This window comes from Ictalurus punctatus, chromosome 8 (genome assembly GCF_001660625.3).
Source record: "Ictalurus punctatus breed USDA103 chromosome 8, Coco_2.0, whole genome shotgun sequence".
NCBI lineage: Eukaryota > Metazoa > Chordata > Actinopteri > Siluriformes > Ictaluridae > Ictalurus > Ictalurus punctatus.
The window spans coordinates 11,008,803-11,137,954 of NC_030423.2; the positions used below are offsets into that span (position 1 = coordinate 11,008,803).

The 129,152-nt window shown below is 39.6% G+C and overlaps 10 protein-coding genes across 19 annotated transcripts; 5 read left to right on the plus strand and 5 right to left on the minus strand.

The window, feature by feature from the left end:
• Nucleotides 1-353: 353 nt before the first annotated feature.
• On the minus strand, nt 354-6,571 carry npas4a (neuronal PAS domain protein 4a). The gene is made up of 8 exons (XM_017474974.2): nt 5,914-6,571; nt 5,327-5,490; nt 5,032-5,134; nt 4,619-4,919; nt 4,392-4,501; nt 4,039-4,174; nt 2,168-3,930; nt 354-2,042 (listed from the first exon to the last, which is right to left on the minus strand). The coding sequence occupies exons 1-8, from the start codon at nt 6,086-6,088 to the stop codon at nt 2,014-2,016; spliced, it is 2,781 nt and encodes a 926-aa protein (XP_017330463.1). The 5' UTR covers nt 6,089-6,571; the 3' UTR covers nt 354-2,013.
• A 15,705-nt stretch (nt 6,572-22,276) lies between these two features.
• On the minus strand, nt 22,277-31,430 carry efemp2a (EGF containing fibulin extracellular matrix protein 2a). 2 transcript variants are annotated; one of them, XM_047157165.2, is made up of 12 exons: nt 31,172-31,430; nt 29,197-29,333; nt 27,337-27,605; nt 27,168-27,216; nt 26,818-27,030; nt 26,105-26,227; nt 25,651-25,767; nt 24,955-25,074; nt 24,697-24,816; nt 24,441-24,567; nt 23,744-23,939; nt 22,277-23,217 (listed from the first exon to the last, which is right to left on the minus strand). In XM_047157165.2, exons 3-12 carry the CDS (start codon nt 27,430-27,432, stop codon nt 23,056-23,058), a joined length of 1,323 nt encoding a protein of 440 aa, XP_047013121.1. In that variant the 5' UTR covers nt 27,433-27,605; nt 29,197-29,333; nt 31,172-31,430; the 3' UTR covers nt 22,277-23,055. The 2 variants fall into 2 exon arrangements, with proteins under 2 accessions (XP_047013121.1, XP_017330338.1); XM_017474849.3 differs by lacking the exon at nt 29,197-29,333.
• Nucleotides 31,431-32,624: 1,194 nt separating this feature from the next.
• Nucleotides 32,625-38,872, minus strand: fibpa (fibroblast growth factor (acidic) intracellular binding protein a). Its single transcript, XM_017474851.3, has 11 exons — nt 38,543-38,872; nt 38,342-38,453; nt 37,752-37,950; nt 37,532-37,658; nt 37,352-37,452; nt 34,664-34,797; nt 34,366-34,474; nt 34,185-34,248; nt 33,946-34,032; nt 33,767-33,864; nt 32,625-32,977 (listed from the first exon to the last, which is right to left on the minus strand). The coding sequence occupies exons 2-11, from the start codon at nt 38,424-38,426 to the stop codon at nt 32,908-32,910; spliced, it is 1,074 nt and encodes a 357-aa protein (XP_017330340.1). The 5' UTR covers nt 38,427-38,453; nt 38,543-38,872; the 3' UTR covers nt 32,625-32,907.
• Nucleotides 38,873-44,578: 5,706 nt separating this feature from the next.
• ccdc85b (coiled-coil domain containing 85B) lies at nt 44,579-47,345 on the plus strand. Of its 3 annotated transcripts, none has more exons than XM_047157166.2 (2): nt 44,579-45,245; nt 45,563-47,345. In XM_047157166.2, exon 2 carries the CDS (start codon nt 45,604-45,606, stop codon nt 46,204-46,206), a length of 603 nt encoding a protein of 200 aa, XP_047013122.1. In that variant the 5' UTR covers nt 44,579-45,245; nt 45,563-45,603; the 3' UTR covers nt 46,207-47,345. The 3 variants fall into 3 exon arrangements, with proteins under 3 accessions (XP_047013122.1, XP_017330731.1, XP_053538079.1); XM_017475242.3 differs by having other exon boundaries at nt 45,578-47,345; XM_053682104.1 differs by having other exon boundaries at nt 44,579-44,781; nt 45,578-47,345.
• Nucleotides 47,346-48,953: 1,608 nt separating this feature from the next.
• fosl1a (FOS like 1, AP-1 transcription factor subunit a) lies at nt 48,954-52,772 on the minus strand. Its single transcript, XM_017473359.3, has 4 exons — nt 52,507-52,772; nt 51,845-52,099; nt 50,854-50,961; nt 48,954-50,714 (listed from the first exon to the last, which is right to left on the minus strand). The coding sequence occupies exons 1-4, from the start codon at nt 52,633-52,635 to the stop codon at nt 50,133-50,135; spliced, it is 1,074 nt and encodes a 357-aa protein (XP_017328848.2). The 5' UTR covers nt 52,636-52,772; the 3' UTR covers nt 48,954-50,132.
• Nucleotides 52,773-55,329: 2,557 nt separating this feature from the next.
• On the plus strand, nt 55,330-63,902 carry yif1a (Yip1 interacting factor homolog A (S. cerevisiae)). Of its 3 annotated transcripts, none has more exons than XM_017475153.2 (9): nt 55,330-55,439; nt 55,818-55,858; nt 56,191-56,432; nt 56,574-56,678; nt 56,937-57,015; nt 57,474-57,531; nt 57,741-57,896; nt 58,030-58,123; nt 63,232-63,902. In XM_017475153.2, the coding sequence occupies exons 1-9, from the start codon at nt 55,345-55,347 to the stop codon at nt 63,388-63,390; spliced, it is 1,029 nt and encodes a 342-aa protein (XP_017330642.2). In that variant the 5' UTR covers nt 55,330-55,344; the 3' UTR covers nt 63,391-63,902. The 3 variants fall into 3 exon arrangements, with proteins under 3 accessions (XP_017330642.2, XP_017330641.2, XP_017330643.1); XM_017475152.2 differs by having other exon boundaries at nt 55,382-55,506; XM_017475154.3 differs by lacking the exon at nt 55,330-55,439 and adding an exon at nt 55,524-55,713.
• Nucleotides 63,903-66,199: 2,297 nt separating this feature from the next.
• si:ch211-145o7.3 (forkhead box protein N3) lies at nt 66,200-70,059 on the plus strand. Of its 2 annotated transcripts, none has more exons than XM_017474864.3 (5): nt 66,200-66,419; nt 67,022-67,644; nt 67,757-67,878; nt 68,100-68,155; nt 68,820-70,059. In XM_017474864.3, the coding sequence occupies exons 2-5, from the start codon at nt 67,090-67,092 to the stop codon at nt 69,116-69,118; spliced, it is 1,032 nt and encodes a 343-aa protein (XP_017330353.1). In that variant the 5' UTR covers nt 66,200-66,419; nt 67,022-67,089; the 3' UTR covers nt 69,119-70,059. The 2 variants fall into 2 exon arrangements, with proteins under 2 accessions (XP_017330353.1, XP_017330352.1); XM_017474863.3 differs by having other exon boundaries at nt 66,224-66,419; nt 67,068-67,644.
• Nucleotides 70,060-70,460: 401 nt separating this feature from the next.
• Nucleotides 70,461-91,336, plus strand: atl3 (atlastin 3). Of its 2 annotated transcripts, none has more exons than XM_017474867.3 (14): nt 70,461-70,629; nt 72,690-72,915; nt 79,810-79,944; nt 81,887-81,991; nt 82,094-82,144; nt 84,108-84,164; nt 84,708-84,800; nt 84,995-85,133; nt 88,154-88,281; nt 88,385-88,441; nt 88,760-88,831; nt 89,111-89,302; nt 89,406-89,645; nt 89,787-91,336. In XM_017474867.3, exons 2-14 carry the CDS (start codon nt 72,712-72,714, stop codon nt 89,847-89,849), a joined length of 1,536 nt encoding a protein of 511 aa, XP_017330356.1. In that variant the 5' UTR covers nt 70,461-70,629; nt 72,690-72,711; the 3' UTR covers nt 89,850-91,336. The 2 variants fall into 2 exon arrangements, with proteins under 2 accessions (XP_017330356.1, XP_017330355.1); XM_017474866.3 differs by having other exon boundaries at nt 70,462-70,629; nt 72,685-72,915.
• Nucleotides 91,337-92,404: 1,068 nt separating this feature from the next.
• Nucleotides 92,405-96,818, plus strand: cfl1 (cofilin 1). Its single transcript, XM_017474980.3, has 4 exons — nt 92,405-92,605; nt 95,196-95,494; nt 95,644-95,720; nt 96,043-96,818. Exons 1-4 carry the CDS (start codon nt 92,603-92,605, stop codon nt 96,159-96,161), a joined length of 498 nt encoding a protein of 165 aa, XP_017330469.1. The 5' UTR covers nt 92,405-92,602; the 3' UTR covers nt 96,162-96,818.
• Nucleotides 96,819-99,405: 2,587 nt separating this feature from the next.
• On the minus strand, nt 99,406-104,887 carry LOC108268396 (serine protease 23). Of its 3 annotated transcripts, none has more exons than XM_017473339.3 (2): nt 104,802-104,887; nt 99,406-103,051 (listed from the first exon to the last, which is right to left on the minus strand). In XM_017473339.3, the coding sequence occupies exon 2, from the start codon at nt 103,031-103,033 to the stop codon at nt 101,873-101,875; it is 1,161 nt and encodes a 386-aa protein (XP_017328828.1). In that variant the 5' UTR covers nt 103,034-103,051; nt 104,802-104,887; the 3' UTR covers nt 99,406-101,872. The 3 variants fall into 3 exon arrangements, with proteins under 3 accessions (XP_017328828.1, XP_017328825.1, XP_017328826.1); XM_017473336.3 differs by having other exon boundaries at nt 104,600-104,866; XM_017473337.3 differs by lacking the exon at nt 104,802-104,887 and adding an exon at nt 104,174-104,574.
• Nucleotides 104,888-129,152: the final 24,265 nt, after the last annotated feature.

Consider the following 129,152-nt stretch of genomic DNA (forward strand, 5'->3'; position numbering starts at 1 on the left):
CATAGCAGGTACATTGTACGCTTCCAGGGAAGGAGGAGAGGGGAGGGATTTTGAGCACCATTCAGTGCACGTGTGCGTCAAAGTGGGAAGTGGCTCTCTATGTGCGAGAGCCTCTGTGTCAAGTATGTGCGTCACATTGAGTCAGATAGTGTCTCATCATGAGTGTGCGTCAGTGCTGTTGCTGAGCAGTCCATGCTCCAGGGTAAGAAAGAGAGAAAGTGTACAGGAAGGAGGGGATGCTATGGAATGGCGGAGAGAATGGGAGTGATAGACAGATGATTGTGAGCAAACCGAGAGAAGAGGCAAAGAATGAAAAGCTCTAAGACTAAAGTCAATGATATACAAGACAAAGGCAGGTTTAAGTGCACTTTAATATAAATGCATTTGATTTTGACAGCCAAATACACTTATCAGCGACACAAAAAGAACACTGATCCACAATGTCCATTCTTCATATATATATAGCATATGTCAAGTATCTTTTCATCATATACAATACAAAGGTCTTTGATATGTACAGATCTGTTTGTACAAATTTACAAATGTACACATCCTATTACCATACTGAAACCTCAGCACATACCCGTTTAGAGGCATGTACACCAAACATTCATTCTGTATAACAGCACACATACAGTGTAATACTTTTTTTTAAAACTTAGCATGTAAATAGGTAGAACGTAGGAATCAATCCTTTACTTGACCGTAGACAACTCTACGTTAGCATGTCGACACCATGGGAATTGAACTATTCTCAACCCATGTCGACTAGTAACTGAATAGAAATAGTACCCCCACCCCTATTGTCCACTCAATTTTTAAAACAAAAGTTCACATTGTTTTTGTTTTTTTTTAAACACCTCTCAAAAAAGAAGAATTGGTCATTCACACGGTCATGTTCACCACTCTACACCGCACACAGTAAAGTTACGATGTTACTGTGGTATTCACTGTATAAATATGCTGCCTGGCTGGGTTCAGCAAAGCCTTGGTTGTGCGAAGCATACAAGAGCAACAACAGATTGCAAGCATTACAAATATTGATGCTGCAAAAGTCCAGTGCATTTGCATCTAGCCATGCCCATGAACAAGGCTGACCAAGGAGCCATTTAACACTAGCCAAAGTACCAGTCCAGTGGAGTGCAGTCATCTTCTGTTCTTCTCAATGTCAGCTGGTGGATTCTTCTCCAGAGCGTGTCCACTGGACTGGTTAAAGAGTGCTGGAAGCTTGACCTCTCTTGCACACTGGCTTGTATATGTTCACAGATTAAAGAAACATTTGTACACCACACTGATACACAGATTTGTAAAAAGAACATAGCAGCCACAAACCCAAAGCTCAGTGTTGCCTGGATTTCTTATTTAGTAGTGCAGATGGCATTGCTGTTTTCAAATGAGAGCCAACTAACTAAGCTGAAGAAAGCCTGGTAAAATCTAAATATTGAAGATTTCTATAGAAATTGCTAGTTATGGTACGAAATGTCTAGATACATTTTCTATACATTGGGCTTTGTGTGTGTGACGCTGCCATTATAAGTGTTGAGCTTTAAACTGGTTGTTTTTTTTATATCCGAGATATGAAGGTAAGATTTTATATCCACATCATCAGAACTTCAGAGTATTTTCACTACGAGTGAATACAAATGCAAGTCTGTAAGTTGAGCTGCGCTTGCAAAGTAAGAGATCTTAATCTCTGATAAAAGCTCAAGTTACAGTAAAGCAGAGACAAAAACTGACCTCCAAGTGCTTTCACAACTTCGTCAACACAGCTAGTGTATTGCATCATTGTTGACATGGTGCACCATTCCTGACATATAAATTCATGGAGAAATACATGAACAAAATATGACTGACTCTTTTCTTTTCTCATATGAGCAATATGAGGAAGTCTTTTTATCCTTATATACATTATGTATATAATTATACAGTTAAATAATCTTCACTTTTTAGTAAAAGTAGCTCCATGAAATATGACAATATGCCATACTTAATGAAGTAAGTCACAGACTTATTTTAGAACGGAGGATCACTTCCACTCCCATCTGAAAGACAATGAGAAAGGAGAATAAAAACAGAAAGTTATTAAATACTTCAATGTTCAGTCTCATTCTATTAGTTTAAGTATAAGTTTGCAGAAAATTGTTAACAGAAAATGAACTGTTCTTACCTTTGTGGAAGCACTGTTGTGGCAGGTGACTTTGGAGTTGATACAACTCAGGTTGTTGCCCCAGGCCAGGGGCGATCGAGGCACCTGCCCCAAACATGGGTTCCAAGGCGGCCAGCTCCTCGAGGAGGGACTGGGCGCAGGGCAGACCAGGCGATGCGGGGCTGACGGGTGAGTCGACAGGCACCGGAGTGACAGGCGAGGCTGTCAGCTGCAGCGGTGGAGATGCCGGGATACTGGTCGACAGTGGTGATGACACAACCCCTGTCTCCATGGCAACTTCGCCTGCCGCCTTCCCATCCACTATGTCACCTTTGTTGACTGGCGACAGTGTGGCCCCGCACCCGGCCGCGTGGTTAGAGTGCGCCGATTGGACGCTACAGAAGTGGCCGGCACTCATAGTAGAGACCCTGTCAAAGTACAGGGGTGGATGCCAGCACTCAGGAGTTGGTGGGGAAGAAGGAGGACTGGAGGGAGAGGAAGGGGTGGAAGAGAGTGATGGTGAGGAGAGATCTTGGAAGATGGTCTCTAAGACACTCTCTTCAAACAGAGAGTCATCGTCTGGGAAGATGGGCAGGTCCAGACCTCTCCAGGATTTGACAGGATAGAATTCACCCTGAAGTGAGATGGTTTCTGGTCCTTCTAAGTCAGGCGAAGGAGATGAAAGTTGAGGAGAGATAGGAGAGGGTAACAACTTGGAGAGGAGAGGGTCCAGGTAGAAGCCCTCAGCTAGTGTGCTTATGTGATGGGCTAAAAGGGAGATTTCAGTTCTTTCTTTTTCTCTCTCCTGCTCAAGCGAGAAGAAAGACAGGCTTGGTTGTTTTCCAGGTGAGGTTTCAGGTGTGAGCAGGCCTTCAGGTGGGTAGGGGAGTGGCCCATATGGTACATCAACATACAGTGGACCGCGAACCTCAGGCAGGCTCATAACAGTGCAGTCCCCATCACCTGGACTGTCTGGGGTTGGAGGAAGCTTCTCATAGAGTGAGCCACTGCAAGGATCTGAAGGGAAGAGAATTTCTGTAGACAAACCTGGCAGGGTGAGTGGCACCAAGGTGGAAAGTGTGGTGGTTGGAGGAGCAGGGCTGCCCTGAGGGTTTGAGGGAGCAGATGGAGAAAGAGTGGGCGCTACTGTAGTTGTGACTGTTGCAGTTGGTGGAAGAGGTGGAGGTGTGGTGGCACCAGTGGGGTCAAAACTGAAGAGGGGTTCCCCAAAGGGAAAGCTGCTGCTCCCTAGCTGAGGTGTATATGGAGGGGTACACACAAACTCCTTAGTCTGCTGGGCCTGGGAGGTAGGCACAGGGGGTAAAGGAAGGGGCAGTGCAGGTAGTGGAGGATCTACCTGAAAAGCAGGAGGCAGGAGAATGTTCTGAGTGAGGAAGTCCAAATCTGACACAGTGGCGACTGTGTCAGGGGATGAAGCAGCTGAAGGCCTGTCCATTGATTCACTGGGTTGCTGCTGGAACAAGGTCTCTTCCTCCAGAGAGGAAAGACTAGAGCGTGGACCACTTTCCAGTGGCATTGCTTCAATAGAAGAGCTTGTACCTTGTTCCTCTGTAGAGCCTGTGCTACACACTGCCATGCTGAAGTCAAACGACTGACCCGAGAGACCACTGCTCCCAGGTGTGAACACTTGGTCAGGACTGGAGAGTGTATCAGGACTCTGCAAGCTGAGGGTGTCTTGTTGGGAGGTGCTACTGCTCAACACCACAGAGAGCTGGGTTTCTTCAGAGCTCAGTTGTTGCCTCACTGCCCAGGCCTCTGACTCACTAGTGCATGGAAAATAAAGTAGCATGTTAATGATATTCACACTCATTTGAATTTGAGTAGACTTTGTCACTTTATGTATTCATAAGTGTATTAGGCTTGGTCTTTACCTTATGACATAATTGTTGCTGCTGATAGGGTTCTCTCCAGTCTCTAGCTGCAGGACCATGTAAAGCCAGACCCATGAATGATCCCCAGCCTCCACACGAACTACCATTTCAGCTCTGCCTTCTCCTCCTTCTCTCACTGTGTGGAAAGAGAAGAGGAAATGGATGAGTCAAGACATTCCACCCAGGATGAGGTTTTGAGTCATGCATCTTCTCTGTGGGTGTTTGGAAGTGCTTCTCTAATATGCTGATGTACTGTGAATAGTTTCTTATAGTGTAAAGGCAGTGATAGCTGGTGGTATGGTGGACACAGCTAATCCTATTTGAATCAAGAGATTACTCAATCTGACACTTACAAAGGCTGCGATGCTGAGCTGAAGCATGTGAAAGGTCCTGTGGATGCAGTAGGCTGTACCAGGAATGAGAGCGAAGAGTCTCCACATCCATACCCAGATAAACACTGACACTGAGGGGGAAAAGACACTACTGGTGAGAAGCTATAATATATCTAGTATACTTTATTATATTATAACATTAGTGCTGAGATTAGATAATTGCCCATTAAGAGGGCACGTGACCTCACCTATTCTGAGCATCCTGCAGTCTCATGTCACGACTGTGTTGTGAGCGAAAACACACTAGGAGGAAACTGCTGTCCAATGATGGGGTCAAAGGTTGTTCAGTGGAGGTGCTGGGTCGGGGTGGGTGGGGTTCCAGAGGTGCACAACAGCACACCCACACTGGATTGGATGTCCAGTAGGATCCTTGGGGGGAAGGGACAGGTACTGGTGGCAAGCAGCGAGCTCGAATCAAAACAAGCTTGTTGCCAGCACTCTGTCTTCGCACTGACTTGGAGGTGTTGAAACGACAGCGGAACAATCGATCTAAATGATAAAGGAGGGAAACATTTTACATTAGCTTTCCCTGCTTAAATGCCTGCATGAATGACTGAATCACACTTAGACATGGAGGAATGTGCCAACATTTACACCTTACCAGTATCAGGGGAAGTCGGCGGTACCAGGTTACTCCTCATAATAGCATGGTCTGTAGGGTCTATTATGTCATACACACTGTCCCCTTGGGCAACCAAATCTACCTGAAAATGAATTCAGAATGTTCTGTAAGGAAAATGGTCCTCACACTCCACCTCATACTTTCATTGATAAATTATGGGTATTGTAAATAAATATATATATATATATATATATATATATATATATATATATATATATATATATAATTTATTTATTTATTTATTTATTTTTTAAATGTCTATGTTCAGACTCACCATTGAGTGTCCAAGGTGCTCAGAGACACTGTCCGTCAGGTAAAGTAGCTTTCCTTCTGCAGTCAGTAACAGAAGAAAACCTGGCATTGATTGCACCAGCTCAGAAAGCTCGTGAAATGAGAGGAATCCTGCACTTTCCTCAGCACTGCCAGCTGCAGCTGCCTCTGAAAGAAATGGTGTAAATCAGTGAGTCTTTCACATATTCTCCAGACAGAAGCACAACCCTGTTTTAGTACCATGGACAGCAACTATGTACCACGGATAGCGGCTCGCATCCTCTAGAACTCTGTAAGACATGCTTCTCTTAGCAGATCCACATTTTTCGTTTTTATTTATTGATTTATTTATTTATTTGGTAATAGTGTGACTCCGATATGCTTGGTTATATATTCCAGTTCTCCGATGAAAAATCTGTTCAACAAGACCCACTTGTTGCCATAACTCACACAGTGCGCATAGGCAAAAAATAATAGCTACTACAGCTCAAAATCGGCGTCTAATCGAATGTTTTACAGACGCAGTAGCAATAGGCCACTCTAAGAATTCCAAAATGATGTACGATATATACTAAATAAAACAATATTTACCTTGGCAGAAGAAGACAGATTTTCTCGTGTATATGCACGCAAGGGACATGATGTGTAGATAGGAGAGGCGTGCCTTGTCCGCATCGGAGATGGGCAACAAGTCCCTCAGGTTCCTTATCTCTGTGTTTATCTGGTCTCTCCGAGCTTTCGAGGCTCCTTTAGTGGAACGGTACATCTTGGTCGATGTTCAAGGGGAAGCTAAACTGTTATTTGGCGATGTATTTTGGACTGTAGCGTGACTGGAGGAAAGCCCCGACTGTCTTTCCTTGAATGCGGTCAGAGTCGAACTCTGTCACGGTATGCTCACATGTCCGGCTTTTCCTCTTCGGTTCCGCAAAAGCGCCTGCGGACCGGAGGCTGGCTGGATACTTCCTCCGGTTCGGAGTGTTGGTCGGTTCGGCTGCTGAAAAAGCCGTCTCTCGCCCAGATATCGGGAGCCCGTAAATCTGGTGGAGTTACTATGATTGCCAGTTACTTATATAGGCTGGTGTAGGGGGGCTCCCAACGCGCCAACACCGACGTAAGAAGGAGAGAGGGGAAGGGGGGTTGCTTTAGGTGATTTGATGAGCCTCATATCATTGCTCTCAAGGCTGAAACGCTCTTCTCTCACCCCTCCCAACTCTTCCACTCTTGACTCGGACTCCGCTCCCACGTCAGCATCCCCTCTCCCTGTTGATGACGTAGGCTTGAAATCGGGAGCCCCGGCGACGCAAAAAGCCCGATTTGGACAAAACCGAGCGGTGGGTGGAGTCAGAGTGTAAAACGTAGACGGAGTCACCGGGCTCCTGTGTGCAGGGAGGAGGGAGGAGATGGAGTGGGGGGAGGGGGGGCTATTCTAACTGAACTGCAACGAATAATTTCTCCTGCCGTTACTCTAACTAACTGTAAAGTTCAGCTATGATGCCGAACATTAGTCTGATCTTATGCCATTTGTCATCGTTGAATGTTTATATAGCCTAGATATTCGAAGATATGAGGCTCATGAATGCATAGTGTTGTTTGTTGCATCCCGTCGTATATTTACTTCATCAAATCCACTTTCTCCCCAGTTAAACTGTAATAATGTGGAGGAAAGTGGGAAAGTGGAGGAATTGCTCAATTATCATTTTTTTTGCGAATTCAACTGTCCTTGATGAATCATGTGACGTTGCGTGAGAATGTGTTGTATTATAGCCTATACATTCGTGCTTTCTACCCTTATATGGCAAAACCGCGTGTAGCACTGACACAGATGCAGTTGCATTGAGCTCTGTCTAATCAGACTCTGCACGCAAAGCGACGCTTTTGCAAACAGCCGATAGATCAATTCAAATATGACAACGCAAACGGCTAATAGTCCAAGCGCAAAACATGATTCACCTAACAACTCGAGTATTCAAAGAGCAACGTAAGTAAGATGATGTTAGCTGAGGTATTGCGACGTCACATATTACCTGACCTATAGAACTCCCAACAAACATTAAACGGTTATGATTTTATTCACCAGTAGCTCATTTCTGACCATGCACAGACTCTACAGAAGGGTCCTTTCAGTGTGATGTCTTATCTCTTACCCTTCATAATTGTCGCTGCCCGGAATACCTGATTAGCCACTATGTGAGTCACCATATGTAAAAGGCGAAAACAATGATCCTGGCATTCGATTTGAATAGATCTCACTTTGAGCAACAGGCACCTTTTTTTAGGGATCTATATTTGGCAACTCTAAGTGACTCAGTTGTCTTTTCCGCAGTGAAGCTGCTTTCAGGGCCACCTCGCGTATCGCCCAAGAGAGCAGTACGTGGCAAGACTGCAGATCACTTTAGTTCATTATTTATCGCTTTGACACTAATTCAAAAGGGTTATAGCCTTGCGGGTCAGACAGATAGATAGATGGATAGATGGATAGATGGAGAGATGAAGAGATGGAGAGATGCATACATAGATGGACGGATAGATGCATAAATGGATAGATAGATGGATGGATGGATGGATGGATAGATGGATACATAGACGGAGGGATAGATGGATAAATAGATAGATGGATGAATAAATGGATAGACAGATACACACACACATGTGTGTGTATATATATATATATATATATATATATATATATATATATATATATATATATATATATATATATATAGAGAGAGAGAGAGAGAGAGAGAGAGAGAGAGAGAGAGAGAGAGAGAGAGATAAATGGATGGATATAGATAGATAGATAGATAGATAGATAGATAGATAGATAGATAGATGCATGCACAGCTGCAAGCTACAGTGCTGTGTTTCAGACGTGTTGTATCAGGAGTGTGAAGCGCTAGACTGCGCGTCGCTCTGCCTAAAAATAACCACACAGCGGTGACTGACACACTTCACTCGATTCAATGCAAATGGGTTTTTTGTTATTCTTAGACACAATGTTTGTGATTTGTGACAGAAAATAAAAATGAATCGTGGCAAGCGTGTGAAGTCTAGGTCGAATAGTCAATACCGTAGAAAGAACAGTGCGTGGTGCTGATTAGAGGAGTTTAATAATGCATCACTGATTAGCTTAATCAGCGCGGCATATAACAATAACAACCACGATTTTAATCACAGATTGAATTCTTAGCAAAGGATTCATAGTGAGGAATTTTATCTGCTACATATAAACAATAATATAAAAAAGTGATCGTGCACCGGTCAGCCATAACATTATAAACACTATATAATAATGTGTAGGTCCCCCTCGTGCTACCAAACAACACTGACCCATCGAGGCATGGACTCCACAAGACCTCTGAAGGTGTTTTGTGGTATCTGGTACTAAAATGTTAGCAGCAGATCCTTTAAGTCCTGTAAGTTGCAAGGTAGGTCCTACATGGATCTGACTTGTTTGTCCAGCACATCCCACAGATGCTCGATCGGATTGAGATCTGGAGAATTTGCAGGCCAAGTCAAAACTTGAACTCTTTGTCATGTTCCTCAAACCATTCCTGTACAGTTTTTGCAGTGTGGCAGGGCTCATTATCCTGCTGAAAGCAGTCACTGCCATTAGGGAATACCGTTGCCATGAAGGGGTGTACTTGGTCTGCAATAATGGTTAGATGGGTGGTACGTGTCAAAGTGACATCCACATGAATGCCAGGACCCAAGGTTTCCCAGCAGAACATTGCCCAGAGCATCTCACTTCCTCCACCAGCTTGCCTTCTTCCCATAATGCATCCTGGTGCTATCTCTTCCCCAGGGAAGCAACACATCTGCACCCGGCCATCCAAATGACATAAAAGAAAATGTGACTCATCAGACCAGGCCACCCTCTTCCATTGCTCAATGGTCCAGTTCTGATGCTCATGTGGCCATTATAAGCACTTTCAGCAGTGGACAGGGGTCAGCATGGGCACTCTGACTGGTCTGCAGCTACGCAGCCCCATACACAGCAAGCTGCAATACACTGTGTGTTCTGACGCATTACTATCATTAATTTTTCAGCAATTCATTCTATAGTACTCTTCCTTGGGATCGGACCAAACGGTCTAGTCTTTGTTCCCCAAGCGCATTAGTGAGCCTTGGGAGCCCATGACAATCACTGGTTCACTGGTTGTCCTTCCTTGGAGCACTTTTGATAGGTACTAACCACTGCATACTGGGAACACCCGCCGTTTTGGAGATGCTCTGACCCAGTCCAATAGCAATCACAATTTGACCCTTGTAAAAGTCGCTCAGATCCTTAAGTTTGCCCATTTTTCCTGCTTCCAACACATCAACTTCGAGAACTGACATTTTGCTGCCTGATATATCCCACCCCTTGACAGGTGCCATTGTAACAAGATAATCAATGTTATTTACATCAGCTCTCAGTGGTTTTAATATTATGGCTGATTGGTTTAGACAGTTAACATAATAGTTTGACATATCTCATTATACTCCATTATGGGGTATTCCCCATCATGCTTTCATTCAACAAACTGACCTACTATAAAGTTTTGCCTAGAGAACAATTGGATGTATTTATGTGGTTTAGCTTGACAGACAGTTCAGCTGTGTTCCATATGGAATCTTTTTCGTTTTTTTAAACAAATTTCTAAACACTGTAGCCAATATATTAGTAATGATGTCCATGAATATTCTAACCATGCCTGAATATAATCTTCATTTATTTTTGAATGCATTAAGATATAGAGTATAATCTATGCTATAGGCAACTGTAAACCAAAAAGTTCTTGTTTCTTTTGGACATTCAAATGTGCATACTCTACATTCAAGTTTGCAGCAGTGTATGAGCACCAGTTTGGTTATGATTCTTGTTATAATGGCTATCGTTCTCATGCTAGTCCAGGTGGGCCTTGTGAAAGGTCAAGAAATGGAACACATCAGCAGAGTTGCAGGTGTGAGTGAAAAATGAAAGCGGGAGATGAATGAAAAAGACGTATGGAATAGATACACTTTTGACAAATCTGCTTTATAACTGGAACATCCCTCTAGACAGGAAGTCCATAGAACATTTGGATATGATTTCTGGCTCAAGATTATGCCTAGTCATGGACTATATTGCACTATTGGAAATCTTTTTTTAGTTGAGAATATCAATATTATGTGTAGAAATCAGGGAAATTATAAATTACAAATAAGCACAGGTATCTAAATATTATACTTCTTATATTATTGCAATTCTGATTATTCATACCTGTTATGTATTTATTCTGCTTAACAAGTAGATGCTTTTGTCTACATTGTTCATGTTCTTCTGTGTCAAGTTTTCCCAAAGTCACTTCTGAAAGACTTTGATATTGCACAGACTTTGTTATTCCACAAAAACTCAGACTTTTCATCAACATGTTTCTGACTGTTGAAAATGGTGGACATGCTGATCATGCTTCTAAAAAAGAGAGAAATAACAAAGCAACACTAAGAAAGGGCCAAGAAGTTGCTATTAATGTCATTGCTTTATGGTCAAGGAATTCTGAAATGCACAGGAGTTCACAAACAAATATTAACTGCAGAATTAGGGATCACAAGAATGGCACATACTGCCTCACTCAGAAACTGAAAGCACATTAAAAGTGGAGATAGAGCTGTAAAATTCTTGATGGGGGGGAGGGGGGTGTTAGCAACCTCTTCTGCAGTTGAAGGATGCTTGTCCTCCATCTCAAGCTTCTTTCTCCTGGCTGGTGTTTATTTTTACCAAGAGAATCAAGGTCTTCACTCTGCTTCTTGAAAGAAAAGAGCTAATCTGTCGCCTAGCAACAACTCCCACTCCCTCCAAAACTGGAGTGAGAGAAGAGGACGGAAAAGAGAGTCCATAAAAAAGAGAGATAATGCATTGCAAAGGTAAAGTCACGGCTGTAGAATTGAATGGTAGCACTGAAGAATGGGAACGTTATGAATGGATGCATGGAAGGATAGCTGGAGAGATGGTCAGATTGATGAATTGATGGATAACTCTGTGCAATGTGCTGTTGCTGTAGAGTCCAGCTTTATACCAGCATAGTTACCACAGGAGTGAGAATTGATTCATTTACATTTATATATGCATTTCTGAAAGTATACTCAATAATTCTATCATTTCTATCATTCTATAATTTTACCATTCAGTATGCTTGTAAATTTATACTGCATTATCTAGATACATGTACTTCCAGGTCCACAGAAACATATACCTAATTTAAGTGAGCAAATGCCCACACACACCCACACTCTGCCTCTCCTTCTCTTCCTCAACTACCAATGTTTCCCCCCAGCCCATTGCCTTCTTCTTTTTTTCAGTGTGCAGTCTATTTTTAGAACCTGAGGCACAGAACAGTAGGAATAGCTGGACTTTTGATTCTGGTGTCATTCTCTCACTCCTTCTTTCTCTAGTTCTCTCTTATTCTACCCAAGCGACCTCACTGAAGGTGGTTATAAATTAGAACTCTGGCTTATTCTTAATGTTGAGTGCCCATTCATGACTCTGCAATGCCTTTTCATTGATAATTCTCTGAATAATGTTTAAGCATGTTGTAGTTTTGGTCACATATTTGGATGATAATGGTATTCTATAGGTGAACAATAGGAATCATTATTTTATCATCATCAATCTTTAATATACCTTTCTATCTTTTTTTTCTTTTATACAACCTGCCTCCAAATTACATACCAGCACTCAGCCAGCACTCTCTCTTTTCTCTCTCTTCTCTCTTCTTCAGTAAGTTGGTGCTGATGCAAGGTTGCCATGGTGATGTGATGTAGATGTATGACATCACAACAGACCTGCTAGCAAAAGCTTTTTTTCCCTCCCCGTCTGTTACTTTCTCTTTTCTCCCATCTAATTTAATACTACATAGTTTCTGACTATAGTCAATTACAATTTGTGGATTTATTCTTTATTATTGTATTTTTGCTCATTTTAATTCACGTTTCTGTAAAAATGCTGTAAAACCTTAACCAATTAAGTGTAGATATGTCAGTGTTACTTTATCCTTCAGAGTCTCTGTGGGTTTTTTTTTTACGATGCCTTTATAGAAGCTATAGATGTTCATATGACCTTATATCTTTAAAATATATTATATCATATTACCAAGCCCTAAATGGGATGATAAAGTGAGTGGGATATGATATTGTCCTGTTATTGTGTATGTGCATTGATTTTATTTTTTCACTTTTAAGGCTGAGGTTAGTGGAATTCTGTCTAACTACTAGAGTAGGACAGATTATGGGCAGCAAAAAAAAAAGATTCAACCAGAGAGTAAGGGAAGAAATAAAAACTTTAGTGTCTGTTTTAGCTCCAGGCTGGCTTATGATTATTGCTTTTATCTTGCTCAATTTCCTCCAGACTCTCTCTCCTTGAAAACTAAAATAGATTTTTCCCCAGGTACCAGCAGCCTGGCTCATTTGCAAATCAGTGGTGATTGTAGTGACATTTGCAAATCAGGTTTTGGTGTATAAAATCTCATCTACTTCAGATTTTAAGAAAACTGGTGCAAAACCCATTGTAATTATTTAGAAACACAGCAATATACCAGAAAATAAATGGAAAAAGAACCGTGTCTAAGAAAGACCACCAGAGAGACTATTACTTAACTGACTAATTCATCTCACTGACTCATCCAATGCAAAGAATCTCACCCCACCCAGTGAGTTTGCACTGATAAACTGCAGACAATGAAGTGCTACAGATAAAGAGTGAGAAGGGGGAGGGATGAGTGATATGGAGTAGGAAATTAAGGTATCACACCAAACAAATGAAAGCAAGAGACTACATTATCAGTTGGCCTGGTCTTAGTGGGTGTTTTCAGAGCTGGAGGATGCCAACAGAACGCTTAGCAGTACCGTGACAAAATAGTCGACTCAGAATTGAGCTTGGCAGCTAAATGAATGCTTCTTTTACACCTTATGTTCAAACACAGATGCATCCATGGTGAAACTCCCGGACACATTACTCACTGATTCACCATCAGGACATTCTGTCATCTCCAAACGAAATGTGTGATTAACTATTTGCAGGATACATTTGAAATGGTTTAGTTGTCTTAAAGGAGAAGCTTGAACTTGTGATTAATGCAAGCTAGTCAGGATGATTTAGAATAATCTCACTTGCTCATAGATCACTGGAACCAGCTAGTTTCATTCTTGATTATAAACCATTTCTTATTTTGTGCATTCTAGTATGTAAGCAGTGTATTCAGCCATAGCCCAACTATAAGCTCAACTTAAGCTCAACAATCCTAAAAAATTTTTCCTTGGATACAGTTTTAACTTCACAACTCATAAAGCAGAGGCCGACAGTTATATAAGACATTTATATGCCTTGTTGTGTACAAAAGAAAGCAAGAATGGGGCTCAGTCTATTGGCCTAGTGCACTACACAGAAATGGTTTTGAATTTGTGAGTAGAGGACACTGCATTTATCCACCACTGCTTTTTCTAATTAATCTATGGTACATTTCAGAATTGCATTAGAGCTATGAAATTGTCCATTTTAATGATGCTAGAATCTATTACATGTCGCCTTGTTCTTACATTGTGTAGTATTTTGTTTAAAATATTTTGGCTTGAACTGGTAGTCATTCTGCTAGCTTGTCTACTCCTCTGTAGCACCATGTGGCCATATCATGGTGACCACACATAGAGAAAAGAAAATTAAATAAGCTTATATAGTATATTTATCTACTGTAGTTGTGTGGATCGGGTTATAAAAGTCTCAACAGGGGGAAAAAGTCATTGTAATATTAATCAATATTACAAGACTAAGGGAGACTGGGAAGCATATATTTGCTAAGTAAGTGGAACACTGTAAATTTTCCCTATATCACAGTTTGCAGTCTATTAGCATTATATATATATATATATATATATATATATATATATATATATATATATATATATATATAGCTCTTAAAACATGTTTTCTGACTGCACTTGTGAGAAAATAATCCCTCTCAGGCTTTACGTCCACCGAAAACATGGCTTTCTATTAGCTGTGCCATGTGAAGCATTAGCTTGTTTGTTTGATTCATCTGAATACAATCACTGGCAGACAAGGTAGTTGACTCTTGTTGTCAATGTCATTGTAATTTAGATGGCACCATAATCAGAACACTCCTGCAATAGTCAGAGGTCAATGTAATTCCCTTCAGTAACTGGCTCAATTAAGGGTGACCAACATGTCTCCCCCTGTTCTGCCCCTTCAGGAGTGTCTCTTTCTGGCCTCTTGAATGCTCAGTGATAATGAAGATGCAGATCTAATTAGATTCATTACTGGGGCAAACACTGTGCTGTCCAACAACCCATTTGAATAGGAGGTTTGTTCCTTGGTATTGAGTCATGAAATAATCAGGTATCTACACTCACCAACCATGTGTGAAGATGGTTAAGGTCTTCAGCAGTCCAGTTTGATTGAGTTCATGCCTATGCTTATGATAACCTCAGACTCTTGGTCTTGGCTTACATGAGTGGAACCTGATGTGGTCTTCTGCTGTTGTAGCTCATCCACCTCAAGGTTTGATGTGTTGTGAATTCTGAGATGTGTTTCTGCTTACCGCTTTGTAAAGAGTGCTTATGTCCTTCCTGTCACCTCAGACCAGTCTGGTCATGATCTCTCCCATCGACAAGGTGTTTCCGCCTGCAGACCCTAAGCTCAAAGGACGTTTTTTTATTTTTTTGCACCATTCTGTGTAAACTCTTGAGACTGTTGTATGTAAAAATCCCAGAAGATCAACAGTTTTTTAAATGCTAAAACCAGACCATCTGGCACCAACAACCATGCCACGGTAAACGTCACCGAGAGCACACTTTTTTCATTCTGATGTGAACATTATCTGAAGCTCTTAACCCGTATCTGTATGATTTTATGCATTGTGCTGCTGCTACATGATTGGCTGATTGGATAACTGCATACATGTGCAGGTGTACAGGAGTTCCTATTAAAGTGGCTGTATATTTGGAGTCTTTAGTTGGTCCTTCATTAGCTTTTTCTTTAAAGCGCCCCTCCTGTTACGTGCCTTGAAACGCGTAGCATTATTCAATGTGTTGATGTCATTTCCACTGAAACAGGAGGTCAGGACAGGACATATTGAGTGGCTCCTCCCTCTTTTAAATAGCCAGTAGCATTTAGCTTACTTTACATCTCGGGCTAAGCCGTACTTGATAGTTAGTACCACAGACAGTGATACAGTGAATACATACATACATTATAGATATAGATATAGATATATATATAGATAGATAGATAGATAGATAGATAGATAGATAGATAGATAGATAGATAGATAGTGAATGAATTCAAGATATTTCCTTCTTATCCAATGTACAGTTGGAAAATGCTCACGTTCCAACAGCCAAAGACACCCATGCTTGCTGATATGATTTCTCTCACTTAACAATGGCATTTTTACAATGTTGGGGGTCGGGACACTTCCGATTCTAGAGAGCATTTGATTGGAGAGACAATCTGATGAGAAGCTGAAGTGCAGGATGACATCATCAAAATCGTTGATCCGTACTGGTGGTAGAGAGAGAGAGACTGTACATCTTGAATTCATATATCTTCTAAATGCGAATTTTGACATTGTTTTGGTAATACTAGCTTCTAGATAACCTTACGGCTAACATATTCACACTAAAATCCCCAAAACTTCAATTTTGCTTTCATGGTGACTTTACATTAACCTGGGCATTACACATTTGATAGCGTAAATCTGGGGTCTATAATCCAAAAATAGAAAAGTGTTTGCTCATCCTATTGTGTTGGCTCCCTTTCCTCCAACATGGAGACATTTTGAATGAAATATTTATGATCCTTATATCTCTGTTTTCATGTAATTAATACTGCTGATGTTTTGGAGTGCTCATTTAGCTGAATGAAGAGGGCTAAATGCCAAGACCAAATAGGAGAAAAAGATACCGATACTATAACAGTGATTGACAGGGGTGGTTATTGTAACAGAGACTGTTACTGAAGCTCTTCAGGGGTGTTACGTTATCTAAATTATAGGAAGGACTGCTCTTTGGGCATTAAATTCAAGTAGTTACAATAACTCCATATATATACCAAAGTGCAGTCCTTCCTATAATTTAGAAAATGTAACACTTCTATATATATAATATAACATTTAAAAAAAAATTATCAACCCTCCACACTGCACACACTGTGGACAATGTGTGGTATAAAGAATGTTGAAACACTTCTTTCTAAGCCTTTTCCCAGTCTATACATCATCTTTGCACCGCACAGGCCAGGATGTAAAGCGTGGTCCCAATTTCTGTTTTTGTTTGTGGGTAATGTTTGAGGTTCCAGCAGGGTTGGCAGCTGCTTGTGGGTAGCCGAGTTGCTGAGTCTTTCATTAAAGGCAGTGAGTAATCAGATAAGCTGTTTTTTCCCCTCTTACCTCTCACCATGTAGGAGGCTCACCATGTTCAGACAAACCCCTGCTGAATGTGAAAGACTGCCTCTCCCATAGCTAATATTGAATGACCATCCATCCATCCATCCATCCATAGCAGCAGTTGATATCTGATGTCTAAACGTCTGTGTGTATATGGTATGTCACAGTTGTGAGTCGAACAGGCATGGTTAGAATTTACGGCTTTTATGTAAAAGATTGCATCATTAGATCATCTGGTATTGGTACTGCTTGCACATGGTGCAGCGTAACTGCTTGAATCTGAATTTCCCTTGTCAGTTACACTGCTGCAGCCATAATCTGTAATGTTTGACTCCCTTCTTCTTAGCAAGGGAAAACTGTACAGATGTCATTTGTACAATATAACGGTGCCATCTGTTATGTCCCATTTGTTCATAACTAGACAGGATATATGCACATATACAGTAGACACTGGGAAATACAGGATAAGGATTCAGAGATATGATAATCATAAATAATTCTTACTAGGGTGATGATGTTCACCAATTATGGAGGTCAACTGTGTCCTGCTTTCACCCATCAATCCACACACACACAGCACAAACTGGGTCTTTTTTTATACCAAAGGGGAAATCATACCTGATATGTATTCTATCTCTCTCTGTCTCTCTTTCACACAAAATTCCATACACATGGAAGCATGCCTTTAAACTGAGTGTATACACAATTTGCTGCTCGCAACCTCCTCCGCATGCGGGGGCTCACTGGCACAGCTTCTCCTGCCCACCTCTCCATGTGCCCACAGGGCGGGTACAGCACGGCTCGGCTCACTCCTGCCGCTGTACTCACAGTTGGGTGTGTGGTTTGCCGGAGATCCGACAGGAAGCAGCACGACTATGTCCCGTCCTCACCACACATCCTCCCCACCCAGCCACCCACTCTATCAACCTAATTTGTCATGATCTCCTTTAAGAGGCACTGATCTGACTGACCTCATGGCATAACATGGAGAGGGTGTGTGTATGTATGTATGTATGTATGTATGTGTGTGTGTGTGTGTGTGTGTGTGTGTGTGTGTGTTTGTGTGTGTGTGTGTGTGTGTGTGTAAAGGGGGTTATATCTTGGTAGGATAGGACATGTGGCTGGTCCCCACAACAACTGCAACTTTTATTTTAAAAATAAATAAATAAATAAATAAATAAATAAATAAATAAATAAATACATACATACATACATACATACATACATACATACATAAATGAATAAATAAATAAAAGAAAAAGAAAAAGAAAAACACCTTCTAACTTCTTCTAATTTGAAAAAAAGGCCAGAAGGTTTCCTTTTGGTTACTGAAGTTAAGGCTAGGGTTATGTGTAGCCTTGTCTAGCCGTGTGTGTGTGTGTGTGTGTGTGTGTGTGTGTGTGTGTGTGTGTGTGTGTGTGTGTGTGTGAGTGATATGACTTTAAACATTACTGAAGGAGTCTCTACTTATATACTTCTTTGCCTGACCAGATGAACACAGGATGTGCGTGTAAATGTCTGTCTGTCACAAGTTACAGACATTTATAAACACTTCTTTAATGGCTGCCTGGGATGAGACAGAAAACAATGGGTTCACTGGTCAATTAGGTTGCAAAATGAGCAGCAAGACTCTGTAACTTCAGGTTTGTTTCTATTCTGGGCCCATGTGAAACTCCGTGTGCCACACTGCCCCTCTGTGGCAGACTAACGCCACATCTCTCTGCCATAATTATGTAAGGTTTTGCAGAGAATGAGTCATCAGCATCGACAACTAAGAGGAAAGTATGTGTTTTTATATATGAGAGGACACTGAGTGAGCGGTGCATGCCGGGCTGATAGTTTGTGCACTTATAGATTTTCTTAGAGAACTGTTTTTTTATTATTATTATTTAACTTGGTGATGGACAGGCTAATTTTGCTTGGAGCTTTAATTGCTGCTATAATTGTTCCTGCCTGCAACTGTTGCTGGTCACACTAGTGTAAGCGTCTAAGTCTGCACCAATGGTTCGATTAGATTTCAGAGTTGACAGTTTATCGATTTAATCCCATTATTTAATCCGTTCGCTTCACACTTCACAGGGTTGGGGGTTTGATTCCCACCACGGCACCGTGTATGCGGAGTTTGCATTTTCTCCCCGTGCTGTGAGGGTTTCGTCCGGGTACTCTGGTTTACTCTCCCAGTCCAGAGACCTGCATGGTAGGCACTGTCCAAGGAATTGTTGGCATGTCCAAAGTGTCTGTAGTGTATGAATGGGTGTGTGAATGTGTGTGTGATTGTGCCCTGCAATAGATTGGCACCCTGTCCAGGGTATACCCCACCTTGTGCCCCATGCTCCCTGGGATAGGTTCCAGGCTTCCCACGACCCAGTAGGATAATCGGTATAGAAAAGGGATGGATGGATGGTTAATCGTTCCCGTTATGTGACTTTTGAACATCCTATTCCAGAATAGGCCTGATGTGCAGTCGACATTCTGGTTTATACCAAAGGTGTTCAGTGGGGATGAAGTCAAAGTTCTTGTGCAGGTCACTTGAGTTCTTCCACACTAGCCTTGGCAAACCATGTCTTCATTGACCTCGTTTTGTGCACAGGGTCATTGTCATGCTGGAACAGGTTTGGGCCTCAGTTCCACTGAAGGGAAACTGTAATGCTACAGCTCGCAAAGGCATCCTATACAATTATGTGCTTCCAATTTTGTGGCCACAGTTTGGAGAAGTACCGTATATGTGTGTGATGGTCAGGTGTGCACAACTTTTGCCCATGGTCTAATTTATAGTGAATAGTGGGTTTAATTGAGCTTGCAAATGTCAGTCTAATATGGCAGCCCTGTTCTGACTTATGAGCGTCCCTGTTTATCTTTATCTATCTCTATTTCATCATAAGCAATGTATACATCCTGGGTACCGTCAAGCTTCAACTATTGGACCCTTGTTAGTAAAATTTCAGCACAAAGAAACAAGAGATTGAGATGTGGTGAAATGTGCAAGCAATGTGCTTCTGAGGCAGTATAGGAGGTGAAACCAGTAAATGTTCCAAATGGTTGATGATGTAATAGCTCTGTGAAAATATGACTATCATTCTATGGGATTCTGGTGTTCTGGGATTATAGATGAGCTCTTTCTATTTACAACAACTAGTGATGCAAACAGAGATGTGATCAGTGTTAGGGCTATTGCTGTTGAGGTGTCTCACCTTTGCAAAGGAGAAATCCTTCACTGATGGTACAAAGGGGCTTGGCGAAACAATCATCTGGGCTTGTCTTAGTTTCTCCAATGTACATCATGTGCATCTCTTACAGGAGATACAGTAAACAACGCCTGTGGTAATGCATGAGGTGTAATGGGTGAACAAAATGAATCATTTTGGGCCTTGTGTTCTCACAGTAGTGCTAACACTGGCCATGACCTTCTTAGGTAATTCAAAGTGATCAAAATAATCACATATTTCCTTACTTTTCTGGAGGAAGTCTTTGTTCCCACTGCAAGTGTGTTTCAGTGTTACTGTGACTCGAAAATGGAATTTCTGCAGTGCTTGGGATGGGAAGAGCTGAAACAGAACTTGTAGGTTTATAATGAATCATAGTTTTCAAAGTGGAATCTTCTGAGTTCAGTGATCTGTTTTAAAAAAAAATGTTCTGCATGAGCCAGAGTGAAAAATACTTCATGTACATTCCAGAGCAGGGGCAGTCATGAAATAGATGGGAAGGAGAGGCAGGCGTTTCACTGGAGAGAAAGTGAAAATGATGTTGAATGGCGTAATTATGGTAATTATTCGTGTGTGGAACTGTGGTCCATCATGGTAAAGAAAAAGTTATTGTACTCGATTTAAAATGGAAAGCTGCTTAAACTATAGTATAATATGCATTTTATGTGAAAAAGACAATAACAATAATGCCATAAACACTTATAGTAAACCTTGTTGAATCATTCTACGGATGTCAATAGTGGACGTTCAATGGTGGAACGTTGATTAATTATTGTTATTCAGTGGATATATTTTGAAAGATCAAAAATATGTCTTTTGTATGTGTTGGTGCTCAATAGTTAGCCAGCTAACATCAGTTTACTAGCTCAACAATTTCTCAATTGGGTAACGATGCAAACTACACGACAAGGATAAATCAGATGACTCTCATTCATTAGCTTCCCACCAAATTACAGGACAAATAAATGCCTAACCTCTTCAGCAAGAACTAAAGCTAAACCTCCACCATACCTGAATCCTTTCTTTTTCTTATGAATTGCTTTTTGTGCTTTCACTCTCTGGTCTGTTTACTTCTTTCATACCTCATGTCAGGTTATGATGACATTTGACATATCTGAGCAGGATTGTCAGAATGACTCAGCACCTCAAAACCATCATATCACAGAGTATTTTTTTTCCTCCCCTGACTATGCACTATAGCTCTATATTCACCAGAACCTGAACTTCAATTCATCATCCTGGAAAGAAAAACAGACTGCACTCACTCAGCGGGACTGAAGACATCTTAAGAAACTAGATAAGACTGAACACATCTGAATACGTCTACATGCATATGAAAGTAAAATTGTGATCTTGCTGCCATCCCCACCTGTGTAAAGTTTGAGTAGTATCCATGGAGTCTGTATGTATGAGACACACATTTTAAAGAAGTGAAATTAAATGTCTTTTTCCCCCCACACATTCATGAATTAAGATTTCACCAGGTCTTTTCACCAGATTTTTACCAGGTAAAACTTTCAGGAGTCTGAGTAAATATGATTTTATTTTTGTGTGTATATATATATATATATATATATATATATATATATATATATATATATATATATATATATATATATATATATATATATATATATAATTCCTTTAATTATCAGGATACAGGTAACTCCACTGATTTACCACAGAATAAAATGGGTTCATCAAGGGCTTTTCTTTTTTTGATAGGTAATGGTCCGTTAAATGAATGAACCAAAGATGTATACAACTTTAGATCACTAGATTTAACCGTTTTCCTAGGAGACTGCAATGAGCCCACTGTGATCTGGACTCATTAAGTCTCCTTAATTAACTCAGCTGCCTGTTGCCAAGCAGTAAATGTTCCTCCTAACCAAGAAGAATCCCTCCTTAGACTTAATGCTGTTAAGAATTGCCACATTGCAAGGTTCTCCACCCATATAGTTATTCACTGGGTTGGTAAAAAAAAAAAAAAAGATTCTCTTGGCCGTATTTAAATATAATTTAGTTATGTTTGTTTATAAAGAATTGGGAAACTATCGATGAAAATGTTCATCCCTCTCAGCTGAGGTACCAGGCGTTTTGCATATCGCAAACCAATGGACTCTGACAACTAAACGAAACTATTCATTTCCTTGCTGTGACTTAAAAGGTTATGTCTATTCCAGTGTTCCTGTTGAAGAGATTCCGCAAAGTAAGAAAGATAAAAACAGTCCACTAGCATGGAGTTAGTAAGTGAACCATGAAAACAAAAGAATGACAGTCAAATATAGACTGTAATAGAAAACAACTCAACATAGGGGTCTATAGCCAGAATGATATGGTATTATCATATTTATTACAGTAATAAGTCCAGAACATAAAAGAACAACATTGACAGCATGGTATGACAAACTACACACATAATGTGAATATTACTGATCATTTTGGGGGTGGAAGAAAATATAGACATGTAGATGTAGGACTGAGTGGTTACTGAAGAATAGTAATGGCAGACAATGCACAGAAAGAAGTTTGCAGAGCTGCATATATTATTTTACACTAAAACTGCTACATATATCTGAGAAAAGAGGAGGAGGATGCGTTGGCCAAACAGCGAGGGCTGTGGCGAAAACTAATCAGTGAAATGAATTTGTTCTAAGAGGCAAAAATAGAAAGAAAACACATTGTCAAGTAAAGAAGCAATCTTGAAAATGAGCATGGATGACATGAGAGGTATGAGAAAGGCCAAAAGTAATGGCAATATGGATTGTACAGCAGATTTTGAAATTGTAGTGCAGCTCCTTTTTATTTGGTATTCATACACAATATAGAAAACCATGTGTGGTATGGCTATGTCTGCAATTATATTACCTGTCTGTAAGACCAGCATCACTTGTGAAGTAGTAGTTGTATAGTTTGTTTTGATTTCGTATGAGATAGCTTGGCATTGCTCTTCCAGCAGACTTGGGGGAGATGTTTTGCTAATTATGCCAGTATCTCCAAATCAATCCCTCCTCATCCTCAATGGATATGTCGTCCGTACTTCACATCTCTGCCACCTTTTTATTTGCAAGCCCTTTCCCTCCCCCCCACCCTGCTCTAAATGTAACTCTAATTTAGAAAGCATGAGGCCCCACATAGACCGATAAGCGTAGAGCTGAACTAGTCTGGTAGCTCATGAGGGGGTTGACCGAAACCATCTCCAAGTCCAGAACATACTCTTTGGGTCCAGTCACAGCACGGGCTAGCACCAGCATGGCACTGATATTGTTGATTTGCTAAGAGAGAAGACAAACCATTTGGCTTACAAGTCTGCAGTATTGGGAAATTAGCATAGTGTAATACATGGTCCAGTGATCGTAATGACGTAATGAACTTGTGAAAGCTGCACAAGATATTAGCACCACTACATATACCCGAAACAGATGAAACCATGCATGAAGGCTAAGCAATAGTACTGTGCATTGTCCCCCTGCTCCTTAGACTATTAAAAGCTATAAATAGAAAATCTGGCACCAAAATAGAACTGCATTGTCCTCAAACTTTGGCACTTTTCCACTGTTAACATCAGTGCCCTCTCCCCCTCCTTTCCCTGTCTCCCTCCCTCCCTACCTCCCTCCCTTCTCCCAGCTCCATGTTCTCAAATATTAACTGCCCACATTTTGGCTTCTGTAGTTTAAATCCCAGAAATAGAAAGATTGCAAGATATTATCCAATTCAAAAGCCAAGATCGGGTAGGGTAATGTTCAGAAAAGTAACCCCAGGAGCTTTTAAATCAATAAACATCAATAAATTGCATCTCACCCTGATGTAAAAGTCCCCATTGTCATCTCCAGAGCGGATGCGGAAGGTGTTGTATGCTCCAGGGTAGATACTTGTGGCCTGGATCTGGAAGATGTCAGATGGGACGGACCGTTCTGAGGTGATGCTCATATAACGGTGCACAATGGAGAAGGGCAAGTCTCCGCAGCCAGGTTTAGACACAGGACACACACAGCGACTAGAGAGACAGGGTTAACAATATTCAGGTTAACAATAATGGTTTAACAATATTTGACATAGCAGATGCATGATTGTTGTTGCAGAATGAAATGCGGAGCTGAAGGGATTCGGTGATGGCTACAACCCAGTATTTCTCACACCTTCATTTATCCTTAAGTAAACCAATTGATATTGTATTATTCTTTTCATCTACTGGTTCAGTAGAGAGATTTAGGCCTTAGAATTTTCCACAGGTCAGACAAATTTATCATCCTGGATGGTCTCCATACACCTTCTATGCCATTTATTACCAATGTCAGGTTTTTGGAAGGAGGTAGAGTGTATTGAATTATGCTTTAAGGCAATCCAGAGCTATGGAAAAACTCATAGTGCAGTTTCAGAAACAGAAAGTTATCCCTGATATAAATACAACTGGCACAAAGAGAACAAACATCCTATTTTAATGACTGAGGAAATAAGTGAGTATATGGACCGGCTAGGCTAAAACCACTTCACTCACTTGTTTGATACTTGAACATAAGGCTCCTGACAACGGTTCGTGTCAAAGCACTGATGACCGCCATGAATGTTCACACACGTCTGGCTATCAGTGCACTGGTGCGCTCCTGTCTCGCACTCATTTATATCTACATTAAGACACACATACAAATCAGAAATGGAATCAAATGGCATGAATCTAACAGTCAAAATGAGAAAATAATGAAAGGCTGAATGAGGCCAGTGTATGAAGTAGATGAGGAGAGACAGAGGCTGACCTTGGCAGAGACGAGTCCCGAGGAGTTGGTAGCCTTCTGGGCAGACACATGAAAATTTGCCAGGCTCATTTACACACTGGTGCTGACAAAGATAACTAGAGAAACTGCACTCATCTATGTCTGTGTAAAGAATAAAGAAGACATTAGGAGGTGGACTAAAAAGTAACCAAATTAAAAGTAGTCAGTAATATGCTGTTTACGTTGCACAGAAGATGTGTTTTTTGCTTCACTGTGTATGTCTCTGCTTCCGTCACTCACCTTTGCAGGTGAATCCATCTGGGCCTAGCTCGTAACCCTGCTCACATCGGCAAAGGAAAGTCCCATACGTGTTATAACACCTCTGACTACAGGGGGCGCCCATGTTGCACTCATCCACGTCTGAAACCACAAATCATGACACAGCAGACACAAATTATAAGTATGCTTTACAGAGCACGTTTCATGGAAAAAGTGCAGTCATTATGTATTCAGAAAGTGCCAATGTGGAACTATATTTATTCCTTGTTTTGTTTTTTTTGTTTTAAAGATTGACATCAGCGACATAAAAATAACTTTTCCCATACGTGTTATAACTTTTCAGTTATTTTTATGCAAAATTATTAGATAGTGTTTCACAATGTGAGGTTATACAAGGTATTGGACACAGGAATGGAAAGTTTATTTTTTCTAACGTAGGATTTGCCCCAGTACTTTGGAATACCACAGTAATTGTTCCCTTATGTCACTACAGTGTCACTTATTCACCTAATTCGAGGTGTTGTGGCAGTTTGTTTTGACTTTGGCCTCTGTTCAGAGGAACTGAGGTGTAGGATGATATTGTACAACAGTATGTGGGCCTGGTTTTCCAAATTACCGTGTGTGCACAGTTTGAGTGTGTGTGTGGAGGATGGCCTATGACTCAGGGCACAGCATTGTTGGCTATGTGCGGGGGTGGCAATGTGTGGGCACACTCACCAATGCAGGAGCGATTGTTGCCTGCCAGCTGGAAGCCAGGCTCGCACTGGCAGGAGAAAGAGCCGGGCACGTTAACGCAGCGGTGCTGGCAGTACCGGTACCGACACTCATCGATGTCTGACAAAAGTGAAGGGGGAAAATTCAGGTGAACTGCACATTCAGCTCAATCCTCAATCACCTCCATCAACACAATCACATTCAGTTGAATGGCAGTCTTTATATCCTAATGACACTGGTTCTCCAAGTTAGAGGTGGGAGGGCGGGACATTTAAAAGTGCACTGGCTGAAAATCACAAATAAGTTTCTCAGCTTGTTACTCCTTAAGCATCATCGACTCACATTTACCCACATATGACCCTCTAATGGCAGGAGTATGTATTCTAAGTACATTCAGTATGAACTGGCTATATGATGATTCTGTTCATGCCACTTTAAAAGTGTAGCTGCTTTTTACCAATGCACTCTGTTCCCACTTTGCGGTATCCATTCGGGCACTGGCAAGTGAATGAGCCCTCTGTATTGATGCAATCCTGACTGGGTTGGCAGTCGTGTTCATCCCGTTCACACTCATCCAAATCTGTGTGAGCATCAAAACAATTCACTGTGAGTCACATTTGTTCCTTTCACTTTGTTCCTTTCGTATTTGCTGCTGCACTGGTATTTTGTTACTGCAGCAAAGAGGCCACTTGGTGATTTATGACTAACAGCTTGAAGGAATAAAGAAATGCTAACTGTGTGACTTTATGCTGAGTGCTGAGTAATAGTAACTGTGTGGTGCATTAATGAGGATTTGACTGCTGATAGCAGCTGGGAAACAGCTTAGCCCACCAAATCCCTCTACCTCCTGCAGACCACCCCCTACCAAGTCATGCAAAACTCCCAGACAACCTCTTCCTTGCATACCACCTGTTTCTGAATTGCTAGCTCAATTGTCCTGGAACCCACAATAAACACTCTCCTACACATACAGTATATAGCCCAAAAGTTATATGTAATTTTGTTTATTTGATCAATTCCTTGTAAAACGAAATCAGAGTGCAATTGTGAAAAATGGCGCCTTCACAATACACCCATTCGCACCGTCACTCACTCCTGCCACCTGTTCACGAACACCCACACTACACTCCCCTCCCCTCCCAAAGTACACACATTTCCAAACACACTCACCCACGCAGCTGTCTCCATGAGCCTCATAGCCGCTGGGACAGGGGTTGTAAGGCTCGCTTGAGGTGTTGCCCACACCAGCAGGGATTTGGTTGGGTGGATCAGGGGCAGGGATTACTGAGGCAGAGCGCGGGAGACACAAGTAGCCGCCATAATGGTTGAAACACTTCATCTCACCCTTACACGCCTCTGGGATAGTTTCACATTCATTTATGTCTGAGAGGGAAAAGGGAACATGTTCAGAGATTTGGAACTTCACTTTTTATAACAGGACTCTTTTTTTTATATATATTTCTATGTTAACATGGTTAACACAATGACATGAAGCATCAGGAAGCGTGAAGATGTTTTACCTTTGCAGTGTTGAGTTTGTGGATCCCAGTGATAGCCATCTGTGCATTCCTGAAGTTTCAGCAAAGAATAAGAGGCATGAATGCAAATGCTTTCCTACTACGCATTTGTAGACATATGTTTATCAAATGAAAAGAAAAAGAGTGGGGAAACAGCTCCTTCCCTCCTTACCGTGTAGGTGTCACTTTCTGTGGGTGGCTGTGAAATAGCTTGGTGGAGGAGCACAGAAACGCACACACACAAAAATGAAACACACACGGACCACATCTTCACACAGAGACACTTTCACCTGCCTCTTATGAGCTCAGAGAAAACGTACAAGTAGCGTGTCGAACGCAGACACACGCTGGCACACGCTGCAGGGTCTCGGGGGAAGGATGAGGATGAGGACAACGGCTTTAACCCCAGGTTCGAAATCACACTGCGGAATCTGGAGGGCACTGGGAAAAGGAGAGGGCAAGAGAACCGAATAAGTACCTTACAGTCTGAAAATTCTGACATTCAAAATTAGTTTTTTATATGTTCATTTGTTACAGATTTAATTGCATCATGCGATATTTATTTTCATTTGTGTATCTCCATTTTTTTTTTTTGCAAAGACTGGACCGTTTAATTGATTTTACATGTACTTTAAATGATAATTAACATCTAAATTGGCCTTCATCACAAGGTCACCATGTACTGTATGTGGCAACCGGATGGCTCCCTCTGGTGGCTGAACTGGACTTGCACACAATTAGTCACACCTTTATTACAATCGCAGGGCATCAGTGCCTTTTACATGCAGTACATACCAACAGCTATTAACATTTGACCAGACTGTAAGTCTAACAGCTTGCCTTTCATGCTGTCAGCCATTTTTAGCTAGAACATGTTATGGAATCAAACGGCCTGAAAGAGCTCACTTAGAGTCTTAAACTTCAGCTACTGTTCTTGGTTATAGAGAGGGTTGAGATTTCTAAGTAAATCTGTCTGCTTGAATAAGTCCTGTCTTTCAGGTCTCTTGGCTGGAGAATAAATAGAAAAGCAGCCAAATGCAATACTTATAAAACAGTTCTGCTTCTGGACTGTGTAGTGGCAGTGCAGTGAGCTGGTTTGTGCCAGAGAGAAAATAGCACGGTGGAAGATCATAACCACTGTCTTCCTGACACATGAAAAGCCTCACTCGCACAAACATTCAGATACACACTGTAAAGAAATCAGAAGTTGTCTTGACTCCAAAACATGAATGTCTTTGTCAGACCTCGCGGTCACACTATGGAAGGCACTTTGGTCTCTGCACTGGTATAGTCAAATTGACTCAAAGTGATAAACAGCTAGCCACAGGGCAACATGCACACGCAAACACACATTCTGATTTTGTTACATCACCTCCAAATGAGATTGCTTTGCTTCGGCCCAGACTGCACAATGTTATTCGTCATGACTTACAGTACACATAAGGAAACCTCAGACACGAACAAATCCTATTAAAGACTGAATGCAGCAGCAAATATGATTTGTGATAGAATTACGTTTTTACTCTGTGCTTCTGACAGACTGTGATTTCTCAAGTCGTGATTGCAATGTTCCTGCAATAAAAGCTCTCCACATAATTCACATATTTACACAGTTTAAGCACAGCACATGTTAGTACTATGTTTCGAAGGTTAAACATTCCTTCTAATGCACACCTGTATGTGGAAGATGGGCCAGTTTATGAGCCATCAAGTTTGCACCCTGTGACACAAATTCCTATGGAAAGTCATAGAAGACTCTTTTAAAAATAACTTTTATGTTCATTTTTAGCATTATTTCCATGCCTCTATATTTGTTAACTGGTATGGCTGTTCCCACACCAGTTACTAGCCGTTACTAGTTCATCCAACTGCTACTAGGTATGTATTCATTCTCTCTCTCTCTCTCTCTCTCTACAGCAAGCATATAGTTTGAGAAAATCCAGAATCTGCCATGGTAGCAACCTAAGGGCAGAGCAGAACCATGTTGGACACTGGTCAGAGTATGTTTGGTGGTAAGGGCAATTTAGACTACCGTGGCGCGCCAAGTATCCCTCAGTTTCCTGGAATGCCACTGGTGAGGATGTGGGCACGGCTCTCGACTCGGGTCAACCGGACTGTGGCGGAGTTTTCCCAGAGTATCGCATCCTCAGGAAAGCCCCTTGAAGTTCACTGGAAAGGGCAAGCAGGCCTACCTGAGATGGCACTTTCCAAGACCTATATCATACCTCATGTTCTCAGTGAAGAAATATTAACGTTAATTTAGTTTATTTCATTCATACTTATGAATTCTAAAACTGAAATAGTGTATCTGGTGCATAATAGCAAATAAAAAGTTGCAAACGTTGTGCATATAGAGTCAGCCTCTAGGACCAAGAAGTACTCAGAAGTTCCTCTTCACTAACCTGTACCAATCGGAATGGCTCTTAAAATCCAGCTTTCATTGGTAACATTTGCGGACCACGCGTGTAGAGACAAAACATTTCTTCTTACACCTCTCTACCTTTTGCAAAAACAATCACATCACCCTTTCCTGTTGTGCGTCTGTGCTCTGTTCTGTTCTGCTCAGCTGCCCATGAAGCTGACATTCTGTCAAGGTGCTCGAAAAAAATGTCACTGTGGACGTGCTGGACATGGCCTCCTCAAACCAAATGGTGCAATAATTGACTGGAACACCACCGACCAGTGTAAACCACAGTGGTGTGTTTATGCTTTTTCCAGCACTTAGGAACATGTGTGACGTCTGCCATGACTTTTAATATAAATATATGACTCTGGTCGAGGAGACATGTTACTTGGTTCTCAGGTAATATTATAAACTGCTTACATTAGACTGTAATGCGCAAACATATTAGATTAGTTTATAAGTGAAACATAAGGGTGTTGTTTTTTTTAAATATATATAAAGAAAGAAAATGCAGAGAACAAACATTTACAGTGTCTGCAGTGACACTGAGCCGCAGGGCACTGCATGCTTCTCTTCCTTTGAATAAATGCTCGAGTCAGCACCAAGCCATATAAAATAATGCAGGCAGATGTCAGTAATTACCAAAAAAGCATAAATAAATGTCATGAAGTTCTTTGCAATATAGAAGTAGCTTGTGTTAGTATAGTAGGCTACTGTTCCCAGCTGTGACGTCATGTGGGTATTTAATTGTGTGTGTTTTCTCTTCTTGTTATGGCACCTGTGTTTCTTCAGGGGGCCAAAATGTTTTTGTAGGCACAAATGTTCACACTACTAAGTACCTCAGGGATTTTCTGTATGCCCAAAACTTCAAGGAACCCAAGAGTTGTCTATTTAATACAATGAGACTAAAAGTGCACTGAAACAAGAAGCACACACACATGTTGCTCTCATATATTAAATCTACTCTTAAAAGCCAAAGCCAGTGCACCCCACTTGTCTGAATGGGGATCAGACAAGAAGTGACATTTAGACTAGTTGTGAAATAGGAGCTGGAAAATGGTTTGGAAAGTTTTGCAATACTACGTACGTGACGCATGATGTGTAACAATATGCTGATGGTTGGGTAACATACACTAAAGGAATAATCACTACTGTCTGGAGCATCTCTGGAGACTAGCTAAAGATATATAAATGGCATTGCATAGGTTGGAAGGTGATTGTATTCAGTGTATTTAATTTTTTTTTTTTGTGGCTGAACAAAAGTAGCACAAAGCATTCAAGCCTGATATCAGAAGATCAGAAGAGCAAGTATGACGTTCAAAGACCTTTAAAGAGCCTGGGAATGATTAAAAACTGTCGCTCTCACCCTCGCTTTCTGTCTTGCACACACACACACTCATACATTCTCTGCCTGTCTCATTGTCTGCTTGCTCTCTCCTCCTCATGGCCTTCACTTCATTTTGATGACCACATCAGCATTTTTTTCATCTGCATTGATATCAGATTATGGTATAATCATATATTCCGTATGGAACAGCATCATTTTATTGTCCTTACTTTTCAGATACGTACTTTATTTTAAATATAACACATGCATACTTACAGGACACTTTTCTTTCGTTTTGTTCTTCGATAACTTTCTTCTGGTCGTGGGCTCGGATTCCGCTTTTAGAGCGTGTCTCTGGCTTTTCCTCTACACTCCTCTTCTCTTCCGGCCTCTTTTGCGCTCTTGTTGATCCTCTCTGGCCCTTCGCCGCCTTCTACTGCCTTGTTCTGCCTCTTCAGTGTGAGAGTGAGGGAGTGTGGAGACAGACAGCTGGAGTGTGAGCGTGTTCACAAGAAAAAGAGGGACAGCCCATTCTGACCCCCCCTCTAGGCCCCCTGTGCAGCCATCCTCCGCCCCCCGGACACCCCCGCCTCACCCCCCAGGATGAAAATTCCTGGTCTGCGGCCCAAATTCCAAAATTCCAAATCTGTCCGATTTGCCGGGAGAACAACAGTGCATAGATTCACACAGTCGCACACATGCACATTAGGGCTGTAACGCACCTGGTTTCATTTAAACTCACCCCCCACAGCTTGCAACTTTCTCTCCATTTCCCCCCTCCCACCTCAATTCAACCTTCATCTCACCCATCTTTTTCACTCCACTCCACTGCTCACTCGACTCGCTCACTTTCATACTCCAGATATTTATAGCATGGAAGAGAGGCTGGTGGAATGTGGTCAAAAATTAGCAAGAGAAGAAGAAGAAGAAGAGGAGGAGGAGAGAGAGAGAGGGAAAGCAAGAGGGGGAGGGGGGGCAGAGGAATACACTTTTGCACATCTGCTTGGAAACATCCTTTCTTTTTTCGTTCTGTCCAAATATTTAAACTGGAGGTCCTTACTGATCATATGAAGAAAGAAATGTTTAAATGCCATGCAGTTTATAGTGACACAGATTACACCTTTACTTCATTAATACTGTTATAGGCATATAGCCTACTTTCTCACACAGAGTAGTAACACAAAACCTATCCCAAATATTAGTCTACGGCATTTCAATATGGATTCAGCACGGACATATTGATGCATCTATCCAGGTCAGTGCTTTTCTTTTTCTTCTTTTTTTAAAACACGTTTATAAAGAAAAAATATTTTATAATATAGGTATTAAAAAAGCAGCTTCATCCATTGGAAAAAGCAGAAATATTCATTTACTGGCCTGTGCCTGAGGTCTGTGACAACACTGAACACCCACACACCATATGTACCCCCCTAAAAGCTTGACAAATTGTGCCCCCCTACTGCATGTCCACCCTCTCAAAAGGCCACACACACGACACCCATCTCACACACCAGGCTTCGACATCTCACACTTATTGGTTCAACTGTTCAAAAGACAAACCACATGGTATAAATATCATTCTTCTTATCCAGTGTGATTCAATCTTATTCTAATGGTAGAATTTTAGAATAATCTGACAGTATTATTCATTAAACTTAATATTAGCAGTTAGGACCATTTAAATAGCAATGTTTGGACCACATATAGTAAAGTCAGTGAGGAAACAGTGTAGGGAGGACTGATAGAATACTCTGTTTATTTACAAGTCATCCTGGGATTGACATTGGCCAATGGGTGAAGAAATGAACAGAGGATAAAGGGAAGGGGGAAGAGGGAGTCCAGGAGATGGCCAGCTGTTGGAGATATTTGGGTAAGGATTAGAGGAGGAAAATGATGAACATGGGGATTTAAAGAAAGACAGGGTCAGACTGCGAACTGGGTTGGGATGAGTCCAGAGCGGTTTTGATTAAGGGTGAAGAGGAGAGAAAGAAACAACAAAGAACTGTTATTCTTCATTCATGATACATTCTGATGATGCAGCTTTTAATAACTCCCATATACCTAGTCCAGACAGTCTGGTGCCTGAGAATGAGAAAAAGAGAAAGAGTGAGACAGAGCAGCATAAAAACGCCACAGAGAAGCAACATTATAGTAAACCAAATAGCATTTGACATATTTATGTATTTGTTACTGTACAACCACACAGTAACTCATGAGTACTACCTAATTCACGTGGCTAAGTATATTGGTAGGTGTACACATTCTACAGTGGTCCGAGTGTATAAATGACTAGGCCAGAAAGAAGGTAACTATATTCAATTCAAATTATATGAGGCACAGTGACCTCCACTGGTAGAACACTGTACAGTACTGTGCAAGTCCTACACACAACATTTTTGCTTTAGATGTCCATTTTATTTGTCAGTATGAAAGAGCATTCAGAGTTTTTTTTCAATGAATATTACAAAGATTGGATTAATGTTGAAGGAAGTAACTTAATAAGTAAAAGGCCACTTGTCAGATAAAACCATCATCGAGTCTGACTGAAACAAGCGAGAACCAAAGTGAGCAGAAGAACTGCAAATGTTCTCCAAAACACTTGGAGCACAACCTACCATCTCATTTCCTTCCTTCTAAAACTGCACAGCAGAGAACTGATGCAGTTTTACTGTTTTTAATGTTCACGCAACTTTCTGTAATTTCGCAAACATTTTTGAAAATATCATTACATTACAGAATTTCTTTTGATATACCCATAACCTTTGCACAGTACTGTATTTCACCAGAAAGAAAAGTAGAGAAAACTGTTAGACCTGGATATGAGAAGACATGTCGCTCACATGTGTCCTGTTGTCACGACGATGCACTTACTTGAAACTGTCTAGTATGTGTGCCGAGTTTGTGTAGTGGGTGAGGTAGAGGTTGACGTCTGTCGATGTCCATTTTTCCGACCTGCAAGGCTCAATAAACTGTGGACATGAGCAAGGTCTCAAGTCAGCATCGAGAGAACTTGACATTTCCAGAAACACAGCTGAAGAGATGAATATTACCTTTTCTACAAGATCAATGAAGAAATCGCGAACATCTTTTGTGTTTGTTAATTTGGCAGCAATGTTCACAAGGCCCCTGGAGAGGTTCTAGAGGGAGATATTTTTACAAATAAAACCCTTGAAACTCTCTTTATCCTTCAAACTTAACAGCAGACTACTAAGAGTTTATCTTAAGAAATCTACTTCACTGACATACTGCTAAAGCATGTAATACATAATTAACATGGGCTGTCTCGTACCTTAAAATTGGCTTCCATCTCATTGAAGACTTTGGTCTTTCCTCGCAGAGCTACACATACTAGACTAAACAGATAAGAAATTGCCTTCATGACAAAGCAAGACACTGGCACTTACACATTAATTCCATTAATCTCCATCCACATCCCTCAGTCAAAATCATGCCAGAGTGCAATCCAATACCTTTTGTGTTGGTCCAAAAGATCCTTGTCTGTGATTAACATTTTGAGATCTTTGAGGTCTTGAAGGAATTCTTTGTCTAGATCTACATCCATGTCCTCCACCATGTTGTCTTAGAGCAGACGTTGAATGAGAAGAGAAAGGTTACAGCAATGGTTTTAAAAGTCTGAACTATTAATAATCACAGGGTGAAGCAAACTAAATTGAACTGAAATAAACTAGAATCCAACAAATCATTTACAGTTACTGACTGTTGTTTTTTTTTTTTATTTTATTATTTGAGTAATTTAAATTCTCTTACCCACAGCTCCAACTGTCCAATTGTTGATGAGCTGCCCAGCACAGAAGGCAAAGTCCTGAAAAGTGAGATACTGAAGCTTCTTCTTCCCTGTTTCAAAACGGTTATTGGCAAAGAACACAATGGCCGCATAATCCCTGTAAAAAGCATTCGCAGCAGTGTCCAGAGAAAATAAGGGAGGGGAATGAAAGGGAAGAATCAGCAGCTCTGCTAAGGTACAACTGAATTTGTTTAATGCATTACTGTAGCTATAAATTCATCCATAATAACAATCCCAAAACATTTCAACAATGCCTGTTATGACTGTTTGTTTCTCGGATGAGCACGAACACACAACGAGTGCTGATACAGCTCAGACTATGAAGTAAGTGAAGTAAATTTAGAAAAACCAATATAATTGCATAACTGTTGAAAGTGTTATTATTGTGATATCTGTACTAGAGATCGACTGATTGATCAGTTTGATAACTGATTGATAACCGATTGCTGGAACTATCATTTATCTGCAAAAACCCACACCAATAGTTTTTCACGTTTTTTCCATTCCAGGCAAACATGGGTCTCGGCAGGTCTTAGTAATGGGTGTGTTGAAAGGTTTCTCTTATTCATGGAAAGAGGTTCTTGATGGGAACTGAATCGATCAATTAGCGTTAACCATACAGATGGAGGTTACAGAACCGAACGATACAGAACCAAAAAGATGGAGGTTTTGGTTAAATGCCTAAAATAAAGTCTGTGGTTAACACAAGCTCAAGATATTTTCACTTTTTATTCTAGGACATAAAATACATCAGAAATATCACACTTGTGATTTGCTTTTACGTGTTGCTAACAAGTGGCTAAATGGGACTACAGAGGTTGTCGGGGACATTAAACTCATCCACTACAGTACAGCCTTGATGTGTTTATACTTGCACTCCTGCAAACTATTCCAACTCAAACGTTCCAGCTTACAGATTTTTAAATTTTTAGTATTTTCCAATTGCAGTGTTTTGGGCTTTTTTTCTTCAAATTGTAGTGCTAGAAATTCTATCGGAAGCTTCGTGGTGGTGACGCTGAAGTCATGTGACCGTGGTGTAGCTGGTTTATAGCTTTAACTTTTTGCGTTTTCCTTCTGGCGATTTATTCAGGCTTCAACACTCAACAATTGTGTTCATTTGTGAAGATTGTCTTAATGAACAAACCGTGTAAGAATCATAAACTTTTGTTGGTCACACAGCTTACTTTCTGCAATAATTCAAAAGCCATTTTTGTCGAGGGAATCAGGGTGACGCTAACTTCTGGGTTTGCCTACAAAAATACGTTATCCCCGCAGCACTGCAATTTAACTAACCAACCGCCTGTATGTGTAACCGACAGTGCTCTCGGCCTATTGAAATAGTCTTCCCACACACCCATAGTTTTCCCCATTACTCTGACCTACAGAGACCCTTGTCCCACAGTGGTAGCAACAGAGAAGGGTCCTCTCATTATACAGTATGAGAGCGGCCTCTGGAGGCGAAATAAGAACTATCACTGACAAATTTTGTTGTGTTATTTGAAGTGTTTGTTTTTGTTTATTTATTGTGGATGTCTCTATTTTTATTTGGAGTACATCTTTTATTTAGTTGATTGTTTATTAATAATTTTTATATATATATATATATCGTTGTCAATGAATCTCATTATCGATTAGTTGGTCTGCACGTGGCACGGTGCACGTTTACTCACTATGTTACTTCTGTTCCAAAAACATGCATCAGAGAGTAAATACTAAAGTTGTATCCCAAATGACATACTATACACTTATACTATGATCAAAAGTAAACAGAAGTAAAACACTATGCCTAAAGGCAGTGAGTAACAGAAACCACAAGGTGCAGTGAAAGTTAGATTTTATTATTAATTTAGGACTGTAGTTTAATTGAGTGCTTTTTGTGCATCAATAAAACATAATGCACAATAATATTATATATATATACACACACACACACACACACGTGTGTGTATTTATGCATTATTTATAGATGCACAAAAAGCACTCAATTAAACTACAGTCCTAAATTATTAACATATATTCTGGTGTGTTTATTGGGTTCTTTCCAGTGTTATATAATTGGACAAACAGTTGTGTAAAGTTTATATTTGTAACTCTCAGATTGTGGATTCTATTTTAAATACAAAAAAACATGGCGCTGAAAGTTTGCCCCTCCCCCATCCGATTAATCAAAAAAATAATCGGCCAACTTATCGATTATGAAAATAATATTTAGTTGCAGCCCTAATATTTATATATTTATTTTATTTTAAAAAGTACAGTGCATTTTCATGGTACAAACAGTACTGTTTATTTCTGTAATAAAATTCAGCAATATTTTTCTTTGAATGTTGTGTTTTCCTTCAGTACCAATTTTAAAAACTATCCATTGATTAATTGGTTGTTGACAGGTACCACCCAACATAGTTATCTCAGTATCTGTAAAATCAACTATCGGTCGACCTTTAATCTGTGCATGAGCAGAACCAGGGGGAGCCACTGTACTATCAGTGAGTTGACAGAAGCTATTATTACAGTACATAAGTCACATTGAACTTAAAGTTAGAGGGTCCTTGATAAACATGAATGAAAATTTTAGTAAATGGTCAGAGAGTCAGAAGCAGATCATTAAATGCAGATATCCATGAACATGAGCAACTGTACTTCTTTCTCACCTTGCTAGCTGGTCAGGGAGCAGAAAGTGCTGCTTTATGTTTTCCACCAGGGGGCCTTTGAGTTCCTCCACCACTTTGAACACTCGCTTGAAGTTGTCAAACTGCGAGACAAACAACGTGTACAGTACCACCGAACCCTTTTCCAAGTTTATTTACAAGCTGCATTACTAATCTACCCACCTGTCGCCTGCAGCTCTTCAGTGTAATGCCAGTTTTTGCACTAACATCATCGAGGTCTTTTTTTGTCCCTTTGGAGAGTTTCTTTCCAAGGACCTCACGAGCAAAGGCATCATCGAATGCATAATATCTGGACAGGTGTCAAAGACGATAACTGTTACAAAACGTTAACTGAAACGACTAAACAGATGATTTGTGGAATTAGGCATTTAATACTGCACACCTTTCGATCAGCATGGCCTGTCGATCTGGCGGTATCTGGAAAAGAAGCTGGTTAGCTAGTTTAGCCGGATTTTGCAGAAGCCTCTCACACATCTGGAAGGTTCGGAACTGGTCCATGGTGTCACTCAGGAGGACGTCAGGACTGGCCTCACATTCTTCCATCACACCTCCCTCTATCCTCACCTTCACAGCATCGTTCACTAGAGAGACAATTCATTCAGCTTATGCCGATTTCTCATCACTTAGGTTTATGGAACATCAGGAGTAACTATTTGCTGCTGATACCGAGTTCTGGTATCAGGAACTGTACCTATAGCTAACTATTTTATGCTGTTAAGGCATGTTATGTTATACTGGCACAACAACGATCTTGTAGACTGTCTTAAAGCATGTTTGCACACCTGTTGGTGACAGAAGCTTGACATCAGATGATTACAGTATTTGATGAGTACCAGGTATCAACAGAGACACAAAACTACTATCTTTTTAATCAAAAATAGAAATTACTCTAGCTTTAGTCTTTCTGTTTCCTCAGCTCGAAAGATGGTCAGTAATATGTGTCATACGTCTGTAGGCTGTGAGTAATGCTACCTGTATATCCATTCAGCCATAACTGGTACACCTCCTTGTCCATGATGGTTGTGTTTCCCACAAACACGTCCAGCTCCACTGACATCTTGATTTGAAAACTGTATATATTTAGCTAGCATAAAAGAAATGCGTTACGGTTCGAAAGCATACATAACTATAGTGTGACGAGTTTAATGAATACTTTTTGAACTGAGCACTCACCCGCAAAAGTGGTTATATTAATATGGTTGTGTGTTTGTTACTGGGAAATGTAGCATGAGCTAGCTAGTCCTATAAATACTACACTGTAGCTGTCGTTAGCCCGCAGCTGCTAGCTGACTAGCTCCAGAAAACGTAGGAAGAGCAGCATAAACCTGAACACTGATAGCATATATTAAGCACTAGCGGTCAAAATAAACCGCCTAACAGTACAGCTGAATCCATCAATTCAGCTCGACATGAGTCGACCATCTTACAAACACTCAACAACAACAAACCACTTAGCTAACTGATGGGAAAGATGAAATGAACACTTCCGGGGCAGCGAAAAAAGGACACGCCTTATATATGATTATGATTCGTTCTCTCTTGCGAGGAAAAATATGATACGTTCTCTCTTGCGAGGAAAAAATCGCTGGTGTGCAAAATTATATATATATCCATCCATCCATCTTCTATACCGCTTTATCCTTTTCAGGGTCACGGGGAAACCTGGAGCCTATCCCAGGGATCATCGGGCACAAGACGGGGTACACCCTGGACAGGGTGCCAATCCATCGCAGGCCATAATCACATACACACTCACACAGCCATTCATACACTACAGACACTTTGGACATGCCAATCCGCCTACCATGCATGTCTTTGGACTTTGGGAGGAAACCAGAGTACCCGGAGGAAACCCCCGTAGCACGGGGAGAACATGCAGACTCCGCACACACAAGGCCATGGCAGGAATCGAACTCTCGACCCTGGAGGTGTGACGCGAACGTGCTAACCAATTATATATATATAATAAATAATAAATTATAATATATAATAAATGTTTAATTATACACTTATTAATTATATATTTATATAATTATATTTATTTATTATATTTAGTATACAGTGGGGTAAATAAGTATGAACACATCAACATTTTTTTCAGTAAATATATTTCCAATGAGACTATTCACATGAAATTTTCACCAGACATCAGTATTAACTCAAGAGATCTGGAAATATAAAGAATTCACAACATTCAAGTCCATAAATAAAGTTATGTGTAATAAAGTGGAATGACACAGGAAAAAAGTATTGAACACGCTAACTGAAATTTATTTAATACTTAGTGAAGAAGCCTTTGTTTTTAACGACAGCTTCAAGACGCTTCCTGTAGTGTATGAAGAAATTAATCTGCCGCAGTATTCAGGTGTGATTTTGGCCCATTCGTCTAAGCATATTGTCTTTAAAACTTGTTCAGATGGATTCAAGTCAGGTGACTGGGCCATTCTAACACCTTGATTTTTTCTCTATGAAGCCAATTGAGAGTTTTCTTTGCTGTATGCTTTGGATCGTTGTCCTGCTGGGAGGTCCACCCATGTCTCATCTTCATCATCCTGGTGGATGGCAGCAGATTCTTCTCAAGAATCTCCCGGTAAAGGGCTCCATTCATCGTTCCTTCAATTATATGAAGCCTGCCAGTACCATGTGATGAAAAACAGCCCCACACCATGATGCTTCCACCTCCAAACTTCACTGTTGGTATTGTGTTTTTAGGGTGATGTGCTGTGCCATTTCTTCTCCAAACATGGTGTGTAGTATGACCAGACTACACTGTCCCAGTATTTCATAGGCTTGTCCAGATGAGTTGTAGCAAACTTTAAACGAGCTTCGACATGCCGTTTCTTTAGTAACAGAGTCTTATGTGAGCAGTGGAGTGCATTGCCTGTTGTTTTCTCTGTGATGATGGCACCTGCTGCCTCCAAGTGTTTCTGGAGATCTTTCCGAGTGGTCCTTGGCTCTTGGGCTACTCTTCTGACTATTCTTCTGACTCCCTGGTCAGAAATCTTGCAAGGGGCTCTTGTACGTGGTCGGTTGATGACAGAGTGATGTTGCTTCCACTTGACTTGCAGATAACGGCCCCAATGGTGCTTACTGGAGGCTTCAGAAGTTTTTTAATATGTCTGTATTTGATTCCATCAATATGTTTTACAACAATAAGGTTACGAAAGTCTTGGGAGAGCTCTTTGCTTTTACCCATCATGAGATGTTTCTTGTGTGACACCTTGGTAACGAAAAGCCTTTTTATAGATCACCAATTTACTAACCCAGCTGATATTAACTTGCACAGATAGGAGGTATAAATACTTTCTAACTACTTATGGATTTCAGCTGGTTCCTTGCTTTACCTTGCCTTGGAGAACTGCTTTTTTCAATACCTTTTTCCTGTGTCATTCCACTTTATAACACCAACTTAATTTATGGACTTTAATGTTGTGAATTCTTTATATTTCCAGGTTTCTTGAGTTAATACTGATGTCTGAAAATTTCATGTGAATAGCCTCAATGGAAATATATTTACAGAAAAAAATGTTGATGTGTTCAATACTTATTTCCCCCACTGTATGTTCTGTTATTGCTCTTTTGTAAATGGTTTCCCACCAAATAATACCTGGTCATCTGTGGTCTGGTGGTCTACTATCATTATCATGAATGGACAACGTAGATGGTAGCTGACAGACTCTATAAATTGCATCTATGTGGCATATGTACCTAATAAAATGATTAATGAGTGCACCTTCTACTGCATATTTTTGAGTTAAGTGATGCATGTAGTATTCAGACCCCAGACATATTACAGATTTATGCACTTCTCAACATTTGTGTGGGATTTGCGTACAGGCGGAGTTTACATAAAGCAGAGGCGTGTCTCAGTTAGGCACGGCCTGTGACTAAACCCTAAATACCACAGACAGAGATCTCAGTGAGAAGAGCACAAGCCCTAACTCGCTGGCATCACAAGGCGTTTCTCATAAAAGGGGTGTGCGTGGAATCCATGCCCAATTGAAGATAGATAGTCACCACAAATGATTGTGTCACTGGCTGACAGTACCATAGAAGCACAGGAGGCATGTGGAGCATCAGTGTGAGAGTAGAACACATCAACCAACTTAGAACTGATTGTGGTCTATCTGGCCCTCAAATTATTCTTACCAGTTCTGAGCACCGCATACTGATCTGTTCTGACAACATGAACATTCCTCAGGTGGCCCAGCCCACAGTTACTCTCACTGAGAGCCACAGTGGTGCAGCAGATACACTGTTGTGACAAAACCTAAAACAGGAGAATGGTGTCTACACCCAGAAATGGTGTCCTGAGATCTGAGAAAAGTTTGCCACCGCACAGGTAAACCTCTTCACTAATACCAAATCAATTTGCAGTCTGCTACGTGAGGACTCAGTGGCTCACAACTGGCCTCCCTCTCACAGTTGCAATCAAAATAATTCAACCGCATTGCAAATGAGGTTTATTGTCAATATTTGCAGACTTTCAGCTGTTTGAAATGAACAAATCAAACTAAAGCAATTGAAATAGTTCAACACAGTGAATGCTTCAAGTGGTTTACCCAAATTCAACTGAAAATGCAACTTACAGTGAATTCTCCAGTTGGAAAATTATTCAACCCCCTCATGGCAAGCATCTTTAGTACTTAGTAGAGCACCCTTTTGCTGTTATGACCTGCTGCAAATGAGATGTATAGTTTCTAGCAGCATTCCTGAGGAATCTTAGCCCAATCCTCATGAGTAATGGCCTCCAGTTCAGTAATATTCTTGAGTTTGCGTGCTGCAACCACCTTCTTCAAATCCCACCAGAGATTTTCTATGGGGTTCAGGTGACTGCCAGAGGACAAGCCAGAGGATGCAAAGCAGCCCAGAGCATCGCCGAGCCACCACCATGCTTGACTGTGGACAGTGTTCTTTCTTCATTCTCCTTCCTCCAGACATACCGCTGATCCATCATGCTGAAAAGTTCCAGTTTTGTTTCATCACTCCACAGAACAGAATCCCAAAACTTCTGTGGCTTATTTTATATGATTTTGAGCCGACTTTTCTTGTGCTTTTGGGTCAGTAGTGATGTACGTCTTGGAGCTCTGGCATGGAAACCTTCTGTGTTTAGTACGTGCCATACTGCTCAATGAAACCTCAGTGCCTGTTGCCACCACGTCCTGCTGCAGGTATTTTGCAGTCACTCGAGCGTTTTTCACAACCTGCCTTCTCAGAAATCTGGTTACAGCCGTTGACAGCTTCCTTTTTCTGCCCCGTCCAGGTATTTAATACATTTTCTACCCCTAAGCAGTTCAGGTATTTCATGTGTTCCAGCTCAAGCACACCTGGTGCTGTGAAGCCCTTGATTAGTTGCATCAGGTGTGCTTGAGACAACACCTGTTTTGCATATTTGTGATGTTGTGAGGGATTCTATTCAGGGGGTTGAATAATTTTGAAAGTGGAGAAATCATTAGAAGTTGCATTTTCAGTTGAATTTGGGGAAACCACTTGAAGCATTCGTTGTGTTGAACTATTTCAATTGCTTTCATCTAATTTGTTCATTGCAAACAGCTGAAAGTCTGTAAATTTTGACAATAAACCTGATTTGCAATGGGGGTTGAATCATTTTGATTGCAGCTGTATATGCATTTCTTAGATTCTTCGCACAGAATTCATCAATCAGTTCAGATTCCTGTTTGTCACCCCAATGTCTTAGTTAGGAACTCACCATGCATGTGTTGGTGGCCAGATTACACTGTGATTTCTGCTCAAAGTTATTTCACATATGGCTAGATTACAACAGTATTTACAGTCTAATAATAAATGATTGTAATAATAAATGATTATAATAATAAATGATCGTTGCACCCAAAAATGCTTGATTTTTGCTGCGGCTGTTTTCGAAAGTTGCGATGCAACTTGCAGAGGTTTTTTTTTTGTGCTTTTTTTTGCAGAAAACTACATGAATTGGCGAAGTCCCAATTGCATGAAATTTTTTTGCACGGTTTATTCACAGTCATGTATGTTGGTAAACACGACCTTTTAGTTGTACTCATGCTTGACGCACAGGAATCGAAGAGGCCTTTGGCTGAATGCATGTTGTGATGACGTCACACGATGCGTCTTGGCCCAAATCTGCAGAAAATCTGCAGTAATTTTGAAAAACTGCATGGTCCTCTGAATATTGCTGCATTTGCTTGACTTTGCGTTAATTTCTGTGATTGCAGAAAATCTCGAAATTCTGGAGCGACTGGCATTGTTATAATGTTGCCATATAAGGTGAACCAACCAACCACATTCAGTAATAACTTACAATTTATATACAGTACAATTATTTTTTTTTCCATGAGAGTATCATAAAGTTTGCATTATTGGGTTACTACATTAATATAGCCTAATAAAATATATTTTAATTTTTTATCTTTAAGTTCAAATGAATAAAAACTAAATTCTCTTTAAATTCCAAATCCTTCTCACGCTCCCAATTCTCGGTCAACAAGTCAGTCAAAATTAGCACAAGAGTGTAAATGGTCGGCTGCATGACACCCCTCACCCCAGGGGTTTCACCGGCCTGCTTCCATTCTCCCTCTGGCTACAGCCCCCTTTTCATCCTGGTTAACACCCCACATTGTTATGGAGCCACGATAACAATGGTGCTGGAGAGGAGGGCGGAAGGATATGACCACATACCATGGATTAATGTACAAGTGCAGTATTGCAACTCTTTCCCTCACTGTGTATGTGTGTTTGTGCTTTGCCCAGCCTCATTCTTGTAAAACACGTGGAAGGGGAAAAGGAGAGGAAGGTCATGGGACTAACATATGGGTCGAAAGGGGATTGTGAACAAACAGCACATAGTGTTTTTGAGTGCCCTCGGCAGATGATCACAGGATCACATTTCCATTAATTTCTAATGCAAACAATAAGATCTCGCATTCAGGTCACTGAGAAGAGAATGGGAGTTTCGTGAAATGATGATGTCATGTGTGCGGTGGGGTTGCCTCCTATACACATTCTTACGGTAAAAGAAGAGCAAAGGGAAGGAAGGGAGAAGAAGAGTGGTGGGGGGGAGATAGAGCGAGAGAGAGAGAGGGAGAGGAAGGGACAGGGAGGGAGAGAGAGAGAGAGAGAGAGAGAGGAAGGAAGAGGATGGGAGAGGGAGGGAGAGAGAGAGAGGGAGGGAGGGAGAGAGAGAGAGGGAGGGAGGGAGAGAGAGAGAGAGGGAGGGGAGTGGGTTGACATCAGCAGCCTCCAGAATCATGCTTTCCAAGTGGAGAAAGGGAAGCTCATCCCTGAAGAAACACCTAGAATTTTGCATATTACAGGCCTAACTGGAGAATACAATACACTTATACTGGAAATTATTAAGCAGCTTTATTGCCGGAGGCTTCGGATTATCAGACATCTTTTTATTATTATTATTATTGATGGTAAGCCGCAAGCTCCAGCTCCGCGAGCTGCCCTACATTTTATACTCTATTTTCTCTATGCGGTTTTTTTTATGTTTACAACGCGTCGAGGAGATATCTTCAGGCGGATGTTTGCTTCATCCATAAAGGCGTAAAAAAAAAAAAAAAAAAAAAACATTTTACAGACAGAACATTTCCGGACAGAAAATACGGGAATGAGGTAAAGAGCCTCGGCGAAAAGAAAAGGCAGCGCGGCGGACATTGTGAGCCTGAAAACGGCCGCACACAGAAAGAAGATGCACAATTAATCTAAACATCGTGTTTTCCATGACAGTACTCAGGACCATATCGGAACAGTATGTAACACTGTCTTTATGGTCTTAGCATCTCGTTGTTTACAGCAATCAAAACGACGTTAATATCATCCTTGACCCGTCGAATTGTAAAGAAATAGGGCGGGCAATTTGCCCCGACTTTTTGTTCAGGTAATATTTACCCATAGTAAATATGTTCCACTGTGATTTTGTGCACTAATGTAATCAAGCGATCGTAGGACGTGGAGGAAAAACCACGGCGTTACTTTAAGGCCTAGAAAATAAGTGTGCTTAAAGAGAAACACTAAAAGAGACTGACTGGCATCTAGGATACACGTGCCTCTTAAATATGAGCAGATCAACTCAAAGGCATTGAGATCCCAGCTACACTTCTGTGTTTTCCTGTAATATGCAACATACTGTTTGGGATCACTAACTGCACCCTTTTATATCTATATATATATATATCTGGACAATCCAATCTGCAGGTCTACTTTTTTCAGGATACCAAAGTAAAAGTTTTGTCGAGATGGGGAGCGATGGTGAAATCCTAAGCCACGACTTGGCAAAGGTGTCTGATGAGGACTTGCTGGCTTGCTCTAAAGAAGAGCTGGTGAGTCGACTGCGGCGAGAGGAGTCAGAGAAGATGTCGGCGCTCATTCAGCGCGGACGCCTAATCAAGGAGGTGAACAAGCAACTTCAGGGACATCTGCTTGAAATCAGGGAGCTCAAAGCCATCAACCAGCGGCTGCAGGAAGAGAACCAGGAGTTGCGTGACTTGTGCTGCTTCCTAGACGATGACAGGCTGAAGGTGAAGAAGCTGGCACGAGAATGGCAGCTATTTGGCCACCATGCCGCCAAAGTGATGCGTGATGACCTGGGCGGCTACCTGAAGAAGCTCTCTGACCTGGAGCGTCTGCAGGATGGTTTGGTGAAGGAGAATCTGGACCTGAAGGAGCTGTGTCTAGTGCTCGAAGAGGAGTGTGTGAGCAGGAGTGATTCAAGCCCAGGGGGATCGACTGAGCTCAACCTGCCATGTATGGTGGCCCGGGACCTCGGGGATGGAAGCTCGAGCACTGGAAGTGTAGGCAGCCCTGACCAGCTCCACCTGGTATGCTCACCTGATGACTGAGCAAGAGTTCAGAGAAAGAGAGAGGATAATAGCCATCATCCCTTTATTCCTCTCAGAGAATGACAGAGAAGGGCCTGAATGAAGTTATATGGGCCAACCCAAAGGAGCAAAGAAGTTTACGATTTTAGTTGTCAGCAAACATCTCAACTGCTTATGCGAGACAAATAGATAGGCCACATTAGTCTTTTCTTTGCTTTTTCCTTTAGACTGTTGTTCATTTTACCCCACAATGTAGATAGACTTTATTATTGTGAATGATATTATTTTGCTTTGGAGAACAAGCATGATTGCAATAGTTTTAATCTTTACTTTAGTTCTGTCATATTGTGTTTATGAAATTTTTGAAAAGAAAGTAGTAGAAGGTCACTGAGATTTCCCCCCACTAATCTCTTATAAAACTGGTTGTACATAGGAATTAACCGATCAACTGGCTATTTACCACCGATTTTTACTGCACTGAAATATATTTTAAGGGGGTCTCATGTTTTAATGATGCACTAAACAGGGCTGAAACATTTCCCAAATGATTCATGTTTTTAAACTTCATAGAGCCATAAAACGACTTCTTGGAGGTCCTGCACAACAGCACTGAATCATTTTCAAGGGTCTCTCAAGACCTCTGGTTTAAAACTAATTGATTGCCAGTTATTTGGCTGTATGAAGTGTGCACTGAAACCGCACATTCAGAATTAGTACACTTTCTCACGATTATGATGTACTAAAGTTGCTCTAGTAAGATTTGTTACACTAAACCATCTTGTTGACTACTACACTGGACACCAGATGTTTTTTTTGCATTGATAAATTTTATTACCTAACTACTCACTGTACCATATTTTTTTGTGTTTTTGATTGTTGATTTTATGGGATTTTACATAGCTACATGCTATATTTACACACTGGCAACTGCAATGGGTACAATGATGTTTGTGAATTTATAATATTGTATAATTACGTTTAATTATGTTCTTTAGCTTTTACCTATATATTTTGATTTAGATGTACATCAGTATTACTTTAATGCCTTTTCTCCCTGTTTATAACCATAAGAATCTGATTTTGTGGCTTTTTTTGGCTGTAATCTTTGGGCCATGGTCGTTGTCAGTGGGAGAGCTTTAAATACATTTGATTGAGCTTGATTGAGAGATCTGAATGTGTAATAATCTTTCTTGTGTGCTGTGAGCCACCTAGACAAGGAAATTGCATACAGAGTGAAAGTTTTATTGATTTGCCTTTTATTTTAATGGTTTGTTCATTTTGGAGGCCAAAAAGACAGAAGTATGAAGCGTGTTATATTTTTGGGTTACCATTTTCTCTAATGGAGTATACAGAGGGCCTTTGAGAGCATGCACTCACTGAGCCAATAAGCACAAACCCCCTCTTCACTATCTCAATCATACGTGCACCAAGCTTTGAGTAAGGGCCACTCTTTAGATTCAAGAGCTAACAGAAGACTCTGTGTTCAAATCAGGGTCACCATGTTTATTCAGTTTGCCCTGGGTAGTTGCAAATATTGCTCATGTCACCATCATACTTATGCATTCTATCTAACCCTTGTTTCCTCATTTCCTGGGTTATTTATTTCCAATTCTAGGTCATTTGTCTCTTAACTCAAACTAAACGTGAGAGCGAGACAGTGTCTCCACATGTGGAGAGCGAGACAAAGACTCCACATGTAGAGTCATGTGGGTCGGGAATCAAACCACCAACCCTACGATTAGTGGACAACCCACTCTACCACCTGAGCCACAGCCGCCCCACTGAATGTAGATTAAGGATGGGTCTTTTCTCAGATACATTATTGGTAACATCACAGATATAAGGCAGAACTGTCGTGCCAACTGCATGCAGACATAGTTCAACAGTTTTTAAACATACAATTTTACGTTAGCCCTGTGATTGACCGGTGTTACAGCCAGGAGAATTCCCCTGCCTTTCGCAATTGGCTCCGGATCCACCGCTACCCCGACTAGGATAAACTGGTTACTGAAGTTGAATGAATGCATTTGAGGTCACTTTTGAAAAAAATAATGCAATACACTGACACTGTTATAAACATTGAAAAAGTTAGGCAATTACTTTGACATAAAAATGTACATTGGCACATATTTATTTGTGAGGGAGTCAGGGAATGCACAAGCTATATAGAGGAATGATAATAAAAACCCACTTGACTTGACTTGACTTGACTATGCTGGCTATCAGGACATCCTAAGAGGAAATAGTGTTGACTCCTCCTTTCCTCCTTCCCCATCCCCTAAGCCTCTTCTGTACTCTGTTTCTGTTTTCAGTCAGTGGCTTCTTTTTTATTTAAATGAGTGCATCTGAAATCTAGAAATCTGCATGTCAGCTGAAAAAATAGTCCTCTGGAAGAAGCAGCATTGCTGAAAGTGCTTTTGTTTAAGGCACAAATTAAAATCAAAAAAAGCTTTGAAATGGTAAAGGACACACTTATATAGTGTGTTTATTCAAAGCACTTTACACTGTTTCTCATTCACACACACACCAACGGTAGCAGAGCTGCCATGCAAGGTGCTAACTTGATCAACTTGGGGTTTAGTGTCTTGCCCAAGGACACTTCGGTATGTGGAGTCATGTGGGTCGGGAATCGAACCACCAACCCTACGATTAGTGGACAACCCACTCTACCACCTGAGCCACAGCCGCCCCACAGGGTAGTCTACTAGAAACTGGAAACATCTTAGACTGATCAGTGGAAATCATTACAAGAAAAAAATTACACAAACTAATTTGGATTTTTTTTTATTATACTCTTACATGTTGTACAGTATGAAAACTTTTCTTCACTGCTGAGGCTTACAATCTCAGTGACGAAAAATATAAATATAGTTTGCTCTGAAAAATAAATACACATCTGCGAAATTGTATGGACCAGCCGTAGTAGTGGATCAAACATGCTGTAATAATGCATACACTGTAGATTTCAATATATTAAGTACTTTATCTTTCTTATATAGAACTTTAGAAAAAGACAAAAAAAAAAAAAAAAACCTACACAGCTAGCATGTAATGAAAAGTTGTATTAAGTGCATATTTGTCCAAGACGTTCATCAGTAGAACAATTAAAATGAATCAGTGTAGCTGATTTATTACTAAAATGTTTCAGGCTTGTAATGTTTGTGATCTTCACATAAATCAAAATACCCAAATATTTTAAAATAGACATGATGTAACTAAGTAGCTTAATACACTGTACCATGTAAAAATACATAAAAAGAAATTACATTAGACTTGTAGCTTTGGATTGCATAGAACAAAGTTATAAAATCTGTCAACAATAGTAAAGTAGTTTCCATCCAACACAGTGATAGGCTTACATGTCTATTCATCAGTATGTAGTCAGTTAATGAATATTTCTAATAAGAAAGTTTTTGTATAAAGTATAAGTAAATACTTTTCAATATATAAAAAGGTAGTTTTTACCGTAGTTCATAGTTATGATTTTCATAAGATATGTTTCAACATTTGTACTCTTAATAGAATATACTAAATACTGTATTGTGCTTTGCAGTACTTCTAATTTGTTCTTAGGTAATACCTGGTGTGACTGCTAAAGCTAAACTGCTTAAATCTGGAACCAATTTGAGGGTTTACTGGATTTGTCTCACTGGGGAAACCCTTTAAATGCTGTTTGTAGAACTCAACAACAGAATGATTCTCCATCGTAGACCGTTCAAAATGGAACCACTTTACGAAGCCTAAGAACCTTTAACTGTCCAAGGTTTAAAGAACCCTATTTTCTAAGAGTGTATAAGAAAACACAGTGCTAAAGGCACAAGTTTGGTACAATCAGTACAATCTTCAGTGTACTCACAAATACACTTGTATTTATCTGACCTAGTATTAAACATACCTGTGAATATTCAGAGCACTTAAGGTTATGGTTAAACATGCGGTAAAACAGATTAAATGGTCAGGATGGTAGGCGAGTTGAGAGATTGATCTGACTGGTCCCCGCTGCTGCTGCTACGCCGATGAGCAATACCACATGGCTCTAGATTTCGGGAGGGCTGGGATGTACCATGCTGAGTCGTGGAGGAGGCAGAAAGGCTCGGTGCTTGTGATGAAGTAGGAGCATTGGTGTCAAGAGAGGTAGTAGGATAGGTGAAGATTAGGCTAGAAGTGAACGGAGTCAGTGAAGGTGTGGAAATGAGTATTGGAGTATGGAGGGAATCGGACTCTGGATTCATACCGCCAGAAGAGGTTGAAAATGGAGGTGGAATGGTGATTTTTGGCTTTGGTTTCTCCTGTTTGGTGGGAATCTGGCATTTTCTAGAGGGTCCGGGAAGTTCAGAATCTACTGGCTCAATTTTAATTCCACTCAGGGTAGGAAGAATGGGACTAGAGTCAGAGTCGGAATCTGAGTCCTGGACTTTGCAGATGGGTCTGTGGGCCTCCAAAACAAGTTCAAGCTTCTCTTTTTCCTTCTGTAGCTCAGCAATCTCTTTCTGTAGGCGGGACTTTTTGTCTTCCAACTGGTCAGTCTCCTGCAACAAAGGAGTTTCATGGTACAATTTGGTCTAAGTCAGTGTAAAAAGGCGGGTTTGTATGAGTAGCGCCACTTATGAGTCACTTTAGACAAAAAGCATCTGCCAAATGAATAAGTATCAATGTAGCTCAGCTTACATTTTGAAGTGAGTCGGTCAGTTCACGGCGACGAGTCCTACACTTGGCAGCAGCCAGTTTGTTTCGTTCCCTTCTAATTCTGCGCCTTTCGAGTTCTTCCGATGATAACTAAGGTCAAAACATCAGTAAGGTCAGAAAAATCTTTAACATATAAACATCTAAACCAAACATGTGGCCTACATGTTCATATAAGCAGCTCATATAGAGAAAAATGTAATGAACACTTTACACAGGTTCAAACTGTGAAAAGGTCACATCACCAACTTGTAATCACCATCACTCAAACTGTAATACTGCCATCTAGGGGACAGGGTCACTTCCATTTGTTGGGTACCACTAGAAGAGGCTGTGTAAAAATTACCACTAGTTTACATCAGCATCCTTGCAATCTGCCTTCTCCCATTTCAGCATTCACTCTTTGTCTAATTTAAATATTCATTTCTTGTTTGATTTCATGTGCCCTTTCTTCCTGCCCCTTATTGTGATGACTCATCTAGACCCCTCACTGACTCAGGTGTGAGTCATATGATTTTGCTCCAATGAGTCACATGATTTCCTGTCTCATTATTTCATTTGTCTCACACCCCAAGACTGAGACAGAGACTGAATTAAACCATAAATGCAAAGAATGGACACACACACACACACACACACACACACACACACACACACACTCACTCACATGGAAGGTCAAATGAATATGCTATGCCTTTTCCACACCTTTTTGTGGATCATCAATTCACTTGTACAGCCATCAGTCATGACAGGATATTACACATCGTCTGTTTCTACATTCCTTATAACTTTCTGCCAGAAACTTCTCCAGATTGTAGGGAAGGAAGGGGGGGGGGGGGGGTAATGGATCATAGTCATTTAAGAACAGAGTACCATGAGACTGAGGTCTTTCAGAGCATTAGCAAAAAGAGACTTATGGCCTTCATGGTTAACCACACTAAAATTCATTCAGAACTGGGAGATAAACAAAACTTACATGTTCATCATTTCTGCGTCTTGTGGATCGTCCTGAGTCCCTGATGATTCCTGGTCGGAAAAGGTGTGATTGGGTGGGATGAGGGTTCACACATGCAAGTCTTGGCGGCAGGGGGTACGGGTGACGAGGAGGATGCTTAGATGGTCCTGGCACTGGAAAAACAGAGGGCTGCACGAGCCACTGTAGGTCTTGGTTTGAAGTTACGGCATTGAGAGTCGGGACAAACTGACTGGATCCCGCCACCGAGTACTTTGGCTAAGGGTTAAAAGAACAGATGAAGCGTTTGTCATTAAAGCATCAAAGCAAAAATGAATAAATAAATAAAACATGGTTTTGTCCAAAAAAAGTAATAAAGGCACCATAAGGATTATTATTATGAAGGTTTATGTAGAAAGAAATACAGATTTTGGAGAACATATGGCTTCTTAAAAGTCCACTACAAAATACACTCAAATACGCAAAGATATCTCAAATAAGTACTCATTACTATGGTTATATTTTGACTCTTGAATTATGAACCAAGATATTTATTTTGACTTATGAGAGTTCTGTCCAGTGCTATGGCACCACTCTATTACTGGACGTGTAGTTACTTTATATCTATGATTATGAAGAGATATGCAAAAGAAAAAAACACATCATCAGCAACGTGACGGACTTACCTCTTGATGCTGGGTCGTACCGGTGCTGGTAGTTTGAGTACCGCTAGCAGAGCTCGACCCAGATGCAGAACTGTTATCAGGGAAGTTCTGATCCGTTCCTCGCCCAAAGTTCCCGAAGTTACGATACATGTAGGCCGTTTACTTTCCGGAAATCTCAAGAAAACAAACCAGATAAAAATGCGTCTTAGTCCGTGACAGAGTCAAACGTCCGAGCTCGCCTGCGCTGACTAACTTATACTCTGCCGTAGTACGAGATTTCAGAATTATTTACCCCTGCCTGGTTGCTCGAAAACCGGAGAATACACCTGTGACTTCTCAGGGGTGTCCTCAAGCACGAGTTTATATTCGTACTCTTCAAACTATCAACAGTAATTGATTAAAATGAAATTATGGCTTGGAAAAACACATACGACGTTCCGTTTTAAACCAATATCTCAGAATAATTTGCGATTATACTCGCTTAATTTGATATTGTGTTATATGTACCCCTCCCAGTTTACAAGAAATGGTACGGTCTACAAAGAGGGTGACGAAGGATCACGTGTAAGTTGACGTATATGCCCATATTTAGTTTTTTTCCGGGAATCCCATTATGGTTTTTTTTCTACACTTTTTGAAGGATTCACCCCTTGGTACTGACAGAAACGTATTTGTGTGTAGTTCAGCACAGTGGTAATAAAATATTTGTTGACTGTTGATAATGTAGTAAGTTTTTAAATCGTTTAAATGTATATTATACTGTATATATTATGTACTGTACATTGTATCAGCTGATGAGTGAAAATGAGAGTAAACCTAAGTACATTCTGGATGAATTAAAGGAGGGAGGGGCAGGAATACTTAGGCACAGTGAAAGAAAGTAGAGGGGATGTTTCAACCTAAAGGTGCGAACTTTCAGGATATTTGACAAACAGGAAGTTTATCAATTCCACAGATGTTATCGTAGGCAACGATTTTGGTCAAAGTGAAAAAATCAAACAAACAAATGATTCAAAGAGTATTGTGTACGCGTTTTTGTTCTTAAATTTTTATTAACGTTGCTTTTAATGCTGTTTGTATCGGTTGGTGTTCATTGGTAATGTGTAGTGTGACCATTTGGTCAGTACGAGATATGAAAATCGACAGCTGCATCTTTCTGCCACTCATTTCCCGACAATCCTGTGACTCATCAGTGAGGTCCTGAATAAAGCTGGTGCCACATAACCCCAACTGGGTTCACTAGCATAAATACCTACTGTTAAAAAAATAAATAAATAAAAATTAATAACAACAACAACAACAACAACAACAATAATAATAATAATAATAATAAACACAGAAATATCATTTCGGGATGATAATATAATTAGTTGGTTTTTTTTAAAAATAATATTATATAATCATATTATAGTTTATGTTTTTATAGCTTCTCCTTATTTGCAGTTAGCCAGTACTGAGTTTTGGACTCGATTTTATGAGAAAGTTTCATATCTCAGTCTCAACAGCTTTATTTTCAATATAAGCAGACCCAGTGAGAAATTAGGTGATTGGTGCGTGTGACGTCATGCCTGTAAAATGTCTGACTGGGACTAGATTGAGGCAGATCAGCCCAGACAAAAACCCTAAGTGCGACACGCCCAACCACGTGTCTATGTACAGCAGGTACGTGATTTCTTGGTGAGATGGCATGCCCCGACATCCTGGGCTTTATTCTAATGAACATCGCTGACGTTGCTGAGTTTTGGGCGGTGCTCAGTGGCACTCCCCTTTACAAAAAACTCCCAGGTGACAAAACATCAGATTACTCTATTTTAAGCATTTTAAATCTGCACTATTCCGGTTTTACAGTGAATTCGGTTCCAATAAGATCTCAAACCTCTCCCTGTCATCCCCCCTAATACACTAGATAATGTTTGTGATGTTTTTGAGCAGCTACGTTTGTTTTTTTTCTTAACTGAAATTGTTTAATAAAATAACTAAACGGCTTTGGAATGCGTTACATTTTATAAAAATCTATTTAAATACGTCTAAAATCACCAAGGCACAACAAATGTAAGAGAGAATTGATTTCCATTTAACATAGCTCGATTTGATGCGTCAGTTCTAACATTAATTACTTTATATAGTCAAACATATCAGGTTAGGGCAATTTCTCACTGAAAATGCACTAACATAATAACAGACTAATCACTGTTCTGTGTAATATGTCTTTCAAAAGTTTCAAATCCATTAAAAGGCTACAATTTAGAGAGACTGACGAGGCTGTGGGACATCCACGATACAAATGGGGTCTTAAATACCGTTAAGCAAACGGTTTGTGCGCATGCGCACTTCAGTTTTGCACATGTATTTCAATGCCTGTTGCATTTTCCGAGTATAAAACGCCTATACACAATATCCTACCTATAGTTTTGGGCTGGAAACATTTTCTGAAATAGTCACAGTAATAAAACAGACACAGTAGTACAAAATGTGTGTTATTTTACGGAAACTCCCTACAGTAGGACAGTTTGATAAGGCAGGACAACACGTTTAGAAAACTATTGTCAGAGATGCTGTTAGTGAAAATTAATCACCACCTTCTGTCCAATCAGTTTCCAAAATTTCACAGCACCAGGGTATATGACATTAATATATAATAATGTATATGAAATATAGATAAAAGTATGTACATATAAATATCATTGAGGAAAACTGTTTAAATACTTCCTAAAATAAAATAAATAAAAAATATGTCTGATTTGGTCATTGCTTTCGCCTCACCATTCCTCGTTCTGTCAACATAACGTTCAATGTGACTGACATGCACAGAATCCAATCAACATTCCGAGTTACGTCACTCAATTGGCTATTTGACCAATGAGATTAGAGACAGCGCGGCGGTGCCACGCAGGCACAGTTTCATCAGCCAATGACAAAACAGGCGGGGCGGGTTTACGGTTGTCTACGTTGCTGTAAGTACAAGTTAACGCAGGAACTTAGCTGCCTATTTGAAAGTTCTGCTTTTGTTGTGAGCTTAAGGTAGCTGAAATTTGATCATGTTTTGACTTTGTCGGTCCATTTGATTTTAAGCTTTGACAGTAGCTTATACTCAGTGTCATCTTCTAAAGTCAGCTTGCTGGCTATCAGTCTGTCTAGCCACCTAGCTAGCACAGTATTCAGGTAGAAATGGGGGAAAAGCTGACCAGTATTAGCTAGCTGGGTGTTTATATTACACACAGGAGTCACGTGAGTTATTGGGTTAATAGGTGTATGCACCTTTATTCTTTATTCTTTATTCTTTTTTTCCTGGTAAATCTGACTAGATAATCATATTGTCTTCTTGTTTAAAGGAGGAAAACGATGGCCCATCAGCATCACGTTTACCGGGCTAGTAAGTATGAGAACTTTGCAATCAAGCTGCTTAGTTTCCTCAGAATATTGCTGGAGTGTCTGTATGCTATCTAAAATATAATGCCAATACGCCACATTCGACATCAGTTGCCTCATAACAATGTCATGCATGATTTCTAACATTTGCAGTACACTTGATGTTAAGCAAATCAAAATGAAAAGTGAACAATTCTGTTCACATCCCCATAGATTATTACATTCTGTTGCAGTCACACGTTGCCCCCTCTAACCATGTGATTAGTGTTTATAATGTACGCTTTAAGTCATGGCAGTTTGTATTAAATCTCTGTAATTGTATATTGTCTCGCGCAGCAAAACCGAGGGCTCGTGCAGCTCCTCCAGGAGATCCCCTTCTTTTTGAGGACACCAGTTCTGGTGTGCCACCCATGAACAACCAGAACTACTATGAATCTGGTTATAACATAGGGGCCGGAGTATCAGGTGGCCAAGGGACCGGTGGAGCGAACAACCTCTTTGCAGATCCTGTGGCCAGTGCAGCGATGATGTACGGTTCCTCACTTGCAAACCAAGGCAAAGAAATAGTAAACAAAGAGGTAAGATGTCCTGTATAGATGATGCTTGATATCCATAGCTATCACATGTTGCACTTAGATTTCGTTCTTTATCAAACACTTGCGTTTTTCAGTTTTTTGATCAAATTTAATTTCATTTTATTTCTGCTTGCTGTGTTACAGATCAGTCGATTTATGTCTGTGAACAAGCTGAAGTATTTCTTCGCAGTTGACAGCAAATATGTCATAAAGAAGCTAATGATTCTCATGTTCCCCTATACGCATCAGGTAACAAGAGGAATCGTTGCATTCAGTGGGCGGATTGTCATTACACGTACTTGCATTGTCGTAACTGTGATGTCATTTTCAGCATCAGTTTAGGAAATTATTTATTAACATAACGTGTTTAATGGATCTGATAGGGAGCGAATTCTAGACAAGCTTTCTCTCGGTTCGTTGTTTATCTCTATAAATGACATGAACTGATATCTGAACAGGAGTACAGCACTGTAACGCTGTCTCTCTTGTGATCTACTCTATCATCAGGACTGGGAAGTTCGGTACCACAGGGATTCTCCACTCCCACCTCGACATGATGTCAATGCTCCAGATCTCTACATACCTAGTAACTATTCACTGAATTTTCTGGAGTGAATTTGTTTTGACAATCACAGATTATTATTATTATTTTTTTTACATCAGTTGGATCAGAAAGTATGAGCAGACTGGTCAGTCTGAAATTTCACAGAAAAATCTTTGATGTTACTACAATACTTTTGAAAGTTCAGCTATAGAATGTTTTATTTATTTATTTGTTTTTTAAACAAAAGCAAAGAACACCTCAAACATACCTGAGTCTTATTTTATGTGTGATGAGCCCTACTGAATTGACATGGATGAATAGCAACAATTGGATATTACATTGTTATATAAAGTATGACCTTGTTTAATTTAACATTTAGCATATAGCCTATTTGGGCTATATATAAAATAATACTCATTTTGCAAGGTATTTACTGTATTACTTTCTTATTGCTTAGTTTGCTTATCGAAATTATTTGTATGTTTTTGTTTTGTTTTTAGCAATGGCTTTCATCACCTATATTTTGCTGGCAGGAATGGCTTTAGGAATACAGAAACGGTGAGTTCTGAAATGTCACCCACAGAATCGGTGCTAAAAAAAGCTTATATGAAGTGCTTATATAAAGATCCTTGGTTGAATAATCCAAATTCATAATATTATATTTATATGTCTGTCTTTTACGTTATTGTTGTGTGCACTCCTGAATTCTTCATCATTTTCATTATGTCTGTACACAATCTAACTTGTTTGCATTTCTTTGTTGCTAGGTTCAGCCCAGAGGTCCTAGGTTTGTGTGCAAGCACTGCTCTGGTTTGGGTCATCATTGAGGTTCTTGTAATGTTGCTGAGTCTGTACCTGCTCACGGTGCACACAGATCTTTCAACCTTCGACCTTGTGGCCTACAGTGGATACAAATATGTTGGGTAGGTTTTTCCCCCTCCTCCCATCTGGTCCTAACGACCTCATCCTAAATTCCGTAATCATGTCATTGCCATTTTCATTCATTTTCCATTACACAGTTATACACAAAGTTGATTAGTTTTGTTTTTGTTTCAGAATGATCTTCACAGTTCTGTGTGGACTTATCTTTGGCAGTGATGGCTACTTTGTTGCTCTTGCCTGGTGCTCTTGTGCCCTCATGTTTTTCATTGTGAGTACTGGGAGAGAATCAGAAGTGCATATATGATGTTTTTAAATGGGATTCACATACACTTAAAACTTGTGACTAATAGCTAAACGCTTGTGGAAACCTGACCATGACACGCATACATTCTTTTTGAAAATCCCATTGTAGATTTAGCTGACCCCTTTCCTGTTGTAATAACCTCCACTCTTCTGGGAAGGATTTCCACTAGATTTTGGAGCAAGGCTGTGGGGATTTGCTCATTCAACCACAAGATTAGTGAGGTCAGGCATGGATGTTGATCGAGAAGGCCTGGGGTGCAGTCAGCATTCCAGTTCATCTCAAAGGTGTTCAGTGGGGTTGAGGTCAGGGCTTTGTGCAGGTCACTTGAGGTCTTCCACGCCAACCTTGACAAACCATGTCTTCATGGATTTTGTGTTGTGGCATTGTCATGCTGGGACAAGTTTGGCGTCTTAGTTCCAGTGAAGGGAAATCTTAATGCTACAGCATTCAAGAACATTCTATACAATCGTGTGCCTCCAGTTTTCTGGCCACAGCTTGGGGAAGGCTCCGATAGATTGTGCTTAATGTATGTCCAGTGAGTAGGTTTTCATTAACACATGAGTCTTGAGAAACGTTTAACATGCTCCAAAATGAAAATGTATATTCCATATCATACAGATGATATTAAAAGGTAAGAAAAACAATAATGAAAAATCACATTTATTCTTCATTCCCCCTTTTTGATTAATTAAATGTGTAGTAAGCAAAAAAAAATTTGTATATATTGATTGCATATGGATAAATGTGATTATATATTAGGTCATGATGAATCAGTAATATGAGGTGATTAACATATGACAAAGATTGAATTGAGTGTGTGTGTGTATATATATATATATATATATATATATATATATATTATATATATATATATATATATTATATATATTATATATATATATATTATTTATATATATTATATATATATATATATATATATATATATATATATATATATATATATATATATATATATAAAAGAATGGATTCAATTAACCGATTAAATGATCACTGATGACAAGTTTAGATTAAATGAATGACCAAAAAATTATTAAATGATTGCCGAGATTACAGAGCTTGTTGGTGAGGCTGAGAATATGATCTGCTTGTGTGTTTTAATGAAAGATGTTTTTACATTCACAAACCGACCTATAACACACTACATGAAAGGTAATATTTGAAAAACCATAATAGCTGCACTTTAAGCTTAAAGATTTGTATTATGCATGCAGTATAACATCCACCCAAAACTTGTTTGAAAACTTTTTGATTTTACTTCACGTCAAAGGTTACTTTGATATGGCCTCAGGCATTAAATGTTCCACGGCTGGAAAAGAGGAGGATTGGTGTCTTATCTCAGTCACGTACGTGCTTTTGTGATCCACTCAGTGGATCTTTCTTATATCCTGCGGACTATGCCACTTGATGGATTATGAAGTAATTTTCTGGTTTTCTTCTTAAGAAAGATGCAAGCAGGCACAAACTTGGAGAAAATTAATGGTTTTATTGAAGGTTAATGTACATACACAGGTGTTATCCTTTCAAGGTTTAGTCCTCAACTACTTACATACTAAAAACAAACCTTACTAAGATCTTATCTAAGCTTCTAACTCGGGGTCAGCTAAATAAAACTGTCTCTTAGGTCCTGGCAAACACATTCCTGTGCTCAATATAAGCCCAGTGAGGAGGTTTTCATTAACACACAAGTCTTGAGAAACGTTTAACATGTTCCAGTAAGTATGAAATTTAAAATTGAAATTCCATATCATACTGACATCAAGGAAACACTATAACGAGAAATTACAATTATTCTTCACTGGTCACATGGGTGGGATTGTCAGGTCTTCACAAACTTTTGGCTATATAGTGTAGCTTGACTTGCCATTATGCAACCCAAATCAGAGGTCTGTTGTTTACGTTTTAATTTATTTATTCATTTTCATATGATTCATTTTCATGTGATTCATATTCATGTGATTCATTTACCTTTTCTCTACTCTCCTCCCTTCCCTTTCCCAAATATTTCATTGATATCACCCCCCAACCCCCCCCATATCATGGCTACTCAATAACTGTTGCTGGTTGTATAAATATTATAAAACCCAAGAACAGGCACAAAACTTTAAGTGAGAAGTGTCTGTAACTCCATAAAGTATACAATAAAGGGATGCCATTTATAAAAATAACAATAAATAAATCAATAAATCATCTAAGTTAGGAGCGTATACAATACCGGTCTTTGCATTAGATTACCAGCAACTATAATATATCTACCATTCGCATCAGCGATAACGTTAGTGGACGAAAACTGTAACCTTTTATCAATTAAAATAGCGACCCCTCCTACTTTCAAATTAAAGTTCAAGTGGAAGACGTTTCAAATATGTAAAAGCCTTAGATCTCTTGACAGGATTACCTCTGACGTTCCAACAAATAAATCTTAAAGGCGTGCCTGTCCCAGCCGGAGTGGGACCCCCCCTCCCCTCCAACACACCCAAAGTCTCCATAAAACAAAGGGAGACGGCACTGTTTCCCACCAAGAGTTGTCCACAATGTGAAAACAACTCAAAGAGTAAGCCGAACTAACCAACTAAATTACCTAAACAAAAAAAAAATTCCAGTAAGAGAAAAGTCCCCTACTGACTTCAAATCTGATATATAGTCTGCGCACTTTAATAAATATAATGTCCTTACCTTTTAAAGACTTGTAACAAATAATATAACACAGTGTAGCACGTAAAGATGAGGAAACAACACTAATAAAATGAAATAAACTCTAACCCAGTCAGAGCATCAAAACAGAAGTAAATTTAAGAGGAGTGAGTCCACAAAATCTAGACGAAGTAATGCACCGACAATATCTTCAATAAGAATCTGAATTCTGTAGAGCTGTAAGGCTGAGTGCAAAAAAAGAATAAAAGTGGAAAAAAAACTCCACTATATAGGTGATGCAGTTCACCCCGATATCAAGAGTTTAACGTAGTCTCCTGCTTCCTCCGCTGAAATAAAGTCCTTCTGGACACCATTATATGTAATGCGAAGCCGAGCTGGGTGAAGTATTCCATAGTGAGCTCCCTCAATACCACGAAGGTGACGCCAAACCTTGTTAAACACGGCCCTTGCCCAGGCTGTCTTGGCTGTGTAGTCAGGGAAAATGGAGATGGTCAAATCCCTCGTTTTAATCTGCTGGATCTCTCTCGCACGGTGTAAAATATCAACACAGTCACTGTGATAGTGGAATCTGCACACAATAGCTCGTGGTCATTCACCAGGCTTGGGCTTCAGCTGAAGGGTCCGGTGGGACCGGTCCAGAACCGGCTCCTTCTCCAGACCAAACGCTTCTTTTAACAAGGTCACCACAGCAGCAGTTGTACATGTGTCAGGGCCCTCTGGAACTCTTGACTATCCTAACGTTATTGCGCCGAGACCTCGACTCCAAATCCTCACATTTATTCTCTAATTGAGTCACGGTCGCAGTGAGAGACTTGATAGTAGTCTTCATATGAACTATGTCAACGGTGCAACCAGAGAGCGCATGCTCCATTTCCCCATCAGTACCTTTCAGTGTTGATATGGTAGCATCGGTAGCGACTTTATCACCAGCCAGCTGTGTCTTCACGGCCTGTAGGTCAAGCTGGATAGTAGACAGCGCATCCCTGAACATCGCCTGAACTCCTTTTTAAAAATATCGGCAATGTCCTTCCTCAGTGAAGGAGTGCGGCGAAGTCAGGGTCACAGCTCGGGGACACGGATTCAGGGGGAGAAGGGGACTCGCTCACGGCGCGCACACTAGGTCTCAGTCGTGTCTGAATGCTACCACGGGTTTTCGTGTTCTTTCCAGACATCTTAACGTGCCACAGAGTTAAAAGTGCAAATAAGGAAACAGAGTAGAATAAGTCAAAATATATTATATGACCAAAAAGCGCTAATTAATTACAATTTTAATTGAAATCAGCAGGAGCCTCCAACTTCGCGTCTTACTCCATCGAACACCGAATTCGAATCAGAGGTCTGTTGTTTAGCTTGTTAATGCTTGATTTCTCACTAATTAAACAAGTTGTAATGTTAAAACATGAATAATTCTTATATATCTGCAAATAAATTAGTAATACTTGTTTAAATGTTTACCGACAATACTTTTTCCGCATACTTACCTACTATATAGAATGTGAAATACATGTATTTTGTCTAATATATAGTAGGTAAGTATGTGGTTTGGGACACAGCCCATGGCTTCAAGCAGTCGTCTATTTGCACGGATTGCTTGACAAATAATGAACTGCACTTGAAGCTTTCATAAAATGAAACACCCAAAACTGTATACGGTACCATAACGAAGACGAACTGTATACGTGACATTCTAGAGGGAACGTCGGACAGCGTGGCACGAGGACGTAATGACGTGTGCCGTTCGAGCTATGTTCTATAACATGTAAAACGGGAACATGAAAGGAATATTCTAAAAGCGACTCATGTAAACACCTTAATCACAATATTGACTTATTCAGAATAAGGCCAATAATTAGATTATTGCTGTCCATGTAAACTTAGTCGGTGTCCTCCATTTTTTTTCAACGAATACAAAACTTTTTTTTATTGTTAAATAAAACAAATAAGTAGCTAAATACTTCAAGCGTGGTTTCATTTAATATCTCCTGAAATCAGAAATCACTAGTTAGAGGTGTGCAGTGCTGACCTGTTGGGAATCAGGAAGTGAATTGCTGTTGTGTGAGCATTAATAAAGTCGAATGTTATATTATACTTATAGCCTAGTACTCTATGAACTTGGACACTACAAATGTATAACACGGAAGAACAGTTAACATTCATTCAGTTTTATTATGCTTTATTTAACCTGATGCATGAGTTTAGACAGACATTTCCAACTAGATGTGCTAGACTGTACCTGGGACAAAAAAAAATAAAATTTCTTTCATCTTTTTCAAAGATGTTCATTTTAGACCTGCTGATAACAGTTAATTCTAACTTTCTGTAAAGTTCATGACAGAATTGTAAAATTTGAATTGAATGTCATTTGTGCACTTGTTTTACATTATTGTAATTGTCTTCAGGTCCGCTCTCTCAAAATGAAGATCCTTTCTTCGCTGTCTTCAGACGCGCTGGGTGCCGGAGCAAGTGCAAAACCCCGCCTCCGCTTGTACATCACTGTGGCTTCTGCTGTCTTTCAGCCAATCATTATCTACTGGCTGACTGCTCATTTGGTCAGATGACCAGGTGTAAAGGTTCACAAGGAGGAAAAGAACTTTTAAAACAGTACAAAAAGCAGTGTCTGTTGTGAATCCGATGACTCCATAGTTTTCTTTGTCATTTCAACTGGAAATATGGCCTGCCAATAATAATTACATTTTGCCTGACTTTGAGAACATACCATGGGATTATTATCGTTTGAAAAAGTGATTGCCCAGACTTTTGTTTTTGGGTATGGGTTTTACATTTTAAGTATTATTGAAATTGTTGAGGGGTTTTTTCTGACTTGAGTGACTGACTCAGTCATAGGGAAGAAAAGATCTTGTGACAGTTTCAAAATAATCACCTCTCTTTTAAGTTTAATTATCCAGTTTGTCCCGTGTTCCTTATGCCCAGCGTGATTTTGTGTGGTATATTATAATAGTGCTAAACACACTCTCTGCTGAGCCAATGTGCCCTTATTTTCTATTTGTCTGTGCATGAAAAACAGTGTTTTTTCTTACTGTAAAAAAATAAATGGGCAGTTAAATTTTAATTAGGTTTGTTGATACGTTACTGTTTTCAGGGTATTGCACACTCCACACCATACAAGGTCGAGCTCTAAAGAAGAAGAACAGAAGAGAGTGCATCATGAATATATTTATGTATTTGATCTCGATCTAAACTCACTCCTAAAAAAAATACTATGTATTAAAACACCTTCCCTTTGTATTTGTCTATGTATGTTGTTATGTAGATTTTCTTGAAAAATCTGCATTTTAAGGATCTCCAATGGCTCCTTTCTAAACTTCATACTGCATACTAAATTGGAGTATGTCAAAATAGTTCAATTCTGATGGTGTCATATTTTGATTGCATGGCTATGTACAAAACTAATGTATGTAATCTAAAACACATATAACTAACACCATTTAGGCATACTGCTTAGAATGGTAGTATGCATATTTGGATCTAGTCTGTGTCCCCTATTAAGCTAAAGAACCTTTGGAACAATCTTTTAAAACCCCTGAAGTTCACTAAATAGTAAGTACTAAGTAGTATTCTACAAAATGTGTACACCAGTCATTTATTTATATATATTTATATTTATATATATATATATATATATATATATATATAACATGTCTATGTCAAAAATTGGGATGGCTGAAATGACAAAAATGTCATAATCACGATTCCTGAAGACATGTATAGGACACAGATATCATGATATACAGGTTTGCCAAGAAACTTCCAGCAAAAACAAAAGTGAAAATTGAAAAGTTTAATGATAATTTTATTTTATTTCTGTGGAAAATGAATCAATGTTACATGGTCATTTTGCCCAGCTCTATCTGAAACCGCATACTACTCTACTAATTAGTACAAACATGGTGTGCTACATTCAGTAGTATGCCACTTTGTTATTAACCCCATTTTATCGGCTCAGTCTATTGCATTCTCTGTGCAATTTCAGAATTTAACCCCACTCTATCCCACTGACAAAGTGTAATGTTATGATGCTATTTCTGAACTATTCTCAGTGCAGCAATTACACTGACATGAACAGTGTTGCTAAGATTTTTAAGGCCAGTGCTGGGTTTAAAGGGATATTGATAGTAATCTAGGCAGCCCTGTGGTCATGAAATGAACTGCGATGGGTTGCATAATGATTAACACGAATTTCAAATAGAGAAGGGAGCTGTGGTCTCTTATACTTACAAGGAGTGTACAGCATGTTTAACTGATACATTAATACCAGCACAACACCCACCGAAATGCCATTACCATGTCTGTTATTGATAGGCTCAGAATGATCCACAACTAAATGACATCTGATTAGTAGTGGTCCTATCCACATTCCATCCTGTTCCATTCATGGACAAGTAGAGGAAGGTGGACATACTGTGCATTGCAGCAGATGGGCAGCAGACAGTAATTGTATAATACACCTGTAAAGTGCACCTGTATGATAGGTGAACTTGATGAAATAGCCAATGAATGTGTCTTATCATGCTGTTTAGTAATGTAGTACACTTTCATAAAAATAAGAAAAGTGTAGTGCACACTACATGAATTAGCTCTGATTTCCCTGGCTACTTCTTTTGAAAGATATTTGTCTAGTGCGCATCTGTTTGAAAGATATTTGACTCGTGCACATCTGTGTGAAAGATATTTGACTCGTGCACACCTGTGTGAAAGATATTTGACTTGTGCGCACCTATTTGAAAGATATTTGACTCATGCACATCTGTGTGAAAGATATTTGACTCATGCACATCTGTGTGAAAGATATTTGACTCGTGCACATCCTTGTGAAAGATATTTGACTCGTGCACATCCGTGTGAAAGATATTTGACTCGTGCACATCTTTGTGAAAGATATTTGACTTGTGCACATCTGTGTGAAAGATATTTGACTCGTGCACATCTGTGTGAAAGATATTTGACTTGTGCACATCTGTGTGAAAGATATTTGACTTGTGCGCACCTGTTTGAAAGATATTTGACTCGTGCACATCTGTGTGAAAGATATTTGACTCGTGCACATCTTTGTCAAAGATATTTGACTCGTGCACATCTGTGTGAAAGATATTTGACTTGTGCGCACCTATTTGAAAGATATTTGACTCATGCACATCCTTGTGAAAGATATTTGACTCATGCACATCTGTGTGAAAGATATTTGACTCGTGCACATCCTTGTGAAAGATATTTGACTCGTGCACATCTGTGTGAAAGATATTTGACTTGTGCGCACCTATTTGAAAGATATTTGACTCGTGCACATCTGTGTGAAAGACAGCTGTACTTGTGTCCACTCTCACTAAATAGCTACGTGTCTCTTTAAGGATGGTCTCGCGCTTGAGGCGCGCCGGCTGCAAAGCGTCTTTTTTGTATCCTAGGAAACATGGGAAAGGAGAGAACGGGGACAGGACAAGTGAGGGGTTATATTTGATGAGTGGCTGTTCTTTTGGTCCAATTTGAGCAATATTCCTACTTTTGTTGCGCCTCAACTTTAACAGATTAGACGCAAAGCATCTTAAATCCGAAGTGTAAATTAGTCCGTGAGGTAAGTTTCTCCTGCATGTCGCTATTTATTCCTCACATGAAAGGCTCATGAGTGCATAATTGTTCGCACCGTAACTTAATATTCTAGCGCCATTTTGCCAGGTAAAGTACATGTGCCATGTGGGTTCACTATTGTAAGTAGCTAGGTAGGGTGGTGTAATAGGCGCGTTTAAAATATTTCTTCCATGTTATTTATTTATTGACATTAATTATTTGTAATATTATGACTCCCCTCCCCCGCATTTCTCTCCAGTAGACTGCACTTGGAAGAGTGTGTGTGCGAGTGAGAGAGAGAGAGACTGACTTTCTTGGCTTACTAGTTTGCTCAATTATTTACCAACTTGCAGACTTGGACCCAAAGAATAGTTTTTCTACAGGACTGCCAGACCTTTTACTTTTTACTCATGAATTCTATACGTTAGTCATCTAACGTTGAGATTTTTTTTTTTTTTTGACCTATACAGTACATCCCATCCATCCATCGATCAATTTTTTTTCAGAAACGCTTATCCTCCTATAGCCTACAGTACGGTGCAATCTAGAAGAAAAATGTCAAACTGCAGTATTAATGCTATTTGGAATTCACCTTTTCTTACTTTATAGGTATCGTTGTACGAGTTGAATGGCTGTTTCTTTTGTGTCCTAACAGACCGGAATCTGAATGTCTGTACATGTGCCCTGGAGCTGGGAGTCAGATGGAGAACCACACACACACACTGCCATCCCTTTCTCCTATCCATTCCCCCACAAACAGCTCTAAAGCACTTTCCCTTTCTCCATCTCTTCCCCAGCATTCTGCTACAGTACCTGCCTCACTCCCACTCTCTCCAGCTTCTCTGCCCCAGTCCTCTCCTTCTCACCTCCTTAAGTCACACTGCCTCAGTCCCTCAACTCCATCAGATCAGGATGACTTGACCTGCCTCAACTGGCTGCATCAGAGAAACATACTGCCTTTGTCCAAAATGCCTCCTCTATCTCAGTATGAATCGGCCCCTATCTCAAGTCTACCATCTTCCCCGGCCAAGCCTCCATACTCTTTCAGCAGTCTCATCTTCATGGCTATCGAAGACTCGCCAGACAAAAGGCTTCCTGTAAGAGGGATCTATGAGTGGATAGTCAACAACTTCCCCTACTACAGGACAGCCCCAAGTGGCTGGAGAAATTCAGTGCGACACAACCTGTCCCTGAGCAAGAGCTTTCGCAGGATGCAGAGGGACAAGAGTCAAGTGTGTCTCTCTTGCTCACTTTAGATTTAGTTCACAAAATTTGGATGTTGTGCTCATGCTGAGGATCAGTACTTTAGTGTGTTAACGATAAAATCTGTGCTTTTAATTATAGTCCATTGGAAAGGGGTCACTGTGGTGTGTTTGCTCAGAATATCGACCTGCTCTTTTAGAGGTACTCAAGAAAACACATTACTGCCACAGCAACAACAGCAGTTTGCTGAATAATCCTGTTTTGTGAGTATATGTTTTGTTGCTGTTTTTTTTTTATTTTTATTTTTTTATAACTATACACAGATGTATTCTTCAAATCATTTGATACTGCATGTAAAATAAGGTTTCTATTGATGGAGGAAGGAAATAACTTTTGGATTTTAATAGTTTTATTAAATTATGAAATAATAATTTCATAAATTGGGTTATGCCACTGTTAATCTTTTTTTTTTTTTTTGGAGCAGGTTGGAGGCAGCTGATCACGGCCAGACCGCTATGTGTGACGCTATGGAAATTTCAGGTTAAGAGTTTTTATTTGTAATGGTTAAAAAAAAAAAAAAAAAAAAAAAAATGTAGTAACATGACAAAACAACATGAAACAATTAGGTTCTCTTGCAATGTACCTGTGGGTGGGGTTGTGAAATTTCCCAGAATAGCTCAATGTTTCCCCAAGTATGTAGTAAATGGTAAATGGCACACTTATATAGCGCTTTATACAAAGCGCTTTACACTGTGTCTCATTCACCCATTCACTCACACACTCACACACCAATGGTAGCAGAGCTGCCATGCAAGGCACTAACTTAGTACTGTGTTCTACTTCTTGCAAAGATCCGTGTTTTGTGTGCTGTTGTTATGACAACATCCTGAAATTACCCTGGCAACCTATAGGGCTCTTTATATGCGTCTTTTTGGCTCAGGAATCTTGGAAAGGGATTTTTAAGCCTAGGTTTGTGTTTACATTCTACTTTTGGCGAGGCATTGGCTAGACAGATGTTACAGTTTGGTGTGTAGCTTTTCTCATGAATAATCTTCATTCAGGCTTGACTTTAACATGTGGGAGCAAAAGTAAAAATGAATAGACACGTATAGTAAATTGGAAAGCTCATGGAAATCAAAGCTTTAAGTATTATTGTTATGTATTTTTCCCATGTATAAGTCACCTATTCTGTTCTCTATCACAGACTTGGATTTAAATAACCCAACTCTGTCCTCAAACGCACCATGTTCTTTGATCCCTGAGCATGAGGAGCTGGTAGCCATACAGTCTGTAGAGCTTACAGAAGAGGCCGAGTCGGAGAAAGACCCACTGGCAGACAGCGGTTACATCGAATTCCACTATTATCAATGTGAACAATATCAGTATCTGGTGCTGCCTGGGAACAGCGACTTGGACCTGGAAACGGTTGAGATCCTCCAACTTGATGCAGAAGCACAGGAAGCTGCAGGATCGCTGCTCGATTTAGCGGGAGGAAGCCACTGATACTCTTGATAGAAATTAATGGATAAGGCCATACAGATTGTGTAGGCAGCATGTACTGTACATTTTCAGGAATGAAAATTTCAGGCAAAAATTGTGCTGGAAAGAGGTTAAGGTAAATGAGGGGGCTGTGTATGAACAGCTTTCATGTATTGCAGTTTTCTGACTCTCAAGATTCAAAAATGAAAGCACACACCACTGTTAAAACAAAACAATATTGTGGTTGATCAAGACATTTATCAGACAGCACTTTTTTCTAGCCAGAGAAGACATAAACTTTGAAGACAAAGTTTATTAATATATCCACTGGGTTGCAGGGTTTATTAGGTACAGCTACCTTGTCGCTTCACTTAGTACTAGCTAACCTTATCATAAACTTCACTGAGTAACTGGCGCAGTGGAAAGTGATCACCACAGGATCATTGCTGACCAGAGATCATACCAACACAACTGCCATAACTGCTGGACTAAAATTAAAAATTGTCTGAATAATATATGATTAGTAATGGTCCTAAAATGGTTCTTTTTCCATTAATGAATGGGATAGACTTCATGTGACTAACTGATTGCCGTGGGTTGCCATCAGTTATTGGACTTGCATGGTGGTTGTAACTAATGAACTAACAAATCAGTACAATTGTAAGTATAAGAATGAACCTCCTTGTTTTATAATGATATAAATGATATATTACATTTAATAATGGTATAGTGATATTAAAGGAAAAACTGCCAGTAACTCAGCTTTTTTATTAGGATGTTTTAGACTCTTTTTTTCCCACCTCTTTTGATTATTAACATTATAATGTCAACGTGTTCTTAGTGCACCATATTTTATTGTTAATTTGTTTAAATTGTTTAGTGGTGTGATTAGCAGCTTGAACCAAAATGCCTCCAGATGTTGTTTATATGTAAAGGCACTTGATAATAAACTTCTGCAGTGATTACTTTTGCTTTGCCGTGTATAATGGATTCAGCTCTCTATTTGAAATGAAAATGTGGTCTGTCCATGCTCTAGCTTGTTTCACCAATGCTTGGCAATTTGTTCCTCAAATGACTCACTGCTGAAAATGTGCGAGACAGACACTCCCCAAATGGCGGGCAGTACTTTATGTATCAAAGCCTGTAACCAGCCACATTAGTTTTTCTGACAAAATAACAATCGAATTAACCCCCTAAACCCTGCTGGTCAAACTGAAGGAAAGTATTATCAGGTTCTTCATGTGCTATGTTGAGCAAGACAACATAGCATCGTTTTATTAAAGTGCATCCCGGGAGCTGTAGTTTTTATTGTCGTCATTTCCGCGCTGTAACACGTTGTGCAGCAGCCTGGGACTGAGGGCAGCGCCATTACAAACAAACTACATCTCCTATGTAGCACCGCGGTGTGGGCGCTTCAGCTCTGTTTAGCGTTTGGAGAAAGAAAAAAATAAGTTGTCTAATTATTTCCAGACTACGGTAGATCGCTGTTTTCAAACGGAAGCTGTGGCAAATTGAATAACTTAACAGAAATAAAGGTAAGGTAGATTAAAACGTTGTAGTGTAAGTGTGTGTAGTGTTTACCGCAGTGTTACTCCTGAAAATAGTTCTTCAGGCTTCGGTTTTTGTTGTTAAATGAGCTTGCAGTACATTAATTTTTAATTACAAATTTTAAAAAAAAGTTATTTTTAGTCATCCTACCAAGTCATACTGTGTGTGTATGTTCTTCTTCATTTTTTTTTTTTTGAATGTGCACGTTAGCCAAGAAAATGAACAAGCTCTTTGTTACTTGTAAACTCTTTATTGTCACTGGAGGATTTGTGCTAATTGAATAGAGAGGTAGGTATTAGCAAAGCCACTTTTTCTGTCGCAGAAGTGTAACGAGCTTTAACCACCATTAAAGCTTTCAGAGTTGAGGTGACCACGCTATTGAGCAGTGAAAGTCAAGGCGCTTAACTCTTATGTAAACTTGACACGTTGCTTTCATTTTGGTCGGTCCACCAGCTCCACTGCGAAAACTCACGCAAAGCAGGAGAGCTGTGTGTAATTGGGCGTACTGTCAGAAACAAACACATATATAAAAGTGTATATTTTATCTGTGTTCTCTCACGTAAAGGCTCTACAGAAAGCCCTGTAGACTCACCTATAAGAAATGTGTGGCATGTTGTCACTTGTGTTTTGCATCCTACCACACCTCATTCCACTACTGCAGTTTTAGGACATCTACAGACCGCAGACTACTGCTGCTGGTTGTTCTGTATTTCTAGTTGTAAGCATGAATCAGTCAGATGTGCAGTGATTCACTTTCTTTTTGGTAGTTTTTCTGAAATTATTACATGATACTGGTGATTCATTTGCCTACGGGCGAGGGCGACCCAGATGGCAAAAACAAAGGCGTTCATTCAATAGGATGTAGACCACTGAGTGGAGTAGAGCAGTATTTCACAACACGGGGTCCGCGGCCCTCTAGTGGTCCGTGGCGTAATTGCAAGGGGGTCCGTAGGAAATTATTATTTAAAAATATTTTTAAAAATAAATTTTATATATATATATATATATATATATATATATGTGTAAAATGTATCAATATATTCAAATGAGATGTTTTTAAAATTTGGTTATTCGCGTGCATTCACTAATCACGTTAGCTGAGCTGACGATCCGTTCATTGATGGATTTTATTTTACATTTATTTATAAATGAAAACTTGCAAAAATCTACGAGTGGTAAAGTTCAAATGTCGCATTGATAGATAAAATAAACAAAAGGTAATTCAGAGAGTCAAATGTCACACCAACAATAAAATGTAAAAATAAATCAAAACAATCCATCTTTCGGATGAGACGTTAAACCGAGGTCCTGACTCTCTGTGGTTATTAAAAATCCCTGGACACTTCTCATAAAAGAGGTAGAGGTATAACCCTGGTGAAATTCCCCCATTGGCCCTTCTGTATCATGGCCCCCTAATAATCCCCATCTCTGAATTGGCTACATCACTCTCCTCTCCTCTCCACTAATAGCTGGTGTGTGGTGGGCGTTCTGGCGCACTATGGCTGCCGTCCCATCATCCAGGTGGATGCTCCACACTAGTGGTGGTTGAGTATACCCCCCCCCCCCCCCCCCCCAATAAAATGTAAAGCTCTTTGAGTGTCTACAAAAGCACTATAGAAATGTAACTCTAGCTAACTATAAAATTAAATTTTGAAATGTTTTCATTCAATTTTAAATCTCCAATGTTAATATTATTAATGTTAAATATTAATCAAATAAAGCAACATGTATAGAAATGACTGTTAAATATATAGCCTTTAATTGTTGTGGAGTGAGCATCCTTGTGAATGGTTTGAAATATGCTATGGGGTCCAGAGCTCACAAAAGGTTGAGAAACACTGGTGAGTCTACATGTACACATTTCCAGAAAAACCCAACAGACCCTTCGTTGTCTCAAATGATGCTTCCCAGAAAGATCTACACTCGTGACACGTTCAAGCAGTTAGTCTTGGCAAATGTGATTCAAGTCAGAAACATTGCCTTTTCACTTTTGTATTTACTCAGAAGTTATTAAGCCTAACTGTGTACCTTTTTATCCGCAGCATAGCTGCCACAGCAGAGAACCGAAGATGCCCACTGAACCTGGCGCGGTCCAAATAGTGACCGTCAATAAGGAGGATCACTCCTTTGATTTGGACACAAAAGCACTTGAAAAAATACTCCTGAGACCTCAGGTCCGAGATATGGATGTGGTGGTGCTGTCTGTTGCTGGGGCTTTTCGGAAGGGAAAGAGTTTTCTCCTGGACTTCATGCTTCGATACATGCACAGGAAGGTCAGTCACCTACAATTACAAATGTGCAAATCACTCATACGTTTACATGGACAACAATTTTCCGATATTAACCCGATTAAGACATACCCTGATTAAGAATCTACCATGTAAACAGCGATTATTGATGACCCTAATCTGACTAAAGTCATACTCTAAGTGAACCCAAATCGAATTAGGACATGTTTAGTATTCCTGTTTTAGTCGCATTATTGACGTGCATTACAGACATGTAAACACCTTAATCACACTCTTAACGTCGTGTGGGAGTTTTCACCGCATTTTGTGACAGGACACGTACACACGGCAGTGCTCAACCGTTTGATGGCAAACGAGAGCATCGCTGCATCCGAAACCACGTACTTACCTACTATATAGAGGGTGAAATACGTGTATTTCTGTATACTAAATAGTAGGTAAGTACGCGGTTTCGGACGCAGCCCACGGCTTCAAGCAGTCGTCTGTTTGCACGTATAGAATGACAAATAATTAACTGCACTTGAAGCTTTCGTAAAAATTAAAAATAAAAACACCCAAAACTGTATATCGTACCTTAACGAAGACCAACTGTATGTCGATTCATGAAATTCTGGAGGGAACATCGGATGGCGTGGCGTGGGGACGTAATGACGTGTGCTGTTAATCGCTCTATGTTCTATAACATGTAAAACAGGAACATGAAAGGAATATTCTAAAAGGGGCCCATGTAAACACCTTAATCACTGTATTGTCTTATTCAGAATAAGGTCAATAATGAGATTTTTGTTGTCCATGTAAACGTAGTCACTGTTACCTGTGTAATGGATTACTTCAGAAGTGCAGCCTTTCAGTGGGTCTGGAAATAAGGAAAGAATAAAACATGAAAGGACCGTGCTGTTATAGGAAAATAATTAAACGTTTGGGTGGTGTGATACCATCCTGAGATTGGATTATTTTCCTAGAACATGCCCCAAAGTGTTACATTCTTCTGATTGCACAGAAATTTGTCAACGTTTACAGTAATTTGTAAAATTACTATTTTTCATTTATTAATTAATACCACTACTGTTTTAATCAGTTTAAAGTTGCATTTAATCTTATTGGACATCTACAGTATGTTCCAAGTTAGTTCTTATGACTTATGTTATAGCAGCTATAGGGACATTTTCTTCACCAGCCTGTCTCTCCCCCCCCCCCCCCCCCCCCCTTTCTCTCATGATGTTAATAAGGCAAAGAAAAAGCACAGAGAACAGTGAAAGTTCAAAACTCATCAGTTCTGGAAACTTAGCAAGGTTGGAAAATGTGCTGAAACAAAATCACCATATCAGTGATAATACAGTTTTCTTTTTTAAATAACAACACAACACAGCAATCCATTTATTATTAGGCTTACATTATGTGGAGTCTCTGCAAATAGGTAATGTATTAAAAAATGCATTAATATGAGCCTTTCATCTGTGCTACAGCTGGAGGTACTGTCAGAGCCATGTTGTTATTGAAAATGAATCAAGACTTTCTGATTTGAGAATTCGAAATTGTTGTTATAAGTAGGGCTGCGGCATAGGGAAATACAGTCGGGGCCATAAGTATTTGGACAGCGAGACAGTTTCCTTAACTTTGCCTCTGTACACCACCACAATGAATTTGAAATGCAACAGTCCATATGTGATTGAAGTGTAGACTTTCAGCTTTAATTCAAGGGGTTTAACAGCAGCACCAAAAGGCCTGGAAGACTACAGAAGACAACAAAATTAGATTATCGCAGACTCGTTTGCTTGGCAAAAAAAACTCACTTCACAACATCTAGCCAAGTCAAGAACATTCTCGCGGAGGTAGGCGTATCATTGTCAAAGCCTACAATCAAGAGACATCTTCACGAATGTAAATATAGATTGTTTACCTCAAGATGCAAACCACTGATAATACTCAAGTACAGAAAGGCCATATTAGACTTTGCTAGAAAACATCTTTTAGATTTTTTTTTTTTTTTAAAGCCTACCCGGTTCTGGAACAAGATTCTTTGGACAGATGAAATCCAAAATTAACTTGTACCAGAATGATGGGAAGAGAAGAGTATGGAGAAGGAAAGGAATGGCTCATGATCCAAAGCATTCCACATCATCTTCCAAACCTGTTGGAGGAAGTGTTATGGCATGGGCGTGTAAGGCTGCTTGGGTCATTGGCATTTATTGATGATGTGACTACAGATAGAAATAGCAGGATGAATTCTGAAGTGTATAGAGCTATACGTTTTGCTCAGATTCAGTCAAATGCTGCAAAACTGATAGGACAGTGCTTCACAGTACGGACAGATAATGACCCAAAACATACTGCGAAAGCAACCCGAGGGCTTCTATTAAGGAAAAGAACTTGAATGCACTCAAATGGCTGAGTCAGTCACCTGACCTTATACCCACAAACAAGCAGCAACTGAAGGCGGCTGCAGTAAAAGCCTGACAAAGCATCTCAAGGGAGGAAACTCAGCATTTGGTGATATCCATGGGTTCCAGACTTCAGGCATTCATTGACTGCAAAGGATTTGCATCTAAGTGTTAAATATAATCCATACATTTATAATTATAATGTTAGTTTGGCCAATTACTTTTGAACCTGTGAAAATGGAGGGACTATGTAAAATCTGGCTGTAATTCCTAAACAGTTAATGCAGTATTTATGTCTTTTTTTCTTTTTTTTTATTAAACAGCTTGAATTAAAGCTGAAAGTTTACACTTCAGTCACATCTTGATTTGCTTCATTTCAAATCCATTGTGGTGGTGTTATGGGGCAAAATTACAAAATGGACCTGACTGTACATATATACATAGGGAAATGATCAATAAGTGTCTGGTGTGATGTGGTGTGTTGTGAAACAATTTGCCAAAGATTAAACTTTTTACATTTTTATTATGGAACACCACATCATACTCATACTTGTTTATTGTTACATTGAATGGAATGGAATAAATGAATCAAGTTTGTTCCTGTTATTTCTTGTGTTATAGCACCAGTTGTTCTCTCACTAGTCTCTCTTTTTTTACTTCTCATTACAGAAACTTCAGCAAACAATGATACTTCTTTTTTTCTAAATTATTAGTCATAGATAATGTGGAGTGTCTGCCATACAAGTCCCGGTGTAGTTTGTTACTATGGAAATGATGATAAAGTATTAGATCAAGCACGTTAGTATTCAGCAGTGCTGTAGTATAATGCTAAGTAATACTGGACTTCATATAAAATATGAAACAAAGGGGTAGGGATGTGTTTCCTAGTTTGAACGTTCGGTCAGTAAACGTGTCCAAGAGCCACATAATTCAGTGTAGGAGGCAATTTGACTGAAATAGCATGACCAACCACAGACTCGCTACTAACTGCTTTAAACAAAATGTATAATGCTTAAACGTGGGGCTAAGTGAAATGTTGCTGTATGTTGCTCCGGCTGTGTGCTTTAGGACAATTTGTCTCCCACAAGCCTTGGAATGGGGTCAGAGTGCAGAGTCAGGATTTGTAAGAAACCACCACTAGAGCAGTTTTGGGTTAAGGGCCATCCTCAGACAAGCCCAACAGTGTCTGGAATGCTAGGACCTGAACTCTCAACCTTCTGATTAGGTGCACAGAATCTTAACCACTGATCAATTTTTATCATAGGCTAATACAACATTGCAAGATTTGTTTTTCAACATAATTTTATGATTGATGTCTTAGTTATTTATAACAGCTGTGACTACCTGTGAAAGAAAGAAAGATACAGGTCTTTACAAATTAGAGCTGGTGATATGACTATATAATATAGTTTTAATAAGTTTTTTACGTTTAAAAAAAACTTGATTTACAAAAATATCTAATTTTTGAAAAATAAATATTTGTTTTTGAATTTTAAAAAAAAGGATGCATGTAATTTTTTTTTATACATATTATGTAATTCACTAAACATTTTGTAATGAAACGTTTGCTGTATTCATGGCAGTTTCGTGAGCAAACCTTTATAGCTTGATGCATGTCTTGTGTTGTAGAAATGAACTTTGTCATCACCAAACCCTAGTACTAATAAGTGTCACGCATATCTGTTCACTAGATGGTGGTGTTAACCTAAATCCCAAAATAGGTTCATACCTTGACATCACTAAGAGAAGGACTGTATGACTAGGGCCCAGTGCTTTACCTATAGGCTATAATCTTAACAGTCTGTTCTGTAATAGGCTGATGAGGAAGAAAGGCTGATCAGTCAGTATGAAAACAAGGCTACTCCTGCTAAATTGATACTGACTACGTTTACATGGACAGCAGTAATCTAATTATTGACCTTATTCTGAGTAAGACAATATTGTGATAAAGGTGTTTACATGAGTCGCTTTTAGAATATTCCTTTCATGTTCCTGTTTTACATGTTATAGAACATAGCTCGATTAACGGCACACGTCATTACGTCCCCACGCCACGCCGTCCGACGTTCCCTCCAGAATTTCACGTATCGACATACAGTTCGTCTTCGTTATGGTACCGTATGTGTGTTTCAATGGGTGTTCCATTTTTTAATTTTACAAAAGCTTCAAGTGCAGTTAATTATTTGTCATGCTATATGTGCTAATAGACGACCACTTGAAGCCATGGGCTGCATCCGAAATCACATACTTACCTACTATATATTAGCCAAAATACGAGTATTTCACCTTCTATATTGTAGGTTTCGGATGCAGCCGTGCTCTCTTGTTTGCCGACAAACGGTTGAGCACTGCCGTGTGTGTGTGTGTACGTGTCCTGTCACAAAATGCGGTGAAAACTCCCACACAATGTTAATAGTGTGATTAAGGTGTGCACATGTCTGTAATACATGTCGATAATGCGATTAAAACGGGAATACTCCACGTCTGAATTCGATTTGTTTACTTCGAGTATGACTTTAGTCGGATTAAGGTAATAAAAAATCGCTGTTTATATGGTAGTTTGTTAATCAGATTATTGTCTTAATCGGGTTAATATTGGCTTATTGTTGTCCATGTAAACGTACTGACAGCAGCAAAAAGTTGCGATATAAAATATTGCCTTTTCATGATTTTCTTTGTGACAATTTTCATGTTTATATGGTAACTGTATGCACCATCTATACCTCATTTACTATGCAAATGCATTCAAATACTGAATCTCTACTGTTACACGAATGCAGTTTTTAAAAGAATTTGACAGCTTTAGTGTTCACAGGTGAGAGGAAACAGTTAACTGAACTGCATTTAGTTCAGATTTGTTTTTTACTGCAGAGTTTTACTAAAGGTTCCTTTTAGTTTTAGCATTCATTTGTTACATAGAAGGTTTTCTTTTTTTATTTTCTTTTTTTTTTTATTTTTTAAATCTGTCATACTATTCATACCCCAAAAGAGTAATCCAAGTTTATACAACATTATATTGTTCCAGAAGGGATTGAAAATATGAAAATATCATAAATAAAACTTGAACCTTGTGCATGTAGTCTAACCTGATGTAAGTGTAGCTAAGTATTATAGACTCAAGCCAGATATTTTCATATTGGTGAATCACTAGTTGGTACAGGAATGTGAACTGTCTGGCAAAACTAGCTAGACTAGTGTTATTAAAAAATATTATTAAAAAAAAAATGTTGACAGGGGCTTGGCAAAAGTACTCAAAAAGATCCCATATCACATAGCTTACAGTACTGCTGAATAATAGTAGTAACACAGGAGCAATGGTGGAAATGGGACAAAACACACTGACTTGCATAGAAGTAAATATTACTGCTACTTGTAGTAAGAATTCACTTACTTATTATGGTTCAAATAACTTTATGCGTCTATGATTGACACAACTGATTAAAAAGTGTTCTATAGCTAAGGACTGTATTTTTGACAATTTTGTTAACTAACCAAGAGAGGTGTGCTGAAGTGAACACCAAATTGATTGTCAGCAGTATATAAAGAAAGGTAGCATTCGCTGGATGGCTAACGTAGCCAAATACTGCTTGGGTGTCAATAGCTTGCTAGGGTTATTGGCTAGCTCTTGCTAATTCACACATGTTTCTAGTATAGATGGGCATCTAGGTAAGATACCAAATGTCAAAGTGACACTAAGTTTAATACAGTTTTCAAACTGTAAAGCATCAAAAGATCTGGCTAGCTAGACTGTCTCCAAAGTGATCTATGAAAATTATATAGTCCACAGGATTACCCCCTGTTCTTGCTCATGATACACGCTGTCTATCTCAGGAAGGGCTATTAATTAGATGAATAGTTGAATGAGGTGTGTTGGAGGTAGTTTAAGAAATTACAGACTGCCTCTCAGCAGATTCCACCCCGAGCTGTGTTAGGATAAGCTTGCTCCCCAAAAAGGCAGAATGATCAATGGGACAATTTATCTGAGTCTCAGCAATATGTGTATAATACCACCTAAAGTGACATTCACACAGTTATAGCATGGGAGTGGCAGTGGGACATCAAGAACCATCCCTGAACAAAGGGCTACGTGACTGTAATTAGCATTCAGAAAGACATTTGTCTTGATAATCCTATCACCTCACCATTCGGAGTCACACCTGTAACAACATCCGTACTGTGAGAATGGAAAATGATCGCATCAAATTCTATCCTTAATTTACATTTAGAATGAAACTTCATTTATATTACATACAGAAAACCTGGTTTGAAACACAGTATAAAATGTCTGCGCTGATATTGCTCGGGGTTTACTTTGACTCCGACGAACCCGAAGTGCTTCATGTACTTTGTCACTGCCACGCTGTAATAAAGTTATTCTTCATTGAGATCTTTGACATCCTCTTAATTTTTTCTTACAGTAGGGAAAAGTCTAAAATATACAGGAGCTATTCCAGGAGTGTGGCTAGGAACCTATGATCTAGTATAATCCCTCTAAACGTTCCTTTTACCATTTGCTCTTCTTTTTTTGGTCCATTAGCCCGGTCAGGACTGGCTTGGTTCGGACGATGAGCCCCTCACAGGATTCTCTTGGAGAGGTGGCTCAGAGCCTGAGACCACAGGCATCCAGTTGTGGAGTGAAGTCTTCACTGTGAGGAAAAGTAATGGCACAGAGGTACAGAGAGATCAGTATGGTGTCATCTTAAAAACATTTAAAAAAATTTTTTTTTTTATATTCACAGAGTATACGCAGTGAACAAGTAATGAGTCAAATTCGGCTTGCTTTTAATTATTTACTTATGATTTTTATATATATATATATATATATATATATATATATATATATATATATATATATATATATATATATATATATATAATATTAGTATCTCACAAAAGTGAGTACACCCCTCACATTTTTGTAAATATTTGATTATATCTTTTAATGTAACAACACTGAAGAAATTACTCTGTGCTACAATGTAAAGTAGTGAGTGTACAGCTTGTGTAACAGTGTAAATTTTCTGTCCCCTCAAAATAACTCAACACACAGCCATTAATGTCTAAACTGCTGGTAACAGAAGTGAGTACACCCCTAAATGAAAATGTACAAATTGGGCCCAATTAGCTATTTTCCCTCCCTGGTGTCATGTGACTTGTTAGTGTTACAAGGTCTCAGGTGTGAATGGGGTGCAAGTGTGTTAAATTTGGTGTCATCGCTCTCACACTCCCTCATACTGGTCACTGGAAGTTCAACATGGCACCTCATGGCAAAGAACTGTCTGAAAGAACTGAAAGAACTATCTGAAAAAAAGAATTGTTGCTCTACATAAAGATGGCCTAGGCTATAAGAAGATTGCCAAGACCCTGACACTGAGCTGCAGGACGGTGGCCAAGACCATACAGCGGTTTAACAGGACAGGTTCCACTCAGAACAGGCCTTGCCATGGTCGACCAAAACAGTTGCATGTGCTCAGCGTCTCATGCAGAGGTTGTCTTTGGGAAATAAACGTATGAGTGCTGCCAGCATTGCTGCAGAGGTTGAAGGGGTGGGGGGTGGGGGGGGGGCAGCTTGTCAGTGCTCAGGCCGTACGCCGTACACTGCCTCAAATTGGTCTGCATGGCTGTCGTCCCAGAAGGAAGCCTTTTCTAAAGATGATGCACAAGAAAGCCCGCAAACAGTTTGCTGAAGACAAGCAGACTAAGGACATGGATTACTGGAACCGTGTCCTGTAGTCTGATGAGACCAAGATAAACTTATTTGGTTCGGATGGTGTCAAGCGTGTGTGGCAGCAACCAGGTGAGGAGTGCAAAGACAAGTGTGTCTTGCCTACAGTCTATGACATACTGAAGCAGAGACTGGGCCACAGGGCAGTATTCCAGCATGATAACGACCCCAAACACACCTCCAAGATGACCACTGCCTTGCTAAAGAAGCTGACGGTAAAGGTGATGGACTGGCTAAGCGTGTCTCCAGACCTAAACCCTATTGAGCATCTGTGGGACATCCTCAAACGGAAGGTGGAGGAGCACAAGGTCTCTAACATCCACCAGCTCTGTGATGTCGTCATGGAGGACTCCAGTGGCAACCTGTGAAGCTCTGGTGAACTCCACGCCCAAGAGGGTTAAGGCAGTGCTGGAAAATAATGATGGCCACACAAAATATTGACACTTTGGGCCCAATTTGGACATTTTCACTTAGGGGTGTACTCACTTTTGTTGCCAGCTGTTTAGACATTAATGGCTGTGTGTTGAGTTATTTTGAGGGGACAGCAAATTTACACTGTTACACAAGCTGTACACTCAGTACTTTACATTGTAGCAAAGTGTCATTTCTTCAGTGTTCTCACATGAAAAGATATAATCAAATATTTACAAAAATGTGAGGGGTGTACTCACTTTTATGAGATACTGTGTGTAAATGTGTGTGTGTGTGTATTTATTTTAATTTTAATATAATGTGTAATAAAGAAGTAATTCTGTGACTGTACCACATCATTTTTTCTAGCTGGTCCAAAGTTCTCTTGCTGTGCATTTCTGTACAGTACTTAAACTTTATTCTTAATCGTAAACAGTATAAGCATGAATACAGTTTATCAACTCTTCTGTTCCTCAAGGTGGCAGTGTTGCTCATGGACACGCAGGGAGCGTTTGATAACCAGTCCACTGTGAAAGACTGTGCTACAATCTTTGCCCTCAGCACAATGACCAGCTCAGTGCAGGTGCAGCCATACATACAGTCCCTCATTTTCCTTATTAAAACCTCAGTGATTGTATTTAAGGGTGCATATTTATTGATTTATATATAAATGGTTCTTTTGTAGATATACAACCTTTCACAGAATATCCAAGAAGATGACTTGCAGCAGCTTCAGGTTAGTCCACCATAAAATACATAGAAAAGGTTCTGTTTGTACTTTGTTTTATGCTTTTGCAAGTAATATCCTTATATTAATACAGTGGTGCATGTTCCATTACATATCTGTGAGTGGCAAAATATGTGAACCTTTGCTTTCAGTATTTGGTGTGACCCCCTTGTGCAGGAATAACTGCAACGAAACATTTCCAGTAACTGCTGATCAGTCCTGCACATCGGCTTGGAGGAATTTTAGCCCATTCCTCAGTACAGAACAGCTTCAACTCTGAGATGTTGGTGGGTTTCAGCACATGAACTGCTTGCTTCAGGTCTTTCCACAGCATTTCTATTGGACTTAGTTTATTAGTCTATTCTATTAGACTTTGACTTGGTCTTTGGTAGAACGACTTGTGTGCTTAGGCTTGTTGTCCACCACTTTCTCTTGAGATTCAGTTCATCAACAGCTGTCATGTCATTTTCCTGTAGAATTCACTGGTATAATTCAGAGTTCATTGTTCCATCAATGATGGAAAGCTGTCCTGGCCCAGATGCAGTAAAACAGTTAAAGTTCTTATGCTGGAATGCAGTATTTTAAACCAGAAATTCTATTTTGGTCTCATCAGTCTACAAACATCTTTCCAACAGCCACAACTTGTCCATGTGATCTTCAGCAAACTGCAGAAGGGCAGTGTTGTTTTTTTGGAGAGCAGTAGCTTTCTCCTTGCAGCCCTGCCATACACACCATTGTTGTTCAGTGTTCTCCTGATGGTGGACTCGTGAACATTAACACTAGCCAATGTGAGAGAAGCCTTTAGTTGCTTAGAAGTTACCCTGGCTTCTTTGTGACCTCATGGACTATTAAACGGCTTGCTCTTGGAGTGATCATCATTGGTCGACCACTGCTGGGGAGGGTAACAATGATCTTGAATTTCCTCCATTTGTAAATAATCTGGTGGATTGGTGGAGTCCAGACTCTTTAGAGATGGTTTTGTAACCTTTTCCATCTTGGTGAGCATCAACAATGCATTTTTCTGAGTTCTTCAGAAATCTCCTTTGTTCATGCCATGATACACTTCGACAAACATGTGTTGTGTTGTGAAAATCAGACTTTGATACATCCCTGTTCTTTAAATAAAACAGGACACTCTCACCTGTTTGTCATCCCATTGATTGAAATCACCTGACTCTAATTTCACCTTCAAATGAACTGCTAATCCTGGAGGTTCACATACTTTTGCCACTCTCAGATATGTAATATTGGATCAATTTCCTTACTAAATAAATGACCAAATATAATAATTTTATCTCATTTGTCACTTTTAGAACTTGTGTGAAAATCTTAGTGTTTTAGGTCATATATATATATATATATATATATATATATATATATATATATATATATATATATATATATATATATATATATATATATAAATATAAATAAAATTCACAAACTTTCAAGCACCACTGTACATTTTCTCAAAATAAGCATGTGAACCTTCTTGACAATGATATAAACGTATTTATCCACCATCTGGATTTCTTTTACATGTTCTAGTATAATTTCAAATGATTTGCTATGATTGAAGAAAATTCTCTCTCACATTATTTTAGAGTTAGCACTATGTACTATAAGTTAATCACACTATTCTGTGTAAACTCTAGAGACTATTGTGTGTGTGTGTGTGTGTGAAATTCCCAGGAGATCAACAATTTCTGAAATACTCAAACCACCACTTCTGGCACCAACAACCATACCATAGTTCAAGTCACAGAGATCATCACAGCTTTCCCTCATTCTGATGTTTAATGTGAAAATTAACTGAAGCTCTTGTGAAGCTATCCGTGTGATTATATGCGTTGTGCTGCTGCCACATGATTGGCTGATTGGATAACTGTGTAAATGAATACATGTACAGGCTGTACCTATTAAGTGTATATTTCACATATAACGCATATTTGGTTATGTCCCCCCCCTGTAGTTGTTCACAGAGTATGGCCGACTGGCAATGGATGAAATCTTTTTAAAGCCCTTTCAGGTAAGGGAAATCGTTTTGTTAACGCTAAAGTAAGACCCAGGTTTCAGTAAAATGTCAAACAGACTTGAGAGCAGTATGGGTGCTTATTTTGAAATGAGACTTTGTTTATATCAATCGCATTATAGGTATGAATTTAAATACGAAATGTATCATTGGTGTACAGGCAAATATCTCTGTACATATTAAATGTTTTGGTCATTTTTCTTCATTAGAATGCTTAGCATTAATGTGCATCAAGTTATCAGTGCAAAAAAGAAAATTGGCGCTATTAAGGAGTTTCCACAGAAGATGTAATTGCATAAATGAGAGAGAAATTTGTAGTTTTAATTGTACATTGCAACAGGATTCTAACCTGGCCGAATACCAAATTTGACCAAACATGAACGTTAGATCATCACTCTGGGCCATAATTATTTTGTTTGCAGAGTGAATAAAGAATGCATTTAATGTAATTAATGATTTAAAATTATTAAAAATTTCCTTAGCAATTCTTGCTTTTACTTAAATCTTTGGTTTTGTTTGTCCATCTCCTGCTTTCCTCAGTCACTCATGTTTCTGATTAGAGACTGGAGCTTCCCTTACGAGTACAGCTATGGGTTCAAGGGAGGCAATCAGTTCTTGGATAAACGGCTCCAGGTACAGTAGATGCATTTCATGACTGCAGATATAATGTGCAGTATTAAGTATGACAGGATTATTATATATTATACAATTTTTGTAACATCATGTTTTATCAAGAAGGCCTGTATTATAATAACATTTCACTACAGCAGTGTTGAAACTAAATGTATGCCTGTACAGTAATATCTTCACTTGTCCTTTCTTTTCAGGTGAAGGAATCTCAACATCAGGAGTTACAGACAGTGAGAAAGCACATTCATTCCTGTTTCACATCTATTTCCTGCTTCCTGTTACCGCACCCCGGCCTGAAGGTTGCCACAAGCCCTTCATTTCAGGGACAACTTTGTGGTACTTACCTTTTCTTTGCCATTGTTTGTGTTGTTAAAGTCCCCATGAAATGTCTTCTTTGCTGAGATTTGATTCCATAGTTTGACGTCTTTCCTTATAAGTCAGCGTGACGTCGTGTTTTTGACCGATAACAGCCAGTAGCAATTGAGATATGCCACACTCCTGCTAAACCGAAACAAACCTGACAGTAACTTAGACAGTGAGTCAACTAAACACAGAGAACAGCAAGGAGATTAATGAGAGTCTTTTGTTACTCTTACTGATGGAGGAGTCAATATAGTTTGAGAAAGCAATATATTCCATCACAGAACAGCCCCAAGTTGGGGGCTTCAAAATGAAGTCGACTTTTTTCCGGTTGGTAGTGTGCAGGAAGAGACAAAAACACACAGACGAACCATGCTAACAAGCTATGACTTTAGCACAGGACCAGCCTCTGGCTAGATATGCATGGGTCTAGAGATTCGTGTGTGTGTGTGTGTGTGTGTGTTAACTATATTATTAAAACGAGAATATCTCAAACTATTTTTTTCAGATATAGTTAGCTGATGATTTGAGGTTGGTGTGTATATACCAGAAGAGAATGTAAACCATGCAGTGCTTTGACCCTCAATTTCTGTTTATGTGCTGTCAGAGGAATAACGTGATAAGTACTAAGTTACAGTCTGATTTAATTGTTTTAAGAACATGAAAAAGTCAGTAAAGGAATGTATTTGAGGGAGCAGCACTACTAAACTTACTTTTTAACACACCCCTGTTTAAATGGCAGGTTTTTGTGAAGTAAAAGAATGAAACTTAGATGAATCACATCAGACCTCTTCCTGTGATGTGAAATAGCAAAGTATACAAATAAAGTGAAAAGCAATCAGAAACTATTTAAGGTAAAGGTAAGATAAAATTAATAAATAAAAACTTATTAGAATAACCTAGTTGCTTGTGTGCACACCCCTAAACTAACACTTTGTTGAAGCACCTCTGGATTGATTGATTGATTTTATATATTTTTTTATTTTTATTTTTTTTGCATCGTTCAGTCTTTTTGGGTAAGTCTATCAGTGTGACACATATGCCTTGTCAATATTTCCCCACTCTTTCTTGCAAAAACACTTGAGATCCATCAGTTTGTGGGGTTATCTCCTGTGCACAGCTCGTTTCAGGTCACACCACAGATTTTTAGTTGGATTCAGGTCTGAGCTCTGGCTAGGCCATTCAATACTTTGATCATTTGGTTAAGCCATTCCTTTGTTGATTTGGATGTATGCTTTGGGTCATTATCATGCTGAAAGGTGAAATTTCTTTTCCTCTTTAGCTCATTAACAGACACCTGAAGGTTTTGCACTAAAGTCGACTGGTATTTGTAGCTATTCATGATTCTCTCCACCTTGAAATAAACCTCAGTTCTGGCTGAAATAAAAGCAGCCCTAAAGCATGATGCTGCCACCACCATGCTGCACCGTGGGTATGGTGTTCTTTTGATGATGTTTTGCACGAAACGTACCTTTTGGAATTACGGAAATTTTATACCTTTTGGAAATGGTCTCATCAGACCATAACACATTTTGCCACATGGTTTGAGGTGATTTAGTTGCGCTTGGATGTTTTTTGTGTGTTTATTTTTTATTTTATTTATTTTTTTGTCAGAAAGGGCTTCCGTCTAGCTATCCTAACAGATAGCCAAGACATCTGAAGAATATGAGAGATTGTTGTCACATGCAGAGTAATCAGTACTTGTCGTTGCCTTAGGTCTGTTTGCAACCCCCCAGTAAGTTTTTGTCTTGATCTTTTGTCAATTTTGGAGGGACGTTCTGTTCTCCCCATGCGCATCAGTGAGCCTTGGGTGTCCATGACCCTGTCGCCGATTCACCGCTTGTCCACCACTTTTGGTAGGTACAAACCATCGCATACCGGGAACATACTACAAGACTTGCTGTATTGGAGATGCTCTGACCCAGTCATCTAGCCATCACAATTTGTCAGAGTTGCTCAGGACTTCATATAAAATGGGCTTCAAAGAAAAACCATAATGAACTTTCTTTTACTTTCACACTATCCGTTGTTACCCAGATGAGTATGGGTTCCCTTCTGAGTTTGGTTCCTCTCAAGGTTTCTTCCTCATATCAGCTGAGGGAGTTATTCCTTGCCACCGTCGCCACCAGCTATCCGTCGCCACCTATTTATCAATAGGGATAAATTCACACACTTATAAACACAGGATACAGATTTTATGTTTCTGTAAATCTGCTTTAATTTTTAAATATTTTAAACTTTTTACATTTTTTAAAAATATTTTTAACAATATCCATTGTTAAAAGCGCTATACAAATAAAATTGAATTGAATTGATCTTGCCCATTTTTTTTTTCCTGCTTCCAACACATCAACTTCAAAACTGCCCAGTTTTGGTGAACCTATATGGCTGACAGGAGTGGAGCCTTATCATGTGGTCTTCTGCCATTGCTGTTCTTCTGCAGCCCATCTGCCTCAAGTTTTGATGAGCTGTGTGTCCTGAGATGCCTTTCTGCCCACCCCAATTATAAAGAGTGGTTATCTGAGTGACTGTAACCTTCTTGTCAGCTCAAACCAGTCTGGCCATTTCTCCTCTGACCCCTCTTATCAAGGCATTTCTGCTCACGGAACCGCCGTTCACTGAATGTTTTTTTTTTGTTTTTGCAACATCCTATCATGCGTGAAAATCCCAGGAGATCCGCAGTTTCTGAAATACTCAAACCAGCTTGTCTGGCAACAACAACCCTGCCATGTTCAAAGTTACTGAGACCTGAAGCTCTTGACCTGTATCTGCATGATTTTATGTATTGCGCTACTGCTACATGATTGGCTAAATGGATAATTGTATGAATGAAAGTGGCCGGCGAGTGTGTTCTGCAGGCTTTTATGAGGTACTTCACCTCACCACTTAGCACATTTGCAGGAATGCATAAATGCAGAGGTCCAGGGTTCAGACACTCCTGTTAGGTGTTCACACCCTGTGCAAATTGGTGTTTTCGTTTCCTCTCCACTCTTTAGATGTGGCTCCAGAGTTTAAAACTCAGTTATGCAGCCTCATCCCCAAGCTATTGGACCCTGACAGTTTGGCTGTGAAGGAGATCAACGGCAGCAAGGTGACATGCAGGGGCCTGGTGGAGTGCTTCAAGGTGAACTTCATGCACCTGGTGTTTAGTGTGTTTTTAGTGTTTAATGTGTTCAGTGCAGGAATAAGCATTGTCATTCTCATTCATCTTTTGTTTTTTATTTCAGTCATATATTAAAATATACCAGGGTGAAGATCTACCACACCCAAAGTCTATGCTACAGGTAATCACTATGAATGACTTGCATGGCTTATTTTGAAAATTATTGTGAAATTAGACTGTTTGATTACATCTAAGATAAAATAATGAGTTATATGACCCAAATTTCAGTTGCACAAACATTTTTCTACCAGTACAAAAAAAAGTTTGGTCTGTTTTCCATTTGATTGCTCATCTCCTGACTTGGTTTGAATGAATCTTGAATGAATTTGCAACCAACTGCACACTCATTCATTGAAAGTCAACCCACATTACCAGTTTCTGTCTACATTCCAACCACATGTTCAGAACAGTCATAAGTGTTGTGTGTTGACTCATGCAGGCTACGGCTGAAGCTAACAATTTGACAGCTGTGGCATCCGCTAAGGACCAGTATTACAAGAATATGGAGAAGGTTGGTGTGAGACTTGGAGTCGGCTCACTGCACTTGGTGTCTATAAAAAAAAAAAAAAAAAAACACATTCTGATTCACAGTGTGTAATCAAAGTGTGACAATGCTTAATGTTACCCTATGTAAAAACAATTTTAAAAACAACTTTGCACTATGTGACACATCTGTACTGAAACAGCATTAAGATCACCCTTCAAGAGAATATATCATTTATATGACAAAGATGTAATGTGTGTATGAGTTGTCTTACTGTCAACTGTTGTTCCTCCTATCCTCTTCCAGATCTGTGGTGGAGATGTGCCTTATGTGGCACCAGACTCTCTGCTGGAGAAGCATAACTTCTTCAAGTGCGAGGCTCTCCATCACTTTAGCAGCATTAAGAAGATGGGTGGGAAGGAGTTCTGTGCCCCTTATCAGGTTCAGCTCGAGGCAGAGCTAAATGAACTCTGGGAGTCCTTCAGCAAGCACAATGAAGTGAGTGGCAAGAACAGGGGGGAAAAAATCTATAAATTATTTTATGCTCGAATATTTTCCTGATACTTACATAATTTTTTTCCTAACTTCTTTCTCTTTTCAGTCAAAGAACCTTTTCAATGCATTCCGCACACCAGCAGTGCTTTTTGTCCTGGTTTGTCTTTTGTATGTGCTCTCTGCGCTGTTACTGTTCATCGGCCTGAGCAGCGTTTCATTCACATGTGACTGTATGCTGGGTCTTGCCATGGTAGCTGTGGTCACCTGGGCCTTTATTCGCTTTTCTGGCCAGTACAGACATGTTGGCGTCGCCATAGACCAGGTGGCTGGAGTGTTACTGGAGCAGGTATGTGTTGAGAGAAAAAAAAATTGAAATGTCTTATTGTAGGTCAACGTGTCCAAAAGTATCCATCTATGAATTAATAAAGTATGTAATATTTATTTGTTGTTTAATACTAGTTCAACCATTCATTTCTTTTCTGTCTAGGCTACGGGAATGCTGAATAAATCAAGAACCCAAGCAATTACTCAAGACAAGAAATCAAGATAGCTTTAAAGGCTAATCAAAGATTCCAGCTTGAGATACAAAGAGCACAACACAAATTCAACCAATCATTTGACACCAAATATTGCTAACACACTTTCCCAAACACGGCACTTAAATCTGTCTTCTATTGCAACCTATTTTGTCTTAAAAAGGTGCAATCAGTGTATTTTACCATGACAAATGGTATTCCACATATGACCTGCTCACTTTTATGGTTTTTATGGTTGACTATTCATTCATTGGGAATTTGGTTTGATCTCATTTGTTTATTGCAACTGTTATTCAGCTATTCAGATCCTATGAAAATGTACTGATTGTATCTTTTTAAGAAAAAAATGTGGTGTTGAAAAAGTGCACTTCATCAGACAACATATCAGGCACAAGATTGCTTTTGCACAAGGTCTATCCTCTTTAAAGGACATTAAGTAATTTGTTTACAAGTACTTATTTTAACATTACCAAAGATCTTTGGCCTTTGTAGTAAAACTCAGGCACCTTTCATGGCAGTTTGTCACACAGGAAGTTGCACTGCACATAAATGTCTTCATATTTATATCTTTACATCACAAGCCATGACTTTATTAAAACTTACACTCCATATAATAAGATCTTGTATACTGTAAATGAAATGTTACAACACTATAATGTATACCATTTTGAGAGCATTGTTACTTTAGCACCTGTATGGGATTATGTATACATTCCATCTTTTCAACAAACTTGAACATTGCATTTGATTTATACTTCTTTGGAATTGTTTGTGTTATTGTCCTGTCTTCTGTTTCGGCAATTAAAAATTATACTTATCAGGGAACACCTGGCCCCATTATCGCATTAAATTGTAGGGTGCTTTTAAACAATTGTGTTAAGAAATAATTTAAAACATGGTCTGTATCTCCATTGTAGCAACATTGTAGTTAACCAAATTAGGAGGTGATGTGCTGATAGGTGAGTCTTATACGAATTGAGGTTGTTGTTTTTTTGGTTGACAATGACGGTGTCACCCTTTCTATATCATCTTCAGCACCTGTTATGCTACTTTCCTGGTTAAATACGTGTTGCACTCTTCTTTGTCATAAAATTATTTTCTCAGTTTTCTTTGTGGTGTTTTAATATTCGGCCCTAGCTGAGTAGGTTCTGTTACAATAAACTGTACTCAAATTCCCTTTTACCTTTAAATTAGTAAGTCTTGTGGATAATGTGGAGTTTAGACATCAGCCTTATATGGGAACATTTTTGTTTTTGAGTGATCAGAGTAATGTGACCACTCAGTTTGCAAGTTACTGATCTGTCACATTCTTTAAACATTGTATGGCTTCTCAGCCTCACTTATTTCCTCTGCTTGTGTATAGTAGTTTTATTCATTCAGGCAACACGAAGGACCAGCTTTAAAACAGCCAAGTGATCTTGGCTTGGTATATGAAGAACTCTATTCATATAGCAATGTTGCATTTCCTTGTGCATCCCATTAATAAACTTCATATGCATGATGATCTGTCTGTGTGCTATTTCATTTGCAGTGTTACTGGATTCAGGAATGTAGGGCATGTTTTGCACACTAGGTGTCGACACTGACTGCTGTATTTTAATGTGGTTCCGAATCCTTGCCTTCATTTCCATAAGCTCTGCTGTAGAGATATGAATGCTGAAGCTCTATTGTAGATGAACGCCGAAATCACCATAGAGTTCAAACTGAGTAAAACAAAGTTGTTTTTTTTAACTCTGATATTCGGCTTTAGGCGTGTGATTGCTCCATTATTCAATTCTTTCAAACGATATTTAGTGGAGGAAAACGAGACACTTCCCTGTATGTGTGTGCACTTTGCTGCTGTGTAGCGCTCCCTCTAGCGGCCAATGGGAGAACTGACGCTACGCGCACACAGCAAAAAAGGGTCTTTTTCCTTATATGGCGATAGGAGTCGCGAGCCTATCGATGCGCGTGCACGGCCTCCGCCGTTTGCTTCCTTATTTGGAAGCGAGTTAAGCGAACCTTAAAAGGGGCAGAGACAGAGGAGCAAAACGCAGCAGACCGCGGATATTAGTGACTGATGAAATTTGACATTATTACAATTCGCTCTTTTCCCCTGGGTCGGCAAAACGCGTCCTTTGTCGCAAAAATGACCAGAATAATAATCGTTTTGGGAAACTGTGGCAGTATAAGAGAAGCCAGCTGCTACTCTCAGCAGTATCACGTGTGTGGAGCTTCATTCCACACAGTTTCAGTGTGTAGGCCCACGCAATACTTCATCTCTAATCAAATGAATCCTAGTAATAAACATACATCGACCTCTTTAACAAAAATGACGGTCCCATGCAAGTACACGTTTGCAGCCTATTGAGTAGGGTTATAAGGAGTGTAATTATGGTTAATCACTTGTATCACACGTAATAACTTATACGTCATAGTCTGTCGCTCAATTATTGGAGACAGCTGTGCCCAAGCACGCACATTATGCTTCCAGTACAAGTTGCAGGTGTAACCTTGCGTTTAATGACTCGATTGGTTAAACACATCGAATAATCTAACGCGTTTTCTTCGGCAAATAACACCTTAGCGCTCGTGCCAGACACAGGACTTCACATCCCGTCGTTCAGCCAGAAATCACGTGATTGTCCACGACACGCTCGTCCACATCTAAGCGGCGGGTGCGCGCATCGAAGGGCGCGTCCGTGTGAGTCAAGTGTGCGAGAGAGACTGACTGCATCAGCGTTCATTCAATTCCTCCTTACACGCCGACTAACACAGAGACGCCGCAATGGTATGTCTGCATTTGTCCATATTTACCCCTTTTGGTTGATACCACCTTATTGTGAACATTTCAATAGTAAGAGTTAAACGGATTTTCTTCTTTTTATTAATCGGAACACGATGTTTTCGGGAAGATTTTCTCACTTGTCTGGGTTGACGCCATTCTTAGCCGTGTCCGTTAGCCTAATCATCCAGCCTGACTTCGTGATCTTAAATCGTAGGAATTAAAGACGCCATCCGGTGCAAATATCAATCCCATTTTTAGTATGGTACTTAAAACGGAAAAACATGTCTGCCCGACTGCCAAATGTTTACTTTCTCGTGTAAACGCGGGTGCAGCGGAGGAAGGGGAAAGGGAAAAAAACGACCTAAAAACAACTGGCGCCATTTCCTCAGCCGTCCTTTTATTTCCGTTAACGTAGGCCTTAGAAAAGACCGACCGCGTGGCTTCATGAGCTCGTTGTAGGCCTTGTATATCAAGCCTGACAATAAATATATAAAGGTAAATGAAAGCGACGCCCCGGGCACAGTGTTTTTAGTAATTCGGAGCAGAGAAGGCCGTCACTCCATGTACTAATGCTAACATGCTAACACGACTCGGTCCTTTGTTTGAACCGGGCATCCGGCGCGTTTAAAAAAAAACAAAAAAAATCCTGAAATAAACCCGGTCGCGCATATAGGACCTTCTTGTGTGAATAATCAGGAGACTCGTCTGATTTCTTTTTTTTAAGGCGTCATTATTTTTTTAAGCGTTTCGTTGTACAGCACGCGCGTCGCCCTGCAGTCACCGTGGCCCCACCCTAATTACTGATGCACAGAGGAACGGGTTTATTTTTTCATCGTGAAGATGAATTGAAAACGGATTACAGTTTGGCTGGCTGTATATGCCCGTTATGCGTCGAAATACATGAAAACGGAACAAACAATGTTTTCCCCCTTCTTATTAGTAAAAGACATGCACTTGTTTGACACGAAGGAGGAAATGGTGTCCACGACGCTCCTTCCTGGTTTTGTATCCCGGATTCACCGAGCTTCATTTTTAGTTAGGTTTAAAGTCTACACGTTCTCACACTTAGCCAGATTATTTGTTTATTTGGTGTTTGTGTGCTCGGTGTTTAACCCAACATTGCGCTCGGGCCTTGTTAAGTAGTAGTAGGAGTCTCTTATTACAAACTGCAGTGTAAACGGAGAAGGCCGGAACTTCCTCACACATTTGCAGACGCGGATAAGTGTGCGTCGCATAAAATAAAATATACATAAACAAATGCCACTCGGATTTGAGGTCGATGCGATGATTTTGTCCAGTTTGGGTATTTTTCTCTTGTTCTGGAAATGCCGCTTCCGGTTTGAACAATCTCCGCTATCTGCACGTGTGAGTCATGTCGTGCGTGTTAGATGTGTTTTCTGGTGTGTGAAGTCAGGTCGCCTTAATGGAGTTGCACAAACTGTGATTACATGCTTTTAGGCGTCCATCAGGTTTGCTGTAATCTCGGCTGTACTTTCTGGGGTGTGTACTGTGTGAACTTTGGCCTTCAGCAACGTCCTTTGGTGTTATACAACATTTTAAGATGTGGCTGTGGAAAAATTATCAGCTTTTGGACATACTCCAGACCTGCTACACGTAGTAGTAATAATAAACAGAAAATACTTTATTATAGAATACAGACTGGGGTTTGTTTGTGAAGTAATATGCTTATGACTCTAAGGAAAACCATCCACACCCTTTTATACTCACTTCCATGTGGTCGCACGGCAGCCCGGCGCAGTTGCACGGCAGCCAAGATTCACAAATCTGTAAATGCTTCTTGAGCCCCCCCCCCCCCCCCCCCCAGTGACCTAATCAGCCGGTTGAGTTGCTGATCAAACCTCAGTTTGATGATTGTTTGGTTGTCTGAGTTTTGCCCTGTTTGATTTGGATTACAGTATACAGAAGCAGGTTGGACTGGAATTCAACTTCTTGAAGTCTTTGTACTGCAGCTTGTCTTTTTCTCCCACATGTTGTAATGGAAATCAGAAGACCTGGTTAGGTTTATCTGCTCGGGTGTTTTTTTTTTTTCCTCCACAGTAGTGCCATTGTTTTGGATGGTCTGTGTGCTTGTGTAGCTCTCCTGCCCTTTCTGGTCCTACTGCATGGCAGCTATATGATGTGCTTTGTAAGGGGTTCTTTTACAACTGTTCAATAACATTTAATCAGTCATATAACCTGTTAGGCACAGAGTAGTCCATCTGTAGTCCTGTATTTCATGTTCTGTCACTAGACCAAGCCTTACACCCTGCCTTTTATTGTATTTAGAGATTTTTTTTTTTTTTTTTTTAATGAGTCATGCTACACCTGATCTTTAGAACTCCTGTTCTTGATACTGCATTTCTATTACTGCTTTATGGCCTTAGTGGGGCCTCCTTATGTTTCTGTGTCAGGTATTTCCACATGTGGACATGGCAGGGTGAGTCTGGAAGGTAGTTTTGATTGATTTTTAGTTTGAGTTGGCCCTGTTGGTTGCCATGTCCTGTTCACTTGATCAGTCTCACTGAAGCATGCATATCATAACCTTTGGGTGTTCATGGTGATACAAACGTAGTGTGTCGTGTTTTTTGTGTAGGCCTCCGGAGTTACAGTTCAAGAAGATGTGCTGACTATTTTCAATGAAATGAAAGTGCGTAAGGCACAGGCCAATGAAGAGGAGCGAAGGAAGAGGAAGAAGGCTGTGTTGTTCTGCCTGAGTGAGGACAATAAGCAAATCATCATGGAAGAGGGTCGTGAGATCCTGCAGGGGGATGAGGGCGATCCCTACCTGGAGTTTGTCAAGATGCTGCCCCCTAATGACTGCCGTTATGCTCTGTATGATGCCACCTACGAGACCTCTGAGACCAAGAAGGAGGACTTGGTATTCATCTTTTGGTAAGGAAAGCTTGGAGAAACTCCTGGTGCTAGTGAGCAAGTTATTTCTACTTCTTTATTTATATTTTTATATATATGTATGTATATGTGTGTGTATATGTATGTATATAGTGAGCGATGCAGCAGCTAAGCAAAGGTTTTACTTCCAGGGCCCCAGAGACTGCTCCACTAAAGAGCAAGATGATCTATGCCAGCTCCAAGGATGCAATCAAGAAGAAGTTCACAGGTGAGAATCTTGACTTCAAATCAGTTTTTGTTTTCTAATGGTCAGTTGTTGTGGGGGGGGGGTTGGTAGTATGTGGTACTGTACTAATGTATTCAACAAATCTTTTTGCTCAGCCCTGCATCTTGAATATGAATTGGTTGGGGGTCTGATCATGGAGATGATGTAGTACATGCATAGAGAACCATTAGTATTGTGTTCATTTAAAACAGAGCCCAGGTTAATAGTGGTGAACAGTATTGGTATTAAAAGGAGTTTTTATTATTTTTAAGTCTGATTCCTGGTTTAGCTTTTTTTAGTTTGAAGTCTTCTGCTTGTCACACAGGTATCAAGCACGAGTGGCAAGTGAACGGGTTGGAGGACATCAAGGACCGAAAGACCCTTGCTGAGAAGCTCGGGGGCTCTTCAGTGGTCACCCTTGAAGGGAAGCCTCTGAATGATTGAGGCCAATACTCTGGTGGGATAGAGCTGTATAGCTGTTCATTTCAGCATGGGTCGGGCAGGGGCGCATGGCAGTGATGCTGGTGGGTGGGCTGGGTTGGGAAAAAGTGACAGTTTCCAAACTCCACAAAATAATTTGGCTGTCATTGAATTTCACGCATACCAAGAACACAGTTTAAAAAAAAAAAATCATAAATTGAAGTCTATTATAACTGTACGTGTGTGCAGGCAGGTTTTGTTCCTTTCTGGTTCCTTTAGATTGTTTAAGGAAGTTGAGGCAGAACAGCAACTATTAACATTAAACTATTGAATCTGCAGAATACTGTTCATTTACACAATGGATTTTTTTATTTTACTTTTTTTTTTGCGCGCCAAACTTCTAGTTAATTTTTCTAAGTATGTGTGTAGTTGAGATTAGGTGTAGTACAAAACAACTTGCTCCATATGTGATTGCACAAGATGCATCAAGACGACCATTTTGGGAACATGAATTGTCTCTCTTCTCATTCCCCCTTCCCTTCTTGTTTTACAGTTCCAAGTGTTTTAATGATTCCAGCTCTTATTTGCAAACATTTTGAAATTTGATTCTAAACTATGGCACTGGTGTCAGAATATTGTTCACATTCCTTAAATGCAAACATTCTGGATCTAACGGACGGGTTGAAGTGAATGAAAAGTGAGGAGCGATGCATTAGGACAGCCTGTGTACAGAGCTTGAAAGATATTGCATTGTGGATGTTTTGTATTGTCTCCTTATCTCTAATTAAAAAAAAAAAAGCACTAAACTCCCTCTGTGATTTTTGTGGTCAGGTCTCTACTTCAATGTTTTTTAGAGGGTTCTAGCTTCCTGTGGGGGATTTCTGTGGAACCTTGTCTGAAAGGTTGTACACTGAACACACTTTCAAGGTTCCCACAGAGAAAAGCTACAAAACTACTTAGGGTGGTGTCTAAATTCCCCTGCGTCTAAAGAATCATTTTAGACCCAAGTCTTGAGTATACCCATATTTGTAACCTGTTTTTTTTTGTTTTTTGTTTTTTTTTTTTTGTACCTGAAATTCCAGCTAATTTGGTTTCATGAGTTTATTTAACTCTTGTTACGTACTAACTTTATATATCTATCTGAAGCAGTTTCAGATGTAACTGATTTTTATCGGAAACATTGATTGCAAAAGCATACATCAGAATCCACCATATTGTCGTATTTCTGAGCAATTAAGTGGGCCACTAGAGGGCAGTCAACCACTGCACTGAAGATTATAGAAACGACCTTCTCTTTGAGTGGTCTGGAGTTTTGTATAGCATGCGAGGGTATAATCGTAGTCACGTACAGTGTTGTCCCCTATTGTAATTAAGTAGAATTATAAGATCCCAGGGAGCTCAAGCTAATGTCTGTGACCAGATATGTTTGAGTAATGCTATTGTAAAAGCTTTTCTCTCTTCCGCAGCAGTATTCTGAAGCACAAAGGCTTTGTTTCACTCATTCACATGACTTGACTGGTTTCCTGTGTGGTCAGCAAATTACCAGTGACCACACATCTGGATGCCTGCTGTGAATATGGTGTAGATAACAACTGATACCATTGTTTAACAATCAAGTGTGTGGGGTTTCTGACTTTTTTATTTTTTTTATTTTATTTTTATTTTTTTTAAATTTTGGGGGGATTTCAGTACCAGGAAGAATGATGGCCTTAAAAGATAAGTAAGCATGGAACATGAATCATAATGTAGAGTCATATAGACAGACATAACATTAAAACCACTGCTGGGTGTGATGAACATTATCCCTACAGTGGGATTGATTGATTGATTGGGCAGCAAGTGAACAGTCATTTCTCAGTGTTGATGTGTTGTAAGTAGAAAATATGGGCACGTGTAAGGACCTGTGCAACTTTGGCAAGGGCCAAATTTATGATGGGTCAGAACATCTCCAAAATGTCAGGCCTTGTGAGGTCTTGTACTTCCTTGGGCCTACTAAAAGTAGCAACAGTTTTATGGGCACATTAGGCTCATTGATGCTAGAAGGGAATGAAGGCTAACTTGTCTGGACTGAGCTGTAGCTGTAAAATAAATAAATTAATTAAAAAAAGTTGCAAATATGACTGTGATAGAAAGGTGTTGGAATACACATTGTAGCTTGCTGCATAGCCACAGACCGGTCAGAGTCTACTGTCCACTGCCGAAAGCACCTTCAAATAGGCACGTGAGCCTCAGCGCTGGACCATGGAGCAAAGGAAGGTGGCCTGGTCTGTACCACCTACCTAAACATTGTTGTAAATCAAGTACTGTACAACCCTTCATGCTAACTGTATTCCCTAATGGCAGTGACCTCTTTCAGCTGTAATGCGCCCTGTCACACTGCAAAAATTGATCAGGAACGGTTTGAGGAACATGACAGAGTTCAAGGTGTTGACAAGGCCTCCAAATTCCCCAGATCTCAATCCCATCGAGCATCTGCGTGATGTGCTGAACAAAGAAGCCCGAGACATGGAGGCCCCACCTCGCAACTTACAGGACTTAAAAGATCTGTCTTAGTGCCAGATACCACAGCACACCTTCAGAGGTCTTGGGGAATCATGAATCTACACAAAAGTAGCCTATCATTTTAAAAATGGGCTCAATAGTTTGCACAAAATGATTTACAATGAATGTGAAAGTTGTGTTTAAAAGTATCCGCCCTCCCTCCTCTTATGATATTCCCAAAGGAGTTCTTTTGGAAAGGAACGTGGTTACAGCATCACATTTTCAGCTTGTGAATGAAATGAAGATTATTGCTCTGTTTTGCTGTCTAGTGGAATAACAGAAGCATATTTTAAAAAGTAATAGTTTATAATCCACATGATTATTTTTAATTTAGAATGGAGATTCTAAATTCATTTTATGGGCTGGATTATAAACTTTGTTCCATACCCCTGCTCTAGGAGCTTCATTCTGCTGGTGTATCTGATACACAGTATAATGACCATACACGCTTGTGAAATGTAGACTCCATATTGACATAATACACTTCTATTACTTAATAAATAATCTGACCATGTAATACACTAATGATGCATGCGATTGATAGTTGCCTTAGAAACCAAAAATTGTTTTAAAAAAACAAACAAAACCCCTCATTTCGTTTTGCAGAGAAGTCTACAGCCACTTTACTCTTAACATTCCTCCTCTTGGCCACAAGGGGGAGCCAGACATCTGTGTACGCCACTGCAAAGCTTTGCGTGGTAAGGAAAGGCAAAATAGAGAGAAACAATTACGATAGACATCTTTTTGTTTATTAAAATAGAAGCATTCTGATAGAAATAGAAAAAATATATTCATCAATGTACCCACATCTATTGTAGTTGCAATCCAATCTAGCAAGTCATATCTTGCTAAAGCTGTTGATGTCTGTATTCTATAATATTTACTCAGAGAAGATCACAGAGGAGGTTATGTTTAGATGTTCCATATAACATGTATCAGTTGTTTCTACACCCGGAACGTAAATTAGCCTCTATATTAGCCTATAAAACACAAATTTAGCTCACTAATACCACCAGTTTATGCGATCATCATGATAAGCAGTATTAAAGTGCCCCAGTTACCTCAACATTAGAAACAGTTTAACATATCTAACAAAGACAAAGCAATGTTATAACTGTGAGCATCACAGCCTAAACTTGAATATGCACCCGAAGCGACGCCTCAGCCACACCTTGAGGCTTTTTCCCCTTCAGTCTGAGCTTTGCGAATTCAGTTATGCACTTTCTTAGTAAAAGCAACATGCAGGGATGGTTTTTTGGGGCCCTAGGCAAAATATATTGCCCGAATTTCAGTATTTTAACCTATTTTATTTAGCATTAATAATTAAATATATATAATTTGCCTTTTTAGGGGCCCAATGTGGTTGCCTACCTTTTCATAATGCTAAGTCTGCCCCTGCGGACAATGTTGACAATACAGCTAGTAGCTGAAAATTCAAACAGCTTGATTTGTGATAGACAGATAATGCAAGCATTTGATCGAGCCAAACTAGCTTGTTTCCTCTTTTTTCATTCCAGAGAACTTTACAGATAGTTCGCTGCAGTAATACGTATTAAAATAAGGCTGTGTAGGCCTACTACTAATACTGTGGGCCTAGCCTACACATATAGTCACGAATGGCATTTTGTACTGTTTTTTTTCCCCCCAATAGAATGGCTATGTGTGCATGCAAATACTCTCATCTTTTAACATGTTTTAAATTATTAAGCAAAATGTCATCGAAATGTTGTTACTGAGCAAGAAGAGTTCGTGACTTCAGTAAAGTTGCTCAGCATTTGGTATTAGCCTGACATTCATAGTTAAAAGAAGATACACTACATGGTCAAACGTTTATGGACACCTGACCATCACACCCATGTGTAGGCCTTCCTCAAACTGTTGCCACAAAGTTTGCGGCACAGTATAAGTATAGGATGCCTTTGTATGCTGTTGCATTACATTTTCCCTTCACCAGAACTACACTTCCCAAACATGTAGCAGCATGACAATGCCCCTGTGCACAAAGCCAGGTCCATGAAGATATGGTTTGCGAAGGTTGGGGTGGAAGAACTCGAACTGCCTAAACTGACCTCAACTCTACTGAACACCTTTGGGATGAAATGCTGACTGTACCCCAGGCGTCCTTACACAACATCAGGGCCTGACTTTACTAAGGCTAAGTGAGCACAAATTCCCACAGCCACGCACCAAAATCTAGTGGACAGCCTACCCACAAGAATGGAGGTTGTTATAACAGCAAAGGGTGGCTACATCTGTTCACAAAGCACATATGGGTGTGATGGTCAGGTGTCCACAAACTTTTGTCCATATAGTGTACCTATATTGCCTATACATATCTTCTAATGTTACCAATATTAATAGCCAATGTCTTGACTGGGAAAAACGCTGAGCGCTAACTTTAATTGGTCCAGAATCTGCCTTAAAATTTAAATTTGCGGCCCTTTACAATTATTTCCACCGTGAACCAAACACACATTTTGATAAGAGAATGAAATCAGACGAAGGTTTACATGACTATTATTCTTCTATTAACAGATTATTCAAAGGATTAATGACCTAATTTGATCGAAAGTTCATTCGGACTGGGATCAATAGTATACTCTATTCCTACTGAAGTGTATACATGAATGTTTTTTTATTCCGATTAAGCAAGCTATCGGATTATTAACTGAGTATTAGGCTGAGTGTACATGTAGCCACTGATTAACATGGGATCATACTGGAAGCGTCGTTGTTGGGTTGTACACCGCGTCTGGTGTTAAAGAGTTTTTAAAACAAATACATGCCAGGTATACCGATCGATATTATGGATATCTACACAGTGTAACTGTAACTTCTATTTTATAGCGGTACTGACTTGGCTAGAAGCAACTGAACAATTCCTCACCCTCCGGTCTCATTTCTCAGATGTCCTAACCAAATAATCCAAGATGAATATATTAAAATGGAGAGGCAACAGTGTTTTACTTGTTTAAATAAATGTCCAATTTAATACAAACATGATATCTGATCCAATTTGGATTAACTTAAACTTTGATGATCAAATCTAGAATCCTTTGATAACCTTTTTCCAAGGACCATATCTTGATTTGACTGTAATTTCTTTTTTGTCTATAAAAGGACTGAGTGTAAAAGCGCACGTTCATGGATCAGCTTTTCTTTCCTCTCCTTCTGACTGCTCATGCTTATCTAAATCAGTCCTGACTGCAGTCTGCTCTGTTTCCATGCACCCAGTAACAGATCTGAGCAAATTTCAGTGGAGTGAAACGGACAGCTACATTATAGTCACGGTTCTCGCCATTGATCTCCAACCATTGGTGTCCAGAGAAAATGCCAATCACCTTGCGCTCCCAGCGCTCCAGAACATTGTCCCACACACGGCCATATACCCCAGAGCCACTGGCCCCGGGTCTCGCATCACAATGCTGGTAGATTAGATCATTACTCTCATCTTCTACAGGGCAGAAACGATACACAAGCTCTCCGGGCCGATCACTGTCAAACCCAGAGAAATGGATGCGTTTTCCAGCCAAATCGTTAGAAGAAGGGGCTACGGCAAGGCGCATAAAGGGGCGGCGATGTGGCCAACGCAGCTCCAGAAGGGCATAGTCATAATCCATGCTGACATCCTGGGGTCCTTGTATCCACCCTTTAGGCACACGTGTCCGCCGCACCCTCACCCAGCGCACCAAGGGCTTCTTCAAGTCTTCTTTGGTGCCATTAGCTGAGGGTGGAATGAGGAAGCCAACTCTGAGCTTGCGTGCACCTTTGACATAATCTTTTCCATCATGTACACAGTGGGCAGCGGTCAGCACATGTTGTTGGGATACCAGAACACCAGTACAGCCTGTCGAAATGCGTACAGCTGTGGAGAAGGGGTAGTCCAACAGGAAGTGGTCACCACGAATGTTGAAGCGTCCATCTGCGCCATAGATTTGCCTCCTTGTTCTTTTGTGAGGGAAAGATAGGAGTTTATTCTTCCACTTGATGGGCACTGCAGGAGACACGTTGCTGTCGGCCTCTTCATCTTCCAGCTCGACAGTGGTTAGCGTACGTGAGCCATCAGCATACAGTGTTTCAAAGGCCAACTGCTCAGTTAGATGTTCTTTGTCAATGTCTTCTACCTTGTGGTAGCAGCTGGTATTGCAGTGGGTGGTAAAATCCAGCTGGGCATTTGCACTGAAACGGGAGCGAGAGAGGGCCAAAGGGGCGTGAGGCACCAGAGAGGGGATGTGGGGATTCTGCAACTGGTAGGTGGGTGCACTCACTGATAGAGAAGACATGGAGAGGAGAAGTAAAAGGAGCTGACCAGCAAGGCAGAAATGTGCTAAATCCAATCTACAGTAACGGGCCATGGCTGAGATTAGAGGAACCTGAAATTAGAGAAAGACATGTAATTTACAATGTGACTGCAGCAGTTTAACACAAAGTCCTTTTTATTCGGAATATTCATTTCAATATGCTAAATCGCTACAATACTTTCTTGACAGCTACACTCTTATGGAGAGAAAAGAAAGGTTAGATCTAGAACCCTTAAGTGTACTTACTTTGTCCCTTCAGAGGAACCCTTATATGTTCTATGTAGAAACCCAGAGTTCCTCTGTTAGAAAGTAGTTCCAAGTAGGGAACCTAAGAACCCATGAAGAACTTTTTTTCTTAGTGTATGCTTGAGGTATGCTTTCAAACTTAGAAATGGATTTAGACTGAATAACTGTTCAAATATTATCAAATAATCACAATATACTGTACATTTTTGACATTCTGAAACACAAGATAACTTCATTGGCCTTTTTATTTATTTCATACTCCCTTCTCAGCTCCATACTCTGAGTGAAATACAAGAAGGCCTCCTGTCATGTCTTTACGGACTTTATAATAGGCACATGGAAAATGCAGTGAATCATGTTCAGACAAGATGACAGACTACACATACAGTAGTAACAGTTCCAAATATTTTACACTGTTCTGGTAGGCACATTTGGTTTATCATTTTAAAAAAAAAGTATTAAATTCTGGATTAACAAGTTAAATAAAATCGATCAGTTAACTTGATTCTGGTTAGAGACTTAGTGACTTCAACAGTGTTTTCCTTGCCTGGGAAATACAGACAAAATGTAGATCTTAGTCTTCATTCTTTCAATCTGATCAGCACATTTTCAAACCTGAACTACTGAAAGGCAACTAGTAATGATATTCTTCTTACTCCAAGTTGGCACTATTGACTGACCACTACTAAGCCTGGTTGTGCTTTCTTATATCCAAATAGTAAAGATTTCAATACATTAATACACTCCAGTGACGCATTAATAAAAAAAAAAAATGGGTTAAGGTTTGTTTGTCCACCTACCCAAAAAAAAAAGGTACAGAATGATGTCACAGATTTAAGGATTACATCTTTCAGGAGGACTCTCATATTCCACAACGTGTCGTGGGGCCAAATTTGACCCCTGTGGAAATCCCAAAGAGCAACCTGTTTCCCAGCACCCAAAACTCACCTCGCCTTTTGTTATGTCTCACATTGTGAACGGGTGTCCAAGCATCATTACCCACGCCTAACTCGTTTTGTGTAAGCTCAAGGAAAACACACACTGTTTACCTAGCTTCACTTGTACTGAGGCTGTACAAACTGTAAAGCGGTACGTGCAAATGCTCAAGCAGATACTTGCAACGAGAAATCTGTCACCTCGGCAGTGTAAACAGTTTCCCAGGTTAGGAATCTGACGCCATTTAAACTCGCAGCTTAATCCGGGTCATTATAGGGCTGATTGATTATTAGGAAAACGCGCACAAGCACGCACGCACGCACGCTCGCGCGCGCGCACCACCAGTCGCCGTTATTCTACTTTTGCGCACAGGATTGTATCAGTGCGTGATATTATACTGTCAAAAACGACCACACAAATCAATTAAAATAACTCCACCTTGAGATGGCTCCTTAAAAGAAAAGTTTCTATTCAACCCCAAATCACGTCTTCTTCTTCTTCTTCTTTAAGTGCACCGGCTATTCGAGATCTGGAGTTTCCTCCCATTGCGTCTTTTCGGCTTGTTTATCTTACATCCCATAATATGTCCCATAAGATGAATTGGCTTCCTGAGAAAAGCAGGACAGTGTGTGTTACCTACTGGAGTCTCTTCAGCCAAATAAGCAGGGATGAGTTTGGCGCTGCAGTTTAACCTCGTGGTCCTAGCGCCGCTGGGTACAACGCGCTGATTTCATCTTCGTCCAGACTGGGTGCTGTTTTATAGCCTAGGAAGTGCACCCATGTTTGAAAAACAAACAAACATGTGCTGCCTGACGACAAACTTCTGGCGGTGTCAAAAAACATAAATAAAAAAGTTTGATAAAAAAATCTCAGCGTGATACAACAGTCGTCTAAAAGTGACCAGTTGCAGAATAGAATGATGTGAAACTCACAGGACCGCTACAAATATGGTCGTGAACCCTAAACAAAGCGGCCTAATGGACAGAACAAACGATCCTCATTCAATTCAATTCAGTTTTATTTGTATTGCGCGTTTAACAATAGACATTATCCCGAAGCAGCTTTACAGAAATAGTGGTTAGCAGGTTCGTCTCACACCTCCAGGGTTGGGGGTTCAATTCCCACCGTGGCCCTGTGTTTGCGGAGTTTGCATGTTCTCCCTGTGTTACGGGGGTTTCCTCTGGGTACTCCTGTTTCCTTCCCCAGTCCAAAGACATGCATGGTAGGCTGATTGGCAAGTCCAAAGTGTCTGTAGTGTATGAATGGGTGTGTGAGTGTGTGATTGTGCCCTGCACTACGGATTAGCACCCTATGCAGGGTGTACCCTGCCTTGTGCACGATAATCCCTGGGATAGGCTCCAGATTCCCTGCGACCCTGAAGGATAAGAGGTATAGAAGATGGATGGATGGACTTCTACATTATCGAGTCAGTAGCCTACAAAAAAACATTTTACATTCCCAAACATTAGTTTTCTAGCACAAAATGAAATGTTACAGAAAAATGTTTGTATGTCAGTAAATAAAGTAACATATTACGTAAGAGACACTTTTCAGACAAAAAAACACAATGAAGGCTGTTGGGTTTCGCTGCAAAAAATAAGAAGCAAGTGCGACAGTAAAAGTCTCCAGAAGAACTATGGCTGGTTCTGCAAGACGCTCAATAAACCTTACAGCTTATTTCCTTATAAAACGGCACTAATTCTACCTGAGACTACTAAAAAAAAGATATTTTTAAAGCAAATGGTTGACACAGCAAATATCGACTTTGTTTAATTTATTTCTGTTTACTGATTTTTATAGTATTTTTTAAATGTAGAAACATTTCATTTAATCCTGTTTGAAGGCATCTTTGCTCTACAGCATTTCTTCGTATGTGCCTAAGACTATTGCACAGCACTGTATATAAACTTTTATTTAAAAAAAAAAAACAGTAAAAATTTTTAAAATTCAGGATATAGATTTTAAATGTATGAATTTATCCATAATGAAGAAACCAGAGGTGACGGTGGCAAGAAAAACTCCCTGAGACGATATGAGGAAGAAACCTTGAGGGGAACCAGACTCAAAAGGGAATCCGTCCTCATCTGGGTAACAACGGATAGTGCATTTATAAATAGTTCCCTTTTATAACTGTGTACTACATGGTCAAATAGTGCAATTGAGTAACCAGGAAATTCATTACAGTTTTCACATGAAGTCTGTTTTGTTAAACTTATCCACTGTTCACTGATCCTTATTACCACAAGCTCACCTTGAGGGTGTTTCTGGTTATGAGACCCATAAATTGTTATTATTTGGTCTTCTGTGAAAAATGTAAATATGAAGGGCAGTACTAAATGAAAAAATAAGTAGGTGCTTTAAACAAAATAACAACAATTTTAAAAAGATCATCCTGTTCAATAGTTTACATCCCCTGGCTCTTAATGTATCGTGCTGCCTTCTTGAGCGTCAGTGAATGGTTTGCACCTTTTGTAATACATTAGTTGTGTATGAGTCCATCAATTGTGTGAAAAGATGGATCTCAACATCATATAGCTGCTGTTGGAAAGGTGTCAAATATGCAGAAAATGCTGGAAAACCAAAGAATGTGCAGGACCTGGAGGATTTTTCTGAAGAACAGTGGGCAGTTTATCTGCTCAGGACAAACAAGGGATCATGAACAACCATCACAAAACAGAAAAACAGTCATTGATCATCCAGGTAACAACACATACTATTAAAAATCAATTGTATGTAAACCATTGAACTGTTTCATTTGTGTAAATTCAGTTATTATTGTGTCTTGTGAACTACATATAAACATCTGTTATGTGAAATAGTGTATTCAGGCCAGTACTAAATAAAAAAAACAAGATGCATTTTTTATGATCCCTCTTATTTTAATTATTAACATTTTGCAGATTCTGCAATGGGTATGTAAATTTATGAACACAACTGTAAGTATAACATCATAATTGTCTTTAACACAGTCTGTTATAGAATTCAGCAAAGATTTTTACTGGAATCATCTCATACTGTGGCACAAGTAATAACTGTAAAAGGCTATTACTTGTGCCACAGAGCTGAAGACTCACAGTCTAAAACCAGCATAAGGGGAAAACATATTGATTATTGGATTTGCCAGGTTTCAAAATCAGCTTGCACAACAAAATGCTGTTTAAGGCAATGCATGAAAGCAGTCTTTCCTGAGAGCAACCCAAAAAATACAGTGCCTGAACATCATCAATCATGACTGGATCTATAATTAGAATCAAGTGTCAGATTAGACTAATTACAGTCAGATGTTTTTGCCACTGATATGTTGTTCCAGTGGATGTTTTAAAGATTAATGGCACCATGAATTCCCAGGAATGTGCCATACATTATAGTAATGAAAATGTGCTCCATTGTTATCAAAAGACCTCCTAACATAACAATCAACAGTTCTACATTCATACCCAGGTCTGCCAAAGAGCCTGTAATGTTGGTGATGCCAGGGTATTGTCATACCTATATTAGGCTCTATCACAATAACATTTATACTGAGAAATGGAGTTAACATTAAAGAATGATAAATTTATAAAAACTGATTTTTGGGCTACAAATATTAAATCTGGCAACCGTTGGACCCCAGAAGAAGATGCTTCACCCTCAACTGCTCAGATTGTTGTTGTTTTTTTAACCGCATATCAATGCTGAGTGTAACATTCTGACCTTGCGCTCTCACACTGCTTGCGTGCTCATTCATTCACAACCGCATTAGTCAGACACTGTTGTTGGGTGAGGAGGCCTGGTGTGCAGAGTTCCAGTTCATCCCAAAGGTGTTCAGTTGGGTTGAGATCAGGGCTCTGTGCAGTCCACTCCACTTCTACTCTAACCTTGGCAAACTATGTCTTCATGGATCCCATTTCCCCAGTGAAAAGAAATTGTAATACTACAGCATACAAAGACATCCTATACAAGTATGTGCTTCCAACTTTGTGGAAACAGTTATGGGTGTGATGGTCAGATGTCCACAAACTTTTGCCCATAAGTCCATACAGACTACTTGACAGAGGAATGCAAAACAATCACTGTCTTTAAAAACAGGTTCAACGGTGTTTTCATTTACTGGATCGATCAAACTCTCTTGACTGTGTCGAGTTCTGCACAACATCATTAGCTCAGGAATTCAGCACTTTTCTACTATAAGGTGTCTAGTACATAGCAGGCAGATTTCATGCAGTTTATTCTGTTGTTGCAAAAAAAACAACACCACCAATATATAACATAAAAACGTCACAACTGCGCAAGCGATTAAGCTAACTAGTGGGTATTCAGTGTTCCTGTCTTGTGTCTGGAAGTTTCAGAGAATTAATGCAGGATCAGGGAGCAGGGAACACATGCTCTGTAACATGTCAAGCATTTTCTTTTTTATTTAAAGAGCTGTGAATTTGCCCAAGTTACAGTATTATGACTAAACACTTGATATCATGATAACTAAACACTGAACTTGTGGTGGTATTTGGGTAAGTGCAAATGTGTGAGGCCACAGCACAGCTTGATGCAGTGATAGGATCATTCAACAGCCTGTGGGTCACTGTGGGTTAGCAACATGTGCTCTGTTTGTGTTGGCACTGAGTGCTTCAATATCTTGTGCACAGATATTTTCAAGCATGTTTCCTCTCTAACGTCCACATATATTTTTTTTCTGATTTGCAGCATGAGTTGTTCTAAATCATTGATATTTACCATGCAATGTCACAGTTTATTATTAAAAGTTGGGGTGAGCTCAAGGAGCTCAACTCTTCCAGCCAGCAGGAATGCACCACCTTGGACCGTCCCCAGCTCCATGTACAGTGGAGCTCTTGTTCTTGACCTGTCCTGGGCTGTGGGAGGGGAGAAGGGTGAAGAAAGAGCTCACAATGAGTAGGGAACTCTGTTAATGTGTGCCATTTCCCTGCCAAAAGTCACTCTTTTATCACCTCCAGGTTCAGATATATGCCATAGTATCTCTGACTGGTTCTAAAGGTCCTCTCTCTCACTATTAACTAAGGCAAACAGAAATGACATTTTACAGAAATAATGTGAGGAGAAAATGTGTTCATCTACTATGAATGTGTACATAATAGTACACAGGGGCCTTAACGTTATAAATCACTTCATACTTCAGAAAGATGAAACTACACTCATTGCAAAAATGGTAGATAACTGATTTAGTGTCAAGACATATGTTAATTTTAAATACAGCTTGCAAGGAAAAGTACAGGCTAAATGTATGCATTTACTGAGCAAGCATACCTTAAATTGTCATGGAAATGCTTCTACCACCAAACACAAGTCAGGACCTGTGTGGATGAGTTCTGAAACATTCCCAACTTAATATGCATTACACGTGAACTGAATTTCATGGGGTTTGTCATGCAGTATAAAACAGGAACCATTCATTTCAGTTGGTATTAATTAAGACCACATATCTATTCAGAAGCATGCAGTTTAACCGGTCAAGTGCACACACACGCATGCGCATTTCTACTTTCTCAAATGATACCCTGTGACAAGCACCACAGTGAGCCAGAACATTCGGCTTTGGGAATAAATAAACCGAGAGCCCTCGGAGCAAAGTGGAGTTTTTTAACAACATCAGAGGACTTCCTCTGACCTCTGTAACCTATTAATTGGTCTCAGATTGAAGTGAGAGAAATGAACTGCCAACAGTAGAAAGAAATCTTTTGAACAATAAGCACTGAGCTTGACCCTCACTCGCTCTGTACACTGTCACTCATGGACTCAGGAATGCAAGGCTTCCAGTTACGGCAGGAGACCTGAGCTGTGAACCCAAACAATGTTCCCTTTCTGCACCCTTCCTTATGCCTCTTTTTAATTTTTTTTATTAGTCTCCATGTGTTTTACACCAAATAGCCTTGTCTTGCATGCTTTATGACCATGTATTCTTATTCTCTTCATTTTCTACTATTAGTTTCCTCTTAAAAATGTCTCATCAGCACCTAACCCAACAAACTCTCTCTCTCTCTCTCTCTCTCTCTCTCTCTCAATCAGGAAAGTCAGTTATAACGCTGCCTAAACGACGACTTCTAAACAATCAATGTACACAGCACAGAGTTTTTTCAAAAGCAACATACAACAAATAACTAAAGACAGACTTTATACAGACTTCATAGCTTGATAAATTGTTGAATAGAAGTCACTTTTCATCACAACAGCAAAATTTTCTCTTGTGCGGGATTATGCTAGACCAGATGTTAGATAATTGCAATGTTGCCTCAAGCCCTAAAATTATTTCCAGACATTATATATACACGATGGAATTATATGAGGGGCGCACGGTGGCTTAGTGGTTAGCACGTTTGCCTCACACCTCCAGGGTTGGGGGTTCGATTCATGCCACTGCCCTCTGTGTGCGGAGATTGCATGTTCTCCCCATGTTGTGGGGGTTTCTTCCCCCAGTCCAAAGACCTGCATGTTAGGCTGATTGGCATGTCTAAAGTGTCCATAGTGTGTGAAGGTTTCCTCCAGGTACTCCAGTTTCCTCTCCCAGTTCAAAAACCTCCATGGGTGTGTGAATGTGATTGTGCCCTGCGATGGATTGGCACCCTGTCCAAGGTGTACCCCACCTTGTGCCCATTGCTCCCTGGGATAGGCTCTAGGTTCCCTGCTCTAGGTTCCCTGTGACCCCAAAAGATAAGCGGTATAGAAAATGGATGGATGGATGGATGGATAGAAATGACAATGATACTTCATTGGATACTTCATTTAGTAACCTAATTTAAAAAAGGTCATGGCCACTATTTTTACACAGTGGAAAATGAAAACGTGATTATTCTGTTGGGAAATGAATTCCAATTGAGGCTAGAAGACAAGAATTAACCCTCAGTCCACAGCTGAACGATGAATGGAAAATCCACAGCTATGATAAATGTTTATTTTTCCAGTTAAAGTAGTTATAGGTTAGAAAGCATATTGCACTACTGCGTGACTCACTCTGAAAAGATTTTTATTGTCCAACCACCATGCTTAGCAAGGTTGGCATTGCATGACATCATTACAGCATATGCAAAAGATATCAGTTTTTCCATGAAGCACTTTTCAGAACCATGGTCAGTCTCAACTGCAGGAAAATTCTGACATTCAAGTTTGATATTTATTCTACTCTGCCTAGCTTGTAATATTTTACAGAAATGTCATCTCATCTAATACTAATCTATGTTAGCCTGTATTAGGATCTACAACTTCTAGTAATGTGATATGGCAGCTTGTTTAAATATCTAGTTCTCTAATTTACTCAAAGTAAATAAAACAATGTTCATTTATGAATATGGTATAAAGATTTGCTCCAGTCTGATGTTGTTTATCTCTGTGAGATGTGTTGTTTGAGAATGCTGGGATTCTTGACGCAGACTGACAGACTCAGCTGAGGGACACGATGGACAGTTTCTTCACTGCATCACAGATATTACCACAAAACTTCAGTGTCTCTACATAGACCAGCAACAATGTACACACTTATGCACAAATGTCCTTAGTGGTCAAATTTTTAGAGCACTGCGTGTTTGTATCACACCCAACTGAAGGATCATGTACGCTAGTTACAGTATAGTAATAAACAAAGTCAGTAGTTTTATTTCCCAATATCTAAATTAATTAAAATTTTTACTCTGTTTATCTCTATTAATGTTATTGTTTTTTTCCCCGTGACGTATTATTCAGTTACTGGTCTTAAAGTGAATTATTCTGTAAATTATTCACTAACTACAGTGAAACAAATAGGGAAATTGAAATGTGAAATTTAAATATGTATAGTCGCAATCAAAATTATTTAACCCCCATTGCAAATCAGGTTTATTGTCAAAATTTACAGACTTTCAGCTGTTTGCAATTAACAAATCAAACAAAAACAAATGAAATAGTTCAACACAACGAATGCTTCAAATGGTTTCCCCAAATTCAACTGAAAATGCAACTTGCAATGACTTCTCCAGTTTCAAAATTATTCAACTCCTTCATGACAAACGAGATACATAGCCAATTCTTCTTGAGAATTCTTAGCCCATCCCATTCCATGAGCTATGGCCTCCAGTTCAGTAATATTCTTGGGTTTTCTTCAAATTCAGATTTTCTATGAGGTTCAAGTTAGGTTACTGTGATGGCCCTGTAGAATCTTCCAAGACTTCTTCTGCAACCAAGCCTTGGGGAATTTGAGGTATGCTTGGGATCATTGTCCTGTTCGAAGGTCCAATGACACCAAGCTTCAGCTTCCTCACAGACGGCATGACGTTTTCTCCTAGGATTTCCTGATACTTCAATGAATCCATCTTGCCTTCCACATGTGGCAGGTTTCTAGTGCCAGAGGATGCAAAGCAGCCCCAGAGCATCACCGAGCCACCACCATGCTTGACTGTGGACAGAGTGTTCTTTCTTCATTCTTCTTCCTCCAGACATACCGCTGATCCATCGTGCTGAAAAGTTCCAGTTTTGTTTCATCGCTCCACAGAACAGAATCCCAAAACTTCTGTGGCTTATATATATGATTTTGATCCAATTTTTCTTGTGCTTTTGGCATGGAAACCCTCTGCTTTTAATATGCATCTCACTGTGCTCACTGAAACCTCAGTGCCTGTTGCCACCAAGTCTTGCTGTAGGTCTTCTGCAGTCACTTGAGGGTTTTTCACAACCTGCCTTCTCAGAAATCTGGTTGCAGCCGTTGATAGCTTCCTTTTTCTGCCCAATTCAGGGTTTTCAAGTATCACCAGCTTAGCACACCTGGTGCAACTAATGAACCCCTTGATGAGTTGCATCAGGTGTGCTTGAGACAACACCTATTTGTGCTGTTGTGAGGAATTCTATTCAGGGGTTGAATATTGTTGAAACTGGAGAAATCATTAAAAGTGGCATTTTCAGTTGAATCTGGGGAAACCACTTGAAGAATTCTTCGTGTTGAACTATTTCAATTGAACCCCCATGAATTCATAAAGTATAGCCAGGGATCTGAGGTTTTTTAAAATGTTATTTATTTATTTGTTTGTTACAAATTTTGCTACAGTGGTGGAAATCACAACCCACATTGTTAAAGTTATTATATTTAGGGGTCCAAGTGGCAAAATAAACCCAGACCTAATGTATTCTATCAGTGGAAAGAAAAACTCTATAGCTACAATAAATATAAATAAAGTTCATTAATTGAATCCATGGGGACTACAAAAAGTTTGAGAAACACTGTCATTTTCATATATATTATATTAATCATAGGTCTCTTTAAAGCAGTTGTTTGATATTGACTTGATTGTTAAGGTGTCTCTGTATGTGAGCTTCACTACTGCCTTTTTAGGAAATGTTTTTACTTTTTAACCTTGAAGAATGATATAAAAAGGCTCCTTAGCAGCTGAACAAACAGCTATTGGGTGGATAATAATGCTGTACTTAGGTCAGGCAACACATTCAATCCAGAGAGAAGCCAAGAAGGTGACAATAATTTGTTCTGTAATTTGGTTCAGGTAAACAGCTTTTTTTCTTAATCAGATTTTGACACTACAAGCAAATCTCCAGCTAAAAAGCCCGAAGCACATTTAGAGAAATTATTGCACAGCAGTTCAACAGTACAAGAACTGGAAAATACCAAGATACTTTCCAACTAAGATCGAGGCAAGACTGAGATTTTTACTGGTGAAGGCCAAAATTAAAGCTTACAAAACAAGTTTAAGTTTGACAATCCAGGCACACAGCCCTATTTTGTCTTGGCTCCATTAGAAAATTATTTAGGTTTACAACTCTAAACTGTTTTATCAACAAAGATGCTGACATTGCTGCACTGACCATATAGCAGTAACGAAGCTCCAATGGGCCGAGCTAGAGGAGGAGGAAAGCTGATTTCTGTTTTAAAAATATAATCAAAATAATCTGTCATACAATACAACAAACATTTTTAATGTAGGTACATTTTTCAAATTTAGAGTATGATTATCTACAGTAAGCGTTGACTATTTTATATATATATATATATATATATATATATATATATATATATATATATATATATATATATATCCCTTCAGATGTCTATGAAAAAGGGCTTCTGTTTTCGAGTAAATGCCACTTTGTTAGCAATCCTTCTGCTATTTAGTTCAAATATTCGAAGCATTCGGAAACAGTAGAATTGCTGCATGATAAAACTTCCAGCTGAAACAGGGGAACCTATGAAGATTATGAGATGCTGAAAACTAATCAGCTGGGATCATTGCTTAAACACATGACTAATGTTATAACCATGCTATGGAAGGGATGAGAGTTCCTGCTGTGTAGTGCAGGCCTTAAAATGGTAACGACAGTAACGATGAATATAAGACAGCACGTAAGTAAAGGAACAGAGAGAGAAGGCTGCAAGAAAATAAAAATACTGCAGACATCTTGATGGACCACAAAAGTTCTTTTGCACAGCTCTCTGAATGTGTGCAAGTGAGTTTTGCAGGCATGGCTTTAAACAGGTTTGATGATAACCCATGTGTTGGCTCTTTTCTCAAAAACTGCAGCAGTTCCAAGGTTTGGAGAGATAGCTCATTTTTTAAATAAAAAGTCTACACTCAATTGTTTTCAAATACTGAGAGAAGATACAGCTGGATATACTTATTCAGTTATGGATTTCATTTATTCACACAATATTTTAACAGGATGTTTACTCAGGGAGATGTATTGATGGTCTTGATGATCCAGATGAGTGGACACTGTAGTAAATAGTTGCTAAATGCTGTATGTGTGAGGGATAGTTTCTAAACAGTGAATACATTACGTATCTGAAATGGTTACAGTTATATTCAATCCATACATATGCAAGAAAAAAAATCCCCATGTTTGCTGTTTAATAATCAGGATCAGATCCAAACACTGGTGGAATATAGGGAATGGAATAGGCTGTGAAGTGCATCTAGAAGTGATTACCAGAGTTTTATCAGGAGCCAAACAAAATACAATTTGCTGTCTGTGTCTCATATGTTACTCAGTAATATGACATTTCCTATCTCTGATGCTTAGCAATAAACTCATATACAGTACATGGCTTACACTGTTGTACTTTCAACTAGTCAAGAACTTATGTTTAAGAAAAAATAAAAACAAATCATAACACAATGGTGAATCCATCTACATGATGATTGGATGTGGATAAGCTGGATCGTTTACCCAAGCTTGGCATTACTGTTGCCAAAAATGAAGTTTGTTTGCCAGTGAAATTTTATAGTTCTGTTCGAAGACTAGAGTCGACTTTAGTGCTTGGGTTAGACAGGGGAAAGAAGGTAAAGTGGGCTGAGCAGAGGAGAGAACAAGGTCATTTTCATGTTTATTGAAAGATAAACAAAGGGAGAAAAGAGAAAAGTAGGAGAACGTGGCTTCTACTCCTACTGCATTCTTTCCTTCGTCAAGAATTCATTGAGGTTTTGGCAGGCGTCCTTTATTACTGGCTCCTATTCCTGCTCCCTTTGGAAGGACAAGGGAGTGTGTTTGGTCCCTGAAAGGCCTGGAAGAGCAGTGGTAGAGTGTGTCTCTAAATCGTTCCATAGCCTGAAAGGATTCAAGGCCCACTCAGAGCCCTTTAATGTCATCCATACCAGCAATCAGACTGAGACTAAGTACACTATCACTTAGCACTTGTTAAAGGAAAAAAAAGGTCCTGTAAGCCACTTAAGTGCACAGTATACAAACCATGTGGCCTCCATTAAAACAATAGAACATTGTTGACAATCCTTAAATAGGGCTGCTGCCACTAGAATTGGATAATAACTGGAGCAATTAGACTATCATCTTCTACTTACACTCAATTACTGGTTGAAACGGCTTGTACTGAGAATCACTTAATCTAATGCTGATTTAGAGTAAATGTAAAAATAAAAAAAAAACTTCAGTATTCTAGGAAAGGCCCATTAACGCTTCACTTTGAAGTCGAGCTCATGGAAAGGAGCCATAATTGCTTCTTTTTCTCATTCCCCTCATGCACCACCACTCCAGGTTAATAGCAGCAGTAAGACCATTCTCACTGTTATATATAAAGAGATCTTAGAATGATCTGACATATCCAGCGCCTTGCCAAATATAACACAATGGAGAAACCCTTATCCCTGTTCCTGACAGCAGGAATCTATTTGAGAGAAGCTTAGAAAAACAGACCACGCTCTATAGTGGATTTTGATATTGTGCCTTTACTAGCAACCAAACCAACACTGCATGCATATTCTACAGGAATCTGTACTTTACTGTCTAACATCAGTCCACACGCAAGAGAGAAAATGTCTACAATTAGATATTAGATTGTACTTTAGATATCACTTGACCTTACCTCAGGCCTGAGTCATAAATTAAAAATGGTTATATAACTATTAAGCAGTTTGGCCTTTTTCCTCTGTACATAGCTGACAGAAGAAATTTCCACTCCAGACTTTTCAGACTGATTTGTTTCTCTTTGTGGAGAAATAGTTAACACTACTGCCTTGCCAGCTATAATGGAAATAGTATGAGCCGTCCCAAATGTGAAAGGAACAGCATGTTTCAAATACAAGTTAGTCATTTTGCTGTTCTGAATCCAATAAAAAGAGAGATGTGATGTGGCATGTACTTTCTTCATTCTTTGTGCATTCAGCCATTCAGACGCACTCCTCAGGATAATTGCAGAATCTCAACATTGTTACAAAAACTCATGACAGCTGCAATTATAGAGAATTCTGTATACAATATTATTCCTAAAAATAGACTCACTAATATCTGAAGAGTTCGACAGTGAACTGGGATTTTAGCATGAAAGTGATTCAGAGTGTGTGGTGCAGTGGTGTGTTGCTGTCTCGCCACTCCAGGGTTCACCGATTGATCATGAGCTCGGATTACTGTTACTGAGTTTTGCATGTTCTCCCCATGTCCGTGTGGGTTTCCATCCCCCTCCCAAAAATATGCCAGGAGGATTTCCAAATATAAATTGCCCTTAGATCTGAATGTGTGAGTGAATGGTGCTCTGTGACACACTGGCCTCCTCTCTAGGGTGTATTCCTGCCTTATGCCCATCAGTCCTGGGATATTTTCTGGAACTACCATGACCATGACAGGATAAAGCGGTTGCCAAAGTAAAAATGAGCAATTCAGAGCTGTTGGCCTTTTATAAGCCTTACATGTCACTCAAAAGCAACACCAACCAATGATTCAGTTATGATGTCAGTTCATAAATACAATTATATAATGCACAGATGTGCAACGAATGTCCACTCTATCATTTTCTTTATATGGTTTAAAGTTTCAAACTAGCATTTAGTCCAGCTGTTGATGATATGCACAGAATTGGCACCATTCTCTCTAATTACAAAAATGAATAATACTCTCTTTTGAGTATTTGGAAGTGATTGGAGAAAGACTGGACTGCAGCTGCTTGTCCTTTTGTTCAACCGCCATGTTTCTATTTTGTTGTAGCTGAGCTTAAAAACCTCCCTCTCAAGAGACATATTCTCCCTAATACTTTGGCCAAGCATGCACTAATACTAACGTAAGCCTTTCCACAGCTGACTATCAAATATACAAGGAACAGAAGCTCAATAAAATCTCTTCACAAAAAAAACAACCCCAACCTATCAGAAAAAGTGTCAGTTTATCCTCCTACACCTTTAGGATGAATAATGTGCAGGAATAAATCATGTTCCTAAGCTCATTTATGAAGGACCACAGCCATGCTGGCATCAGGAGTTGTAATGAAGCTCTGGAGCCATAGAGTCCATCCAGTTCTGAGGCACTTTATCGTCTGTTGGGGCTCAAATACAAACCATCTGCTATTATTCAATACTTCCTAAATTACTCGAACCAACAGGCTTCAGGAGGATTTGGGGAAACCAGGCTAGACTGTAAACTCCTGACCTCACTGGTACCATCTCAGCTATCATGCCTGAAGGGGTGGCAATTTTATGAGCATTTATTTGATTAAGCCTGTTAAAGCAAACTGCTTCTCTCGCAACAGGCATGCTTTGGACATGAAGCAAACTGGAGCCATTGTTATTACTTTTAGCGATTTGTATAGTAGTGCATGATTGTGCATGAATAAAATGTTTATTGGACAGAGCAATGCTTTCTTTACAACTTACTGAAAGTTGATAGTTTTCTATCATTTTATATGTTTTTCCTGAGACACAATATAGCGTACTTACGCTAAAAAACTTTAGTATAGTAAACAAGGAGTGAAAAATATATAATATTCAGAGTCTAAACTAGAGCTAATGGGTGTGGTGACCCTACAATGACAGATTTATAACTGAGAGTATCTTTGTATGAACATAACAGAGTGGCTTCCTTCTTAGCTTTTATAGAAGATACCAGCTATGCAGGAACACCTGTCTAAGGTTGCACACAGCTTCAGGGGTGACTGTGAGAATGAGTAAATTTTCTATAGAACCTATAGGGTGGATGAAGCCTATATACCTAGTCTTTACAAAACATACAAAAGGGTATCACGTTCACCAGGAAATAGGAAGCAGGTATAAATAAAATGAGAGACAGCACACACATACACCTTTAATTCAGAACTGATGTAGTCTGTTTCTGTCATATTCTTCAAGAAGGAGAATCAGGACAGTTCTGATAGCAAAGGCATAAAGCAGCTCATTCTTCCACAGCAGTCAAGCCTGGTCTTGACGTGCTTTACACATAGCTCACATATAACAGCAGCAGCTGTGTATTCATACAGGTCCCTGTGCAGTGTCAGTTTCCACTTGATGCCTTAGTAGAACAATAGGTATACATATGTATTATGTTATATTATATATATATATATATATATATATATAATTGAGAGCCGGAGTCACTAGAAAGTAATTGGTCATAAACAACCCTTAAGGCAGTTTCAGTACTATGAAGAGGACGAAAGCCCGATTGAAAGGGGTCAAGGAGATTATTGTGAGCAAGGAAAGATTGCACTTGGGAGGCAACAGTACTTTCCAGTATTTTAGAAATGAACGGTAAGTAACAGATAGGGCGAAAATTAGAAAGAACAATAGGGTTCAAGTTTTTTTTTTTTTAATAACTGGAGTCACTGCCACAATGTTACGTGGTAGAGGGAAAGACGCAGAAGCTAAATATCTGTTTATGAAGTGAGAAATAGGTGCAGAGAGGACAGAGTGACATAGTTTGAGGTGAAATGTTGGAAAAGGATCAAGGTGGCACGATGCAGAGAACTGGATTACACTATTAAGTCACTGATAGTAGAGGGGTTTGTAGGAGTAAAGCTAGACAATTGTTGATAAGAGTGGTCAGGCAGAAAACTAAAATCTGAGGCCTTGCCTATAAAGCACTGGCAGACAGCATTCCACTTTTCCTGGTAATTATTCAGGAAAGAGCAACAGAACTCTCCAGATGTGTGAACATCATGAGCTGGGGGTTGGGTGAGCTTATAGATTGTGTCAAACAAAACCATAGGCTTATTGCTTGCTTTCGCTGAATGACAGGAGATATCAAAAACATCAGAAACATTAGAATTGCAGTGGTAGCAGAGAGTACTGTGGCATCAACAGATTTATTGTACTGATAGGATATCATAGTGTTACTGCATTTCTTTTGCATTTCTAAATTCAATGAGCTTATGATCAGAGATGCCGGTGTCAAAAGAGGAGATCGAAGCAATATCAAACTCAGATGTACAGATTAAATCAAGAGTATGACCATGGGTGGGAGTAGAAAAAGTCACATATGGAATCAGATTGAAACAATCAAAAACAGACAATAGTTGAGATGAGTTAGAGCACACTGTATCCACATGAATATTAAAGTCACCAAGCAAGAGGACACATGATGGCGAAGCACAGGCAAGAATTAACAGTTCACAGAGTTTGGAAAAAAGTGTCAGATTGAGCCTTAGGAGGACAATATAGTAAAATAATTGTGAGAGGACAATGAAAATTAGCTTTCAGTACCAAATGTATTAGTGTTGTGAAAATCAAGTTGGGCGAGACGCAAATCAGTTGCCATGTAGCCACAGTCTGGACAGGTATCTATATCCATCCGGTGTAAATAGGTTCAGCTGCAAGTAATACTGGGTACGTGTCAGGTTTCAACGAGTAGTAACAGAGGTTTTTGTCCGTGATTATTTCGGTGCGGTATGAGGGTCAACGGCAGTTCAGAAGAGCAAAATGACAATGTAAAGCATCGGGGTCGATTGGCGAATTATAGCGCTGTACATTGCAGTTAGGATATAATCAGTGATCGGTACGTCCTGCAGTCAGTAGATGGTGACTTGGACTTAGGCTGGGCCCTGTTGCTAGACCAGGAACTGTTTGGAATCTGGCGTAAACCAAACACAGAATTCCACAAAAAGAACATCAAAGCTACAGTCAAGCATGGTGGGGGAAATGTAATAGTATGGGGATGCTTTACTGCTTCAGGGCCTGGGCAACTTGCAATAACTGAGGGAAACATGAATTCTGCTCTCTACCAGAAAATCCTAAAGCAGTATGCCTGTTTCTACAGTCTGTAAGTAAAACTCAAGCACAACTTGATTATGCAGCAAGACAACGATCCAAAGCATAGGAGAAAGTCCAAGTCCTAGAAGGAAGTGAAAGTCTGATCTCCAGTTATTATCGAAAGTATTTGGTTGCAGTTATTGGTGCTAAAGGTGGCACAACCAGATTTTAAATTTAAGGGGGCAATTAGTTTCTCACATGGGTTATAGGTGTTGGATAGCTTATTTTTTTGCTTCAATACAAAAAAAAACAACTATTGAGTGTTTATTCAGCTTGCCTTTGTTTTATGGTCGTATTTTGAAGATCTAAAACTACTTCGTATCAGATGTACACAAAAACATAAGAAATCAAGATGCTTTTTCACAGCACTGTACATTTAATTTCAGAATTAAAATAGTTATGCAAAAAAAAAAAGGTGCTTTGTTGAAAAATAATCTATAAAAAAAAGTTACATAACATACCAAAGAGATGAGTCTGTTGTATATTAGCTGAAAAAAATGTGATAGTGGTGAAAGCATGAAAAGAAAGACAATCAAGATTTTTTTATCATCTATGCACCATATGAAATGCAGATGAGTTTAGAATTGAGCCAAACACTCCAAATCTGAAGTAAATTCTAAATGAAGAAATCCTCAGATTGGTGTGCGGAACTCCTTGGTCTTTCCTCCAAATTGTTATAATCCTTTTGATTCTGTAGTTCAAAGCCTTTTTTTCCCTTCACTTCTTCCGTTGTGCTTTTCATCCTCCAAATGGTGCTTCCTGTACAGTTGGAACTGCAAGCACAGCGCATCCCAAGAGGCCACACAAAGCCTTAGATAAGCCCATGTGTTCAACACCTATATAATCTTTCAGTACTCTAATGACTATCCTAGCCACTAAACAGAGGACTGATTTTAACATGCACTAGAACTGAAACTCATTTCTATGCATACACAGGGCATTAGCAAGTTTAAACTGCCTGCTGAAATAAACTCACAAGAGGATGGAGGTGTTTTGCATGTGGACCTCACACATGCATACACTGTATATAAACTTAGTCTAGAATGATGCATTGCCCCCCCAAACAACTAAGCAAACAGTGGAGCCTATTGACATATACAGATTTGCTAGTTGTTTTTTGTGTGTGGACTCTACAGGAACGAAAAGTATGTGTACACATGCCTGTGCTAACAAACTATTCATTCAATTACTGGAATTGCACCATAAGGAAGTTGTACGATGTTGTTCAATGCGCAACATAGAGAAATACGAATCTTAACAAATGTTTGATTTCACATGGGGAGCATTTATTTTTGCTTGATTAAAACAGTTTAACACAATCTTCCCTAACCCTAACTCTGCCCTCGAGTTTAGTATAATGTAATGGAATACTGGCTTTCTGAGAAATAGGGCCAGAAAGAGGTTCAATTAAATCCCAAGGAACCATCCAAAGGTGAAGCACAAGATTAATAGCCCTGAGATCTCAGATGTATGTCACAAAGTATGAGTCCAAAACACACAGACATAAACATGCTAGTCTAAAGAGACTCAAGGGGACGTTTCCACATCACAGAGGAAGAGAGATGAAAAGGCAGGATGCAAACAAATACAAAGGACATCTTCCGAGTCAAACTTGGTAATGCGCCATATTTATGGTCCATGCAGCCATTTACAATTTAATCAAGACAAAATGTATAAAAGGAGAGGGATGTTTATTGTAAGCATTAAACTGGTGTATGTTAAAGGTTCTTTGCTTGTACTAGAGTATAAAGCAAGACAGAACATCCTCAGTGCATTCTGGGTGAACCTTCAACAATTCAAATGTGTTTTAGATGGCATGACTTGGACATATTCTCTATGTGAATTAATTGAATGCAGCACTTTTCTCAGAATTGAAACAAGCCAGCTGACTTCGTTTACTGAGGTTTTGTGCAATGTGCATATTCAACAGCTGAATAATCTGATGCTTAGCTCTTTTCAGCCATAAACCACCAGCCGGCCTGCTGTCAGAATGGCTCGTCTCCATGGTGATTCTGAACCAAATGATGGACATTCATCAGGCTTTGGCTGGCCTCGTTTGCTGCTGCATTTACTCAACAGCATATTTTTATTTATTTATTTATTTTTTTAAGTGAATGCATCTTATAAGAGCTGTTTTCCCCACAAACATTTCCTTCTATTTTCACATCATTTTTAATTGACATTGTAAAGCCAAACCAAACAATTTCAATACTTCAAGCAGGTTTTTTTTTTTCCAAGCTGTCTTTTCCCTCAAGTGAAGAAAAAGAATTTGCATTTTTACTGTAAAACCAAAATCCCACACAATAAACAGGTTTCTTTCCTGACATCAGAATATCAGTGTGAAAGACTCGGTGTATGAGAACATGAGGAGGATGTGACTATTCAAAAAAACCAAAAAAAAACATCTGGATATAACTGACAACAAATATTTAATTCAATTTTTAAAAAAAATTGTTTAGCACTTTGGACATTGACTCAAAGCAGCTTTAGAGAAATATATTCAGCAAAAAAAAAAAGAAATGTCCTCTCGTATTCAACTGTTTATTTCCAGCAAATTTCTATGTAAAAACATGTGTAAATATTTGTATTGACATAAAAAGATTCAACGACTGAGACATAAACTGAACAAGTTTAACAGACATTTGACGAACAGAAATGGAATAATGAGTCTCTGAACAAAGAGGGGGGGGGGGGGGGGGGGGTCCAATGTCCAATCTGGTGGGGAATCTGGTGTCCAATAGCTGCTTTAAGTACTACAGTGCATCTCATCCTCATGGACTACACCAGACTTGTCAGTTCTTGCTGTGAGATGTTACTCCACTCAACCACCAAGGCATTTACAAGTTCTTGATCATTTCTTGGGGGGGGGGGGTTACATGTAATTTTCCACTGCAAGGATGACTAGCTGTCTTTCCTGTCTCCCTGGAGCACTGTCTTAGAAGTCTTACATCACAGACGTTACAGTTTATTGCTCTGGCCACATCTGCAGTCCTCATGCCTCCTTGCAGCAGGTCTATGTCATGTTCACACAGGTGAGCAGGAACCCTAGTAGGGCTGCAACTAACGATTATTTTCATATTCGATTAGTTGGCCGATTATTTTTCCGATTAATCGTATGGGCCTGGGCAAACTTTCAGTACCATTTTTTTTTTAGTTTATTTAACATTAAATCCACAAACTGAGTGTTACGAATATAAACTTCAGACTAAAACTTTACACAACTGCTTGTCCTATTATATAAGACTGAAAAGAACCCAATATACACAGACACACATCAGAATATATATTATTCATTTAGGGCTGTAGTTTAATTCAGTGCTTTTTGTGCATCCATTAAAAAAAAAAAAGAAGAAATACTTTTAAAATACTCTTACTCGCGCTCCTACGCTGCATCATCGTGTCTACATTGCGTGTGAGGAGCAACGTGGCCTCGTTACTAACACATCACTTCCGTTATAATAAAGAACACAAGTGACACTGATACAGCATATAATATCAATAAACTTCAATTAAACTAAACCTTTTAAGCAACTCGCGACAGCATCACTGTCGTGCTCGTGCTACACAAACTCTGCTTTATAAAGTTTTATCTTCTCCGCGGTGTTTAATATAAAATACTCCTCTGCCTTAGAGGACTTGGAGCTCGCACATTTTCTTCCTCAGTCACTTGACGATTTCGCCTCCGGCTGATGGTCATTGAGAGAAAGGAAATTCATGAAGAAATTCACTCTGGGTATTAGGCTAAAGCTAGCGCCGTCACATTACGTGCGTATGACGTCATGCGCCGTCGACTTGGAAGCGGTTTATACTTCCGGTTAGTGAAAAAACCGCTAGTGTTCCATTTTAGATGATATTACCTTTCTAAATTCACACACTAGACAGTAGAGTACACAGCGTAATACATAGTGTAAGTGTATAGTACATCATTTGGGACACAATTTTAGTATTTACTCTCCGAAGCGTGTTTTCGGAAGAGAAGTATCGTAAGGAGTAAATCTCCCCCGTGCTGCGCGCACACCAACTAATCGATAATGAGATTCGTTGACAGCGATTTTCATAATCGATTATTATCGATTAGTTGTTGCAGCTCTAAACCCTAGACATCTTTCTTGTGGTGTTTTTCAGCGTCAGTAGAAAGGTCTCTTTAGTGTCCTAAATTACTGTAACTGTGACCTTAATTGCCTACCACCGGAAACTGTTAAGTGTCTTAAGGACTATTCCACAGGTGCATGTGCAATAATTGTTTATGGTTCATTGAACAAGCATGAAAAAATTCTTAAAACCCTTTCCAATAAAGATCTCTGAAGCTTATTTGGATTTTACAAAATTATCTTTAAAATACAGTCTCCTGAAAAAGGGACATTTATTTTTTTGGAGTACACATACATTATATATACATATATACACAGAGAGAGAGAGACACACACACACACACACACACACACACACACACACACACACACACACAGATCAGCTAGAATGTTAAAATCACTGACAGACTATCTTGCCACAGTGGCACCGGTCAGTGGGGTGGGATATATTAGGCAGCAGTGAACAGTCATTTATCAAAAGTCGTTGTGTTGGAAGCAGGGAAAAATGGGTCGGCATACCAACTGAGAAATGTTGACAAGGGTGAAAAGGTCGTTGTTGAACCGTTTCCTAATGAGGTCCTGGTGCAATACCTGAGCAGGTCAATATAAAATCAAGCAAAGGTCAGTGCACAAAAAAGGTCAAACTTGTCTAGTTTCCCGTGCACTGGAAAATGTAATCAAGAACAAGGGAAAGGGCCACAGGCATGCTGCAGTAGACGATGTGTCCTGTGGTGCCAAACACTTCTGTAAAATAGCTACAAGGTTTCACCTGTGCCAGGTAGTTGATCTTTCAATATTTGGTTGGCCTCAAAATACCAGTTTTAGTCTCAGCCTCAGATGCTCCACACAGAGGATAAGGAACTAGTGAGAACTATCATCTTTTGTACACTTTTCTGGCCACACCATTGTGGATCTTGAAGGTTGCAGCCTGACTTGCTCTCCACACTTCTGTGCATATGCATCTATCCACCCACAGGCCTGGTGCTGATAGTGGAGGTGAATGTCTTCTCTACTGACTTGGATGGTCAACTTTTACCAAAACCACAGACATGCTGGGCAACATTTTGATGCAACTGTCAAAACCACAAACCTCACCTCATGTCACCCAGCTGAAAGCTTTGACAGTGTTGGTGTTTTCTTTTCTTTTTTTTTTAACAGGAGTTTTGCAGTGTTATAGCCTCTGCTTAGGTGAGTTTTATGTTTATCCATGTTTAATAAAACATCTAAAACCTTCAAGAGCCAGAATAAGTTTATTTATTTATTTATTTATTTTTAAAGATAATGTGGGGTTGGCATTTTAGGGGTTAGTTACATGTTCATGGAAGAGGTGGGTCTTTAGCTGTTTTTTGAAGATAGTAACAGATTCTGCTGTCCAGATTGAGGTTGGAAGTTCATTCCACCACTGAGGGACAGTTAGTGTGAAGGTTCTGGAAAGGGAACTTGAGCCACGCTGAGTAGGCACTACTAAGCGTTGGTCGTTAATCAATCGCAGATTGCGTGAGGGAACGTAAGCCTTCAAAAGAGTGTTGAGGTAGGGCGGTGCAGTTCCAGAAAAGGTCTTGCATTTGATGTGGGCAGCTACAGGAAGCCAGTGGAGGGAGATGAAGAGCGGTGTGACATAGGTTCTCTTGGGCTGGTTGAAGACGATGCGTGCTACAGCATTCTGAATCAGTAAGAACATGCAAACTCCAAGCACACAGGGCAGAGGCAGGAATCGAATCCCCAACCCTAGAGGTGCAAGGCAAACGTGTTAACGTGTTATATTTGTTTAGCAATTTTATGTAATATTACTGTTGGTTCTTTTATTTTAAAAAAATAACCTACTCTGATTTATTATTACGTTATTATTATAAGTAACAATAACAGTAAAATGCTTGCTCAAGTTTCCAGACAGACATTATCAACAATGCAGGTAGAGTACAAACATGTGATATGCAAAAATAGTTGGCAAGTAATGACTGATTATACAACTTGACTTCAGAGATTCATTGACTTTGTGCAAACCGGGCTCTCAGTCAGTGGTGACTGGAAGATGCACTGTGGGATGAATCAATTTATCATTAATTAAGCAATTAGTGTCCACAAAGTGTTGCATTAATTTTCCGACACTATATAGCACAATAAATTCAGTACAGAACATCATCCTAATGTAAAAACAACAACACTCATCAACACTTGGGTGTGTACTACCAAACAGTGATGGAGACATGAAACATGAAGTTGGGAATAAAATGCTGGAAACGATACCAGTCAATTTTGTGCACACTGTTGGCATATCAAGACTTGTTTAGCACAACCCAGTGTATAATTAAGGTGTAATTATACTGTTGACTGAAGGTAATGCTGCTACATGAAGAAAAAAGCTTGGTATAATCATCCAAAACTCTGTTGAAACTAGCTTGATAAAATATGCTCTTTAACATTTAACTGAGATGACCTGTTATCCAGTGAGTCGATGAGAAAGATAACAATGGTTGAATAGAACAACCCATCATTTTGTTTACACACTTCATTTCCAAACTGTGTGAGAAATTCTTTCACCTAGAAAGAATGCTTCAGAGCATGCAGAGCATATGGCTCCTCCAAACCCTGTTCATCCAGCAGTGGACTGCTATTTTCTCTCTTTTTCCATGAGAAACAGAGCTCATATTGTTTAAAAGCTCCATCTGGCATCTCTTTTCAGTGACAGGTTTATACAATCAAGGAATACCTGAAAGAAACAATGAAATAAAACATGAATGTCATGATGCAAACAGCTCTAGTGCTTGACTTGCCCTCACTGCCAGGAAAAGGATCTGTATACTTATTTCCTGTCAACAGTCACAGCTTTACGAAGTGCTTCTCACTTTCTAGTGACTTCCCTAAAACAAAACAACTTTTTTTTTCTTTTTCTTTCCTTTCAAAAATGCATCAACAAGAACTTGTGATAGGAGTGGGACTTGGAGGAGCTGAGGCAAATAGTAAGCAGTCACAGACTGCTGGCATGGTGACCCTTAGCGCACATGCAGAAAGAACTTACACATTGGAGACATGTGATCCTGCTGAACTCTCACACAACTAAACTACCTTTGCCAAAAGGGTCAAAGGATTTACAGTTTAGTCTATACTGGAGCTCAATATCCTTTCAGAAGACATAAGACTCTCATGTAAACAGCAGCAAGAAGTCAATAAATAGCGGCGACAGAGATACAAATTGGCCAACAGAGACTGTAGACTATCTGTAGTCACAGTCTGGATTTCTATTACGGACAGACTCCCAGCTTGTTTTAATATCAGAAGAACCGCCGGTGTGATTTTGCTCAGCCTATCCAAAGACAGCAGTAAAAAAAGGGGAAATGAGTAAAGCTGTGCTAGTTTCAAGTCCCACGCAACTTTCACTTCTATCTAATGTTATACATAGAGTGCCGTGCAGATTTAACAGGTCCATAATTGTTATTGTGGACATGATGCCAGTAGCCTGTGTTCCATTACGGTAAAGAGCATTTTAAAAGAAATTATGTATTAGAAATGTTGAATGTGATGGGTACCAGTTTTCAGTTGGAAAACATGCATTCATTAGAAATGTAATATAATGTAACATCAGAGACACATTTTCTATCAGAGGGCCCAAAATGGGAGTCAAAGCTCCCTGAGAATGAAAGGAATATTAATTTAAATGAGAGAAAAAGGTCTCCAACGGTTAAAAAATTATACCATAACTCACCAGCTTTGCCAATACACTCCTGCTGTGCCTTATATAGTAGGCTTTTCCCTTAAGCAAGCTCTGAGCCAAACCACAGAGACGGAGAGGAAATGGAATTGTGAGGCAGCTGCCCCATCACTCCCACAGGACTTTTCCCTTCCTTCGCACAGAGGAAGAAAGAGTTCTGAACCTGCACAGGTATAAAAATATGATTCACATTTGTCTGCTTATAAAGAGGTATAACTTGTGCTTCAATTTTTAAATGTATCCCGATAGCAAAGAAATTGGACAAGACTTCACAGTTCACTCCTAAGAAATGTGTACTTAAGCTGCCTGGACCATCTGGTTCATTCCTTTTCCTTCACTTCACTGCCAGTGTCAACTGGAAAGCTGGATCTCTCTCAGCTATACATCTTGAAAGACTCTTTCAGAATCAGGCAAGCACTGCTTAAAAAAAGAAAGCAAGCTTATTTTATTGACAAGAATGGTGTCTTGCTCTCAGACTGGCATTAAACAGTAGCTAAACCAAATATACACACAGACAGATTCTCAGAGACTGATTGAAGACAGTTAACATTCTCTACATAGTCAGGCATAATGTCTGGTCTGCATCCAGAAAGACCATAATGAATGCTTAGTGGTTAGCACGTTGGGGTCACACATCCAAGGTTGGGGGGTTCGATTCCTGCCGCTGCCGTGTGTGTGTACCGAATTTGCATGTTCTCCCCGTGCTGCGGGGGTTTCCTCCGGGTACTCCGGTTTCCTCCCCCAGTCCA

Coding starts and splice junctions, on each gene's coding strand:
- fibpa (XM_017474851.3), bottom strand. CDS start 38,426: ATGTCAGTGGAGCTGGACGTGTTTGTGGGAAACACAACCATCATGGAC. Junction 37,453..37,531: donor TGAAGAGCTGCAGGCGACAG/GTGGGTAGATTA, acceptor TTTGTCTCGCAG/TTTGACAACTTCAAGCGAGT. Junction 34,033..34,184: donor AGATGGAAGCCAATTTTAAG/GTACGAGACAGC, acceptor ATCTCCCTCTAG/AACCTCTCCAGGGGCCTTGT.
- ccdc85b (XM_047157166.2), top strand. CDS start 45,604: ATGGGGAGCGATGGTGAAATCCTAAGCCACGACTTGGCAAAGGTGTCT.
- efemp2a (XM_017474849.3), bottom strand. CDS start 27,432: ATGTGGTCCGTGTGTGTTTCATTTTTGTGTGTGTGCGTTTCTGTGCTC. Junction 26,228..26,817: donor TCATGGAGACAGCTGCGTGG/GTGAGTGTGTTT, acceptor ATGCTCACACAG/ATTTGGATGAGTGTGAACGG. Junction 25,075..25,650: donor CAACAATCGCTCCTGCATTG/GTGAGTGTGCCC, acceptor TTGTGGTTTCAG/ACGTGGATGAGTGCAACATG.
- si:ch211-145o7.3 (XM_017474864.3), top strand. CDS start 67,090: ATGTGCCCTGGAGCTGGGAGTCAGATGGAGAACCACACACACACACTG. Junction 67,879..68,099: donor TTGCTGAATAATCCTGTTTT/GTGAGTATATGT, acceptor TTTTTGGAGCAG/GTTGGAGGCAGCTGATCACG. Junction 68,156..68,819: donor TGACGCTATGGAAATTTCAG/GTTAAGAGTTTT, acceptor TCTCTATCACAG/ACTTGGATTTAAATAACCCA.
- LOC108268396 (XM_017473339.3), bottom strand. CDS start 103,033: ATGGCCCGTTACTGTAGATTGGATTTAGCACATTTCTGCCTTGCTGGT.
- fosl1a (XM_017473359.3), bottom strand. CDS start 52,635: ATGTATCGTAACTTCGGGAACTTTGGGCGAGGAACGGATCAGAACTTC. Junction 52,100..52,506: donor GTACGACCCAGCATCAAGAG/GTAAGTCCGTCA, acceptor TTTAACCCTTAG/CCAAAGTACTCGGTGGCGGG. Junction 50,715..50,853: donor TGACCGACTCACTTCAAAAT/GTAAGCTGAGCT, acceptor CCTTTGTTGCAG/GAGACTGACCAGTTGGAAGA.
- cfl1 (XM_017474980.3), top strand. Junction 95,495..95,643: donor GACTTGGTATTCATCTTTTG/GTAAGGAAAGCT, acceptor TTTTACTTCCAG/GGCCCCAGAGACTGCTCCAC. Junction 95,721..96,042: donor AATCAAGAAGAAGTTCACAG/GTGAGAATCTTG, acceptor CTTGTCACACAG/GTATCAAGCACGAGTGGCAA.
- atl3 (XM_017474867.3), top strand. CDS start 72,712: ATGCCCACTGAACCTGGCGCGGTCCAAATAGTGACCGTCAATAAGGAG. Junction 82,145..84,107: donor ATGACTTGCAGCAGCTTCAG/GTTAGTCCACCA, acceptor CCCCCCCTGTAG/TTGTTCACAGAGTATGGCCG. Junction 88,282..88,384: donor GCCTGGTGGAGTGCTTCAAG/GTGAACTTCATG, acceptor TTTTTATTTCAG/TCATATATTAAAATATACCA.
- npas4a (XM_017474974.2), bottom strand. CDS start 6,088: ATGTACCGTTCCACTAAAGGAGCCTCGAAAGCTCGGAGAGACCAGATA. Junction 5,135..5,326: donor AGCACCTTGGACACTCAATG/GTGAGTCTGAAC, acceptor ATTCATTTTCAG/GTAGATTTGGTTGCCCAAGG. Junction 4,175..4,391: donor AGCTCAGCATCGCAGCCTTT/GTAAGTGTCAGA, acceptor CTTTCCACACAG/TGAGAGAAGGAGGAGAAGGC.
- yif1a (XM_017475152.2), top strand. CDS start 55,397: ATGACAAAACAGGCGGGGCGGGTTTACGGTTGTCTACGTTGCTGTAAG. Junction 56,679..56,936: donor TGTTCCCCTATACGCATCAG/GTAACAAGAGGA, acceptor CTCTATCATCAG/GACTGGGAAGTTCGGTACCA. Junction 58,124..63,231: donor GTGCCCTCATGTTTTTCATT/GTGAGTACTGGG, acceptor AATTGTCTTCAG/GTCCGCTCTCTCAAAATGAA.